General features: G+C 42.8%; 10 long non-coding RNA genes across 14 annotated transcripts in view; 4 read left to right on the top strand and 6 right to left on the bottom strand.

The window, feature by feature from the left end:
- The window catches only part of LOC310751943, a 414,687-nt gene extending 386,680 nt beyond the window's left edge, over positions 1-28,007 (bottom strand). Inside the window, exon 1 of the long non-coding RNA XR_014542702.1 lies at positions 27,996-28,007. This is a non-coding gene — a long non-coding RNA (uncharacterized lncRNA). The remainder of the gene's footprint in view (positions 1-27,995) is intronic.
- LOC310751969 lies at positions 4,102-6,179 on the top strand. Its single transcript, XR_014542739.1, has 2 exons — positions 4,102-4,191; positions 5,193-6,179. It is a non-coding gene; the product is annotated as an uncharacterized lncRNA (long non-coding RNA).
- On the bottom strand, positions 19,079-21,148 carry LOC310751951. The gene is made up of 2 exons (XR_014542714.1): positions 21,059-21,148; positions 19,079-20,057 (listed from the first exon to the last, which is right to left on the bottom strand). It is a non-coding gene; the product is annotated as an uncharacterized lncRNA (long non-coding RNA).
- Positions 28,008-77,424: 49,417 nt separating the features above from the next.
- On the top strand, positions 77,425-79,641 carry LOC310751925. The gene is made up of 2 exons (XR_014542681.1): positions 77,425-77,685; positions 79,046-79,641. It is a non-coding gene; the product is annotated as an uncharacterized lncRNA (long non-coding RNA).
- On the bottom strand, positions 79,265-81,289 carry LOC310752038. Its single transcript, XR_014542813.1, has 2 exons — positions 81,095-81,289; positions 79,265-80,882 (listed from the first exon to the last, which is right to left on the bottom strand). It is a non-coding gene; the product is annotated as an uncharacterized lncRNA (long non-coding RNA).
- A 4,618-nt stretch (positions 81,290-85,907) lies between these two features.
- On the top strand, positions 85,908-87,837 carry LOC310751933. The gene is made up of 2 exons (XR_014542691.1): positions 85,908-86,148; positions 87,129-87,837. It is a non-coding gene; the product is annotated as an uncharacterized lncRNA (long non-coding RNA).
- A 12,916-nt stretch (positions 87,838-100,753) lies between these two features.
- On the bottom strand, positions 100,754-131,082 carry LOC310751959. 5 transcript variants are annotated; one of them, XR_014542722.1, is made up of 3 exons: positions 131,061-131,082; positions 116,081-116,257; positions 100,754-101,750 (listed from the first exon to the last, which is right to left on the bottom strand). It is a non-coding gene; the product is annotated as an uncharacterized lncRNA (long non-coding RNA). The 5 variants fall into 5 exon arrangements; XR_014542723.1 differs by having other exon boundaries at positions 130,958-131,079; XR_014542724.1 differs by lacking the exons at positions 116,081-116,257; positions 131,061-131,082 and adding an exon at positions 103,052-103,190.
- On the bottom strand, positions 106,408-108,485 carry LOC310751964. The gene is made up of 2 exons (XR_014542731.1): positions 108,441-108,485; positions 106,408-107,480 (listed from the first exon to the last, which is right to left on the bottom strand). It is a non-coding gene; the product is annotated as an uncharacterized lncRNA (long non-coding RNA).
- On the top strand, positions 119,028-122,266 carry LOC310751929. Its single transcript, XR_014542688.1, has 2 exons — positions 119,028-119,456; positions 121,658-122,266. It is a non-coding gene; the product is annotated as an uncharacterized lncRNA (long non-coding RNA).
- Positions 131,083-135,597: 4,515 nt separating the features above from the next.
- LOC310751931 lies at positions 135,598-137,706 on the bottom strand. Its single transcript, XR_014542689.1, has 2 exons — positions 137,490-137,706; positions 135,598-136,382 (listed from the first exon to the last, which is right to left on the bottom strand). It is a non-coding gene; the product is annotated as an uncharacterized lncRNA (long non-coding RNA).
- Between the last annotated feature and the right edge of the window lie 6,473 nt (positions 137,707-144,179).

Here is a 144,179-nt window from a genome sequence, read left to right as displayed (position 1 = left end):
GCTTAACTGCAATTTTTCTCATGGCCCCTTTAAGAGTAGCTTGGGTCCCCATCTTCCGTCCTTGTCCATGGATACGGTATAAATAGGGGAGGGGGCTAAGAAACTCCTCAACCACTTGGAAGGGTGCATTATCTTGGCTTTATGTATTTGCTTAAAACAGACTTGTTCATTTTCATATGCCTGCATCAAGGTGTTTGGAAGGGAGATCTGCAATTGAATCTGGGGAGGAAGAGAGTGGTGGAGCCCCAGCCTAACCCAGAAAGTCTTTTCATCTGTCCCTGTAATATTCAGAGGGTTTGAACTCAGCGGGCCTTACTTCCGAGTAGTCATGTATAGGATTGTATTGTAAGGTGCCCAGCCTGCCATTTTGCAAACCCACAAGGCTTACCTCAAACTGTTAACAACAAAGCGTGGGACAATTGTGGGTTGTTTTCTATCACTCCTTTTATTTAAATTATGCAAGTTCTCTTGGTTTTTAAAATGGCACAGCAGGACCTTTGGAGGGGTCATAGAATAACAGGATCTTAGAGTTTGAAAGGACCCCAACGGTCATCTAGTCCAACCCCCTGCAATGCAAGAATCTCAGGTAGAGCCTCCATGACAGATTTCCATCCAACCTCTGCTTAGGAAGGAGAGTCCAGAACCTCCAAAGGGAGACTGTTCCACTGTCAAAAAGCTCTTATTGTCAGAATTTTTTTCCCCTGTATGTTTAGTCGGAATCTCATTTCTTACAACTTGAAGTCATTGGAACCATTTACAGTAGACCGCGATGGAAACAGAATCGGCAATAAATTCAGAGAAAGGAGAGGTGTTTGGATAGGGATATTTAGCAGGAGAATTGGGATAGTTAAAAGCAAGACCCTTCATAACAGCTGCATTATCAGGATTTTGTGTTCCAACCACATCACCTAAGCAGTTAGAACGTTTATGGATTTACAGTAGCACCTTAGGAAAAGGAGCTTCATACTAAATTTCTCTGAAAATTTGAAATGAACACCACCAGTATTTCTCATATATATATTTGCTGGGGAAAAATATCCTTTCCTACTTCTGATTGAGTCAGGCATCAAAGAGTGCAAAGATTTGGTGCTGAGAAATCCTGGATACACTGATTAAATTAGTGAATGGCAGGCTTGCAAGAACAGGAATCAAGATCACTTGGGGAAATTGCCAAAAAAAGGCAACGGATTTGTAGCCAAACTGCACCTTTCTGCAATGGCAAGAGATCCAACTAGTGTGTGTCATCATTGAGGCAAACTGACTAGGGCTGCTCTGTGCTGTCAGTTGAAAGGATGATGCATTTTCTTGTCACAAGGCTCTATTTAAACACCCAAAGTGTTCTCCAGCATGCAACTGCCAAGGCTTTTTAAGCACTGTTTTCATTTCTTTAGCCATTCACCCCTACAGTATGTCCCTGTTTGTTCTTCCTCATCTTTCACCTCGTACGTGGAGTCCTCCCTTGGCAAGTTGCTTTTTGTCCAAAGCATTCCTGGAAGTGACTTTGAGAAGGGCTGAATCAACGCAAACTCTGGAATGTCACGTGCCATGTGAATGTAAGTCGAGCCAAGCTGGAGAGGGCTGTTGAGCTTCTGCTTTCAGGCTAACCAAGGGGATTTGTGTTGACCACTGGAGGAACAGCGTTCTGGACTTGATGGGCCTTTGACCTGATCCAGAAGATTTTCCTGACATTCTTAGGAACCAGTCCAAAAGCCGCTTTGTTCCACCTTCCTCTTCTCACTTTGCCATCCAGATGCCTCTGGGAAGCCTACATACAAGGCATGAAGTCAATAGCCCCATCCCACTCTACTTCACCAGCAACTGGTAGGCAGAGAGACCTACTGCCTCTGAAGCTGAAGGTCATATGGCCATGGCAGTCAGCAGCTACTGATGGTCTTCTCCTACACACATCTCTCTAATCCAAATGTTAATGGGATTTTACAAATTCCTGGAGGATAAGGCTTCCAGTAGCTACACATTACAGTGATTATGTTCTGCCTCCACCATTGCATGCAATATACCTTTGAATGCCAGTTCCTGGAAATCCCAAGTAAGGAGAGATGATGTTGTGATGAAGTCCTGCTTCTAGGCTTCCCATAAGGAACATAAGAAGCACCCTCTAGGATCAGGCTAATGGGTCATCCAGCAGTCTGTTCTCGCAGTGGCCAAGCAGATGGCACAATGTACGCTCGTGCTCCACTTCTGTTTGAGAGTTTCCCACAGGAATCTGGGTGGGCACTGAGAGAGCAGGATGTTGAACTGGATGGGCCATTCATTTACATAATGAATTACACCCCCCCACACATGAAATGTATGGCCATATGCCTATTTTTTAAACGTGCTACACAGAACTTCACCATACTAGACAAGTGTGAGTTTCCCCACATTTCCCAAACACCTAGGTAATGCCTGATCTCACCCAGGAAAGAAGGACAGGCACCACAACAAAGAAGAGTAAAATGTTTGGGCAGATGCCGCTTATAAAGTCTGGTCCTACAAGACTAGCCTGTTGGCCTCCATGTGGCTACCTCTGCTCTCCCCCTAGGTAAAACCATTCAAGTGGCAAATTCATTTTCTCTTGAGGGGTGGGGAGAAGCTTTCACAGCTGAGACACTAAACAGAGGGATACACACACACACAGAGAGAGAGAAAATGTGTGTATCAATCTATTATGACAGAAATAAATCACCCCTCTTTGGGTATGACTAAGTATACTTCTGGCTATACTTGCCTACCCACTCTGACACACTGGCAAAGTTGGCAAATGCTCTATAACTTGTCATTTATTTTTCCAATCATCCAATAGCTATTTGGGGGGGGGGGGGAAACAAACCAAACCAGAAACACTATGGGATTCTGAATCAATTGTAGTCACTGTATCAGTGCTGTATCTCTCAGCATTAATTCCAGAGGCAGAATTGGCATCCCTGCAACAACAGAAGAAAAAATATTTCTATTAGAATTCCCAAGTAGCTCCCTACCTCTCCTCATGAGGCCTTCATCTCCTTTCCCAGTTTTAACAATGAGCCTTGTTCCTTCCTCAGTTGAACAGATCAATATTCAACTAATTTCCCAGTTGAGGAGCACCAGGGACTTAAAGAATATCAGGTTCGGAAGGTTCTACCTGCAGAAATAACATTCAAATATTCAGATACACTAGAATTAACGGACCTAAGTAAGTCATGTTCCTCAATGGGTCTACTCTGAGTAGGACAAAAAAATGGATTAAACTGAAAGTTATTATGAATCAGTTAGTTAAGTCCATTGATATCAATTGGTTTAACTCAGAGTAGTCTAGTATGAGAAACAACCCATAATTGTTATGATTAAGTTAGTGATTAGTGCCGGAACTGAGTTCCTGTGAGTTCAACCTGAGAAAACCCCTGGGTGGGACTGACATTGGATTCAGCCTACAATCAGTTTCTTAGCTGGATGTCCTGGCAAGCTAGTCAGAAGAGGGAAAATAATATCGCTGTCAGGGACTGGGCAGAGGAGGAGTGGCGGAGACCGCCTTCCCAGGCTGACCCTTCCAGAGAAGAAGACGGTACAAAATTGCAAGAGGGACACTATTATACCACTTTACAGAGTCATGTCTTCCTTCAAAGGATTCTGGAAGCTGTAGTTTGCTGAGGGTGTTGAAGGTTCTTCGGAGAACCCTATTCCCCTCATACAGCTGCAGTTCCCAGTGTCCCTGTGGAGAGGGATTGCTTGTTAAACCACTCCACAAACTGTAGCGCTTTACAGTAATCGTGGTCTCCTAACATCTCTCAGATCCTTTAACTACTCTCAGCTTCCCAGCACTTCAAAATCTTTCAGGTGTTGTGCCACTCAGGAAAGGACAAGAGGCTTTGCCAATTCTGCTTTGGGGGAGATCAATCTCAAGAAACACCAACACCCAAAACCACTTTTGAAATGCTGGACCCATAGCAATTTCCAGGGAAGTGACCCAACTATGGTGTGCAACATCAATAACAAGGAAGAAGATATGTGAATCATAACATCACTCCTTGAAACTACTTGGAAGTGACTCAAGGAAAAATGCTATTAGGAATTAATTGGAATCTTGTGAAAATAAAACTCATCATCGTCTCAGGATACATAGATAAAAGCCCCAAGCAGACACAGCAACATTGCCAGATTCCCTCAGCACGGAGAAACTCCACTCGAGTTCTTTTCACTGCAGAGCTTGGTAAGGTATACTATAATTCATTTTAACTCAAGGCCTCTTGGTAAACTTGGGGGTGGAAATGAAAAATAAAAAGAAACTCTGAAAGTCCATTTCTTTCCTGTGAAGGTGCACTGCTTTTTATTTCAGCTTTTTAACCCGTTCTAAATCTGTTTAGGAGGAAGCTTAAGGCACAGAATGTTGGTTATCAGTGCAGAAGGGACACCTTAGGGTGTTGGTGATGCCTACTCAGAATCTATGAATAGTTTTGTATCATTGCTAGAAGGTGAACAAGGTAGAAGAGGGGTTGTAGATAATAATAATAAATAATAATAGTTTTATTATTTATATCCCATCCATTGGCAAAAATATTGATGACAAGTCTCCAATAAGCTATCTATCTATCTATCATCATCTATTTATCTATTATCGTGTTAGATTTAGTTATCTTGTTTTATTTTTTATGGGGTTTTATCCAGCTAAGTTATATTCAAGGTAGGCCAGTTGATATAAATGGACCAAAGGCAGGGATAGCCAATGCAATGTCCTTCAGATGCTTCGACCTAGTGCTCTGATTGTCCCTGGCTATACTGATCAAGCTGGCTGGGGCTGATGGGACTTGTAGTCCAGAACACCTGGTGCAGACATTGCTGGCTATCCCTGAACTAAATTATACCTGCCCATTGATTTCAGTGGGCCTATTCTGAAGGCGACTGAAGCTGGACACATGGAGGATAATGTTATCAATGGCTACTAGCCACAATGACTAGGTTCACCCTCCACTGTGAAATGCAGTATAACTCTAGTTAGCAGCAGCTAGGAATCACGGGTGGAGAGAGTGGCTATTGTAATCAGGTCCTGATTGTGGGCTTTCCATTGGGCCCTCTAGCCAGCCACTACGAGAACACGAAACTGGACTGGATGGGCCTTTGGTTCTAAAATGTCTGTTGGAGAACTTGAACACTGTGTAATTCAATTACTATTTACCCTTGTCCACTTTGTCCACTCTCCACCTGATGTGTCCTTTCAGATCTGTATATCCACTTCAGCCAAGATGTCTTCCAGATGGAACCATTGCTACGCCAGCTGCCCTCCCTCCACCATCCAAATTCAGCCACCTCCCTTTGTCCTCACCATTCCTGGACCAGCTATCCACTGCCCCGACCAACCTTTCTGCATTGAGCAACACAACCCTTGTGCTCGCATGATCCCCTACCATGGAGGGGCACACCATGGTGGACATGGGTCAATCTACAGCCGTCCAACCTCTAGTTTGAGTTCAACCAGCATCTATTCTAAGAAATATGTGTCAAAAAGTGAGGGTGGATGTAGCTCTTGCCAGTGAGAATAAACCCTGAAGCCGCCAACCAAAGAATGAATAAGAGGAGGACCACGGAGCAAGAAATCCAGATGTTGGATCCACTGTAGACATGAGTTCTTGAAATTTATGTTCCAATATACAACCTTCTAACTTAAAGGGCCCCCTTTCACGTCTGCTGAGGCAGTCACCTGCTCCTGTCCTCAATGCAAGTTCAGCACTTTGCATTCTGAATCATGTTCTAAGCCGGGAACATTGTATTCTCGTTGGGCATTGATGAAACCTGTGGTTCCTCACTGTTGCCCTGTTTTAGCTGAAGAGGTGCCCTATTTTAAATGCAATGTTCCACTGTGATTGCAATTGTAGGAGAAGAAGAGTGATAAAGCCTTCATCGTGTGGGATTTGTCCATCAATACTCATCTAACAATATTAGGCTATTATTTTTTTTTTTTTTTAAAATGTAGTTGTGTTGCTTAAGTTCTACTCAATGTTTGCAGGAGCTAGTCCTCCATGTTGCAACTTGCTGGTCCATGTTTCCATTTAAAACAAACAAACAAACAAACAAACAAACACACTATCTGTATTTGATACTGCATGTCTTCATGTGGAGTCTGATTTGGCACTTTGTGTTACCTGAAATTCAACATGTGGAATTGTGTGTCTCTTCCCTTTCCAAATAAATGCTTTACTGCATCAAAACTCCCAGTTTCCTGATGTGTTCATGTATTTCCTTTTGATATCATGATTCTCATGTGCTGATACATTTAAAGGTGAAAAGTGACTACTTGACTCCACCCCTCCCCCCCAAAAAATTAACAATATGTGAGGACCTGTGACGAATAGTGTAACGACCATCTTTCCTGGTCCTCGTTGGGGTCATCTGCTCTCCCCCTCCATGCATAATCCCTTTCCTCCCCATAAGACTTGCTACTCACCACAACACAAGCCTTATTGGGATATGCCACTGTGCCAATATATCTTCTGCAATAAAGGGTTGTTTTAGAGGTTCCTATGCAGCAGAGTGTGATGGTTTAATAAGAGAGGAGGAGTTCTTCTCCAGGGAATATAATTTGATACTTACTTAGAAGACCTTGCCAATCCTGCAATGGAGGGTAGGATCCGTACCAATGGATTCAAGTTCCAAGAAAGAATCTCCTAAACATTAGGAGATTAAACATTAATAAGAACTTTCTGACCGTAAGAGCTGTTTGGCAGTGGAAAGTTCTCCCTCTAGGGGTTGTGTACTCTCCTTCCTTGGAGGTTTTGAAGCAGAGGTTGGGTGGTCATCTGTCATGAATGCTTTTAGTTAAGATGCCTGCATTGCAGGCGATTGGACCAGATGACCTTTGGGGGAGGGGGATCACTTCCAAATCTGCAATTCTATGATTCTAAGATTTCATTAGGCCAAGCTTCTAAAATTCTCCAGCATGTTCACTATGTGGAAGAAAGAAGAATTGCTCTTGAGCAGATGTTTTCTGCAAGTCTCCTGAGCGCAACAAACCAAGTTAGTCTCTCTCTGTGTGGTGCTGTAATTTGTGAATAGTAATGCATTTGCCTGGCCCTGTAATTACTATAATTATTTGAAATCATTTCCCATGGCCATTACTTAACTCAGTCGAGTTAAGGAGTAATGTTATACCTCAAATTTAGAGTCATTAAATAATGTTATACCTAAAGGCTTCACTACCTGCCTGATCATCCTCCTTCCAGGAAAGGATGTTGCAAGCTCTGTCAATAGCATCCAGTTGCAGCATGCTGGGTCATATATGTAAATCTGATGGCTAGTGCACATCTATAATTTTAATTATGTCCCTGGCATCTAAGGGGAGACTGAAAGAGCCAATTTGGCAGGCCTGATTTATTACCATCATTAGCAGCCATCATTCGTAATCACTGGCCAACGACCAAAGAGATGTTTCAGACAAGCCCTTGATGGCAGGGCAGGCCCAGAAATATTTCTGTAGGACTATGAAACAATTCAAGAAGGTTTCATTGGGTATTCATCATCTGCATACACACAGTTTCAGAGTACAGGGGACTATTGAGTTATACCAGCAACATTGGATGAAAGAGAGATTTTAAGGACACATGGAGTTAGAACACGGTGTCTAGAACAGGGAGGAGTTTTCTTCAAGTCCTTTGCTGCAAGGCTGCAGGTTGTGTCTGTAAACATGCCCAGGAGATGTGAGAAAGTATACTGCTCTCTCACTAGAGTAATAAAAGTAATCTCCGCTCCTTCTTCATCAATCCTAATTCTCATGGGGAGTAGATCAGTCTTGGCTTCTCTCAGTTTTTCATTTTTCAAAACTCCCATTTGCTTCAGTTCAGTATTAATGTATACTATTACTATTGTTATGATTGAAAACCTTTTTCTTAACGGAACTATCGCACTTATTATTGTTCATTAGATTTCTTACCTGCCTTTCCCCATGAGTTTCCAGGATGAGTTACGGTACAGTGGAACCTCGGGTTACAAACGTGATCCATGTGGGAGGCACGTTCGCAACCTGCACTACCACATGTGCGCATGCGCGGGTCACAATTTGGTGCTTCTGCGCATGTGCAAAGCGCGATTTAGCGCTTCGGTGCATGCGTGAGTACCGAAACCCAGAAGTAACCCGTTCCTGTACTTCTGGCTTCGGCGCGGTGTGCAACCCGAAATCACGTAACCTGAAGCATCTGTAACCCGATGTACCACTGTACTTACTTATTTCATTTATACCATACCTTTTCCTCTAAGGAGCTCAAGGTGGGGTGCATGGTAATTTCTCTCCTCATTTAATCCCCACAATAACCCTTTCTCCCTGGGTGAGAAGAGTCATTACCCAGTTGTTTAGGCAATTCGGGAAAACTCACACTGAATGGTGAAGCTTCCATGTAGCACAAATAGGGACATGGCCCTACATTTCTCATGTGCTGGGGTGTATATATGTAAAAAATAAAATAAAATATGAAGAGCCCTGTTGGATCAGGCCCACCTAGTTTAGCATTCTGTTGCCAGAGTGGCCAAGCAGATCTCCCAGTGTGCAACTGTGCTCAGGTTGTGCTTGAGACTTTCCCATTGGCGTCTGAGTGGAGATTTTGAGAACAGGATACTAGACTAGCCATTGGCCTGATCCAACAGGACCCTTCTTATATTTTTAATAGGAAACCCAGAATCAGCATCCTTTTCTGCACTTGGGATTCCCAGCTCAACAGCACTCTCCAGTTTAGCTCTTCTTACATTCCCATGGCGTGGGAGATTCCATCATTTGTGTTAATTCAGCCCTGCTCAAATTCACTTGTGTGGCAAGTCCCCTCCCCCATGTGAAATGAAGACACAGGACACATTATTTAAGGTTAATGGGCATAAAAAGGCCACAACTTTATTGATTACAGGAATAGGAAGGTATTGGCCTTAGGTATTGGCTCCTATCGACTACCCGGCATGGAGACCGGGAAGGGTTATCCACAAGCTGTGGGGGTCCTGTTGAAGTACGCCAATTAGGATCCCACGGGTGTCACCGCTCGGGGGCGTGCCGGAGGCCCTCACCTCCCTAGGTTTCGGACAAGGCAACGCCACCCGGAGTCCTCTACCGGACTACCCTTTTCATTGGGGGAAGGTGATGGCGCTTCCTTCCCCCCTTCATTTGCATAACAATTACCCCTGCCAATGCCTAACCGCCAATACCGAGGAAGTTGTGACGTTTGCTACGAGGTAGGCGAAAAAACCAAAAGGCTGGAAGTGCGCCAAGTTGGAAAAATTCCTACCAGGCCCCTTGCGGTGACCAACCGAAGTCCATAGCAAGGTCATAGCTAGCTAAGTCTAAAGGGTGGGTGGGATGGGAAAACCGGTCAGCTGGAACGGGGTGAAGAGGGTGGTCCCCGGTCGTGCCTGGCCTTAAATGGGCCAGGCCATGCCTCCCTAGCCCGCCGATTGGCGGGCAGGGTTGCAGGCACGCCCGGGGATTCCCTTGTTCTCGCGGGGGCAAAAAGGCCAGCCCCCGCGTGTGTGGGAGGGGGTAGCCCGCAACCCCCTCTCCTCTCCAGTTCGGAAATGGCTTTCTGGAATGCTTTGGCCAAAAAAGCAACTTGCCAAGGGAGGACTCCACATACGAGGTGAAAGATGAGGAAGAGCAAACAGCTACATAGGGATGAAGAGCTAAAGAAATGAGAACACTGCTTGAAAAACCTTGGCAGCTGCATGCTGGGAAACACTTTGAGCATTTAATTAGAGCCTCATAACAAGAAAATGCATCATTCTTTCAACTGAAGGCACAAAGCAGGCCAAGTGAGATTGCCTCAATGATGACACACACTTGTTGGATTTCTTGTCATTGCAGAAAGGTGTTGTTTGGTTACAAAGCCTTTTTTCCTTACTGTTGTGAAATCTGGGCAATTTCCCCAAGTGATCTTGATTTCTGTTCTTGCAAGCCTGCCATTCACTAATTTATTAATCCTAACTAGGATTCTTCAACACCTATATATATATATATATATATATATGGTGTACATTTCAAATTTTCAGAGAAATTTAGCTGGAAGCACCAATTCCTAAGATGCTATGGAATATTCACAAACATTCTAACTACTTAGGTGAAGCGGTTAGACCACAAAATCCTGATAATGCAGCTGTTATGAAAGGTATCTGTGGGGGGACCTTAAGCTTTCCATTGAAAGGCAGCTCGCACTCATAACAACTAACAACCTGCATGAAAATTTTCTAAATTATGCTTAGAGTAGATTTATTGAAATTAACTTGCAAAAAGGAATTATATGATAGGAAATTGCCTTTCGAAAATGTGCATATTTGGAGAAATCTACTGATGAATTTCCATGGGGACTTTTTGTAAAAACAAATTGGAAAAAACGTAGTGTGTTAGCAAGTGAAGTGAGCAAGGCATAGCCCCTAATAATGTGTCATGTTTATACATTTTGAAAATAATACTTCATGGGATGGGCGGGAAAATTCAGTTCACATTTAAAGGTGAACCTACTATGATCACAATATATGATCCAAAACAAAACAATCTGTCAAAATTCACACTTCCCTGAACTTTGCAATCCAGTTCAACAGCTGAGTAATGTGCACAGAAATGCCCATGTGAAAATAGAATGTTCCAGTAAATGCGCATATTGCTGAAAATAACACAAACATGCATTCTATAAGGGGAAATTGCTTTCCAGAAAATGTGTATTTATTATTATTATTATTATTTTATCATTATTTAGTGAATTTTCATGCTGCGCATCTTCCCAAAGGGTTGCAAAGAGATGCACAATTAAAAAAAAACAAAGAAGAATTGTTCTAAATCATTTACAACATTCTAAAGGCAAATGCCAAGGGGGAAATGTAAAAGCACCTGAAAATAATTATCTTTATGCAGACTGCATGGAACTAGTCCTCAGTAGCACCTGACTCCATGGCAAACTCTATGCTCTCAGCAGATTATATAAAATTGCATGCAAAAATATTTATTTGAAGAGAAATCCACACTCAAAGGTTGATGAATTTTCATGATGACTTCAGAGCTGGCTGTACACATGTGGAACTTCGCCTGACTAGGTTGAACACACACACACACACACATTCTCCCAAGCATTGGCAAAGGTGATCTTGTGGAGAAGCATTTCGCAGCCTGGAAAATTGGACTGTGACCATACAAAATTTGTTTTGACTCAGCGCTGCTCCAAATCACTTTTAGAAATGTTCAGAACCTAGGAAGTTCCACAGGGAGGATCCTGACAATGAGCTGAAATGCTTGATTTTTAGGAAAGGGTCATAGTTCAGTGGTAGAACTGATGCAAAAAGTCCCAGGTTTATCTCTGACTGGGAATGTCCCGTATCACCTTACAGACCAACTAAGTTTCTTCTTGGTACAGTGGTACCTCGGGTTAAGAACTTAATTCATTCTGGAGGTCTGTTCTTAACCTGAAACTGTTCTTAACCTGAGGTACCACTTTAGCTAATGAGGCTTCCCGCTGCCGCTGTGCCGCTGTGCCGCACGATTTCTGTTCTCATCCTGAAGCAAAGATCTTAACCCGAGGTACTATTTCTGGGTTAGTGGAGTCTGTAACCTGAAGCATCTGTAACTCGAGGTACCACTGTATAAGCTTTCGTGTGCATGCACACATTTTCAGATACACTGAAACAGAAGTCACCAAACCCTTATATATAGTGGAAGGGTGGGGTGTCTTGTTACATATGCTAATCATCTGCATACTATCCCTTGCTTTTTCCTGTAGGACTAATTGCAGTCGTTAACAGTCATCAGTAGGTTTACCATACCCACTGAGTCAATCACCCATCTCCTACTACCCTCCTGAGAAATACCCCACCCCACCCTCCTACTATATATAAGGGTCTGGTGAGAGAGCCAGTGTGGTGTAGTGGTTAAGAGCCGTAGTCTTGTAATCTGGGGAACCGGGTTTGCGTCTCCGCTCCTCCACATGCAGCTACTGGGTGACCTTGGGCTAGTCACACTTCTCTGAAGTCTCTCAGCCCCACTCACCTCACAGAGTGTTTGTTGTGGGGAGGAAGGGAAAGGAGATTGTTAGCCGCTTTGAGACTCCTTAGGGTAGTGATAAAGCGGGATATCAAATCCAAACTCTTCTTCTACTACTACTACTTCTGTTTACGCGTAGCTGAAGAAGTGTGCATGCACACGAAAGCTTATACCCAGAATAAACTTAGTTGGTCTCTAAGGTGCTACTGGACATTTATATATATATATTTTGTATATTTCTCCTGCTTCAGACCAGCACAGCCACCTTCCTGAATATGGGAATGTCCTCTCCTTGAAACCCTGGAGAACATCTCCCACTCAGTGTGGACAATACTGAGCTAGATGGACCAGTGGTCTGACTCAATATGAGGCAGCTCCCATGTTCCTGGTATTGCTGTTCTGCATTGTGGTTTATTCATTTTCCCAGTGGAACACCATTTGGGATGAAAACCAGAAAGATCAAATGACACTACCAGGAAATTGCAGGTGTTGATACAATAGGAAGTTTTATTATTGTAATTGAGAAGCAGAAGCAAGGAACCTTTCCAAAGTTTCAGGTGGCACCCAAATGCCAATCCAGACATGGAGGTTACTTAAATGCAAATATTACTAATAAGAAAACAAAACAAAAATGCGGCCAAAAGATGGGAAAGCATATGCCAAGTCCATCACAGGTGTGTGATGTTGATCAAAATACTTCAAGTGACTGAGCTACATATCTTGTTGGGTTTTTCCATTCCTTTATTTTAAGGAAATAGCACACAATAGTAGTTTTCAGGCTGGGTGTAATCTTGGGTCACTCGGAAGCTGAAAATAATATAAGCTGGTCTGTTCAGGGTAGGATTGGATACATATGAATTTAGGCCTACAAATGGAACACTTCTGAATATCTCAATTTTGAATGCCATTTTCTGATTTATTTTTCCACGGTCTTCTTTGAATGTTCATTCTCTGTGTCATGGTGCCTTGGGTGTGGGTCCTTAGAATATATGGCAGGGGCTGCAGTCACTTCTGGGTAGAGACGGCAGAGATCAAAGGCTGGGGGAGATGCAGGCACCAGCGGAGATGGAGGCACATCCCACACGGGCAATTCCCTCGCAGCACAGAGCGGGAGCACAAGGCTTGCATTGCTCGATGCAGGAGGGTTGGTCAGAGCAGTGAAGAGCTGGGCCCGGAATGGATATAGTGAATGGTGGTGGCTGAATGGTGACGGTGGAGGTGGGGCATCTGCTATAGCACTGGGTCTTTCCACAAGACATATTTGCTGAATGGATCTAAAGAAACACATCAGAAGAACATAAGAAGAGCCTGCTGGATTAGTTAATAGCCCATCTAGCCCTGTTCTCCCACTGGCCAACCAGATGCCCCCATTGGGAAGCCCACAAGCCAGTCCCAAGTACAACAGCCCTCTTCCCTCCTGTGGTTTTCGGCAACTGATATTCAGAAAGACTTCCACCTTCAGCCATGGAGGCAGAGAACAGCCATTGTGGTTCAACACAATTGATAGCATTTTCCTTCAGAATATCAGGGTGTGGAATAGAATAGATTTAAATAAACATTGTCAAAACTCTGTAAATCCCTGCCCCTTGATGGTAGAAACCTTTCCTGTATTGTTGTTGCACCTGCTGAAAACCTTCATTGTCCTTTAGGGAAGCCTATCATGGATTGTCACTTAAGGCTGTCCTATGTAGAGAGCACCAATTCAAGCTAATGGACACGAGTAAGGCCCCATCAATGCTAAGCATTTTAAGCCACATCTTATTTTTTAAAACAGTCATGGCTTCCCCCCAAGAATCCTGGGTAATGGTAGTTTTTTAATGGAAAACTCTGAGGGGGAACTGGGTGCTCTAGTGATTCTAAACACTCCAAAGTACTACAGTTCCCAAGATTCATTATTTTTAATGTGGCCTAACTTAGAGTCATTCATTCATTCAACAACCATTCCTCTTCCCAGGCAACTTGAGGAGGAAATGGCCCCCTTGTAACTGTATGCACCCTTTAAACACCACATTCTCAAGATTCATTATATTTAAATGTGGTATGATATTGCTTACATTGTTGAGATGTTCATGGAAATTCCGGAGTACAGAATTAATAATCCTCTTGAACCCCTGCCTCTTCTGACCTCAATATATATACTAAAATCTACTCCCCCCCAAAAAAAAACTAAGTTGTTGGAATTCAAAGGTTTTGAACATTTTGTAATGTATCTTAACCAAACTTACCTGATTCTTCAATGAGGAGGACTCAACTGGTGTGTCTCAGTGTTGAGGAAGGATGATGGTGTCTCTTTCCATCCCAGGGCTTTTTATACCATTTCATTTCAGAAGGTTCTAATTAACTGGTAGCATCATGTCCCATCATACAATATCGAGGTTGTCCCAAAGTGTGATTTCACCCTGCATACTCATTTGTTCCACCTGGTGTTTCAGCCCATACGCACGATCCTCCCTCCGGAAATAGCTAGGGTCCAAATGTTTGCAAACGTGACTTTGGCTGCTACTGAACTATAGTAGCCTTCCTAACTGCAAAGCCCAATTTCATAGGAGCCTAAAGTGTGAGAGTTGGAGGAGACCCTAAGGCTCATCTTGTCCAACATCCTACAATGCAGGAATAGACAGGTGACCCTTATGGGGATCAAACCCATGACATTGGGGCTATCAGCGCTGCACTCTAATCAACTGAGATGGAATGCAAAAAGCCTCCCAACATCATCTTTGCCATTACTTGTAGGGGAGTTCCACCACCAAATAAGGTGAATTTCTGCATGTTCATAGCTGGTCCTACCCCTTGGCAAAGTGAGATGTCTTCCTCAGGTGGTTGAGGCAGGGGACCCTAGCAATTTTCAGAGGGAGGATCCTGACTATAAGCTGATATACCAGGGAGAACAGCTGGTCCTACCCCTAAGCAGATGGAGGTGTCTGACTCAGGTGGTTGAGGCAGGGGATGCATCGGTGGAGCATGTTGTTGAAGGTTAGAGCTCTGCAGTACCAGCTGGCCTGTCTCATGCCGACCCATGGTTGTGGTGGGAGACATCCCATCACTGTGAAAGGGCATATATTTTTATTCTGGGCCACTTGCATACTCCTGTATTGCAGCGTTTTAAATCAGATGAGCATTGGGGTCCTTTCCAACTGTATGATTCTATGAAATGGAGCTGTTGAGCTAGGAAGGTTGTTTTAGCTCAGTATTCTCCAAAGTCAGGTTTGCAAGCATTTGGACCCTTGCAATTTCTGGAGGGAGGATCCTGCCTATGGGATGAAACACCAGGCAGAACAAATGAGTACAGATGGTGAACTCACACCTTGGAACAGGACGGATATTACATTATAGGACATGATGCTAGCAGTTAATTGGGACCTTCTGGAAAGGAATGGTATAAAAAGCCCTGAGATGATTTGAGACACCATCAACCTCCCTCAACACTGAGACACTCCAGTTGAGTCCTGCTCTTTGAAGAATCAGGTAAGTTTAGGCAAGATGAATTAGTGTATTCAAAATTTTTGAATTCTAATAGCTTTAAGGGGAAGCTTCAGTCATTGAATGCTGATGTACTAACGAGTTCCTTTGTGGGACACTGCAGGATGGAAAGTGGTTGGCCACTGGAAGAACTGGATGTGGGACTAGATGGGCCATAACCAAATCTAGCAGGCTCTTACGTTCTTTTGATCTGTTTCCTTAGATCCATTCTGTAAAGATGTCTTGTGGAAAGACCCAGTGCTACAGTAAATGCCCTACCTCCACAGTGACCATTCAGCCACCACCATTCACTATATCCATTCCGGGACCAGCTCTCCACTGTTCTGACCAGCCTCTCTGCGTCGATCAGTGCAACCCTTGTGCTCCCGCTCTGTGCTGCGAGGGAATTGCCCCCATCTCTGCTGGTGCAGCCATCTCCCCCAGCCTTTGTTCTCCACTGTCACTACCCAGAAGTGACTGCAATCCTTGCAGGAGATTCTAAGGACTCACAACTCAGGCACAAAATGAACATTTCAAGAGGACTGTGGAAAAAATAATAATCAGAAAATGGCATTCAGAATTTCTGAGTTTTTCGTCATAAGTTCACATGTATCCAATCCTTGTCCTAACCAGAACAGACCACCTGATATTATTTTCAGCTTCTGATTCACCCAAGATTCCACCCAATCTGAAAAGCACTATTGTGTGCCATTTCCTTTATAGAAAAAAAGGAACAACCCCCCGCCAACAAATTATGTAGCTAAGTCACTTGCAGATATTTGATGAACATCATACCGCTCTGATGGACTTCTCATATGTTCCCCAATATTTTGGCTGCAATCTTCTGCTTTCTCATTAGTAATATTTACATTTAAGTAATTTCTATGTCTGGATTGGCATTTGGGTGCCACCTGAAACTTTGGAAATGTTCCTTGCTTCTGCTTCTCAATTACAATAATAAAACTTCCTATTGTATCAACACCTGCAGTTTCCTGGTGTCATTTGATCTTTCTGTTGTTGTTGTTTAGTCGTTTAGTCGTTTCCGACTCTTCGTGACCCCATGGACCAGAGCACGCCAGGCACTCCTGTCTTCCACTGCCTCCTGCAGTTGGGTCAGACTCATGTTTGTAGCTTCGAGAACACTGTCCAACCATCTGGTCCTCTGTCGTCCCCTTCTCCTTGTGCCCTCCATCTTTCCCAACATCAGGGTCTTTTCCAGGGAGTCTTCTCTTCTCATGAGGTGGCCAAAGTATTGGAGCCTCAGCTTCACGATCCGTCCTTCCAGTGAGCACTCAGGGCTGATTTCCTTAAGAATGGATACGTTTGATCTTTCTGGTTCCATCCCAAATGGTGTTCCACTGGGAAAATGAATAAACCACACGCAGAACAACAATACCAGGAACACGGGGGCTCCCTCGTACTGAGTCAGACCACTGGTCCATCTGTTGCACCCAGGGTCCGACACATCTAGCTCAGTATTTTCTACACTGAGTGGAAGATGTTCCGTCAGGCATCAGGGAAGCCAATCCCCACACAATAGGTTGCCAGGAACAGATAAAATAGTGAAAATTCTTACTGAAGTATTTTATTCAATATTCACAGAGAGAGGCTGAGAAATGCAGACTCTTTGAGTAATGGTGTTGCTCCGAATAAATCTCCATCGCCCTTCTCTCTACTTCCACAATCGTCAACACCACCAGCCACATTACAGTGGCCACTTAGGGCCATTTGTCTCCAAGCCTTTTGCTCTTCTATATTTAAGGCTCGCTGGGTTCTGGGAGATGGTGGATCTGGAATGCTTTCTAGTGGTAATGTGTCGGCCAGCTGCTCCTCCTCCTCCTCCTCCTCTCCCATTATTTTCCAACTTTCCTCCAGTGTGGTGTAGTGGTTAAGAGCGGTAGTCTCATAATCTGGGGAACCGGGTTCGTGTCTCCATTCCTCCACATGCAGCTGCTGGGTGACCTTGGGCTGGTCACACTTCTTTGAAGTCTCTCAGCCCCACTCACCTGACAGAGTCTTTGTTGTGGGGGAGGAAGGGAAAGGAGAATGTTAGCCACTTTGAGACGCCTTTGGGTAGTGTAAAGCGGGATATCAAATCCAAACTCTTCTTCTTCTTCTTCCTCATCTTCCTTTGAGCTGTGACCTCCCTCAAACCCCTGTTGTAATTCTGAACTGTCTTCCTCTTCTCTGGAAGGTTCAGGCTGAGGAGGTGGTCTCCACCATTTCTCCTCTGTTGAATCCCTGACAACAAACACAGTGAAGGAAAAGCAAAAACTTCCAAACTCCTCTCCCCAGCCATGAGGGAGATGAGATGAGTCAAGAGCATTTGCTGCAATGTTCTGGGAGGAGAAAGCAGGGTATCCATCCCGCACGTCTGTTTTTGGTATTCCCCACGTGCCCCAGCTCTTGCTCCTTTGCCCGCCTACCCGCCCAATCTTGGTGCTTCTTGCACACCGCAGGTTCCACTCTTTTGCTCACCCACCGACCTGATTAGCAAATGATGGTTGCTAATGATGGTTACAATTGAGACCTGCCAAATTAGCTCTTTCAGTCTCCCCTTAGATGCCAGGGACATAATGAAAATTATATATGTGCACTAGCCATCAGTTTTACATCAATGACCCAGCATGCTGCAACTGGATGCTATTGACAGAGCTTGCAACATCCCTTCCTGGAAGGAGGATGATCAGGCAGGTAGTGAAGCCTTTATTTAATGACTCTAAATTTGAGGTATAACATTACTCCTTAACTCGACTGAGTTAAGTAATGGCCATGGGAAATGATTTCAAATAATTATAGTAATTACAGGGCCAGGCAAATGCATTACTATTCACAAATTACAGCACAGCACAGAGAGAGACTAACTTGGTTCGTTGCGCTCAGGAGATGTGCAGAAAAAGTCTGCTCAAGAGGAATTCTTCTTTCTTCCACATGGTGAACATGCTGGAAAATTTTAGAAGCTTGGCCTAATGAAATCTTAGAATCATAAAATTGCAGAGTTGGAGGTGACCCCCCAAAGATAATCTGGTCCAATCCTCTGAAACACAGGCATCTCAACTAAAACATCAATGACAGATAGCCATCCAACCTCTGCTTAAAACCCTCCAAGGAAGGTGAATCCACAACCTGTCGAGGGAGACCATTCCACTGCCAAACAGCTCTTACAGCCAGAAAGTTCTTCTTAACGTTTAGTCAGAATCTCCTTTCTTGGAACTTGAATCTGTTGGTATGGGTCCTACCCTCCATTGTGGGATAAGCAAGGTCTTCTAAGTAAGTATCAAATTATATTCCCTGGAGAAGAACTCCTCCCTGCTTATTAAACCATCACACTCTGCTGCATAGGAACCTCTAAAACAACCCTTTATTGCAGAAGATATATTGGCACAGTGGCATATCCCAATAATGCTTGTGTTGTGGTGAGTAGCAAGTCTTATGGGGAGGAAAGGGATTATGCAGGGAGGGGGAGAGCAGATGACCCCAACGAGGACCAGGAAAGATGGTCGTTACACTGTTCCTCACAGGTCCTCACATATTGTTAATTTTTTTTGGGGGGGAGGGGTGGAGTCAAGTAGTCACTTTTCACCTTTAAATGTATCAGCACATGAGAATCATGATATCAAAAGGAAATACATGAACACATCAGGAAACTGGGAGTTTTGATGCAGTAAAGCATTTATTTGGAAAGGGAAGAGACACACAATTCCACATGTTGAATTTCAGGTAACACAAAGTGCCAAATCAGACTCCACATGAAGACATGCAGTATCAAAAACAGATAGTGTGTTTGTTTGTTTGTTTGTTTGTTTTAAATGGAAACATGGACCAGCAAGTTGCAACATGGAGGACTAGCTCCTGCAAACATTGAGTAGAACTTAAGCAACACAACTACATTTTTTAAAAAATAATAATAGCCTAATATTGTTAGATGAGTATTGATGGACAAATCCCACACGATGAAGGCTTTATCACTCTTCTTCTCCTACAATTGCAATCACAGTGGAACATTGCATTTAAAATAGGGCACCTCTTCAGGTAAAACAGGGCAACGGTGAGGTACCACAGGTTTCATCAATGCCCAACGAGAAGACAATGTTCCCGGCTTAGAACATGATTCAGAATGCAAAGTGCTGAACTTGCATTGAGGACAGGAGCAGGTGACTGCCTCAGCAGATGTGAAAGGGGGCCCTTTAAGTTAGAAGGTTGTATATTGGAACATAAATTTCTAGAACTCATGTCTACAGTGGATCCAACATCTGGATTTCTTGCTCCGTGGTCCTCCTCTTATTCATTCTTTGGTTGGCGGCTTCAGGGTTTATTCTCACTGGCAAGAGCTACAACCACCCTCACTTTTTGACACATATTTCTTAGAATAGATGCTTGTTGAACTCAAACCAGAGGTTGGACGGCTGTAGATTGACCCATGTCCACCATGGTGTGCCCCTCCATGGTAGGGGATCATGCGAGCACAAGGGTTGTGTTGCTCAATGCAGAAAGGTTGGTCGGGGCAGTGGATAGCTGGCCCAGGAATGGTGAGGACAAAGGGAGGTGGCTGAATTTGGATGGTGGAGGGAGGGCAGCTGGCGTAGCAATGGTTCCATCTGGAAGACATCTTGGCTGAAGTGGATATACAGATCTGAAAGGACACATCAGGTGGAGAGTGGACAAAGTGGACAAGGGTAAATAGTAATTGAATTACACAGTGTTCAAGTTCTCCAACAGACATTTTAGAACCAAAGGCCCACCCAGTCCAGTTTCGTGTTCTCGTAGTGGCTGGCTAGAGGGCCCAATGGAAAGCCCACAATCAGGACCTGATTACAATAGCCACTCTCTCCACCCGTGATTCCTAGCTGCTGCTAACTAGAGTTATACTGCATTTCACAGTGGAGGGTGAACCTAGTCATTGTGGCTAGTAGCCATTGATAACATTATCCTCCATGTGTCCAGCTTCAGTCTCCTTCAGAATAGGCCCACTGAAATCAATGGGCAGGAATAATTTAGTTCAGGGATAGCCAGCAATGTCTGCACCAGGTGTTCTGGACTACAAGTCCCATCAGCCCCAGCCAGCTTGATCAATATAGCCAGGGACAATCAGAGCTCTAGGTCGAAGCATCTGAAGGACATTGCATTGGTTACCCCTGCCTTTGGTCCATTTATATCAACTGGCCTACCTTGAATATAACTTAGCTGGATAAAACCCCATAAAAAATAAAACAAGATAACTAAATCTAACACGATAATAGATAAATAGATGATGATAGATAGATAGATAGCTTATTGGAGACTTGTCATCAATATTTTTGCCAATGGATGGGATATAAATAATAAAACTATTATTATTTATTATTATTATCTACAACCCCTCTTCTACCTTGTTCACCTTCTAGCAATGATACAAAACTATTCATAGATTCTGAGTAGGCATCACCAACACCCTAAGGTGTCCCTTCTGCACTGATAACCAACATTCTGTGCCTTAAGCTTCCTCCTAAACAGATTTAGAACGGGTTAAAAAGCTGAAGTAAAAAGCAGTGCACCTTCACAGGAAAGAAATGGACTTTCAGAGTTTCTTTTTCTTTTTCATTTCCACCTCCAAGTTTACCAAGAGGCCTTGAGTTAAAATGAATTATAGCATACCTTACCAAGCTCTGCAGTGAAAAGAACTCGAGTGGAGTGTCTCTCTGCTGAGGGAATCTGGTGATGTTGCTGTGTCTGCTTGGGGCTTTTATCTATGTTTCTGCTTGTGTCTGCTTGGGGCTTTTATCTATTTTATCTGAGACGATGATGAGTTTTATTTTCACAAGATTCCAATTAATTCCTAATAGCATTTTTCCTTGAGTCACTTCCAAGTAGTTTCAAGGAGTGATGTTATGATTCACATATCTTCTTCCTTGTTATTGATGTTGCACCCCATAGTTGGGTCACTTCCCTGGAAATTGCTATGGGTCCAGCATTTCAAAAGTGGTTTTGGGTGTTGGTGTTTCTTGAGTTTGATCTCCCCCAAAGCAGAATTGGCAAAGCCTCTTGTCCTTTCCTGAGTGGCATAACAGCTGAAACAGTTTGAAGTTCTGGGAAGCTGAGAGTTGTTAAAGGATCTGAGAGATGTTAGGAGACCACGATTACTGCAAAGCGCTACAGTTTGTGTAGTGGTTTAACAAGCAATCCCTCTCCACAGGGACACTGGGAACTGCAGCTGTATGAGGGGAATAGGGTTCTCCTAAGAACCTTCAACACCCTCAGCAAACTACAGCTCCCAGAATCCTTTGAAGGAAGACATGACTCTGTAAAGTGGTATAATAGTGTCCCTCTTGCAATTTTGTACCGTCTTCTTCTCTGGAAGGGTCAGCCTGGAAAGGCGGTCTCCGCCATTCCTCCTCTGCCCAGTCCCTGACAGCGATATTATTTTCCCTCTTCTGACTAGCTTGCCAGGACATCCAGATAAGAAACTGCTTGTAGGCTGAATCCAATGTCAGTCCCACCCAGGGGTTTTCTCAGGATGAACTCACAGGAACTCAGTTCTGGCACTAATCACTAACTTAATCATAACAATTATGGGTTGTTTCTCTTACTGGACTACTCTGAGTTAGACCAATTGATATCAATGGACTTAACTAACTGATTCATAATAACTTTCAGTTTAATCCATTTTTTGTCCTACTCAGAGTAGACCCACTGAGGAACATGACTTACTTAGGTCCGTTAATTCCAGTGGATCTGAATATTTGAATGTTATTTCTGCAGGTAGAACCTTCCGTACCTGATATTCTTTAAGTCCCTGGTGCTCCTCAACTGGGAAATTAGTTGAATATTGATCTGTTCAACTGAGGAAGGAACAAGGCTCATTGTTAAAACTGGGAAAGGAGATGAAGGCCTCATGAGGAGAGGTAGGGAGCTACTTGGGAATTCTAATAGAAATATTTTTTCTTCTGTTGTTGCAGGGATGCCAATTCTGCCTCTGGAATTAATGCTGAGAGATACAGCACTGATACAGTGACTACAATTGATTCAGAATCCCATAGTGTTTCCGGTTTGGTTTGGTTCCCCCCCCCCAATAGCAACTGGATGATTGGAAAAATAAATGACAAGTCATACAGCATTTGCCAACTTTGCCAGTGTGTCAGAGTGGGTAGGCAAGTATAGCCAGAAGTATACTTAGTCATACCTAAAGAGGGGTGATTTATTTCTGTCATAATAGATTGATACACACATTTTCTCTGTGTGTGTGTGTATTCCTCTGTTTAGTGTCTCAGCTGTGAAAGCTTCTCCCCACCCCTCAAGAGAAAATGAATTTGCCACTTGAATGGTTTGACCTAGGGGGAGAGGATGGGTAGCCACATGGAGGCCAACAGGCCAGTCTTGTAGGACCAGACTTTATAAGCGGCATCTGCCCAAACATTTTACTCTTCTTTGTTGTGGTGCCTGTCCTTCTTCCCTGGGTGAGATCAGGCATTATCTAGGTATTTGGGCAATGTGGGGAAACTCACACTTATCTGGTATGATGAAGTTCAGTGTAGCACATTTAAAAAATAGGGATATAGCCATACATTTCATGTGTGTGGGGGGGTGTATTTATGTAAATGAATGGCCCATCCAGTCCAACATCCTGCTCTCTCAGTGCCCACCCAGATTCCTGTGGGAAACTCTCAAGCAGAACTGGAGCATGAGAGCACATTGGGCCATCTGCTTGGCCACTGTGAGAACAGACTGCTGGACCAGGTGAGCCATTAGCCTGATCCTGATCCCAGAGCTTCAGCAGCCCTCTCCAGTTTGGCTCAACTTACATTCACATGGCACGTGACATTCCAGAGTTTGCATTGATTCCGCCCTGCTCAAAGTCACTTCCAGGAATCCTTTGGCCAAAAAGCAACTTGCCAAGGGAGGACTCCACGTACGAGGTGAAAGATGAGGAAGAACAAACAGGGACATACTGTAGGGGTGAATGGCTAAAGAAATGAAAACACTGCTTGAAAAGCCTTGGCAGTTGCATGCTGGAAAGCACTTTGGGTGTTTAATTAGAGCCTTGTGACAAGAAAATGCATCATCCTTTCAACTGACAGCACAGAACAGCCCAAGTCAGTTTGCCTCAATGATGACACACACTAGTTGGATCTCTTGTCATTGCAGAAAGGTGCAGTTTGGCTACAAATTCCCCGCCTTTTTTTGGCAATTTCACCAAGTGATCTTGATTCCTGTTCTTGCAAGCCTGCCATTCACTAATTTAGTAAGTGTATCCAGGATTTCTCAGCACCAAATCTTTGCACTCTTTGATGCCTGACCCAATCAGAAGTAGGAAAGGATATTTTTTTTCCCCGCAGCAAACTTTCTTATTATCAAATTTTCAGAAAAATTTAGTATGCAGCTGCTTTTCCTAAGGTGCTACTGTAAATCCATAAACTTTCTAACTGCTTAGGTGACGCGGTCGGAACACAAAATCCTGATAACGCAGTTGTTATGAAGGGTCTTGCCTTTAACTATCCCAATTCTCCTGCTAAATATCACTATCCAAACACCTCTCCTTTCTCTGAATTTACTGCCGATTCTTTTTCCATCACGGTCTACTGTAAATGGTTCTTCCTCTGGAAGATAGGACTCAAACCAATGACTTCTAGTTGTAAGAAATGAGATTCCAACTAAATATACAGAAAAAAAACCACCTTTCTGACAGTAAGAGTTTTTTGACAGTGGAACAGTCTCCCTTTGGAGGTTGTGGACTCTCCTTCCTAAGCAGAGGTTGGATGGACGTCTGTAATGGAAGCTCTAGCTGAGATTATTGCATTGCAGGGGGTTGGACTAAATGACCCTTGGGTCCCTTCAAACTTTAAAATTCTGTTATTCTATGACCCCTCAAAAGGTCCTGCTGTGCCGTTTTAAAAACCAAGAGAACCTGCATAATTTAAATAAAAGCAGTGATAGAAAACAACCCACAATTGTCCCATGCTTTGTTGTTAACAGTTTGAGATAAGCCTTGCTGGTTTGCAAAATGGCAGGCTGGGCATCTTACAATAGAATCCTATACATGTCTACTCGGAAGTAAGGCCCGCTGAGTTCAAACCCTCTGAATATTACAGGGACAGATGAAAAGACTTTCTGCGTTAGGCTGGGGCTCCACCACTCTCTTCCTCCCCAGATTCAATTGCAGATCTCCCTTCCAAACACCTTGATGCAGGCATATGAAAACGAACAAGTCTGTTTTAAGGAAACATATAAAGCTGAGATAATGCACCCTTCCAAGTGGTTGAGGAGTTTCTTAGCTCCCCTCCCCTTTTCATTCCGTATCCATGGACAGGGACAGAAGATGGGGAGCCAAGCTACTCTAGAACGGGCCATGAGCAAAATTGCTGTTACACAAAATTAGGAATTCGGGACTCAGCATAACATAGTGAGAAGCTAGGATGGCTTAAGGGCTTTTGTAACTGTCTCAGCATTTTGGGGGCAGTGGGATGCTCTGTTCTTGCAAGAATTTTTTCACCTGGCTAAGGTGGTCAACAAAAGAGGTTTAAAGACTGTCTCGAGAGAAATCCCTAAAAATGAAGTATAAACACCAACAATTGGGAAACACTGGCCTGCGAGCACTCCAATTGGAGAACAGCCTTTACCAAAGGTGTCGTGGGTTTTGAAAACACTCAGGACACGAGGGAGAAATGTGCAAAGAGGAAGAGATGCTTAGCAAATCTCCACTGTGATCAACTCCCGCCCGGTAACCAATGTCCCCACTGTGGAAGGATGTATGGATCCAGAATTGGCCTCCACAGTCACTTATGGACTCATTGTTAAAACCGTATTCATGGAAGAAAATCTTACTCGGCTGTAAGTGATCGCCAAAGAAGAAGAAGAATTTTTTCACTCAGCAAAGGAAGGTGTGGCCCTGACTGACAGAGCTACAAAAGTTGAGGCTGCTGAAGAGGTGAGAGCCCATCTTGGCTATTTCTGAGTGAAGACCCGGTACATCAAACCTGAACTTCCACAGCCACCACCCACCATGAACAGCCATTGGCAGGACTGGCAGCAAAAGCAGCAAATGTGCTTTATACTTGAAATAACATTTTATTCCCAGGCCAATTCTGCTATTATTATTGTGCACTGTATATCTAACTTCCTTTCATAATGCTTTCTTTTGAGGTATTTAATACATGACTTTGCTGTTATTTATGTTTCTTTGAATGTTTATGTTATATCCGATTTTCTTCTGCAATCATTTCTTCCAGATGGTTTGATATGATATTTCATTGTAAAACTATTTGATTTCTCCCCCTTCAAAATATAAAGCAATATAGAAATGAACTGAATGACCACAATTATTTTAATCTGCATTGATCTGCTGATTTTAATGCTTCCAAGTACATCATGTCAATTAATCTCAGCCAGACTTTTCAGAGCAGGACATACAACCCCATTCCCACAAATTCAAGTATTCTAAATATCCCCATTTTCAATGACATTTCCTGCTTTCTGATTCCATGCATTTCTTCCAATTTACGTTCTGCATCTCATGGCGCCTAGTGGTGGCACTTAGAATTTTCGGCAAGGGCTGCAGTCACTTCTCGGTAGCGACAGCGGAGAGCAGAGGCTGGGGGACATGAAAGCGGGAGTTGCACCAGTGTAGATGGAGGCACATCCCATGCGGGTTATTCCCTCGCAGCACAGAGCAGGAGCACAAGGGTTGCACTGCTCGATGCAGGAGGGCTGGTCGGAGCAGTGGAGAGCTGGGCCCGGGATGGATATGGTGAACGGTGGTGGCTGAATGGTGACGGTGGAGGTAGGGCATTTACTGTAGCACTGGGTCTTTCCACAGGACATCTTTGCTGAATGGATCTGAAGAAACACATTAAAATAACATTAGATCAGGATAGTGGATTAGGTTAAGGGTCCATCTAGTCCTACATCCTTTTCTCACAGTGGCCAGCCAGATGCCTCTTCTCTCCTATGCTTTTCAGCAACTGGCATTCAGAAGGACCACCGCCTCCAGTTAAATAAACATTGGTCAATGATGCTTGGACTCCCTGCCCATTGGTGTTCAGAACATCTACTATATTGTTTTTGACACATGATGAAAAACTTTTTTTATTTATATAGACAAACCTACTACCATGGATAGTTGCTCATGCCAGTCATATTCAAAGCACACCTACTCAAGTTAAGGAGCATGGCTAAGGCCCCATCAGTTGTACACATTTCGACCTGCAGATTTCTACTTAACACCAAAGTAACCCGGGAAATGGTAATTTGGTGAGAGTTTTTAGGCGACCTTTCTCCCCCTCACTGAGCTTCAGTTTTCAGGGTGATTTAACAAGCAGTCCCTCTTTCCCAGGGAACCTGGTGAGGGGGAAATGGCTGCCCCAACAGTTCTAACCACTCCCAAAGTACTGCAGTTCCCAAGAGTCATTGTTTTTAATATGGTGTGACAGTGCTGTAAGTGTATAGTGCAGAAAGGGTCAGAAATCTTAATGGGAGTCCTCTGAGTAGGATTTAATTGACTAGATTGCATTACATCACAAAGAATTCAGTATATTATGTTAAAAATTATTGACATGGGATATCTTCCCCCATGGCCTGGTTCTTACAGAGTTATTCCTATTCATTACATAGCAGTCTAGACCCCACTCACCTGTGAAACCACCTGAATAATTATTATTGTCTCTCTGCCCACCCTTCCACTCACCAGTACACAAACTCTGCTGAGCCCTGGCTCTCTGTGGGCACCTACACCAACCAGAAGCTTAACATAATCTGCATAGCCGCCGCATTTTGTGCTCCTTCTGCTCTACATTGCTAGAATGTTCATGGACATTGCACTCATTTTTGACCCCTGTCTGCCTTGACCTCAATATATATCATCCAATATACATGTTGGCTCTGACCAAACCCTCTATCCTGCAGTATCCCTCACAGGACATGCCTAGATTCTGTCACTGGACTTCTTCCCCCGGCAAGCAATTAAAATTGTCATTGATTGCCATTCATGCAAGTCTTATGCGGAGCCGACCTGTTCAAACTAATGCACATGACTAAGGTCCCATCAATTTTATACATTTTAACTTCACTACTACTTTACTACTTTAAGCAGTCATGGCTTCCCCCATGGTAGTTTGTTAATGGGTGCAGAGAGTTCTTAGGAGCCTAACTTCCCCTCACAGAGCTTCAATTTTCAGAGTGATTTAAAAATCAGCTCCTGTTCCTAGAAAACTCTGAGGGGGAAATAGGTGCTCTACTGATTCTAAACACTCCAAAGTACTACGGTTCCCAAGATTCATTATTTTTGATGTGGCCTAATTTAGAGCCATTCATTGATGCAACAATCAATTCCTCTTCCCAGGGAACTGTGAGAGGAGGAAATGGACCCCCTAGTAACTCTAAGCACCTTTTAAACACCACATTCTCAAGATTCATCAACTTTAAATTTGGTATGATAACATCGTTGGAATGTTCATAGACATTCCAGAGTACAGAATAAATAAGGTTCTTGAATTCCTGCCTCCTCTGAGCTCAGTATAAATACTAAAATCTACTTTCCCCAAAAAAGCTGTTAGAATTCAAATATTTTTAACATTCTGTAATGTATCTTAACCAAACGTACCTGATTCTTCACTGAGCAGGACTCAACTGGTACGTCTCAGTGTTGAGGAAGGATGATGGTGTCTCCTTGCATCCCAGGGCTTTTTATACCGTTCCTTTTCAGAAGGTTCTAATTAACTGCTAGCATCATGTCCCATCAAACAATATCCAGGTTGTCCCAAAGTGTGATTTCATTCCGCATACTCATTTGTTCCACCTGGTATTTTAGCCCATAGGCGGGATCCTCCCTGCGGAAATTGCTAGGGTCCAAATGTTTGCAAACGTGACTTTGGGTGCTACTGAGCAAAAGCAGCCCAATTTCATAGAATCAAGGAATCATAGGATTTTAAAGTTGGAGGAGACCCCAAGGGTCCTCTAGTCCAACATTCTGCAATGCAGAAATATGCATGTGGCCTGTATGGGGGTCAAACCCATGGCATTGGGGCTATCAGCACTGCACTCTAATCAACCGAGATGGGATGCAAATAGCTTCCCAACATCGTCTTTGCCATTACTTGTGTCAATGGGGGAGTTCCACCAAATAAGGTGAATTTCTGCATGTTCATAGCTGCTCCTACCCCTAGGCCAAGTGAGATGTCTTGCTCAGGTGGTTGAGCCAGGGGACCATAGCAATTTACACAGGGAGGATCCTGACTGTAAACTGATATACCAGGGAGAACAGCTGGTCCTATCCCTAAGCAGAGGGTGGTGTCTGGCTCAGGTGGTTGAGGCAGGGGGTGCCTGGGTGGAGCATGATGTTGGAGGTTAGAGCTATGCAGTGCCAGCTGGCCTGTCTCATGCCAACCCGTGGTTGTGGTGGGAGACATCCCATCGCTGTGAATGGGCATATATCTTTATTTTGGGTCACTTACATACTCCTGCATTGCAGGGATTTGGACTACATGAGCCTTGGGGTCTTTTCCAAATGGGTGATTCTATGAAATTGAACTGTTTTAGCTCAGTATTCTCCAAAGTCAGGTTTGCAAGCATTTGGACCCTCGCAATTTCCGGAGGGAGGATCCTGCCTATGGGATGAAACACCAGGCAGAACAAATGAGTACAGATGGTGAACTCACACCTTGGAACAGGATGGATATTATATTATAGGACATGATGCTAGCAGTTAATTGGGACCTTCTGGAAAGGAATGGTATAAAAAGCCCTGAAATGCACTGAGACACCATCAGCCTCCCTCAACACAGAGACACTCCAGTCGAATCCTGCTCTTTGAAGAATCAGGTAAGTTTAACCAAGATGCACTCTAGCATATTCAGAATCTTTGAATTCCAACAGCTTTGGGGGATAAATGATCAAATGTTGATTTTCTAAGCGGTTCTTTTGTGGAATTCTGCAAGATGGAAATTAGTGGTAGGTCCCAGGAGGGACATTTGAAGATATATGCTGAGGTTAAAGCAGGCAGGGACTCAACAGGATTACTTTGAATCTAGATTTTAATGTACTGATTTTAATGTATCCATGCTCAATCTCTGCAGTTTTCTGGGGAGTCCCAGTAAGGAATCCTCTATGATTTGGATATACAGGTCAGATCCACCCAGAGCCATGTGTTCAATATTACAGGACAATTATGGTGAACTCACTTCCAGTGGAGGTCAGAATGACCTCCCTCATTGTTGAATTTCCAGCAGCTGCTGAAGACATGTAAAATAATAATAATAATAATAATAATAATAATAATAATAATAATAATAGAATTTTTATGTCTTTTGTATACAGTGGTACCTTGGGTTACATACACTTCAGGTTACATACGCTTCAGGCTGCAGACTCCACTAACCCAGAAATAGTGCTTCAGGTTAAGAACTTTGCTTCAGGATAAGAACAGAAATCGTGCTCCGGCGGCATGGTGGCAGCAGGAGGCCCCATTAGCTAAAGTGGTGCTTCAGGTTAAGAACAGTTTCAGGTTAAGAATGGACCTCCGGAATGAATTAAGTTCTTAACCCGAGATACCACTATATTTCATTGAAGTCTGAATTTATAGCTTTTACTTTTTCCATAATGTATTTATTGGACACCACTTGGAGACGATTGTAGTGAAACAAAATACAAATAATTTAAATCAATAATAATGAAATGATATCATAGCATAAAGCATTTTTGTAGCCATTTACTTTTTAAAAAATATATAAAAGCTGCATGTTAATTGCATTCATGCTGATGACTCTTTTGGCCCCCAATCCATTGCTCCAAATGTGTTCTGGGATGTCCATGGACATTCCAACATCGCAAGGGGAAGGACCACAGAATGTAGCTGTTATACAGGTTATGCTAGGCTTTTAGATGGTGTTGGTGCCCACAGAGAGCCAGGGGACACCTGAGATTGGGTACTGTTGAGTTGAAGGAAGGGCAGAAATTCAAGAATATTGGTTCAGGTAGTTTAGCAAATGGGTGGAGTAATAATCACGTCACTGGGGGAAGGTATCCCATGACAATAACTTTTAACACATTGCAAACTGTTCATTGCAAAGTACTATAATTCACCAATTAAACCCTATTCATATTAGTTTCAATGAAAATATCTGACCCTAAATTATCTGCATTATACAGTTATAGCACTATAATACAACGTGAAAAATAAGGCAGCTTGTGAACTGTACTTTTAAAGATGCGTAGAGTTAATAGGGGGCTCATTTTTCCCTGACAGCATTTCTTGGGAAGAGGAGTATTAAATCACTTATAATATTACAATACTGTATGGGAAAGAGAGGGATCCTAACAACTCTTAGAACCTGATAACAAACCACCATTTCCCAGGATCCTTTGAGGGAAGCCATGACCATTTGATGTAAAAAGATATTGTTGTGCTTGGGGCCTGCTTGTTGGATACAGATAGGGGCATCTGGTTGGCCACTGGAAGAACAGAGTGTGGGACTAGATATGACATTAACCTGATTCAGCAGACTCTTCTTATATCATTTTAATGCTTTTCTTTAGATCCATTCAGCAAAGATGTCTTGTGGAAAGACCCAGTGCTACAGTAAATGCCCTACCTCCACCGTCACCATTCAGCCACCACCGTTCACTATATCCATTCCGGGCCCAGCTCTCCACTGTTCTGACCAGCCTCTCTGCGTCGATCAGTGCAACCCTTGTGCTCCCGCTCTGTGCTGCGAGGGAATTGCCCCCATCTCCACTGGTGCAGCCATCTCCCCAAGCCTTTGTTCTCCGCTGTCGCTACCCAGAAGTGACTGCGGCCCTTGCCGAAGATTCTAAGGAAACTCAACTGAGGCACAGAATGAACATTTGAGGACGACTATGGGGAAAAAAATAGAAAATTGCATTCATGATTGGGACGTTCAGAATTTCTGACTTTGTCGGCATAAGTTCACGTGTAGCTAATCCTAGTCCTAACCAGAACAGACCACCAGATATTATTTTCAGCTTCTGATTCACCCAATATTCCACCCAATGTGAAAAGCACTATTGTGTGCTATTTCCTTTATAGAACCCCCCCAACAAATTATGTAGCTCAGTCACTTGCATATATTTGATGAAAATCATACACCTCTGATGGACTTCTCATATGTTTCCCAATATTTTGGCTGCAATCTTCTGCTTTCTCATTAGTAATGTTTGCATTTAAGTAACCTCCATGTCTGGATTGGCATTTGGGTGCCACCTGAAACTATGGAATGGTTCCTTGTTTCTGCTTCTCAACTACAATAATAAAACTTCCTATTGTATCAACACCTGCAGTTTCCTTGTAGTGCCATTTGATCTTTCTGGTTTCCATCCCAGATGGTGTTCCACTGGGAAAATGAATAAACCACAACACAGAACAGTAATACCAGGAACATGGGAGCCGCCTCATATTGAAACAAACCACTGGTGTATCTAGCTCAGTATTGTCAACACTGAGTGGGAGATGTTCTCCAGGTTTTCAAGGAGAGGACATTCCCATTCAGGGATAGAACCTGGGACGTTCTGCATCAGTTCTACCCCTGAGCTGTGACCTTCTCCTAAAAAGTAAAATAAGATTCTAATTCTCTTGGTTCTGGATTGAAGTCTGATTTAAGTGACATCATGGGAAGGGAAAGCTTTTTTTCTGGTGAAAATAGGGACGTCCTAAATAATAATAGTAATAATAATAATAATAATAATAATAATAATAATAATAATACCCCCGTCATCTGACTGGGTTGCCAAAGCCACTCTGGGTGGATTTCAGCATTAATAAAAACATAATAAAACATTAAACCTTAAAAAAAACAAAACACCTTCCCTAGACAGCCTTAAGATGTCTTGTAAAGATTGCATAGTTACTCGTCTCCTTGGCTTGGTGGTCACTAAACTACATACCTTCCAACCAGAGTTGTTGTTTTTCAGCTGGAACTCAGTTCTGGCATTTTCATTCTAAGGGCAAGAGGAAGGGTGCTGATGGTGAGTTTCAGGACCTCTTTGTCTAGAAAAATAGCACTGCCTTCAGCTTTTCTCTGATGGAAATAGGGATGCCCTAAAGAAAAGATTGACATTCCAGGATCAAATCTGAAACCAGGATGGCTTCTGTAAATCTGGGGTTGTCCCTGGAAAGTGGGGACACTTGGAGGGTCTGCATTTAGAATTTTAAACTGCATGATTAACCCCCCCCCCAAAAAAAAACAAAACTAAGTCCTTTCCACCTTGCTTATGAAGCCTTACCAACATACACATTCCCAAATATATGGCAATGTTCCAGGAAACTCACATCCCTTCCTTCCTGAAATGATTTTGGCCACTTTGCTGCCATTCCAGATTCATCCCTTTTCCAAACATGCATGGTCCTCTTCACACCCTTTTCCATGCTGCCAACTGCCCACCCCAGTAAATGATATTGCAATCTAATGAGTGCAAAAGAGTTGTTTTATGTGACATCACATTAAGTGGTCGAATCCGTTCTTTGGAAACTCTGTTTCCCAAGATATGAGCTATCTAGGCCAAGACGGCAATTAAGGCAACCCCAGTTTTTTGTCACAAGTGATTTCTGATGAATACCAACAATATTGAGCCAAGGTCTGAATGAAGACCACAGCTGAGCTATTCCTAAATTAGCCCATGATATGATTGCTATTTCTATTAAGCCAATGGGATCATATTTTGTCTAATAAGGGATCATATTAGGGCAGGAGTTGCCAAACTACTTTTCCCATCATCCCTAGCCTTTGTCCATGCTTGCTACAGTGGATGGGAGTTGTAGTTTAGCAACAATTGTAGAGACAAAGATTCCCCAGCATTGTTTCCAATGGGGCAGAGGATGGTGATGAAATAAGTAACTAGTTCAACCCATTGACTTATTTCCAGGAAATATCACCTTGTGCTTACTTGGGTGTCTTTTTGGCAACAAAAGACTCCATTCATCTCAGCTTATTTAAAAAATAATAATAAAAAAAATATCTTAAGCATTTTGGCTGTTCGGGGAAAGTGCCAAATGTGTTAATTGAGATTTATTTACTCTCAGATACATGTGCAAATTACAAGTTTTACAGCCCTGGATCCTTAAACTCTTATTCATTGTTTCAACGTGGCTCCTAAAGTTTCATTGTGGATCATGTTTCTCCAACCCAGATAAATTTAAGCAATTGATATTCCTAGAGAGCAATTCCCCCCCTTTAAAAATTGATACTGGCATTTGCTTTTTCATTTAAAATGTGTGCATGCTACCAAAAGCTCTCTAAAGGCAGTTTCTAAACAGTATTGCTACTAATACCAGATACAAACATCACTGCTCAAGAGAAACATGTTGACTCATTTTTAAAGGTATAGAACAATCCCCTCCTCATATCAGAGAGGATACAAAGAGAGTGTAAGGTAAAATAAATGAAACAAAACAAAAACATCAGTTTAGGAAGTATCAAAATCCAAGATGACAATGTTAAAGCAGGCAGAAAGTTTTCTATGCTTCTGGGAGATGTCTTTTGTTTCATCTTTGCTTGCATAAACAATAAAGCAGCACCCCTCTGCCTCAAAAGAATCTTTTTATTTCATTCCTTTAGCCAGATGCAGTTTCACTGTTCATTTTTCCACCAAAGCAACTCACCAAACCGGTTTATAACAATTAGCTCACATGGAACCCTTTACGTTCTTCCGATATTGTGCAACAGCTAGCCAGGCAGCTGCAAGATGACAACCAGTCAAAGGTATGAATTGACAATCCACCTTTTTGTTCTGAACACTGTTTAACGGGGCTAATTCTGGAGACTTCAGTGGCTATTTCAGTAATTTCTGCAATTTCTCAAACATTAATGTAACAACAATCATAAAAGAAGCATCAATCTCAAAGCTGGATAGAAAAGATTATTTTACTGAGATTATTTAGCCTGCCATTTAAACCTCACTACCACCACTCAGGCTTTACTGATTGGTGGAGTAACTGTCACTGTGCCGTCCAAATGCACTGAGGTTGAGAAGGGGGCAGTAACTCTGCCATCCTTGAGCTGGCACAGCAATCAGGCCTGGCACTGTGATGCCAGTGAGACTAGCTCAAGACCCACTGTGCTTCAGCCCAGCATTACCTCTCCCCAATGGCAAAAGATTTCTGGACTGCAAGGAGTTGGACTAGGTGACCCTCGTTGGGCGTCCAACTTGATGATTTATCTCATCTCGCTTTATTGGCCGAGGGAGTCGGCATACAGCTTTCATGTCATGTGGTCAGCATGACTAAGCTGCTTCTGGTGAACCAGAGCAGTGAAGGAAACGCTGTTTACCTTCCCGCCAGAGTGGTAGCTACACATCTACTTGCACTTGACATGCTTTCGAACTGCTAGGTTGGCGGGAGCAGGGACTGAGCAACGGGAGCTCACCCCGTCATGGGGATTCGAACCGCCAACCTTCTGATCAGCAGGTCCTTGGCTCTGTGGTTTAACCCACAGTGCCACCTGTGTGTGATCGTTATGCTTGTTTTGCCTTCAGCAAGTAAAAGCTCTGCTGGATGAAGTACAATTGCCTCTGGTCTATATTTTGGGAATCTCTGCTATGTGTTTCAGTTTTTTCCTCCACAACGTACGTCAGGGTATAAATATTATTATAAGAAAATATATTTATACCCTGCCCATCTTATAATAAATATTATAATAAATATATTATTAGATGGGCAGTGTGTGTGTGTGTGTGTGTGTGTGTGTGTGTGTGTGTAAATAATTGTCCAAGGCTGTCCCCCATGGCTTGGAAGCACAGCTCACATCCAAAAGAATGTGTATGTTTATTCATTTTCCCAGTGGAACTCCATCTGGGATGAAAATAGAAGAGATGAAAAGACAGTACCAGGAAACTGCAGAGGTTGATGAAATAGGAAGATTTTATTATTATTCAGAAGCAGAAGCAAGGAGCCCTCTACAGTCTGAAGTTTCAGGTAGCATTGAAATGCAAATCCAGACATGGAGGTTACTAAAATGCAAGCATTACTAATAACAGAAGGGGGGCAGATTGCCACCAAAAGATGAGACAACATACTGCAATATCCTCAGAGGTGTGTGATGATGGTGATCAAACATATTCAAGTAACTGGTTACATACGGGGTTTTTTGGTTTTGGAAATAACACACCAAGAGGGTAGAATCTCAGTTTCTCCTGATGGTAGATGTTTGGCTTTGCAACATATGGGTTGCACATATTGTGCATGGAGTTCTAGAATCCATGGATTTTACCCAACAAAATTTTATGCACACTTTCAAGAAACAGTTGAAGAGAGGTAGGGTCTTTACCAAGAGTGTCCACTAGTTAGGAATATAATCTTTTTTAAAAAATGTATTCCTGCTGATTAAAGGACAATTAATACATTATCATCATCATCATCATCATCATCATCATCATCATCATCATCTTTCTAAACTGAGTGGACCCATTGAACCTAATAGTGCTAAGTACATAATGTAAATTAATTTCATTTGGCCTGTTCTGTGGGTTTGGATAGCTCAGCTGGTAGAGCATGAGAATCTTAATTCTGTAGTTTCGAGCCCAATGTTGGGTGAAAGATTCTTGCATTGCAGGAGCTTGGACTATGTGACACAAGTAGCCCTTCCAGCTACAATTCTAGGATGCTATGAGCAAGACTAAGATTGGATAACATACAACATCATGCATACAAGTCGAACAGTTCTGAATATCTCAGTTTTGAAAGCCATTTCCCGATTTCTTTTTCCATGTTCTTCTTTGAATGTTCATTCCACGTGTCATGGCGCCTAGGGGTGGTGGTGCTTAGAACTTGCGGCAAGGACTGCAGTCGCTTCTGGGAAGCGACAGCGGAGAGCAGAGGCTGGGGGAGGTGAAAGCGGGAGTTGCACCAGTAGAGATGGAGGCACATCCCATGCGGGTCATTCCCTCACAGCACAGAGCGGGAGCGCAAGGGTTGCATTGCTCGATGCAGGAGGGCTGGTCGGAGCAGTGGAGAGCTGGGCCCGGGATGGATATCATGAACGGTGGCGGCTGAATGGTGACGGTGGAAGTAGGGCATTTACTATAGCACTGGCTCTTTCCACAGGACATCTTTGCTGAATGGATCTGAAGAAACACATCAAAAGAACATAAGAAGACAAGGATTAAATGTAAGGTATTGGTTGTGTTTAGAATAGATATATGAAATATTTAGAAAACTTATTGATTAGAATATTTGTGTGAGACTGTATGGGGAAAATACGGTATAACAGATACAATCTTGCTTAAAATGTATTTAGGAAGTGCAGTGTAAGTGATGGAAATCAACCAATGAAATTTTATTATTATGTTCATATTGAGATATTTGTAGAATAAACTTGGAAGAAAGTCTTCCAACTTTTCTTCTTCTTTTCTCTCTATTTTTTCCTTCTTTTTTCTTTTCTTCTTTTTTCCTCTTTTGTTCCTTTTTTCATATATATGTGCTTATTTGAAATACGTATGTATTTGCAATATTTTGCTTATATTTCGTAACAATTATGTTAAAGAAATTAAAAATTTTAATTAAAAAAAAAGAAAGAAAATAGGAATAGCCTCATGAATCAGTTTATGGTCCATCTAGTCCCTCATCCCGTTCTCCCAGTGGCTAGCCAGATGCCCCTATGGCAGTGGTTTTCAACCAGTGTGCCGTGGCACCCTGGGGTGCCTTGGAAGATGATATGAGGTGCTGTGGGCAACACTGGCCTCTGTTCCTCTTTCCCTCTGCCTCCCAAAGGCTTGCACAGCTGTTTGTTGCAGCAGCCCTGGCTATAAGCAGCTATAAGTGCAGCTCAGAGAACAGGGCCAGCAGCAGTGGCTGCCCAGAGGACTCCCAAGCAGAGGGGAGAGGAGAGGAGGCCTCCACAAGGGAGGGTGCTTGAAAAAGGGTGAGATGCCAGTGCTGCAGGCAAGGGGTGACATAACTGGGCTCCTGAGCCCCACTGGGATGCCACAGAAAGAATGTAGTTGGTCAAGGGAGCCATGGACTCAAAAAGGTTGAAAACCTCTGCCCTATGGGAAGCCCACAAGCGGGTTCCAAGCACGATAGCTCTCTTCCCTCCTGTGGTTTCCGGCAACTGGTATTCAGAAGAGCCACAGCCTCCAGCCATGAAGAAAGAGCATATCCATTGCAGCTGGTCAAAGTTGATAGTCCTCTCCTCCAGACAGTGGCATCACAATGGGGGCAGTGTGCTCTGGGTGTCATGTTTGCGGGGGTGACAAGAAGGCACCTCGCGGGGGCTCGCGGGGGCACGAGCAGCCATCGCACTGCCACAGCCACATGTGGAGGATCCTCCGTTCCTGGCTGCAGCCGCGAGCAGAGGATCCCGGTGCCAGTGGCAAACCACTATGTACAGTGCATGTGCGGCGTTGCATGCATGCGTTATACATCGCGATGCTGCACATGCACTGTACTTAGCAGTTTGGTGCCAGCGCCGCTCCAGTGCCGTATGGATGGTGCCTGGATCCCTCTGTCACCGCTTCAGCAAGGGCAAGCACATGCATACAGCACATGCATGCGAAGACGCACATGCACTGTACATAGTGGTTTGCCGGCGGTGGCGCTCCAGTGCCATACAGACAGTGCTGGGATCCTCTGTTCATGGCTGCTCATGGAGGATCTTTCCATTCGCGGCTGAAGTGGTGACGGAGGGATCCAGGCACGGTCTGTACAGTGCTGGAGCGGCGCCAGCAGCAAACCGCTAAGCACAGCACATGTGCGGCGTCGCACACATGTGCTGTATGAAGCGAGGCCGCACATGAGGTACGGACAGTGCTGGGATCCCTCCGTTGCCGCTACAGCTGTGAATGGAGGATCAGCTGCGAGCAGACGATGCTGGCACCGTCCATACGGCGCTGGAGCGCCGCCACTGGCAAACCACTATGTACAGCGCATGTGCGATGTTGCTACGTACAGCACATGCATCGTACGTAGCGACGCCACACATGCACCCTACGTAGCAATGCCCCCCCCGGGCGTCACGACACCTTTGTTCGCCCTTGCCTCCAGAACATCGGGGAGAGGAACAGAATAGACTTAGATAAACATGGGTTATTGACTCTGGAACTCCCTGCCCCTTGATGATAGTAACCTTTGCTGTGTTGTTTTTGGCACCTGCTGAATACCTTCTTTCTTTAGCCAGGCCTACCATGGATTGTCATTCATGCCAGTCCTATGTGGAGCAGACCCATTCAAATTAATGGACATGACTAAGGCCTAATCGGCTCTATACATTTAAAGCTGCATCTTACAACAAATATTCATGCATTCCCCTGGCTCTCTGTGGGTACCAACACCAACCAAAAACCTAATATAACCTGCATTGCAGCCAAATTTTGTGCTCCTTCCCCTTACACTGTTGGAACCTCCATGGATATTCCAGATCGCATCTGGAGCAGTAAATGGGGGGCAGACTAATCTTCTGCTTGAATTATCGTGCCATTTTTTAATTCTTTATAAAAACGTACATAGCTACAGAAATGGTTTGTCTCGTGAAAATTCTTAATTATTATTTATTAAAGCCATTTATATATTGTTTCACTACTGTGGGCTTTAAGCCGGGTGCAAAAACTGCAATACCGCAAAGGTAAAAAAATATTAAAAGCTGTAAATTTTATTTGTCAATAAACTTGCCTGCTGGAATTTTTAGACTATATTCAGTGGGCATCACAAGTTCAGCAGGGAGGGAGGCCCTTCTGGTCTCAACTGAAAGGGAGGACCACAAAATTCAGCCCATCGTACTGAAAGTATGACTCTTGGGGTATATGAGCTGTGGATCCAACCCATGCGATACCGTTACAGTGGCTCCACCACAGTGATTACTTTCTAAAAAAAGGCCTGTCACTATTCAATATGTTAGAATCTAGAGCTCCTTGCCCTCTAAATTAAACAAAGTAAACCTCTTGGATCTCTGCTGGCCTTGATTGCAATATATAACATCAAATGTCCCTGCTGGATCCTACCGTAAGCCCCATCCTGCAATATCTATCACAGAACCTGCCTAGAAAATCATACCCTATGATTTGTCCTTCCCCCAATAAAGCAATTAGAATTCAGAGATTTTGAATATTCTGTAATGCATATCAGCCAAGCTTACCTGATTCTTCAACCAGGAGGATTCGACTGGTGTGTCTCAGCGTTGAAGAAGGCTAATGGTGTCTCCTTGCATCCCAGGGCTTTTTATACCAAACCTTTTCAGAAGGTTCTAATTAACAGCTAGCATCATGTCTCATTATTTAGCATCCAGATTATCCCAAGGGGTGATTTCACTCTGCGTACTCATTTGTTCCACCTGGTGTTCCACCCCATGGGCATGATCCTCCCTGAAGGAAATTGCTAGGGTCCCAATGTTTCCAAAAGTGACTCCGGTCAGCGCTGAGTCAAGGCTGCCTTCCTAGATTCACAGCCCAATCGGATGGGCTGTGAAATGCTTCCCAGCCTTTGCCATTGTGGGAACAGTGGAGTTCAACCAAGTCACATGAAGTTGTGCATGTGCACAGCCAGTCCTTAAGCAGAGCCAGTGTGGTGTAGTGGTTAAGAGCGGTAGACTCATAATCTGGTGAACCGGGTTCGCTGCCCCGCTCCTCCACGTGCAGCTGCTGGGTGACCTTGGGCTAGTCACACTTCTCTGAAGTCTCTCAGCCCCACTCACCTCACAGAGTGTTTGTTGTGGGGGAGGAAGGGAAAGGAGAATGTTAGCCGCTTTGAGACTCCTTCAGGTAGTGATAAAGCGGGATATCAAATCCAAACTCTTCTTCTTCTTCAGAGGGAGGCAGCTGGCTCTGGTTGTTGAGGCAGAAAGATACCTTAGTGGAGCATGATATTGGAGGATAGAGCTGTGCATGCTACTTCACCTGTCTCATGCCAACCGATGGTTGTGGTGGAAGGGGTCCCATCACTATGAATGGACATAACTCTCACAGTCTCCCCCCCTTTCCCAATCTTCATTTCATTTTTCCACATCAGCTTGCAAAATTCTTTTCTTTTCTTGCCAATTGTCCTCCTGAAAATTCATCAGCATTGCGGTGTGCATTTCTGTCAGAGCTGCCCAAGGTCCCAGCTCACAAAGGACCAACGCTGCTTCGTTGTTAAGTACAAAAGTCTTTATTGAAGTTCAGTTTCACTTCCAGAGCCACAGCGCGCAGCTCTACGTCTCAATTGTCAGACCGCTGATGCTCCGTCTGAGTCTCCTCCCCCCAGACACCAGTTTAAGACTCTAGCCTTACTCCACCTCTTCCTCTGTTCCTTCCGCCTCTGGTTCCGCCTGGCCGTTGGGGTCTCGCCCTTTCTAGACTCTTCTGACGCTGAGTCCCCTGAGCCTTCCCCCTCCCTCCGGCGGGCTTTAGGAGCTGGTTCCCCATCCGGGTCTCCTGCTGTTCCCCGCGCCTGTACATTTGAACTTGCCGCGCGCGCCCAGCTGGTAACTTTTCTCCTGACTGTTTCACTGCTGCTGCTGTCACTGCTTCCCCCTCTGGGGGGGCTAGCTGTAACTGACCTCCCCTCCGTTGGAGGCGTGGTCAGCCCTGACTCACTCTCTCTCCCCACTGGAGGAGACGCTGGCCCTGACACATGTGACTCTTCCCCCCCACTACGCTCTGGTGGGGAAACTGGTCCCGATCCCCCACTGCTGCTTTGGGGCTCCCCTCTGGCTCCTTGTTTCTGGTGCGTCCCCCCTGGGACCCCCCTTGCCCTGACCATCGGCGCCCCCTTCTGGGAATCTTCTGATTCGCTGGAGAAGCTCATGGAATCTCTCGGGCCACTGTCATACTCCCCTGCGCTGCCCTCGGATTCTTCCCCTTCGCTCTCCATTTCCTCTCTCCCCAGTGCTCCTGCTCCTGAGTCCCTGACAATTTCTCTTCATATAACTATTTTGCAGTTTCACCTAATGCCTCCTGAGAGCATCTTTGGTGATCACTCGTAGTCAAGTAAGATTGTCTTCCATGAACACGGTTTTAACAATGAGTCCGTAAGTGACTGGGGAGGCCAATTCTGGACCCACACATCCTTCCACAGTAGGGACATTGGTTTCTGGGCGGGAGTTGATCACGGTGTGGATTTTCCAAGCGTGCCTCCCTCTTAGCATGTTTCTCCCTTGTGTTCTGAGTTTGAGAGTCTTCAAAGTCCATGACACCTTTGGTAAAGGCTGTTCTCCAATTGGGGCACTCGCACACCAGTGTTTCCCAGTTGTCGGTGTTTATACTACTTTTTTTTTAAGCTTTGCCTTGAGAGAGTCTTTAAACCTCTTTTGTTGACCACCAACATTACATGTTCAATTTTTTAAGTTCAGAATAGAGAGTTCCCGAGAGCATGAAGAAGATTCATCATTATTAGTTTATTCGTACTTGTATTATTTCGTAAAGATTGTATACGTTGCTTGATTGTAAAAACAGAAACCCTAAAAGCAGTTTACAAAATGAGAAAACAAGAAAATCAAGGGGGGAAATTACGCCGGTACTTAAAAACATACAAAATGATTTTTAAAAATGCATTTTCACCTAAAGGCTGCTCAGCAGCACTGGAGCCATGTAGGTGCTAGACTAGACTAACTATAAGAAATGACTTTGAGTGAATCGAGGGGCAGGGAGTAGTTGGAAGAATATGGTCCATAGTGGGTCCTGAATCTCACTGGAGAAACTCCTGCAGAGGTTTTGTGTCTCCCGCCCCCCCCCCAACACACACCCTGCCATTTCTGTGCATTAGGAAAGAAGAAGAGAATAAGCTCCTTATACTGACGGTATCATGAAGATTCTGAAGATTTTGTAGCTCTGTAATTTGAATGAATTATTGTATATGTATTGACAAGTATTGTAAATTTTCTAAATCCACTTAAGACTATACACACACACACACACACACACACACACACACACACACAGTGGTACCTCGGGTTACATACGCTTCAGGTTACAGACTCCGCTAACCCAGAAATAGTACCTCGGGTTAAGAACTTTGCTTCAGGATGAGAACAGAAATTTTGCTCCGGCGGCGCGGCGGCAGCAGGAGGCCCCATTAGCTAAAGTGGTGCTTCAGGTTAAGAACAGTTTCAGGTTAAGAATGGACCTCCGGAATGAATTAAGTACTTAACCCGAGGTACCACTGTATATATAGACAAGCCCATCCAGAAGTTGAGGTAATTTATATCTGTTTTAGTAGTTCAATTTTGTATGTTTTAAAGTGAGCTGTTTGACAATGGAACAGACTCCCTTGGGAGGTTGTGGACTCTCCTTCATTTAAGGTTTTTAAGCAGAAGTTGAATGATCATCTCTAAGGGATCATCTCTTAGTTGAGATCCCTGCATTGGCAGAATTATTAAAAAAAATCCAAAAAGATACTATCTAAAATGTACAACCTGTTATTAGAATGGGATTTGAACGATGAGGAGGTGAAGGAGGTTATGATCAGATGGACCAAAGACATAGGCCACACAAACCAATTGGAACAATGGGAGAAATTATGGAGACATGATATCAAATTTACAGGATGTTCCATAATTAGGGAAAACCTAATGAAAACGGTTTATCAATGGGACTTAACCCTGGTTAAATTGGCTAGAATATATAAACTTAAATATAATACGTGTTGGAGATGCAAAAAAGAAATCAGAACAATGTATCATATGCGGTGGGAATGTGTACATATGGGGGGGGGATGGACCACTATACAAGAGGAACTTTTAAGAAATGCTTAAAATGTCATGCAACAAAAAACCAGAAGCGTTCCTCTTGGGAATAATAGTGAATGACATTCCCGCGACTAAGAAAAAAGTATTCTTATATGAGACAGCTGCTGCCAGAACACTTACAGCAAAAAAATGGAAGGGAGAAAATATACCATCAATTGGAGAGTGGCAAACAGAATTTTGTGAATATATAGTCTTGGCAAGACTCACGGCGGCGATAAGATGACAAACAGACCAAAAAATTGAAGAGCGGGACTGTGTAAAGGAATATATGAGAAAACATTGTTCTGGGATATATATATCGATATGCAATGAATGAAGTTCACAGGGTAGAAAGAAGGAGGAATTGGATATAAGTGGGTAAAAACAAAATAATACTAATAACACAACAATTAAAATTAGATTGAGAGAAGGAGGTCATACATGGGTGAAGGGAAGTCATGTTTTTATCTACTTTTTCATTTTTTTCTGTTTTCTGTTTTTCTTTTTCTTTACTTTATTTTACTACAAGTCTATGATTCAATGGTTTCAAGTTATCATGCTCTTCCAACACATCCTTCTTCATCAACCACCGGAGATAGCCATCTCCCTCTGCCTACTCAAGTAGGACCCTGGCAGGGAGATGGAGGCTGGCTGGGACCAAAAATGGTTTCCAAACCACACATCTGACCTGGAGTCCATTTTTGGTCCATCTCTCTGTCAGGGTCATACTCGAGGGCAGGCTGACCTCCTGACAAGTATGACCTGCTGTGCAGAACTTCACCTGACTTGGTTGAATTCCACCAGCAAGGGCAAAGGGGATGATGGGAAGCATTTCACAGCCCATCACATTGGGTTGTGGGACTAAGAAGGCTGTTTTGACTCAACGCTGACCCAAGTCACTTTTGGAAACATTTGGATCCTAGCAATTCCCACAGGGAGGATCCCACCTATGGGTTGAAGCACCAGGCAGGACAAAGGAGTACTCAGAGTGAAATCACACCTTGCAACTACCTGGACATTAAATGAAGGGATGTGATGCTAGCAGTTAATTAGAACCTTTTGAAAAAGAAATCGTATAAAAAGCCCTGAGATGCAAGGAGATGCCACCAGCCTTCCTCAACACCAAGACGCACCAGTCGAGTCCTCCTTGTTGAAGAACCAGGTAAGTTTGGCTGATATGCATTGCAGAACGTCCAAAATCTTTGAATTCCAATTGCTTTTTTTTTTTTTTTTGAGGGGTAGAAGAGGTTGTCATATAATGCTATTGATCTAGGTAGTTGCTGTGAGTGATTCTGCAGGATGGAAGGTGGTGGTAGGAACCAGGAAGGACATGTGGAGAAAGACAGGGAGAGAGAGAGATATCAAGGCAGGCAGGGATCCAAGAGGATTCTTTTCTGTATTTTGGAAGGCAAGGGATCTAGATTTTCACATACTGAAAAGCCACAACTGCCCAAAGCCTTTTGTCAAAGGTTTCCCTCATATTACTGCAGTCATCGGGGGGAATCTCTGTAAGGGAGCCCCATGACTTGAACAGCTTGTATCCAGAAAGAGTCATGCATTCAGTATTATGGTCCCAATTAGTTTGAACTCCCTTTCAACTTCCCTTCAAAGTCAGGAAGGCTTCCCTTCTGGTAGAACTTCTGGTACCACAGAAGCCAACTCCTAGGAATGGAGGTCCCTCCACGCACCCCCAATAAAATATTTGAGGGGGTGCCCCCCCACAAAGTTGATGGGCTTTGCCCTTCAAATGGTGTGTGTGTGCTGTGATCAATTACATGTAGTGGAGTTTACCTGACACCCCCCCCCCATATTTTATTCAAGTTGGTACCCCAGCAGGCTCTTCTTACGATGTTTTGATGTGTTTCTCTAGACCCAATCTGCAAAGATGTCTTGTGGAAAGACCCAGTGCTACAGTAAATGCCCTACTTCCACCGTCACCATTCAGCCGCCACCGTTCATGATATCCATCCCGGGCCCAGCTCTCCACTGCTCCGACCAACCCTTCTGCATCGATCAATGCAACCCTTGCACTCCCGCTCTGTGCTGCGAGGGAATGACCCGCATGGGATGTGCATCCATCACCACTGCTGCAGCCATCTCCCCCAGCCCTTGCCCTCCTGTGCCGATACTCAGAAGCGACTGCAGCCCTTGCCGGAGATTCTAACCAGCACCGCGGCACAGAGAATGAATATTTGAAGAAGACCGTGGCGAAAGAAATCAGGAAATGGCATTCAAAATTGAGATATTCGGAACTGTTGAGCTTTTATGCATGAGGCTGTCTGTATCCAATCCTTTTCCCACTCAGAATACACTAGCTGCAATTGATTGTCATGATGTACTTATCATTAAATTCAATGGGTCAACTTAATAATAATAATATTTCAATTAATTTATTATTTGCCTTTTAAACCACCGTATCAAGGCAATTTTTATACATGTTAATGGAAACAGTTAAGAAACACAAACAGAACAAAAACAAGGCTGAATCCCCAACTAGTGGACTCTCATGGTAAATGCCCATTTATCCAAGTGGGAATGCCAGCCTCTCTTCAACTGTTTTTCGAAAGTGCTGATGTAATTCTGTTAAATACAATCCATATTTTTCAGAACTGTGTGCTCAAAATGTACAATGCATACGTTGTAAGCTAGTGGTTAATTTCTGCCCCCATCCTTCTCCCTTCAGAAGAACCTTATTACCACGTCTGCCATGGGACACTATTGTGTTCCTGACCGTTCTAGGTCCTGCTATAGGGGAAACATGCAGATCACATACTGAGAATTGTTCAATGATCATATGACCTCACAATTGCCCCAGCTAAGTTGAGGCTGTTTTACAGCAAATGGGGAAAACACTGCAAGTTACAAAAATGTGTGAGCTGGAATAATTATGGATGTTTTTCTCCACTGACCTCCTCTTTGAGAAACTCCATGTTTAAGCTTTTGAGACACTTGAGGTTCCACCAGATCTGAAAGCTCCTTTTTTTATTATTTCCTTTAGAAAAACCCAGCACACACGTTACTCAGTTAATTGAAGAGGTTCAATAACCATTGCACACCTCTGAGGATCTTGCAATATGTTTTCCCATCTTTTGGCTGTTCTCTTTTATTTTCTTATTAGTAATGCTTGCGTTTAAGTAACTTCCAGGTCTGGATTTGCATTTGGGTGCTGCCTGAAACTTCATATTGTGGAATGGTTCCTTTCTTCTGCTTCTGAATTATTATAATAAAACTTCCTATTTCATCAACCTCTGCAGTTTCCTACTGTCATTTCATATCTCTCTTTCAGCCGAGATGGAGTTCCTATGGGAAAATGAGTAAAGCACAATGCAGAACAGAAATATTAGGTGTTGTCTTATATTGAGTCAAACAAATTGGTCCATCTAGCTCAGTTCACACAGAGAGGCAGAGGCTTTCCATAGTTTCAGGCAGGGGATATTCCCAGCCCAAGCTGGAGATGCCAGAGGTGGAACCTGAAACCTTCTGCATGCAGAGAAAAAGCTCTATCACTGAGCTATGCCCTTTCCGTTAAAAAATGAAGTAAGATTCTAGTCCTCATGGTTCTGAATTAGAGGCCAATTTATATAGGAGTGACTTTGAAAGAGGTTTAAATAAAATCATGGAGGATGAGGGCTATTGATGGCTACTAGTCACAGTCGGGGAAGTAATGTTTCTGAATAATAGCTTCTGGAAGCCACAGGAGGGGAGAAAGTGCTCTTGCACTCAGGTGTTGGTGCTTGCAGGTTTCCCTCAGGCAACTGGGAGAACAGGTTACTGGACTAGACAGGCCACTGGCCTGATCCATGAGGTTCTTCTTGTGTGCTAAGGTTCTTAAGTAATTTGTACAAATATGCATATGCTAGGGTGAAATGCACCTATAAATGCATATATTTTTGAAAATAGCATATAAAGATGCATTATGTTAAGTGAAATTGTTTTGCAAGAATATCATTTTATTTGTTGAATTTACATCCCACAAAGGAGCCCCGGTTAGCAAACAGATAGGCAATTTCAAAATGAAACAAAAACATTCCAGAACAGCTAAAACATTCTAATAGCAATTACAACGAGAAAGAATCTAAAAGAATCTAAAGATAATTTTCTTTTCGCAGACAGCATGCAACTAGTCCTCAATAGCACCTATGTTTCAACTCCCTGCTCTCAGCAGCTAGTAGGTGAATTTCCATACAGAAACATGAGGAGAAACATACACTAAAATGTGGGTGAATTTTCATGAATATTTGAAAGGAAAGAACTGAAAAGAACTGATGTGGAAATGTGGAGACATGAACTTTATACTGGAAATATGAGAAACGGGGAGATTTCCTCATCCCTAAACACACCCCTCTTTAAACAATGAAGTCCTCCATGGTGATCTAAAAACAGCATGGCTATGGATCTCTTGGCCACCAGAGAGCAGCACTGTGTAAGGAAGTTGAGTTTTGGCTGATGTAGCAGCTTCAAAGGACCACTTCCTTTCCACCAAGTGCTCTGGGGATGAGTGAACTTTTCCCTGAGCTACTCGTTGCTTAATCCCTTGATCCTGTTGGCCCTGGCTTTCACTGTTGTCAGGGTTCGGTCCTACCCAGACCTCAACCCTGAAATCTCCTCAGGAGAAGATCAAGGTGATCCAGAACTCAGCGCCCCGGTGCCCCACACCACTAGCCTTTATGGGTAAGGTGGGATCTTAGCCCTGTTCATTAGCTTCAATGAGTCTACTCTGCAAAGGATTAGCATGCGGGACAACCCATTGTAAAAAGCAAAAAGCAAAAGAATTTCAGCAGGTGGCTGAAGGGGGATTGATGGGAACTGTAGCTCTATGAGAGAGAAATTAACTACGAACTCCCAAATTTGGGATCCTCTCCAAACCTGTGCCAAAGTTTTGCAGTGGTACCTCGGGTTACATATGCTTCAGGTTACATACGCTTCAGGTTACAGACTCCGCTAACCCAGAAATAGTGCTTCAGGTTAAGAACTTTGCTTCAGGATGAGAACAGAAATTGTGCTCCGGCGGCATGGCAGCAGCAGGAGGCCCCATTAGCTAAAGTGATGCTTCAGGTTAAGAACAGTTTCAGGTTAAATACGGACCTCTGGAACTAGTTAAGTACTTAACCCGACGTACCACTGTAGGTTTTTTTGTTGTTGTTTTTTTGCAGCGTTCTGCAGTGAAAACCCTGTGTTTTGATGCACCCCATAAACTGAGCAATTGATACATCAAACACGGGTTTCGTACTTAACATTAATTATGAACCCCCAAATTTGGGATCTCCTCCAACCTAGTGGTTGCAGTTGTTTTGCAGTGAAAACATTTTGGGGTTCGTAGTTAATGGGCCCCTCTGCAGGGGGCATAGGAGTCTCCCAAATTACATCCATTAATTTCAGTGGGTCTGCCTTGAGTGCTGGCCACAAACCCATTCAAGCAGCCTGCAGCATTCACAGGGGAGGCACCAATGCATAGCTGTCAAGTGTCCCTTATTTGGCGGGACAGTCCCTTATCCCAGCACCATGTCCCGCTGCTGTCCCTTATTGATGAGGCTTCATTTGGCTGCTGACTGGGCTTTCTGCCTTTGGCTCAGAGGGGCTCAGAAGTTGAACATATCTGTGCCCAGAAAATCCCTTATTTTGGCTGCTGGTCCCTTATTTTCAAATTTGTAAGTTGACAGCTATGCACCAATGACTGGGAGGCCTCTGTACAAATCAAAGAGAAAGAAATCTCAGAAAGGTAGGAGGTGATAATGGATTGCTCAAAGAGGCAAGCGGCAAGATTGCTTTGTGGAGGTTCAAAGCGAAGCAGTGATTAAGATCCGGGGCATCAACAACTGATACTCACACAAGGGGAGAAGATTGTGATGTTGACACAGTCCCTGAGTCACATCAGGTTGACCTGAAGGGTGATTCCTTCTGATGAAAGGGGTGTCCCCTGAGCTTGTGCCATCAGAATGGGAGGCCAGTCCCAAGGGTGGAGCTTCTACTTCAAAGGCAGGTAGGCGAAGGTGATAAAGCAGATGGTCCTAAACAAGGCAATAAATTTAACAATGGTGTTAATTTGACGATGTGCAAAGGCATCAAATGTTGGCTGGTTGCAAAAGTGGAGGTCACTCCCTCTCCACCTCAAGGGCACATAAGGTAGCCTCTTCATAGAACTGTAGAGTTGGAAGAGGCCCTCAGGAGTCATCCAGGCCAACCCTCTGCAATGCAGCAACCGAAGCTAAAGAATCCCTGACAGATGGCCCTGCAACCTCTGTTTCGAAACCTCCAACCAATGAGAGTTTGCCACCTTTTGAGGTTGTCAATCAATCAATCCTTATTACAGTCCAGAGACCCAACAAATTGTTACAAAGCAATGCACAATTCAGACAGCCTACCTCCAGGTTAAACAAGCATTTTGTTCCGACTTAAAGATAGGGATCGTTGGTTCTTGCAACCATCGATAAAAACTTCGCCACTGCTAATGTTCTAGCGTTTGTCCGGTCTTCCAATAGGAGCCTGACATAGTGAGCCTCTGATTTTCCCAGGAAAGGTACCAGCAAGGGTAATATCAGTTCAGCCCTGGCTTGCTCATATTTCGCACAGTGCAGCAAAATATGTTTTATAGAATCGATGTCTTGAGCACACGAGTGAAGTCTGTCCTGGTAGGGAACTCCTCTCAACCTGCCATCCAACACTGCAGAAGGAAAGACGTTTAGTCTGGCTTTGGTGAATAACCTTTGATAATTTGGTACTGTCAGGTTTTTGTTGTAAGGTGTTAATTTAAAGACATGCCCATATTGTACTCCTACTGCCAGCGGACTACAGACTGTGTGTGAACGAGATTGCAAGTCACTGTGTGTATTATCCCATAATCTTTGCTTTAACGTCTTTAGTTAGACAAAGGCTAAGCTAAAGAATCCCTGACAGATGGCCCTGCAACCTCTGTTTCAAAACCTCCAAAAACCTTTTGAGGTTGTCCATTCCACTAACCATATAAAAGTTCTTCTTAATGGTTAGCTGGACTCTCCTTTCTTGCAAGCCGAATCCATTGCTTTAGGTCTTACCCTCTGGAGCAGGAGAAATAATAATAATAATAATAATAATAATAATAATAATAATAATAATTTTATTATTTGCATCCTGCCCATCTGATTGGGTTGCCCCAGCCACTCTGGGCAGCTTCCAACATATATAAAAACATAAAACATAAAAAGCTTGCTCCATCTTCCATGCAACAGCACTTCAGATATTTGAAGGTGGCTATCAAATCACAGATGCGGGTGGTGCTGTGGGTTAAACCACAGAGCCTAAGATTTGCTGATCGGAAGGTCAGCGGTTCGAATCCCCACGACGGGGTGAGCTCCCATTGCTCGGTCCCTGCTCCTGCCAACCTAGCAGTTTGAAAGCACATCAAAGTGCAAGTAGATAAATAGGTACCACTTTGGCAGGAAGGTAAAGGGCGTTTCTGTGTGCTGCTCTGGTTCGCCAGAAGCGGCTTAGTCATGCTGGCCACATGACCTGGAAGCTGTATGCTGGCTCCCTCGGCCAATAAAGAGAGATAAGCACCGCAACCCCAGAGTCGGCCACGCCTGGACCTAATGGTCAGGGGTCCCTTTACCTTTACCTATCAAATCACATCTGAGCCTTGTCCAGCGTAAACCCAACCTGGAGATGCAGCTGAATGACTTCTGAACATTCTGCATGAAAAGCAGATGCTCTAACACCAGGTTACAACTGTTCCCCATCTTTCCCTTGGCTCCAGGGAGCAAGAAAATGTTTCAGGCTGGACCTGCTCATAAACCAAACCCACAAAACATCCCCTATCTGTGGCAAGATACGGCAGCTTTGTTGTCCCATCAAATTTCTTCCCCAACGGGATAAATTTCAACACCCGCTTGCTGTAAAGCGACAAATTGATGGGCATTAAAGAAAAGGTAATTAAACTGTGCATTTCCATGTGGTTAAGAACTTCCTTCCGGCTCCTGAAACAGATGCTTTCAATAGTAATTATAAATATCTGTCTCATTTGTCTTCATAGCCTTTGAGGACATGTCTGTGGCTTTTATTATCTATAATCTGAAAAGCTAATTTTTTAACGACAATAAACCAGGCCTGCTAGATTTTGACTCTCCATTAGTACTGTCATGAAACTCATTGGGTGTGGCCCTTTGCCAGTCACGGCCTGCCACGCTAACCAGCCTCACTGGAGAGTTGTAAGGAGAAATTAGAAAGTATGAGAGAGAGCAATGCACACCCTTTCTTGGTTCATTGGGAGAGACCCAGGGGGGTGTAGTGGTTAAATACAGGGGTTCGAACACCCCACTGGGTGTGACATTATTTCACAGTCACTTTATTTCAGCCTAGCTGACCCTCTTGGGCTTGCTGATCAGAAGGTCGCCGATTTGAATCCCCACAACAGGGTGAGCTCCCGTCGCTCTGTCCCAGTTCCTGCCAACCTAGCAGTTCGAAAGCACACCAGTGCAAGTACAGTGGTAACTTGGGTTACATACGCTTCAGGTTAAATACGCTTCAGGTTACAGACTCCGCTAACCCAGAAATAGTGCTTCAGGTTAAGAACTTTGCTTCAGGATGAGAACAGAAATCGTGCTCCGGTGGCGGCGCAGCATCAGGAGGCTCCATTAGCTAAAATGGTGCTTCAGGTTAAGAACAGTTTCAGATTAAGAACTGAGCTCTGGAACGAATTAAGTACTTAACCCAAGGTACCACTGTAGATAGATAGGTACTTGCGACGGGAAGGTAAATGGTGTTTCCTTGCGCTCTGATTTCCATTACAGTGTCCCATTGCGCCAGAAGCGGTTTAGTCCTGCTGGCCACATGACCTGGAAAGCTGTCTGTGGACAAACACTGGCTCCCTCGGTCTGAAAGCAAGACAAGTGCTGCAACCCCATAGTCGCCTTTGACTGGACGTAACAGTCTAGGGGTCCTTTACCCTTCACCTTTACCTACCTCCCTTGGTTTCTGTGATAATAAAATGGAGAGCGGGGTGGGGAAATAACAATGCATGCCGTCTTGAACTCCTTTGAGTGAAAGGTAGGATCAAAAAGAAATTTAAAAATAAAGGGGGGGATTAAAAATGATTGATTTCCAAGCATGAAAACGTTAAAAGTGCAGTATACACAAGGAAACATAGAATTGTAGCATTGGAAGGGACCCTATGGGTCAACTAGCCCAGGCATAGGCAAACTCAGCCCTCCAGATGTTTTCGGGACTACAACTCCCATCATCCCTAGCTAACAGGACCAGTGGTCAGGGATGATGGGCGTTGTAGTCCCAAAACATCTGGAGGGCCAAGTTTGCCTGTGCCTGATTTAGTCCAACCCCCTACAAGGCAGGGATCCTGCCCACAATCATCTCTTTGTGGGCTGAAACCACCAACCTTCTGGTTAACAGCCTGATGCACTGATTCACCGCATGACTTGAAGGGAAGGATAATGCCAAATTCCAGAGCTTGACACTGTGTACTGCGAGAGCCAGTGTGGTGCAGTGGTTAGAGTGCTGGACTAAGACCTGAGAGACCAAGGTTCAATTCCCCGCTTGGCGCATAGCTGTCAACGTTTCCCTTTTCTTGCGAGGAATCCTATTCAGAATAAGGGATTTTCCCTTAAAAAAAAGGGGAAAGTTGACAGCTATGCCATGAAGCTCACTGAGTGTGACCTTGGACCAGTCCCTATTCTTCTCAGCCTAACCTACCTCACAGGGTTGTTGTGAGGAGAAAATTCAGGAGGATAAAGATGTATTCCACCCTGAGCTCCTTAGAGGAATGGTGGGATATAAATGCAATGCAATGCAATGCAATGCAATAAAATAATAAATAACTTTCTTGTTCAGGGATCCATGAAATAGGGGACATGTTTCCAGTTTGCAGGTGTGTCTGTTTGTCAAGAGCTCCCTTGTGCAATTAAGATAGGCACTCTAGTTTTCTCCCAGTATAGCAGACAGATGTCTTCCTAACCTATCAGGAAGAACGTAATAACCAGCAGCATTTAATTAATAGGAGAGAAGTAATTAGCTGACGGTGTGCCTACGCCTCTCAACTTAATACCAAAACAAAACAAAACAAAAATCAATGAATCTTCTTCCTTATTTAACCCTCCCAATGTTTATGGCATTGGTTCTATCAAATCAAGTTTAAAACCAGCCCTTTCTCAGCAACAGGTGAGAAGCATCTGAAATCTGGTTACCAGAGCTGGTCAGACCGCACAATTTTGAGTCATCCTCCGGCTTTGTAATTCAAAAGCAACACACACCCCCAGCTAGTTTCTTTTTAATCTCTCTTATGTTTGAGAGGATGTGGAAAGAGAGGAGGTGGGTGGATGGAAAATGAATAATCATTCCTTGGGAAAACTTCGGGCAATGGTTTGAAACTGCGCCAAGCCACAGCGTCAGCAGGAAACCTGGTGCGATGGGATGTGCCTTTCTCGGTTTCTCTCTTTTTGCTTTCTCTTCTAAGCTCAGTTTTCCACATCGCTATGTAAGCATAGGGTTATTATTTTCTTAAGTCCTCATGAAAATTCACCATGAACGTTGGAAGGATCAGGACCAAGAAAAAGAAAGTACTTCTTCATTCAGCACGTAGTTAAACTACAGAATAATAATAATATTATTATTTGTAACCCACCCATATGGCTGGGTTTCCCCAGCCACTCTGGGCGGCTTCCAACAAAGACCAAAAATACACTAAAATCTCACACATTAAAAACTTCCCTGAACAGGGCTGCCTTCAGATGTCTTCTGAATGTCAGGTAGTTATTTATCTCTTTGACATCTGATGGGATTTCCTCCCTGCAGGAGGAAATCATAGCCACCAACTCAGATGGCTTTAAGAGAGGATTGTACAGATTCATGGAGGGGAAGGGTATCCACGGTTGGAGGCAACAGTGCTTCTGAACAACAGTTGCTGGAAACCAAAGGAGGGGAGAGTCCTCTTGCGCTCTGGTCCTGTTTGCAGGTTTCCCAGAGGCATCTGGTTGGCCACTGTGAGAACAAGATGCTGGATTAGATGGGCCTTTTCCTGCTCCAGAAGGGTCTTCTTATGTTCTTATGGAACCTCCAGCTGCAGAGGCAGTCTACCTTGTAACGACTAGGTGGTCCCTTTGGAACCATTCAATGAACTAGATGGGCCATTGGGATGACCCAGAAAGCCTCTTCTTACATTCTTATATTAGTGACTTTTTAAAAATAATAACAATAATTGTCTCCTACTATCCACATTTGTATATGCAATTTTGCCTGGTGTACACATTTTTGCAATGCAATTTTCCTAGTATAATACAATTTTGCATGTCACTTTCACTAATATGCACGTGTTATGCACACCTTCCCCTGGTATGTGCATTTTTTGTACACATTGCTTGGCTGGAGAACCGAATTGAAAAATTCAGATACATGAGGATTTCAAAGGACAGCAATGTTTCAGATCCCATTGTGTTTTGAATTGAACTTCCCACTCATCCCTAGATGTACTACTTCAGACCCAAGAGCCATTGGGTCCAAGAATGGCCCCTGCCTCTATGGGGGCTTGCTTACAATTTGAAGAACTTTAACCTCATTACTCTAAAACAGAGCTTTCCAAACCTTTCATGTTGGGTCCCTAAATCTGGATGCTGGACTTGAAAATAGTTTCCTTGGTTCTGTGGTTTATTCAAAAGGTGGTTGTTCCTCACCTGAGTAACAAACAAGGTGGTGCAGAAGTGAATTCTTACCACAGTGACACACTTTTAAGACATGCATTATTTCGTGACACAGTAATTCAGTTTTACTAGCAAACTGGAGGCTAAACTAATCCCTTTCCAGACCCGGGAGGAGCGTGGGGAGTATTTGCGTGACACACCTAAACACTGCAGCCAACACACTAATGTGTTGTGACACACAGTTTGGAAAGTTCTGCTCTAAAACAATATTGTAAGAGATTAAACTGGTCCTAGTGAACAGTCTGAGTGAATGGTCTGAAGGCTCTCTAGCGTGGTGTAGTGTGGTGTAGTGGTTAAGAGAGGTGGTGTAGCTCTCCAGCGTGGTGTAGTGGTTAAGAGAGGTGGACTTGTAATCTGGTGAACCGGGTTCGCTTCCCCGCTCCTCCACATGCAGCTGCTGGGTGACCTTGGGCCAGTCACACTTCTCTGAAGTCTCTCAGCCCCACTCACCTCACAGAGTGTTTATTGTGGGGGAGGAAGGGAAAGGAGATTGTTAGCCGCTTTGAGACTCCTTAGGGTAGTGATAAAGCGGGATATCAAATCCAAACTCTCTTCTCTCTCTGATTTACTAGGCATTATGTTTGTGTTCTCTATCCATCATTGGACGCAGTATGTCTCTGGATAGCAGTTGCTAGGAATCACAAGTGGGGAGAGCTGCTGTTCTTCTGCTTGTGGGTTTCCTATTGGAGAGTCAGGGCTCCCACACTTCTCTTTCTTCTCCCGTCAAGTCCTCCTGAGACCTGGTTCTCTACCCCGCCCTTCCCACCTAGCACACCCAGAGATCGGCTCACCTCAGCAGGTTATGGAAAGAGACAGATGACACTGAGCATAAACCGCCACAAACAGCTGGTATGACAAAGGGTGGAGTCCAAAGGTTTGTGACACCAGGGTTTCCATGTCCCTGACAGCTGATCATTATGATTTTCATTTTCCTTGCATTGCACAACTACTTCAGTCACCTGAGCTTTGATTCTCATGCCAAGGCATTGATAAATCATAGTGTAATTAGGAGGACTGTATGCAATGTGTAGGGATGCGGCCTCGCCATCTTTCATCAACTAAATGTTTGCTCAGAATGGAATTTCTTTTTTATTTCCATGGGAGAAGGGAGGTTTTTTCTTCTTCTTCTTTACGTATATTTATCAGTTCGAATAAAATATACCCTATCTCATTTTTTCCAGGGAAACACAAAGCACCTGAAACTGGAATAGCCAAACCTGTCAATTTTGGTTTCTCTCAATTTCTTCTTTTTACCAATCTTAATCTCTGTTTATTCCTTTAAAATAAAGACCTCACAAGATGCTGTAGGCATTTTAGTGCATATATCTCCTGATATCATTATCACCATCATCTTTATAAGCAACCTGGATGAAGGTATTGAGGGGATGTTCATCAAATTTGCAGATAACACCAAACTGGGAGGGGTAGTTAATGATGCAGAAGACAGAATCAGGATTCAAGGTGACTTTAACAAATTGGAGAGCTGGCCCGAACTAACAAAATGAATTTCAATAGTGTAAGCTTCTACACTTAGGCAGGAAGAACCAGCTGCACCAATCTAAGGTGGTGGGGGACACCTGCTTGCCTGTAGTACATGTGAAAAGGATCTAGGTGTCTTAGTAGACCACAAGCTTAACATGAGTCAACAGTGTGATGCAGCAGCAGCAAAAAACAAACAAAAAACAAGACAAAACTAATGCTACTCTAGGCTGCAGCAATTGAAGTCTAGTGTCATGGTCAAGGGAAGTAATAGTACCACTTTATTTTGCCTTGGTCAGACCACACCTGGAGTCCTGGGTGCAGTTCTGGGTGCCACAGTTTGAGAAGGATATTGATAAGCTAGAATGTGTGCAGAGAAGGACAACCAAAATGAACAAGGGTCTGGAACCCAAGCTTTACGAGGAATGGTTAAGTTGGGTCTGTTTAGCCTGGTGAAGAAGAGACTAAGAGGAAATTAATGGTCAACTTAAAACATCTCAAGGGCAACCACACTGAAGATGGAGCAAGCTTGCATTCTCCTGCTCAGGAGGATAGGACCCAAACCATTGGCTTCAAGTTACAAGAAAGGAGATTCTGACTCAACAACAGGAATAACTTTATAACGGTAAGAGCTGCACCAGAGTGGAACAGACTCCCTCAGGAGATGGTGGACTCTCCTTCCTTGGAGGTTTTTAAGCAGAGGTTGGATGGCCATCTGTCACGGACTCTACAGCTCTATGATTCTATGATTCTATTACCCACCTTTCACTCGCTGGTCCCAATGAAAGTTGCAACAATTTAAAATTCAAATTAGAATGGGATGTCACTTCCAGGACATTTGGTAGGTATATGATTGGAATATACCCAGGTTTTCATGTTGAGGGCCCATGATTCTTTAAAGTGGAAGTGCCAGGGATTGAACCAAGTTCCTTCAACTTCAGGAACAGGAACTTGGCCCTCCAAATAATGTTGGACTCCAATTCCCAGCAGCCCAGCCAATATGGACAGTGGGCAGAGGTGTAGGGGGTTGAAATACAACAGCATGTACAACAGGTTCCACACACACACTCATCTTCACGAGGGTTGGAGTCTCCTATTGAATTTGTACACCAAAGAGACAGCAATAATAATAATAATAATAATAATAATAATAATAATAATAATAATAAAGCAAAACAATATATCAAGATGATTGAATGCAGAAAAAAAGTTTTATTTAAAAGACAGGAGAAATAAACAGCAACTATGAGTTTCAGTCCGCAGTGTGAATTTCCTGAACACCACTTTGAAATGCATGTTACAGTGTCCATTTTATTTTGTTCCTTGAGGGTGTCTTAAGTCCCTTCTCAATGCAAGGATGAGAGAGAGAGAAATCTGCATTAGAAATAAATGAATTTTATACTTGCTCTGGTAACAGATTGGGAGGACATAAATGAAAATAAGCTGGTTAGTTGTGCCTCGTTATAAACCAGAATATATAAAGCAAGCCAATTTGTGGAATTTAGTAGAGGGACAGGGAACCCTGTGGCATTTTGGATGTTGCTGGACTGCAACTCCCATCATCCCAGGCCATTTGGCAATACTGGCTGGGGCTCATGGGAGTTGGAGGCCACCAATATCTGAAGGACTATGGGTCAGCCACCCCTGTATTGGAAAACCACATTAATCTGATGCCAAATTTGTATGCACGCTTTTAAACTTCACAGGACTCTTTGCGACACTCAGAACATGCAGTAGGTCTTCACTAGTTTTCAAGGTGGTCCACTCATGAATCTTGGTTCTTCTCAACAGTTCCTGATTCCATGTATGCTCATCTGGATTCAGTAGTGCCTGTAGTTGAATGGGCGGCATGGCAGGGCACCTTGGGAGTTAAAGCTTGAAAACCTGGAACCTGTAGTAGCAGACAAAGGTCCCAACCGTCTACTGAACCCATCAAAGGCACATGGATTGAGATGTTCAATCTTCAGTGGCTGATTCTGGCAGCAGAGGGAAGGTCCTGGGATGGTGATGACGAAGCGTGGTGCTTGGATCATCACTGTTGACACAGGGTACCTGAAATAACACTGCCGACTTCCGAAATACATTTTGGATGGTGGAGAGATCCTTCTGAAAAGAACAGATTAATTATAAACATGAATGTTTCAGATGTTTCTAGGGTACATGTGGGTTACATTGAAATCTTATACTTAGTGCAGTTCCATGAGAAGGATGGAGCTGAGTTAACATCGTCCATTTAATGCAAAAGGTCTCTGGATGGTGGATCATTGGCTCAGGTTCTACCTACTGTTGGGATCCCTGCTCTCTGCCCCACTGGTCCTAACGGGTACCAGGTACCACTGGGGAGGGAGTGAAATCACTGTGCTAACCTTGGACAAGAATAAAATAGGGACATGACAGGATAAGACAGAATATTGTAAAGTTTAAAAAAGATGCAGAAGGAATTTGGTAAGAAACATATGCAACAGTTAGCTAACCCAATGCAGAGACGCAAGGAGAGGGAAAAGAATTAATGAAACAGGAAATTTCCAAATGGAAGCAAATGGAATATTCTAGTGCTAATAGAATACACGGTTTGGACAGACTTACCTTGTTGCTTCAGATGCAAGGTGCAGAAGAATTAGTGGAACTGGTAGAAACCATCCTGAAGTTGGAGCTTTTTATACACTTTCCTGGGACCAGTGACTCCACTGAATGTCCTAGTCCTGGTGCCAGCACAAAATTGCATCACTGGGCACACTGGAAATGGCAGGAACTTCTTCTCCCGCAGATTGTGAGTATTGCTTATTCACAAACTCAACATAAGGCACATTCTGCCTTGTTTTAAAAGGCTGCACACTGCTTCCGCAACTGCAAACCTGGAATTAAGTTGGCTCTACTCTTTGTCATCTTCCTGCTGTGTGCACAGTCAGTGCATGGGCCCCGAGATTTACCTTGTATCCATTTATTATTATTATTATTATTATTATTATTATTATTATTATTATATCCCAATCTGTTGCTGCATCATTCTGTGCTTTCTCTGCTTTGATCTATGATTCAGATTTTGTGCCACCCTATGTAAAACGAAGGTTTGCATTTCCCCATTCAGTGTAATGGGGAATCTAAAAATGGGTATTGTTGGACAAAGTGGATAAAATTTTTCGGCCCAGGAGCCCCTCTGGGATGAATTTCTGCCTGTGAAATTTTACAAATAGGTTCAATGGCTTTTTGTGCAGCAGATACAAAGGATCTCCATGTCCACTCACAACAGGAAGGAAGTGGGTTTGCCTCTTGCTTACTTTGAAATAATTAAGAGGTGTGTATTCTTTCTTTTTTTAAAAAAATGCATCTTCATGGCAGACTTTCTTTCTGGTGCTTGTTTGTGTCATTTGATAGGCTTTAAAGAAGAAGAAGAAGAAGAAGAAGAAGAAGAAGAAGAAGAAGAGGAGGAGGAGGAGTAGTTTGGATTTGATATCCCGCCTTTCACTCCCTTTAAGGAGTCTCAAAGCGGCTAACATTCTCCTTTCCCTTCCTCCTCCACAACAAACACTCTGTGAGGTGAATGAGGCTGAGAGACTTCAGAGAAGTGTGACTGGCCCAAGGTCACCCAGCAGCTGCATGTGGAGGAGCGGAGACGCGAACCCGGTTCCCCAGATTACGAGACTACCACTCTTAACCACTACACCACACTGGCTCTCTGAATAGAATAAAGGCCTCTGAATAGGCCTTTGTAGGTCTCTGATAGCCTGAATAAAGGCCTCTGAATAGACCTTTGTAGGTCTCTGATAGCCTTGCAATTTGAGGTTGTCTACAATGCAGCTTCTGGAGGTCTGAAGAGCTCTCCTTGATTGTCGTTTGTTAAAGCAGAGCAACACAAGATTTTACTTTATTTTTAATTATAATGGTTTGTCTTAAATTTTAGAAAGTGCTTCCAAGTGTCTGGAACATGATGGTTACTATTTCCTAGGCTCAGGTGTTTATGTGAAGTGCAATCATTGCATGGTTAGCATGCAATGGAAATCACAACATGCTACAATGGTGATTGACACATCTGTTTATAAAACACCCTCATTCATTGCTCAAAGGAAACAACACCCTTTCAAAGCATCCAAGGTTTGCCACCGTGGGTGCAGTAGCTGTGCTTAAATGGATCCCCATCAGGCAGATCGGAACCAAGTTTCCCCCTCCACCCTTGCATTCTTATAGACAAATTCATAAATAACAGGCCTGTCAATGAACACTAAGAGCTATGATGTCTCTCTAGAACCTCCTTGTACAGAGGAAGAACATCACCAAATAAACCCCAGTATGGAAATGCGTGTGGCACTGTGGTCTAAACCACAGAGCCTAGGGCTTGCTGATCATAAGGTCGGCGGTTCGAATCCCCGCGACGGGATGAGCTCCCGTTGCTCGGTCCCAACTCCTGCCAACCTAGAAGTTCGAAAGCATGCCAAAAAGTGCAAGTAGATAAATAGGTACCACTCCGCGGGAAGGTAGACGATGTTTCCATGGGCTGCCCTGGTTCACCAGAAGTGGCTTAGTCATGCTGGCCACATGACCTGGAAAAACTGTCTGTAGACAAACGTCGGCTCACTCAGCCAGTAAAGCGAGATTAGCACTGCAACCCCAGAGTCGTTCACGACTGGACTTAACTGTCAGGGGTCCTTTAACTTTATGGAAACAGATAAGAAGCCAAGTGTGGTTGCTATAGAACTTGGGAGATGTACGCAAGCCATGAGCCATCCTCTGAACTAATTGAAATTTCTCAGTAGTCTTCAAATGCAGCTCACATATGATGCATTGCAGTAGTCAAGCCTGGATGTTACCAGGGGATAGAGGGTAGCCAAGGAGCATTTCAAATCCAATAAAGATGCAATCTGGGATACAAATGTTCATTTCAAAGGCTTGTTGAAAAAAGGAAGGTCTTCAGTAGGTGCTGAAAAGACAATAGAAATGCTGAAAGAGAAATCAATAAAGACTGGCTGGGGTAAATTTCATTGATGAACTGCTTCCAATGAAACATCACAACAAGTGTGTGTGTGTGTGTGTGTGTGTGTGTGTGTGTGTGTGTGTGTGATATCCTGTCAGAAGGAATGTAGTGAAGGTGCCTGCCCCATATCATCTCAAGCTGGATCAGTGGTTATCCAAAGTGCCAGATCCAAAGGGGGAGGCAGAATATATCCATTAAGGTTACTAGTCATTGTTAGACTTATGCTCCATGCTCAGCACAGAAGGAAATCCTTAATCTCCCAGTGGCAAAACTGTCTCCTTAGATATTTCATCCCAGGGTGATATGATGACGAATGCAGAAGAAGTGGAATGGAGTCAAGTCAAACAAGATTGTCAAATGAGCTGGTCAAAATAAGCCCATGTTCCACTTAAGGAAGCTTTGTATTCTCGATATTTTGGTAGCTAAAAGGCTTTTCTTGCATTCTGAACAAGGACTTCGAGTTCATCAATAAGCAAATTAGTCATCAGCTTCATGGAGCCATATAATGAATGCAAGGTTATGACATATGTTTAAGTGATGGGTTGGGTCCTTTAAACCTCGCTCTCATTAGATTATCCAAGGTGGAGTCCATACATGGTGAACACATCAGAACTGCTGACATAATGTCTTTGGTATAGTGTCACAGCCACTTGTCCTCTAAAAGCGTGTAAAAGCATCTATGGATGTGGGGGGGGGGGATCCAGGTGTTATTGGATTTCAACTCCAGCCAGCCCCAGCCAGCATAGACAATGGCTGGCAACGTCAGGAGGACCACAGGTTCACCCATACTTGAATTAGGGTTTGAGCCCATATGGAACAGATGGGAACCCTGTGGAGTCCTCAAGATGTTGCACTCCCATCAACCCCAGCCAGTATGGCCAATAGTCAGGGATGGTGGGATATGTAGTTCCATGAGGCCCAAGTCAATATAGGCCAATGGTGAAGGATGAGGGGAGTCATAGTACAGCAACATCAAGAGGGCCACTGTTTCATCAATTATGTCCTGCTTTGGCAATCAGAGGGTCTCCAGGATCTCAGACAAATGTCTTCCCCACCATTTCCTTCCTGAAAGATCCTTTTAAGGTGTAACCTTCAACTGCAGAATCATTGAAGTTGACAACCTCTAATAACATCCCCCTGGAGATACCGAGATCAAACACTTAGCTTCCTACAGGAGCAGTACATACTCAATCACAATGAGCTGTATCCTCTCCCACCAGGACAAATGGAGCAATCACAAGTTAATCCCTGTGATTGGCTTTTGGCATTTGGCAAAGGTGCTGTACCATTTAGTTGCACCATTTCCTGCTCTGTGATTGAACTCAACCTTCTCCTTGTGAGGTCTTGGTGAGAACGTCAAGCACAGAGGGTGAGGTTACAGAGAACCACAAGATAAGAAGGGACAACCCATGGACTGCCTTTGTGTTTGTTGTAAATCGCAGACATAGAGCTGTATATCCATAATGTTTGGGAATGTCACTGTGATGCAGGGAGTGTTGCCATATTTTAGAAATGTGAGGATTATTGGCGGAGATCATTACTATCATAATGTCACATCTGGGGATGAATTCTAGGAGGAAGGTAATGGCTTAATTGGTTGACTCCGAGGTTGAAGTCCAAAGGAATCTGGCAGCAGGTGATATGGAAATACCATGCTTTGCCTGGACCCACTACTAGTCAGAGTAGACAACAATGAGGTAGATGGTATATTAGTCAATGCAGTAGCAGAACATCTTTCTTGTATGCATACATTTCCAGGTTCTATTCATGACAAACCGTGAGGACGGCACTTTTTCACACACCCAACCTGACCTGACTTAATTTGTCTAATTCTTTCCTGTACATTCTGGACATCATCCATTAACTGAGGGCCTCTTAGCCAATTCATCCTCCTCCTTTTTAAATATAATCAAATATCCTTAATCCTTCTCTGAATTATATTTACAGTGGTACCTCTGGTTACAGACGCTTCAGGTTACAGACGCTTCAGGTTACAGACTCTGCTAACCCAGAAATAGTACCTTGGGTTAAGAACTTTGCTTCAGGATGAGAACAGAAATCATGTGGCAGCAGCATGGCAGCAGCGGGAGGCCCATTAGCTGAAGTGGTACCTCAGGTTAAGAACAGTTTCAGGTTAAGAACGGACCTCCAGAACGAATTAAGTTCTTAATCTGAGGTACCACTGTATCTGGCTTGCTTAGCAAACTTGCCAGTAATCATTACAGCTTGTTCTGCAATAGGCTTTTTTTGGGGGTGGGGGGGTGGGGGGGATCATTCCTTCAAATACAATATTTTCCCCAACTTTCATTTTAAGAGAAATCATGGTGAGGGGCTTGAAGGATTGGAGAGAGTAATCAACAAGTATCATCCAATGGACTGCAACCTCTTGATCAGTCTGGGGGAAAAAATGCTTTTTGTGGGGGTCTTCTTTTGCCCTAATCAAATATAAGCGAGGTCAAAATATTTCCTGCACACAATTTAGATAAAACATTTGCTAAAGTAGGGTTGCCATATTTCAAAAAGTGAAAATCTGGACACAAAAATTGTTGAGCTTCTTTAGGTAAAGTTGTTGAGCTTCTGCTTCTGCTTCTTCTTCTTCTTCTTCTTCTTCTTCTTCTTCTTCTTCTTCTTCTTCCAAAGTTTTTCAGCAATTTTTAAGGAAATTCACCAAAATCTACACTTCCAAATTGGGTTGTCATATGTCTGGATTTTCCTGGACATATAAGCGATTTCCACCCAGATGCTGTTTCCAATAGCCAAATCCTGCATTTGTCTGGAAAATTCCGGACGTATGGCACCCCTACCAAAAAAGCTGAAGGTTGTGTTGCGTCCACTCAAAGTGATTCAGTCAGTTGTGAATACTCCCAACTGTAATGGGAGCAGCCTTTGTTTTCAATGATCCTTTAAAAAAAACAAAACCCTCTGCCAGTAAATCCTGATGCTCTGCCAAATATTTCTTGTTTTTATTTTCCCCAAACATTTTCCATCAGTTAATTAGCTGCTTGGAGAACCACTCTCCTTCTTACCCATAATGTCCCCCCCCCACCCGCAACCAGATAAATCAGAAGTCAATGGAATGGTGTTAAGCTAACGTACAAAACAACTTCTGTATGCATTTTGTGGATATCCATTTTGTACAGGAAGAACTACCGTACTTTTCCATGTATGAGATGCCCCCATGTATAAGACGCCCCCTATTTTGGGGGACTAAATTTAAAGAAAATTAGGGAAGATTGCCCAAAGTTGCTGAGCTTTTATTACTCCAGCAGGGCCATTGCCAGGGGTTGGCAAAGTGAGCAGCCACCCCCCTCACGCCACTATCTGTGTATAGGACATGATTTTTGAGTCAAAAAACCTCGTCTATGGTATTTTGAGAGAAGAGAAGACTCCCTGGAAAAGACCCTGATGTTGGGAAAGATGGAGGGCACAAGGAGAAGGGGATGACAGAGGATGAGATGGTTGGATGGTGTTCTTGAATCTACCAGCATGAGTTTGATCAAACTGCGGGAGGCAGTGGAGGACAGAAGTGCCTGGCGTGCTCTGGTCCATGGGGTCACGAAGAGTCGGACACGACTAAACGACTAAACAACAACAACATGGTATTTTGAAAGTCCTCTTGAGACACACACCTACAAATTCCATCAGATTGGCCTTGATTACCCTCACTGACTACGCTATATTTATTTCAATGGGTCTACTCTAAGACTTAATTGGAAGTATTGTATATGTACCACTACGCAGCGGAATACCAGACTGCCAGTGACCCAACACAAATACTTTCATTGGAATGTTAACCAGACATCTAGGTTTTATTTATTTATCCAATTAGTGCCATGAAATTTAAAGGACCCATAGGGTGATCACATATATTTATATATATATACAAGCCACATTGTGTTGAGCTGGGGGAAAACTAATTCTCACTGCCAGGGAAGGTCATTCCCTTGCTTACGACTGCTAATCACTAACAGGGAGGGTGGCTGTTTAAAATAAATTAATGTTTCCCATAAGAAAACAAATTAAGATATTCACAGTCAGTGTGTCTCCTCTGCTCCAGGCTATGGAGCTGAGCATATAAAAAGCTCATCCTTTGGGGAGTTTTTCAGATCAACCATCTGCTCAAACTCCCTTCAAGAACTGGTAAGTTGCAGGGGAGTTCTATGGAAGGGCATTATAGAATCTTATATGAATCTTATATGAATCTTAAGAATGATGGTATCTTATTGACTTAAGGGTGGACTTTTTGGCTTTGCTGCTGTTCTGGGATTATGGGAGCTGTAGAATGGGTGGTTAATGATACAAAAAAGTAACCCAAAGCTGAGGTTTATTCCTTTACTCAAAAGAAGTACTAGTCTAGATGCAGCCAAGATGAACGTAAGATATAGCCAAGGTGAAAACTGCCTACAATTTCTCAAAGGTTTTCTTCCCTCTGTATGTTGTGGACCCAACTGTTATTTCTCTGTCCATTTGCTATGACAACTGGGACTGATTGCAATCAGAGCCTAAAACATCTGGGAGGAACCATGTCTATGGCTGTAGGATGAGGTGAGGACATAGGAAGGTGAAAGAATTGGCAGTACCGTTCCTGGGTGCAAGTAGGGCATGCAATTATTAAATGCCCCTGTGTGTAAAACAACAGCAGCAACCTCTTGCAGGTGGAATATTAGAACCAAAGGGAGAAAGAAAGGCAACTTTCCCCTTGATGTACTAATGTTCTGCTTGCTTAGGGTTTTCCCACAAAAATGGTACCTCCAACAGAAGTGAGGAGTGTATTCTACCATCTCAGCTTTCTACTATGTGTAGCTATATTATATGATTGCTACTAAATGAAAGAGTAATCACTCGAGATGCTATCACGCTGAAACATATGGTCTTACCATATACAGTACTGTGTCACCTCCTTACTCCATCTATCTCAGCATTTTCTTCACCAGGGATGGGGATGGTGTGATCCTCCAGGTGTAGTTCGACTCCATTCCCATCAGTCCCTGCAGGCATGACTAATAGTCAGGGATGATGGGAGTTGTGATTCAGCAGCATCTGGAAGGCCTCAAATTGGCTACCCATATTCTAGCTCTTATATAGTTGAGGTGGCAACTGACAGCCTGCATACCACATGCAGACATTGGAGTTTCCCCATCCAGTCCATGGGACAGTGAAATCTTTGAATACTTAAGACAATGATTTGATTATAGTTCCAATCCTATGCTTTCAGATTACCCTCCAGTCCTGCAAAGATGGCCAATAGGAATGCTGCTGGACATAATGAGTGCTATGCCCAGTGTCCTGCATCAACAGTGACCATCCAGCCACCTCCTTTCATCCTGAACATCCCAGGGCCTGCTCTCTACTGCCCAGACCAGCCTCTGGCCATTGAGCAGTCCAACCCCTGTGTTGGTGCCGGTGGCGGCTACGGCGGTGGCAACCATTCTCTGTATGCTACTGGTGGCTCCAACCTCTGCCACCTCTACTCTCGGGCCCTGCCAAGCAGCAACTACAGCTACAGCTGCTATCGGTATTAATAACCGTGGGAAGATGAGGATGAAGCAAGAAGACAAACTACTGATCCATAACTGTCATCGTTCGCTGAATGGTTGAGCATCCATAGTAGCCATGTGGCTTAAGGTTTCAAGTGAGGATGCTCAAAGCCCTCTGCACTTCAGTCGCATCCCAAAGCTTTCTGACGCTGCACTTTTGTGTCATGTTCATGCCTACTTCTCCGTGTATGTTGACAAGTCAACGGTGCTTACATTGTTTTCCATGTATTCACCCAATGCCTAATGGTTATTTACAGTTAGAAAACGGGGCTGAGATAGTCCAGTTGGGATATACCATTTGCTATTGGACTTTAAGCTTCATTTTGGGAGATTTCCATGGGGAAAGCTGTTTGTGTTCAGGAATGCCGTCTGAATTTCAAATCTCCCCTTAAGATTTGAATGTGTTACTTCTTGCCTTTGCTCATATTAAAATGTTATTAATATGGCATCTCAACAACGTCTTGAGTCCTTTCAATTCACTACTAGTAAATTTACCATTGTGATGGGTACGTGTTGAGGAAGGGCTTTTATACTGCAACAAATCTAGTCACATCCACACCATACATTGGTGGCACCCTCATCTGTCTTATTTATTTATTTATTCATACCCCGCCCATCTGGCTGGATTTCCCCAGCCACTCTGGGCGGCTTCCAACACAATATTAAAATACAATAGTTCTTCAGATATTAAAAGCTTCCCTAAACAGGGCTGCCTTCAGATCTCATCTAAAAGTCTGGTAGTTGTTTTTTCCTTTGACATCTGGTGGGAGGGTGTTCCACAGGGCAGGTGCCACTACCGAGAAGGCCCTCTGCCTGGATCCCTGTAACTTCGCTTCTCGCAGTGAGGGAACCACCAGAAGGCCCTCTGTGCTGGATCTCAGTGTCCGGGCTGAACGATGGGGGTGGAGACGCTCCTTCAGGTCTACTGGGCCGAGGCTGTTTAGGGCTTTAAAGGTCAGCACCAACACTTTGAATTGTGCTCGGAAACGTACTGCGAGCCAATGTCTTTCAGGACTGGTGTTATGCGGTCTTGGCAGTCGTTTCCTGTCACCAGTCTAGCTGCCACATTCTGGATTAGTTGTAGTTTCCGGGTCACCTTCAGGGGTAGCCCCACCAGTAGTAACACACTTGTGGCTTCCCAAAAGAATCCCGGGAATTCTTTTTTTTTTTTTTTTTTTTTAAATCTCTTTATTAATTTCATACACATACATACATACACACATATACATATACATTTACATCAATGTTAAAAGAAAAAGAAAAAGGAAAGAGAAAAAATCAAAAAAGAACAAAATTGGAACGTAAGTATAAGTATAAATACATAAGAAAAATACCCGAAAAAGGAGAAAATAATAATGTTAATACTAATGATAATGATAATGACGCTTAAATGACACTTAAAAATGTTAGACATCTGAATCACGTGCGACCTACTCCGATTCTCCACTTCAGTACTTGTTCCTCTCCTTTGTTTCTTTAGAACTTCAAATGACTTTCTCTTCTTTTTTCTATTCGACCCCCTACTAACTTCCCTCCCCCCTGGTTTCAGGCTTCTTAATATCAGCTATTTAACTCTCTGCAGTTGATTTTTAAATTTATATACACATCTATATACACATCGTGAGATTTATATCAAATCCGCTATAGTCTTAAAATTTCTATATTTCCCTTCTATATACACCAAGAATTTGTTCCAGTCATTCACAAACTTTGCCTTCTTTTGATTTCTAATTCTTTGTGTTAATTTTGCTAGACTTACAAATTCAAATAATTTTATTTGCCACTCTTCTATTGTTGGGGTATTTTGACTCTTCCAATTTTGGGCTATTAACAATCTGGCCGCCGTCGTAGCGTACTGAAATAACACTTTGTCCTCTTTTTTAATCTCGTCCCCCACAATTCCTAGTAGAAATGCTTCTGGGCGTTTGGGAAATGTATATTTAAATATTTTTTTCATTTCGTTATAAATAAGCTCCCAATATTTCTTCATTTCCTCGCATGTCCACCACATGTGGAGGAAATTGCCTTCTTTGGTTCTACACTTCCAGCAGTTCTTATTACTGGTTTTGTACATTTTCCCCAGCTTTGCTGGGGTGATGTACCACCTATACATCATCTTTTCCAAGTTCTCCCTCAGTGATACACATGCTGTGAATTTCATTCCACTAGACCATAGTTCATACCATCTGTCGTATTCTATATTATATCCCAAGTCCATAGCCCACCTTGTCATAACCCCTTTTATTTCCTCATCTTTCGTATCCCATTCTAAAAGTATATTATACATTTTTGATAATATTTTATTTTTGCCTTCAATTATCTCTATCTGGAACTTTGATTTTTTTTCGTTCATACCTATCTTTTTGTCCACTGTCCATATCGCATTTATTTGATGGTATTGAATCCAACCCGAAAGCTCGTTCTTCAAATCTTCATATGTTCTCATCCTCCATCCATTTTCCGTCTTTGTTAATAACTCCTCATATGTTAATCTTTTACCCTCCATATTGGCCTTTTTTATTATCAGCATATCCATTGGGGATAGCCACCAAGGTGTTTTCCATTCTAAAAATTTTTTGTTTCTCTCCCACACTTCTAAAAGAGGGCCCCTGATGATATGATTCGAGAATCCCTTATGAATCTTTTCTTTACCTTGCCACAAATAGGAGTGCCAGCCAAACCTATTGTTGGACCCCTCCAGATCCAACAAGTCAGTATTTTCTAGAGTGATCCAATCCTTTATCCAGCAAAGACTGGCAGCTTCATAGTAGAGTTTCAGATTGGGTACCGAGAACCCTCCTCTCTCCTTTCTATCCGTTAAGATTTTATAGTTAATCCTTGGTCTTTTGTTTTGCCATATAAATTTCGAGAGGGTTCTCTGCCACTCCTTAAATAATTTAGTACCCCTAATTACCGGTAAATTTTGAAATAAGAATAACATCCTCGGAAGCAAGTTCATTTTTATTGCTGCCATCCTTCCTCTCCACGAAAGCTTCACTCTATTCCATGTTTCTAGATCTTTCTTTATTTCTTTCCATATGGCCGAATAATTATCCTGGATCAAATTTATATTTTTTGTAGTTAGCCAAATTCCCAAGTACCTCACTTTTTTTACCACATTTATTCCATACGTCCTTTCCAATTCTTCATAACCTTCTTTTTTAATATTCTTAGTCAGCATTTTAGTTTTTACTTTATTTAATTTAAATCCGGACAACTTACCAAATTCCTCTATCTTTCCCAACGCGGCGCCCATACTTCTTTGTGGGTTTTCTAGTGAGAGCATTAAATCGTCCGCGTATGCTTTTAACTTAAATTCTTTAGTTCCTATTTTAATCCCCCGGATTTCTGGTGTTACTCTTATTTTGTTTAGGATCACCTCCAGGGCCATAATAAATAAAAGTGGTGACAGGGGGCATCCCTGTCTGGTGCCCTTTTCGATCTTAAAGGAATTTGTTAAATTATTATTTATAATTAATTTAGCAGATTGAATAGAATATATTGATTTTATGCCCTCCATAAACTCACCTTCCAATCCGACTTTTCCCATGCTCTTCAATAGAAATTCCCAAGAGACGTTATCAAACGCCTTTTCGGCGTCTATGAAGATTAGTGCCGCGGGGATTTCATTTTTGTCCTCTAAATATTCAATAAGGTCGACCGTATGTCTTATGTTATCTTTCAAAAATCTGTTTGGAAGGAAGCCAGCCTGATCTTTGTGTATTATATTTACTAAACATTTCTTCAATCTGTTTGCCATCACTTCCGCAAAGATTTTGTAATCGTTATTCAAAAGGGAAATTGGTCTATAGTTCTTAATATCTAATCTATCTGTACCTGGTTTGAGGATCATTGTGATGTGAGCTTCCTTCCATGTTACTGGCGCCTTTCCCCCTTTTAGAATGTTATTCATTACCTCACTTAGCACTGGTGTTAATTGGCTTTCAAATACTTTGTAATATTTTGCTGATAGGCCATCCGGCCCCGGGGCTTTCCCCAGTTTCATTTTCCTTATTGCCCCTTGAATTTCCTCTGTTCTTATGGGATTATTTAATTGGATTCTTTCCTCCTCTGTTATTTTCCTCCCACTATAATTTTCTAAATATTTCTCTATTTGGGTTACGTCTTCATGCTCTTTTTTATATAATTTCTCGTAGAATTTAAGAAAATTTTCTTTTATTTCTTTTGGGTCTTCTATCATCAGCTCATTTACCCTTATTTTGTTTATAACGCTTTGTTTTTGTCTTTTCCTAAGTTGCCAGGCTAATAATTTACCCGTTTTGTTAGCAGACTCAAAGTATTTCTGTTTCATTAATTTAATTTTCCATTCTATTTCCTCATTTGTCAACATTGAGTACTGCGCTTGTAGTACTTTTATCATTTGTATGTTTTGTTCATCTTTTGGGTTCCTTATTAGTTTTCTCTCACAATCCTCTATCTGTTTCAAGATTTCTTCTTTCTTCTTATCTCTGACCTTCCTCCTATAGCTATTTTGCTGGATGAAGAACCCTCTTAACACCGCCTTACTGGCGTCCCACACCGTGTTTAACCCTACTTCTGTATTCAGATTTAACTCCATGTAGTTTTTTAAGGTGAGTTTAGCTTTTTCCACCACTTCTTCGTTCTCCAATAAATATTCATTTAATCTCCATCTAAATTCACCTTGAGATTTACCTTTTATAACCGAGATTATTGAGTTATGGTCGGAAAATGTTCTGGGTTGAATTTCACATTTTATGGTTCTCACTGAGAGCTCTCTTGATATCCACACTTGGTCGATTCTTCCCCAACTCTTATGCACCTCCGAGAAAAAAGTAAATTGTTTCTCTAGGGCATGTTTATGTCTCCAGATGTCTATTAGGTCTAAATTATCCTCTAGTTTATCGAATGTTTTTGGTAGCTTCCCTTGATTCCTTTTTTTCCCGTTAGATAATCTATCTAATTCTGGTTTCTTTACCCCATTGAGATCTCCTAAGATTATCATCTTGTTGCATTCTAACTCCAATAGTATTTGCTCTAATTTTCCAAAGAACTCCAATTTCTTCGAATTCGGAGCATAGACATTTATCACATTTATTTTTTCTCCCTGGAAATTGATTTGAACCCCTAAGATCCTACCTTCTTCATCTTTGCAGATCAGTTTAGGTTCCCATTTTTCTTTTATATATGTCACCACACCTTTTTTCTTTTCATTTATACAATTCGTGAATTCCACCCCTAGTTTGTTCTGTGTCAAAATATGTCTGTGTTTTTTAATTACATGTGTCTCTTGAAGACAGATTACATCTAAATTTTTCTTTTTCAACACATTCACTATTTTATTCCTTTTGGATTTTTCATTCAAACCGTTCACATTCCACGATAATATTTTCAGGTTCATTGTATTAACCATTTTCCCGTTAAGTCCCAGCTAATAAGTTGCCTTTAGTTGTTTTTGCTTTCTTCGTACCCTTCCTGTTCTTCCTCTTCCTCTTCCTTACTTAACTCCTCCTCTTCTTCGTCGTCTGACTCTCCTTCCCTGGCGCTATCCTCTTTCCCTTTCTCCAACTCATTTTTCTTTCTTTTTCCTCCTGCTACCTCATATCTTTCTTCTACTTTTCCTAGCTCTTTTTCATACCTACGCAAGAACTTATTCATCTCCTGAATTTCTGCCATCTTGAACCTTTTATCCTTGTAGTAGAAGGAAATCCCCTCAGGGAATTCCCACCGGTATTGTATATTATTCTTTTTTAATGCACTAGTCAACTGTCTATAACCTTCTCTCTTGCGTAGGAGTCTGATCAGTATTTCCTTATATATGATAATTGATTTACCATCAATAATTAACCTCTTTTGGTAGCTCATTTTTAGGATCAGGTTCTTCATTTCTATCGAGTTGAAGATAACTATACAATCTCCTGGTGCATTCTTTAGTCTTAACTGCTTAGTTTTAGTTTTTATTCTGAAGGCATTCTCAATCGAGTATGCCACCTCCTCCCCTTTCATATTTAACCATCTAGCAATTTCTATTATCATTTTTTCTCTGATGTTTTCATTTACTTCTTCACCTACCCCCCTGAACTTTAAGTTTAATTGTTTCTGTTTCATTTCAATCATCGCTAAGTTGTCCAATATCTGATCTTGATTTCTATTCATTTCTCCTATTTCGTCTTTAATCTTTTCTGTTTCCTTTCTATGGTCTCTTATCTCCTTTTGCATCCTTTTATTTGATTCTTCCAGGGTTTTTGATCGTACCGAAAGATCTTTGATTCTAATTGATAATTCACCTACTACTCCTTCTATTTTTTTATCTATAGAATCATTTATCTCTTCTAATTTTTTTTCCATATGTATCTCCCTTTGTCTATCCCGGGAATTCAAGTTAGTTAAGGGTACTGACCTTACAGACCTACGATCCTGATACTTTAAAAAAAGCACTTTTCAATGATCATCCATCACTGTCAAAGTGGGGAGGGGAACACAACAAGCTGCACTGATACACCTAGCATAGGATTTTCAGCACTTAACTGTATTACTTCTGGAGGGTCTCCGGAGGAGAGAGAGGACTTTCCCATAACATGCTATCCCTGGAGATGCCAGAGACAGAGCCAGGGATGTTCTGTATGTATAGAACTTTCTCTACCATTACATAGAAACTGCCTTAACCATAGTCAATACACTGGTCCATCTAGTTCCACACTGATTGGCAATGGCTCTCCAAGGTTTTGGACAAGAGTCCCTCTTAGCCCTACCTAGCTATGTTGGGTTTGGAACGTTGAACCTTTCACATGTAGAACATATGCTGTACCACTGAATGATCCCCCCACCCAAGAAATGAAAGAATGCTGTCGTAAACCAACCCAGTCTTAGTATTGTCAACAATGACTTGAAGGATGACTGAAAGAGCTCTTCAGGGTTTCAGACAAGACTTTGCAGGACTTACCTGAAAATAACCTGAACTGAACCTTGTGATCATTTCCTTGCAAAGCATATGCTCTACTACTGTGCCATGTCCTTCAGTTGGATTGGAAATTCAGTTATCCATGCATAGAGTATACTCCATGATGAATCTATGACATTGAGCTGTAGTTCATCATTGTTCTTGAACTCCAAGTCCCACTAGCCAAACCCAACATGGACAGCGGTCAGGGATGAGAGGAGTTGTAGTATAGCAACATCCAGAGGACCACTGGTTCTGTGTCCCTATTTTACTCAGAAAACCAGGGAGTCTCCAGGGTCTGACAAATGTCTTTTCCAGCATTTCATTCCTGAAAGATCCTTCAACATTGCAATTTATAACTGGATAATGTGTAGTATAAAACCTCTGGTAAAGCCTGAATACTCAAGTACCTGCATGCACAGCACTTACTCAGCCATACTCAATACCCTATATGTCCTTCCCCACTAGAACAGAGTCACTCCAGTATAATTCTTGTGATTGGCATTTGGCTACAGGGCCAAGCCACTTAGTTGCACCATTTTCTGCTTTGTGACTGACCCCTGAACTCCACCTTCCTCTTTTGAGGTCTTTGGTGAGAAGCAGGAAGGGGGCAGTTTCAGATATTGAGGGACAACCCATGGACTGTTTCTGTGTTTGCTGCTAATTGCAGACAGAACTGTATATCTACTTTGCTGGGAATTTGTAGATAGTGTTGTTATCGTTTTAAAAGGTGTGGATTATTAACAGTGGTCATTGCTATCATAATGGATAAATTCCAAGAGAGAAGTCATGGCTTAGTTGGGTAACTCTCCAACTGAAGTCTAAAGAAATCTGGAAGCAGGTGATGTGGAAATACCACACTCTGCCTGGACCCTGGGCAACTCGGCTTAAGAACTTAATTTGTTCTGGAGGTCCGTTCTTAACCTGAAACTGTTCTTAACCTGAGGTACCACTTTAGCTAATGGGGCCTCCAGCTGCCGCCGCACCATTTCTGTTCTCATCCTGAAGTAAAGTTCTTAACCCAAGGTACTATTTTTGGGTTAGTGGAGTCTGTAACCTGAAGTGTCTGTAACCCGAGGTACCACTGCATACATTCCACTCTGCAGCAGAAATCCACATTGCCAGTGACCCCACACCAAGGCTTACTGGAGCCAAGTTACAGGGAACCAGGCAGAGGGCCTTCTCGGTAGTGGCACCCGCCCTGTGGAACACTCTCCCACCAGATGTCAAAGAGAAAAACAACTACCAGACTTTTAGAAGACATCTGAAGGCAGCCCTGTTTAGGGAAGCTTTTAATGTTTAATAAAGTAATGTATTTTAATATTCTGTTGGAAGCTGCCCAGAGTGGCTGGGGAAACCCAGCCAGATGTGTGAGGTATAAATTAATAACAACAACAACAACAACAACAACAACAACAACAACAACAATAATAATAATAATAATTAACTGGACACCTAAGAAAAATATCAACTAGAGTTGTAAAATCTAAAGGATTCATAGGGTGTAACATATATACAAACCATATTGTGTTGAGCTGGGAAGAAACTAATTCTCACAACCTGGGAGGGTCATTCCCATCTCCCTTACTAGTTGATAAGTAATCAGCAACTGGGAAGGTGACTGTTTACACCAAACTAAGGTGTCTCCCATTAGACAACAGATTGGGAAATTCTTAGTTCTTGTTTCTCATTTCCTCCAGGCTGTGGAGCTGAGCAGATTGTTGCAGTACATCTCAGTCTTCAAGTGGTGAGAAACTCCAGGGGTTGCAGGTGCCTACTCAGGGTTTCTGTTTCCTTTTGGAAATGAGGCACAGCGGAGACTGTGATGTCTTTATGACACATGGTTTATTTACATATATATGCAACCTGGGCCTATGATGGAGGGGTTCACAGCATTGACACCCCGAAAGTGTCTTGTTTCTCCCATGGCTGCAGCCTTGGATTCAAATGGAAATCAAACATTACTCTCTGAATCTCTCCCCCCAGAAAACTCTTACATTGAGCCCAACCAAAACTATCCAGTTAGTTGCAAATGTTTTCAGCTTCACGGAAAAGGTTTTTGTTTTCAACCACTGCTGCTTTGGAACCACTGCTGATAAAGATTTGTGCTGTGCCCAAGATTTCCTGTATTGTTTTATCTCCGCCAACCATTTCTCATCAGTTAAATAGAATCACAGAGAGACACTCTCATTGTTCCAAAATTTGGTGTGTGTTTTTTTAAAAAAGAACAAAATGTTGAGTTTAAAAAAGAAAAATACTATAAAGCAACAAAGAATAATATTGGGGTGGAGTTGTCATTGCAGTGGGAATAAAATTAACAGAAGGTTCAATAAACCTTTGCATCATTTTCATTCATTCATGTAGAGCAGGGATGATGGGAGTTGTAGTGCAAAAACAGCTGGAAAACCAAGTTTGGGAAACCCTGATTTTGAGCATTAGTACCTGGCTCTTCAAGGGACCCAGGTGGCGCTGTGGGTTAAACCACAGAGCCTAGGACTTGCCAATCAGAAGTTTGGCGGTTCGAATCCCCGCAATGGGGTGAATTCCCATTGCTCGGTCCCTGCTCCTGCCAACCTAGCAGTTCAAAAGCACGTCAAAGTGCAAGTAGATTAATAGGTAAACGGTGTTTCCGTGCGCTGCTCTGGTTCACCAGAAGCGGCTTAGTCATGCTGGCCATGTGACCCGGAAGCTGTATACCGGCTCCCTCGGCCAATAAAGCGAGATGAGCGCCGCAACCCCAGAGTCGGCCATGACTGGGCCTAATGGTCAGGGGTCCCTTTACCTTTACCTTTACCTGGCTCTTCAGCCAAAAAAGCTTCCAGATGGACCTATGTAATCAAAACAAGGCAGTCCCTACCTGACTTACAATCTAGAAGAAGAAGAAGAAGAAGAAGAAGAAGAAGAAGAAGAAGAAGAAGAAGAAGAAGAAGAAACACAAGGGAAAGGGTAGAGGGAGGGAAGGAAGGGCAAAATCAAAATCAGAAATCATTTTATTAATGGTTGTTCCTGTATTGATCATCTGGCACAGTTGAGGGACAGGATGTGCCTGAATAAGCTGGGCCTCAAGAAAAACTGATGGAATGAGCCTTCTGCTTCCTATCTCTCCCACTGGCCTGCTGGATTGGCTGCCCCCAGCTGAGAGCTGAGGGCAATATAAATAGATTCCATGAAATGACATTTTGAATATAAGAGTCACATATCAATCAGATATCCCCATCACCTAGAGGTATGTTTCTTTGGGGGCCTGTGCAATATGTTGTGTTTATTTTTAAAGCATATGAACAGAGAACATGCAATATCAAAATGGTCTTATTTCATAACTCCTCACAGAAGCTTCCTTTCATGGCTTAAATGCTCAGACAAGGCAATGTCCTATACTCTCTCAAACCATCCATCCCATGTTTGATAATTTTGAATCTGGCTGAAGAGCCAACAGCTCCTTGTGAACAAGGGTGCCGACATGTTGTACCAAATGAAGTCAGTGGAATACAGTTGGGATAATGTATGGACCATCTTCTCCACGTATTCCATAGAGATTTGTTTTTGTACATTATGTTCTGCTTTGATGGCCTTCTTGAGATGCCCACCTGTCAGTTCAATCAGATTGGTAACGTTTGCAATGCATATTCATTCCAATGAGTAGGATCTTTGGGAGGTGAGGTGAGGTGTACATTTCAGTAGGCAGCAGAATCCCAGACTGCCAATGGTCCAACTCAGTGGCCTTTACTGGAATGTTAACTGGATGTCTTATTTTTTTATCTATCCCATCAGAACAGTAAGATCAAAAGGATTCATGGGGTGTAACATATATACAAAGCATATTGTGCTAAGTGAGAGAGAAACTAATTCTCACTACGTGGGAGGGTCATCAAACTCGATTGCTAGCTGGCTAGTAATCACCAACAGGGAATGCAACTGTTTACAATAATTGAGGTGTCCCTGATATGACAATAGGTTAGGAAATTGGTGCCTCATCTCCTCCAGGCTATAGAGCTAGAGTATAAAAGGCTCCTCCTTTGTGGAGTCTTTCACACTGATCCTCTTCTGAGACATTTCTCCCTTCAAGAACTGGTGAGTTCCAGGGGTTTTCTTTGGGAGGTTGTCATAGAGAAGCACTCTGTGAACCTTAAGACTGGGGGGATCTCATTTGCTTGTGGTACTTTTGAGGTTTTCCTATGCAACTACCCCACGGTAGTGTAGAATGCATGGTTAAGGAATGCATGGTTAAGGAAACAAGAAAGCCAAATGTGAACCAGAGGCCTCTGTGATTCCTTTACTCAAAAGAAACCCTAGTAGAGAAGAAGCTACAATGAAGGTAGGGTATTGATGAGATAATAAACTCTCCTCAAATTCTCAAAGGGTTTCTTTCAGATGTTCCCTCCAAATGTTGTGGACCCAACTGCCATCTTCCTTGTGCATTGGCTATGGTGACTATGGCAGATTGGAACTGGAGTCCAGAACATCTGGAAGGATCTATGTCTATGGCTGTAGAATGAGGTGGGGATATAGGAAGGTGAAAAAAAAATGCATCATTTCAGGATGCAAGTATGAGATCAATTTTTTGATGATGCCCATGGTGTGTGTGTGTGTGTGTGTGTGTGTGTGTGTGTGTGTGTGTGTGTAAAAGCCTGCATGCACAATACCTGCACTACAGGAAGAAAGAAGATCTATAGACTTTTTGCTTGATACACTAATGTTCTGTATGCAGGGAGATTTCCTATAAAAAATTGTGCCTCCATGTGAAGTGGTGAATCTCTTCTACCATTTCATCTTTCCAGCATGTGTAGCTTTATCAGATGGTTGAAACTGCATGAAAAAGTAAATACTAGAGATGCTCACACAAATAAACATATAGATGAACAGCTACTGAGTTGCACCATTGGTCAATCTACAGTAGCTCAGTATTGCCTTCACCTTGTGACCCTCCTGATGTAGTTGGACTCCATTCTCATCAGTCACACCTAGTAGGACCACTAGTTGAGGATGATGGGAGTTGTGATGCAACAACATCTAGAAGGCATGACATTGGCTACCTCTGTTCTAGCCCTTGTATATTTGAGCTGCAGAACTGCCAGGGTACAATATACTGGGGCTTCAAAAATCTTGCTTACAAAACATTGAAATATGCAGATACTTAAAACTTTGATTTAATTCTAGTTCCAATCCTATGGACTATCCATATGACTATCTAGTTGTAACTGGACTCCAGTTCCTATCCACTGGCATGAGCAATAGGGAGTTATGTTTCAGCAACAGCTGGAGGACAACACATTTTCTACTCCTATTCTAGCTCTTGTAATATGGGTGGGGAACTGTTGACTCACAGCTTGGATGCAATCAGTGAAGCCTCCTCATTTGGCCCACAGGACACTGAAATCTGCAAAGGGCTTAATACATTGCTTTAATTCTAGATCCAATCCTGTTGTTTCAGATTACCCTCCAATCCTGCAAAAATGGCCAGTGGTGGTGGATACAACCAGTGCTATGCCCAGTGTCCGGCATCTACAGTGACCATCCAGCCACCCCCTTTCGTCCTGAATATCCCAGGGCCTGCACTCTACTGCCCAGACCAGCCTCTAGCCATTGAGCAGTACAACCCCTGTGCCCGAGGTGGCTATGGAGGTGGCTATGGTGGTGGCAGCGCTCTGTATGCTAACGACTTCTCCAACTTCTACACTCGGGCCCTGCCAAGCAGCAACTACAGCTACACCAGCTATCGGTATTAACGACTGTGGGAGAACGAGAACAAACCAGAAGACGTAATAGAGATCCAGAAATGTCATTGTTTACGAAACAATTGAGCTTCCACTGTGTCTAATTGTTATTTGCAGTTAGAAAAGGGGGGCTAAGCTAGTCCTGTTGGGATGCAACATTTGCTATCAGACTTTAGTTTCGCCTTGGGAGATTTTCATGGGGAAAGCTGTTTGTGTACAGGAATGCCCTTTGTTTTGCAAAAGTGCCTTTATGGAATGTGCTGTTTCTTGTCTTTGTTCATATTAAAATATTATTAATATTGCATCTTAACAACTTACTGGCTCATTTCAATTCATACCTGGTGAAGTTGTTGTTGTAATAGGTGTGAACTGCAGAAAAGGTTTTATGTTGCAATGATTCTGATCACAGCCACACCATACATTGAAAGCACCCTTATACCACTTAGCCAGTTCCACTCGGAGATGTCTTGAATTGAGCATTGTGATCTTTCGCTTGCAAAGCAGGTGCTCTACTAACGAACTATGTCCTGCCTGTGAAACATGGGAAAGAAATAGATTTCTCTATACATAGGGACACAATGCTCTCCATGATGAATCCTTGATCATGAATTCTAGTTCATCAGTGTTCTTGAACTCCAAGTCCCACCAGTCAAAATCAGAATGGCCAATAGTCAGGGTTCAGAGGAATTGTAGTATAGCAACATCAGGAGAGCAACTGGTTTTCCCCAACTTTGAATGAAGAGTTGAGTTCACACACCACAGATGTGGAACCTGAGCAGCCCTCTAGATGTTGTTGGAGTACAATTCCCATCAGCCCCAGCCAGCATGACCAATAGTCAAGAATGATGGGAGCTGTAGTTCAACAATGTACTTTGATTTCAGATCCCATCATCTTCAGCCAATACAGGTCAATGGTGGGGATGAGAAGAGATGTATTACAGCAATATCTGTAGGTCCACTGGTTCCTTGACCTTGTTCTACTCTGACAGTTTGGGGTCTCCGGGATCTATCCCAGTCATATCTGGGGATCCCCTGAATTGAACTCTGTGGTAATTTGTAATTCTCTACCACTGATCTATATCCTTCCCTTGAAACATGGAGCAGAGAGGCATCTCTCCATGCATAGAGACATATTGCACGCCACGAAGAATCCCAGACAGTGAGTTGTAATTCATCAATGTTCTTGGATTCCAAGTCCCTTTAACTCCAGCCAGCAAGGACAATGGTCAAGGATGAGGGGAGTTGTAGTCCTGCAATGCAGGGAGGGCTACTAGATCTGTGCCATATTCTACTCTGACAATGAGAGGATCTCCAAGGTCTCAAGCAAATGTCCTTCCCTGTTTTTCCTTCTTGAAAGGTCCTTTGAAGCTGCAGACTTTAACTGTGTAGACAGCGTCCTATGTTCTTATTTAAGAAAGTCCACAGCTCAGTTGTGGTGCGCTTGCTTAGCATGCTGAAGGTGGCCTAGTAGGTCTGAGAAAGGATCCTATCTGAAGCCATGGAGAGCCACTGACAGTCAATATAGATTCCATGCTAGACGGACCTATGCTGTGACTCAGTACAGTGGTACTTCAGGTTACAGACTCCGCTAACCCAGAAATATTACCTCGGGTTAAGAACTTTGCTTCGGGATGAGAACAGAAATCGTGCAGCAGTGGCGCAGCGGCAGCAGGAGGCCCCATTAGCTAAAGTGGTGCTTCAGGTTAAGAACAGTTTCAGGTTAAGAACAGACCTTCAGAATGAATTAAGTACTTAACCTGAGGTACCACTGTACAAGGAATTAAGCTTGCTTCCCACATTCATAAGGGTAGCTTCCCTTCTATAGTCCCTTGTATCAAATGGTTGTGAGACATTGGTTGGACAAACACTATAAAGAATCCTCAGAAGGTAACCTTTGCTTCATTCTTAACCACCCTAAACATGGTCAGCCAAATGGCCATGATGACCACCAAGAAAGACCAGAATACAATAACCATGACCAACACAGCTTTGAGATGCTGCAAAACAGTTCCTACATATCCCCAGACTGCTGACTAGCTAACCCCATGCTGCAAATTCTAGTAAAAGCATACCCTCCAAGTGTCCTAATTTTCCAGGGACAGTCCTGGAATTACAAAAGCCATACCAGCTTCTGATTTGATCTCGGAATGTCCCTATTTCCCCTGCCAGAGCCGCAGCCGCTGAGCTCAGGGAGGAGAATGAGCTGGTGCTTGTCTTGAGCGACAGTAGTAGTGGCCATTGCAAGGGAGCAGCCTGTGGCTTCTCTGTGGCCACCTCTGCTGGCCTTCCTCCTTGGGCAGCTCGCAGCTGTTGCTGGAGAGCAAGTAAGAAGGAGGAAGGGTTACCACCACTGAGACCCAGCCTTGCATGATGCAGCAGCTCTGAGGGGCAGGCAGAAGGCAGGGCCATCCTATGGGATTGGCAGAAATGACTGGCAGAATCCGGGACCAGGGAGAAGAGGCGGTGGAAGAAGATTGGAAGAAATTTAAAGACTATCTACAGAAATATTGCAAAATTAATGAATGTTAGAATGATGTTGGATAGAAATTAAGTGGTTTCCAGCTGTAATGCTTCAAGAATATGGAAAAAAGGGTATAAACAGGTTAAAACATAATTAAAACGATGTTGGATTGGAAATAAGTGGTATTTGTAACAAAGTTAATAAGAATATGCAAAAATGAATTGATAATGGATGAAAATACTGAGTTATAAAATGTTAAGTTATAGAGATAAGATAAACGAAAGAGGGTAAGGATTTGCTGATTTGATTATTTAAATGGGAATACAAGAAGGGGAGGTGTGAGGAGGTCAAAGAAACAAGCAAATGAGTTTTAAGTTATGAAAAATGGAATTGTTTTTAATTTTTCTTATTTTTTCTGTGTGTTTATTCTTTTTTTTTGTTTTTTATTATGTGTTTTTGTATATCTGTTTTTGTAAAATCTTAATAAATATTTCTTAAAAAAAAAACAAAAAAAACAGAAGGCAGGGCCATCCTGGATGGGAAGAAAGGGAGAATGGAGCAAGGAATCTTTATTTTTAACAACAACAACAACAACAACAACAACAACATTGCTTTGTGCATCCATATATGTCTGTTTCTAAAATTTCTTTATTAGCGTGTATTTTTTCTTTTTTATAAATCTACCAAAGAATGAAATGAAATCAGGATTAATGGGTTTTCCCAGGACTGTGGAAGGTTCCCATAGGCGTTGCGATGGTGGCACTTGCCCTTCTTCTGAAAGGAAATGATCTGTGGTGCAGGGGACAGAAATGTGGGGGTCGAGGAGGGTCAGTTGCAGGAATAGTAGTAGTAGTAGTAGTAGTAATAATAATAATAATAATAATAATAATAATAATAATAATAATAATTTATTTATACCCTGCCCAGCTGGCTTGGTTTCCTCAGCCACTCTGGGCGGCTTCCAACAAAATATTAAAATACAATAGTCTGTTAAACATTAAAATCTTCCCTAAACAGGGCTGCCTTCAGATGTCTCCTAAAAGTCTGGTACTTGTTTTTCTCTTTGACATCCTGTGGGAGGCCATTCCACAGGGCGGGTGCCACTACCAAGAAGGCCCTCTGCCTGGTTCCCTGTAACTTGGCTTCTTGCAGCGAGGGAACTGCCAGAAGGCCCTCAGCGCTGGACCTCAGTATCCGGGCAGAACGATGGGGGTGGAGACGCTCCTTCAGGTATACTGGACCGAGGCCATTTAGGGCTTTAAAGATCAGCACCAAAACTTTGAATTGTGCTCGGAAATGTACTGGGAACCAATGTAGATCTTCAAGAATGGTGTTATGTGGTCTCGGCGATTGCTCCCAGTCACCAGTCTAGCTGCTGCTTTCTGGATTAGTTGTAGTTTCTGGGTCACCTTCAAAGGTAGCCCCACATAGAGCGCATTGCAGTGAGAAGTATCCCTCTTTTCACCTGAGGAATGTTAGAGGGTATAGCAAAAGGTGAGTTTCAGAGGGAAAACAGCCTTCAGAGGTGTGAGGTTGGACAGGACTTTTAAGGCTGCCATTGTCTCCAGTTCCTATTGACATGTCCCGCACAGAAGCTCCATGCTAAGGTTCTTCATGTTCTTGCTGCTATTGACTGAAGTGCCCCGTTGAAGTGTCCTAACTGTTCATAGGGTCTTTCTGTTGGGATACTGCCGGGGAGACGAGGGCATCAGGCAGGCCCGCAGCTGGCTCCAGCCACTGGCCGGCAGCTGGACAATCACCGGCCTCCCTTGGAAACAGCATCAATCAGTGACATGAGCCTCAGATACGTTTAGAGACCCGTGCACGATCTATCAGCAGAGTGTGTAAATCTTCTCACAGCAGAAGAGGTGGACAGAGAAATGTGTAAGCATAATGTACAGCATTTTATTCAGCATAGTTCAGGAACAGAGGGAAACATGTCTGCTTCCCTTCGTCTCCAGCAAAACACAGTAACACAAAAGCTATATACAAACGGAAGTTCCCAGCAGATCTGTGCTGGAAGTAAACAGGCATGTGACACACAACAGTCATGCCTGTACCCTTTTAAGGTGGAATGGAACTATAACCTAACACTTTCTTCATCCCTGCATATGGGCTGAAGAAAAAGCTCTAACCCCCCACCTCACACAAATATGACCTAACCCAATTGTCCTAATTCTTTCCTATTCACTTTTAGGGCATCACCCATAAACTGAATCCATCTTCCTCCCTTTTGAAGATAATCTGGCATCCTTAATCCTTTCTAAAGTGATACTTAACTAACTTGCTTAGGAAAGCTGCCAATAATCATGGGAACTTGTTCTGCTACATTTTGGAAGGGTATGGTAAAGGGATAATTTCTCCAAATATCACCCCCCCCCCAGCTTTCATTTCAAGATGGATCTGAGTGCTTTGAGGGGTGAGGGGTGTGGGCTAACAACAATGATCTAATGGACTGCAGTCTTTTGATCTATCTGAAGAAAAAGATTTCTGCATTCTTTTTAGTCTTCTTCTGCCAAGGTTAAATATAAACAAGATCACAATATATCCTGTGCACATTTTGTCTGAACTTTTCTTTTAAATTAAAAGTCATTATTGCATAGAGCCAAGCCAAGACTATTCACAGTTTTCTGTGAACATTTTCAGCAGAGCTTACATCTCCATTTCCAAATATTTATCAACACTGCTTGAAAAATAACCACCATTTCCATTGCCCTCAATTGCCCTCAATTTCCTTTTGTGACTGTCAAAAAGGGTATGATTCCAAAAGGGTATGATTGTGTTGAGTCCACCCAAAACTATTCACTGACCTGCTAATAATTTCACCTGCACTGGAAAAGGAATTTGTTGTCTTTGATTTTTCATCACTGCCCATGAAAATTAATGCTGTGTCAAAAAATCATTTCACTTCGCCACCTCCATTCATCCATTCTCCATTATGTACCAATGTCTTGGGGGCAAATAAAATAAAATTATACAGTTGGCATAAAGTATGCACCAAGTTCAGAAAAGTTTGCCATAAGATCTACTTTAGAGCTACTGTTTGGATGTCCACCTGTAAATTAAATCAGATAGGCAGTTACACGGAATAGGGTCTTATCTGTGGGGGCACCTCGCAAGAGAACCTATGGAGCTCTGTCTCAGCTGTGATTAGAGTAGGCCCCTTGCTTGTTAATTTCAAACAGGCCTTGAAGACTCACTATGTTGTTGCATTATGTGGGGGTTAATAAACAAACCTGGAAATGCAGAAAGATCGAGAGTCGGTGCAGTACAGTGATTAAGAGTGTCTGACAAGGACCTGTAAGACTCATGTTTAAATTGTCACTCAGCCATGAAACTCACCTTGAGCCAGTCATTGGCTTTCAGCCTAACCTACCTTCTAGGGTTGTTGTGGGGATTAAATGAGGAGGCAGAGAACCATATGTGCCACTTTAAGCACCTTGGAGAAAAAGGTGAGACATAAATGATATGATGGTTGTCTCCAAAAACGTCCTCAGAGTAGGAGTAAAGGGACCCCTGACCATTAGGTCCAGTTGTGGCCGACTCTGGGGTTGCGGCACTCATCTCGCTTTATTGGCTGAGGGAACCGGCATACAGCTTCTGGGTCATGTGGCCAGCATGACTAAGCTGCTTCTGGCGAACCAGAGCAGCACACAGAAACGCCGTTTACCTTCCCGCCAGAGTGGTACCTATTTATCTACTTGCACTTTGACGTGCTTTCGAACTGCTAGGTGGGCAGGAGTTGGGACCAAGCAACAGGAGCTCACTCTGTCGAGGGGATTTAAACCGCCGACCTTCTGATCGGCAAGTCCTCGGCTCTGTAGTTTAACCCACAGCGTCACCCTCATCCCCAGAGTAGGAGTAGGCCCGCTGAAATCAATAACCATGCCTAGCATAATTTGATTTGATTTATTTCCATTGGTCTGCTCTGCAAAGGACTGAGGCGATTCATTCATTCCACTATGCACCAGAATGTCATGCTGCCGCGATGACCCAACACCAAGTGTTTCAGTGGTGTGTCAGCTGGAAACATTGTTCATTGATTTATCCCTATAGAGACATAATATTTAAACAATCTATAGGGTGTAACGTATTATAGCAACCACACCACATTGACCCAAGTAGAATCTGTCACTACCTGGGAGGGTCTTCTTTTCTCGCCTTACTCGCCGACTTGTAATCACCAACAGGGAGGGGTAACTATCTACAATCAGTTGAGGCATCTTCCATATGACAACGGATTAGGAAACTCTCTATGGGTGTGTGTCAACTCCTCCAGGCTATGAAGCCAACAGTATAAAAAGCTCATCCTTTAGGTAATCTATCAGATCAATCCTCTGCTTGTCCCTGCGAGAACTGGTAAGTACTAGGGTCTTTCTATGGGAGGGCTTCGTAGAAGAGCACTATGAATCTTAAGAATGGAGGCATTTCATATGATTGGAGAGGGACTTCTTTGTTTTGCATCCATGCATGGTTAAAAATACAAAAAAGCTGAACGTTCAGCATGAGGTCTTTGTGATTCCTTTGTTTCTTAGTAAAGCGTTAGTGGAGATGCAGCTAACATGATTGTAAGAGAGCACTGAGCTGAAAATGAAATCCTATTTCCCTTAGGTTTTCTTACAGATATTCCCTCCAGATGTTGCAGACCCAACTGCCATATTCCCTCTCCATTAGCTATAGTGGCTAGGGCTAGTTAGAACTGGAGTCCAAAACATCTGGAAGGAACCATCTCTATGGCTGTGGAATGAGGTGGGCAAGTAGGAGTTTGAAAACATAAGGCGCAAGTAGGGGATCAAATGTTCTTCCCCTATGAAGCAGCCTTTCATTGTTTCCATTTCATTCACAAGTCACTTTAGAGGGTTTTGAGCTATGGTTTCAGAATGAGGTAAGGACAACAAGGTCAAGTGATGGACAGTACCATTTCAAGGTGCAACTCCAAATATGAAGAAGACTAGCACTACAGGGAGAAAGAAGCTCTACAAACTTTATCCATGATGCACTGGTAGTTTCTTCAGCTGAAGTGGTGACTCTATTCTACTATCTCAGTTTTCTACCATGTGTTTTCTACCATATGACTATCTAGTTGTCGCTGGACTCCAGTTTCTATCCACCCCAGCCGCCATGAGCAATAGTCAAAGATGGTGGGAGTTGTGTTTCAGCAACAGCTGGAGGACACCTCATTTTCTACTCCTATTCTAGCTCTTGTAATATGGGTGGGGAACTGTTGACTCATGGCTTGGATGCAATCAGTGATGCCTCCTCATCTGGCCCACAGGACACTGAAATCTGCAAAGGGCTTATACATTGCTTTAATTCTAGATCCAATCCTGTTGTTTCAGATTACCCTCCAATCCTGCAAAAATGGCCAGTGGTGGTGGATACAACCAGTGCTATGCCCAGTGTCCTGCATCTACAGTGACCATCCAGCCACCACCTTTCGTTCTGACCATCCCAGGACCTGCCATCTACTGCCCAGACCAGCCTCTAGCCATTGAGCAGTACAACCCCTGTGCCCGAGGTGGCTATGGTGGTGCCAGCGCTCTGTATGCTAGCGACTTCTCCAACTTCTCCTCTCGGGCCCTGCCAAGCAGCACCTACAGCTACAGCAGCTATCGGTATTAACACAGTCGGAGAGAATGAGAACAAAGCAAGAATATGATCCAGTGATCCAGAAATGTCATTGTTTACCAATTGGTTGATCTTCCACAGTAGCCATATATATATATATATCTTAAGGCCTAAAATGAGGACACTCAACATGCCTATCTGATGTTGCACTTCTGTCTACTTCTATGTGTATGTTGACAAGTCAACAGTGCTCAGGTCATTTTGCGTGAAGTATGTAATATATTCACCTAATATTTGATCCTTATTTGCTGTCTGGGATCTGCCATTTGCTAACAGCCTTTAATTTTGCTGTCAGAGGGTTTCATGGGGAAAACTGTTTGTCATCAGGAATGCAGTTTGTTTTGCAAATGTGCCTTTGTAGCATGTGCTCCTTCTTGTCTTTGTTCATAATAAAATATTATTAATATTGCATGCCAACAACATCTCGGCTCCTTTCGATTCACAGCTGGCAAAACAACCATAGTGATGGGTGCAGGTGGAGGAAGGGCTTTTATAGCACACATTGGACTCTGGTCACAACCTCAGCACACATTGAAAGCAGTCATACCACTTTAACAGCAATGACATCCCAAAAAGAATCTGGAAGCTGTGGCTTCTTATGTGTGCTGACCTCTCAGACCTACTACACTAGTGGCCAAAATTGTGGAAACCTTTTGGAGAAAGTGTATTTCCGAGGTTTGATGGCTCGTAGCATGACTTTTTTTTTTAGGAGTAATGCCATAAAATTATCTTCTAATTTCTTCATAACTGTAGCCTTGTTCACTTAATAGTACTATTTTACATCCCTTTCTGGGTGACCAGTCACCTCTTTGCACAATTTCTTTAATTTTATTATGCTTTACAAGCTCACTAAATGAAAGAACAAAAAGCAAAACAAAAAACCCAACCAACTTTATAGCAATCACATCACACACTGACAAATGCCCTCCTTATTTATGTTGTAATAAATAATCCTTCATTAAAGTTATTGCATTACATTCTTCATTAAATTATCTTTCCATTGATATATAATTTTATGGTATTACTCAAAAAGAAAAAAAGAAAAAGTGGTGTTATGAGCCATCATTGGCAAAACAAGATGACACCTAAATGGCTCTCTAAATAACCTTTTTCTGGTTATTTGGCTATAACATTTGACAGAATACAAATAATGCCAGAAGAGTTTAACATCATTATTTAGTGAAGCATTCAGTAACAGGGACCTGGAGTTTTGTTCAAACTGCCTTTTTTTCATAGGCAGTAGGGCTTTGTACTCTTTCTTAATTTTGAAATAAGTTGGAGGTAGATAATTTAGGCCAGTGTTTCTATAGGCCAAATAAGAGTCCCTTAAAGCTTTATTCTTCAAGATTTTGGAATGTAGAAAATAAAATAAAAAACCAAAGAGGAAGCCATCAAATCTAGCACATGAGGAGGCCACTTTAACTAAAATGTATAATTCAGTATTTTTTTTGTTTTTAATAATTGTATTAATTCAGGCTTCCTCAAACTCAGCCCTCCAGATGTTTTGAGACTACAATTCCCATCATTCCTGACCACTGGTCCTGCTAGCTAGGGATCATGGGAGTTGTAGACCAAAAACATCTGGAGGGCCGAGTTTGAGGAAGCCTGTATTAATTGGATAAAATTGGCATTGTTATAATAAGGCTGTTACTGGAATGATATTGGAAAACCAATGGAGCCCTAAACTAGTGCCCTCTAAATTGTCTGGACTACATCTCCTGTCAGCGACAGCCAATAGGGCTAATGCACAGTGTTTATGGAAGCTTGATACATTTATTTATTCCATAACATTTATATCCCACCTTTCTTTCATCATGAAAACCAAAGTAGCAGGCATATCCCAACCTATCAGGGATCACTTATTAAATGCCTTTATGGGGATGTAAAACATGGACGTGGAGCCAATTTTCTTCCAGAGGGTGTTGGACTCCACTTCCCATCAGCCCCAGCTAGCATGCTCAGTGGTCAGAGATGATAAGAGTTGCCATTCAGTAATATCTGGAGGGCCATGGGTTCCCCATCCCTGATTTGATATGAAATGAGTTACATATATAGCTCACCTTCCCTTCAAGGAGCTTGAGGTGGCACACACAGTTCTATCCCTCTTCATTTTATTTTCACAACAATCCAGTGAGATTGGCTTGGTAGAGAGAGAATGGTCGCCCATCCAGGCACTGACCAGACCCAGACCTGCTTAGTTTCAGGAAGATGATGACCTTGCGTCCCTTCACAGCAAACCCTACAGCCACATGAGACATGAAGGCACCGTCTTAGTGGGTCAACTTGAGATATTAGAGACGAATGAATATATAGCATAGGAGGGTTTGTGCACAGGAAGTTTGTGGTTATCTAAGAGATATTTTTTTGCCTCATCTAAGATATAATGGATAGTGAAACTCATTTTTTAAAAACCCACTTGAAATTCATAGCAGGTTATTGAATTGCGTCAAAGCGTGTCAGAGTCCCATGGCCTACGGAAAGTTGTAAGTAGTTGCATGATGTTGACACACCAAAATTTCAATGCCTTTCACAACTGTAGGCTGTCAAGGCAAAACTCAAAGCCAATTCCTGTCAGCAGGCTCCAACAACTGAAGAATCAAAAATAGCTTGGTAAGACCCTCAAACGTTATTTTGGTGTGTGTGGTGTCTCTGCAAATCTTACCCAATGAAAGGACTGTACACATTACCTGAAATAGAGCTCTCACTCAGCCTGTAGCCACCTCTCAACTGCCCTGCCTTCTTCAATACAACCAGTCAGGGGGTAACTAATCAGATTCCTCCTCCTGGGAGCCAGTGTGGTGTAGTGGTTAAGAGTGATAGTCTCGTAATCTGGTGAACCGGGTTCGCGTCTCCGCTCCTCCACATGCAGCTGCTGGGTGACCTTGGGCTAGTCACACTTCTCTGAAGTCTCTCAGCCTCACTCACCTCACAGAGTGTTTGTTGTGGGGGAGGAAGGGAAAGGAGAATGTTAGCCAATTTGAGACTCCTTAGAGTAGTGATAAAGCAGGATATCAAATCCAAACTCTTCTCCTTAGTCTTTGTGTTGCCCCTTGTCAAACTCAACGAAGAGGATGTGGACAAAACTATAATTCTTTGACTCCAGCTGCCCTCAGCTCAGGCTCCACCTACTGTCAACCTCCCTGCCTTTCGTCCTACTGCTCCCAACCTCCACTGATGGTACTGCATCACCTCACCTCATGCACCTCTTAAACTCTCAGAATATCCCTGCACAGCTTGTGAGGGAACAGATGGGGGAGCCAGACCCAATGCAGATTAATCTAGCCGTCTGCAATTCAACACATTTTACGTAACTGGGGCAGCATGGCAGCAAATTCCATACAGTCCAATTCCACAGCGTTGCAGTGAATTCCTGGTAGGAGGAAACATCACAACAGAGTGAATGACATGCTTCCGCACCATGCAAATCTTGGTCAAGACATTGATCTGGGATGGAACCCTGTAATTGTCTCTCCTCATGTGGTGCTCTAAGGTGAGTTTTTGCCACATTCTTCAGCAGTAGTAGCACTTTACGCCAGAATGCGTCAACCTATGCAAAAAGGATTTGGGAGAAATTCAATCCATTTTGCATTTAAAGGGGAACTTACCTAATTTGCACAGACCCAAACCCAGCAATTTTGCAAAGAGGTTTCCAGCCCAGTAACATGGGCAAAAAAATCACACGAGTGTGTATATAAATAAACATGTTTATCTTATCTTCCTTTTTTCGTTTTTAATTTGATCAATGCATTTCAAAACTATATGAAGGTAATAAATGAAAATGAAAACCTTCCCTCTCTGAGATAAGAGATGAAGTCTGCACATAGATCTGAAGTCCGCATCAGGGAATCAAGTTTCAGGAATACATAAAGAATAACACAAAAAATAGTCAAACAAACTATTAATGATGATGATGATTAAATAATAATAATAGTTTTGTATACCACCCTTCATGTGAAGATCATAGGGCGGTTCACAACATAAAAATGCAAAATTATTTTGATTTTTCCTTTCCATTTTGCTCTTGCTGTCTAATCCTTTTGTTCACACATATTTGTAATTTCTATTGTCTTTTTCCTTAATTAATTATTTTGATCATGGTTATGTAAACACTGTCATATAGACAAACTATATTTTAAACAACAATAAAACCCTAACAAGTTTTTACACAATAAATTTATGCAATATGTCCATTTCAGGCACATGTTGTACACCTCTTTTTATGAGGAGTTCCAATAAAATAAGTCAAAACCACCCCATCCTTTTGTAGTAGAAAAATGGAGAGGGGGCACAAAATGTGTTTAAAATGCTTTTAACAGGACAGAGTGGAATGTAAGAAGGTCAGAGAGGAACAGATGAATGACTGAGGACCAGCAAGAATGGGATCGGATGGAATTAGCTGCTCAGCCCATCCCTAATTAGCTTGCTTACTTCCTGGTGCTTCCTTGCTATAATTGTGAAACAGCTCTGGCATGCAAAGATGTTCTTCTAGGGCAGCCTCTGCCAACGTGACACTTTCATTGATGGCTGGAGTTTGTCATTCAAAACACCTGGAAAGCACCAGGCTGCAAAAGAAGCCAAACTTCCTGAGAATCACTGAACATTATGTGCTTTTGTGGATATTTGAAAAACAAGAATTTGAAGGACATACCGTGAGATAATTACAATGATTGGCTATGATCTGGAACATTATGTATACTGGAATAATGGGCCGTATCCAGCTACATTATACTCACAGTAGACCCATTGAAGTTATTGGACCTAAGTTAGTCATAGCTATTAATGACAATGGGTCTACTCTGAGTGCAGCTAGCACTAAACCAACCCCTACAGTGCCATCACTGCTCCAGATGCCCTTCCTGTGCATTCTGATGGTTTATGAACAATGCAATGCAAGATTTAAATGTCTAGGATGACGTTTCATTTTCATGAACTATGAACTATTATGTTGTGTTATTTATTGCATGTCTATTTCAAGTTATTCTCTAAGGAGCTCAAAGTGGTGTATTTGATTCTACCCCTCCCCGTTTGATCCCCACAACAAGCCAGTGAGGTAGGCAGGCAGTAGTTGACCCAAGGTCACCCAGTGAGCTTCATGGACATGTAGAGATTTAAACCCTGGTCTTTCCCAGGTCCAGGTCTGACACTCTAAATGCTACACAACACTAGCTTGTTTGCTCCCACTACTGAACATTTAAAAAAAATTAAACATTTTGTGCCCCCTCTCCATTAAACATTAAAAAAGAAAGTCTTCCTGTTTCATATTCCCTTCCAAAGATCATGTCCCATTTGCCTGCCCCATATATATGTTCCTAGACAATGTGACTTCCAGCCACCATGAGATCTAGAAAGATATTCTTTTATTTGCAGTCGCTTTCCCAAAAGGTAAGCTTCTCTCCTCAGCCGTTGGAAGGAGTGGCATAACAGAAGCCCATATTTCTGTGATTCAGCCTTTCGGCCTCTCTCTGGTGATAAAAATCTGCAGCTGTTATGATGTGCGCATAATAATATGCTCTGGAGACAGGTGAAGGCCTATTTAATACTGATGGAGAAGCAGCTAATTAATTACGGTAATTTGGGGTGTTGTCAATGTGGTAACGTCATGTTGTCAGCTTGTTAGGACATGACCATAGAGAATGTTTGGGGCTAGGTTTTCTGGGAGGGATGTAGATGAGGCAGCAATTTCTCCAGGCAGCACTCTGGGAATTCCTTTATTTCTTTATTTTAAATATCTCTGTGTCACCTTTCCAGGGCACAGGTTCTCCCAAGGCAACTTACAAAACTAAACACAATACCATGCAACTCTGAGTGGAATAGGGAGTCTCCCAGCCCCTTTTAGCACCATTAACAAACTACAGCTCCCGGAATCCTTTGGAGGAAACCATGACTGCTTAAAGTGGAATCACGCTGCTTTAAATGTATGATGTGGATGCGGCCTAAATCACTGGCATCCATGAATTTTACAGAGGCTACTCTGAGTAGGACTACCTTTGGACACAACCCTAAAAGTCCCAGGTTACCACATTCCAATAAAACACAATAAATACAATTGAGGTGTGTGTGTGGAATAGAAGAATTTAAACCAGTGGCTCTCAACCTTTTTGGTATGGCGATCCCTAGGTCCAAATTTACTTGGTATGTTGACCCATCAATTTATTGTCACGTGAATTTTGAACCTTAGGTCTTCTCTGCCACCAGCACCCAGAGAGCTGCTACCAAGTGTTGACATATAAGACTTGAGCTTTTCCGGCATTCAGTTAGAAGTGCCAGCACAGCATTATAGCACACCAGTGAAACAAAAACCTGTTAGGTGATTTCATCATGCCAGCATGATTAAAAGCAATAACAATTTTGGGTTTACTTATAAAGCCAGTGATCCCTTTGCACAGGCCTGTGACCCACTTGTGGATCACAACCCTCAGGTTGTGAGACACTGATTTAAAGCCACAAGAAATTGAGATAATTAAATAATTCAATTAAAAAATCAGGCCAGCGACTCAGCTAAGAGCAGCACAGAGTGAAAGGGTGTGCAAGGCTAATTTTAAAGGCAGAATGGATAGAGTGAAATATGGCTGTAGGATTCCAATCTGAGCTATTATGAGCGATTAATAACTCAAAATTGGAAGACCTGAGAAGTATCATCAAAAACACAATGGCAAGAAAAGTTGACAAACTTTGCAGAGTTAGCCAAGTTAACGGACAAACTGCATGGAAAGGACAATAGTGACTTTGAAAAAGAATGGGAACCCTTTACAATATATTTGCAGAAACAACTGAAAGAAATGGTCTCGCTGGCAGGATTTAAATAAACACAATTTTATTTACAGAGAGCAAGAAGTACAACAATGTGATAACACAATATTGTGTATAAACAGCAGAATGTACCATCTGATGTAATAAACCAGAGGGAAGTCAACAGGGAGGGGGGAAATTGGAAAATGTATGTTTAGCAATGATATTGGATACTTGTTTTGAGAAAAGAAGAAGAAGAAGAAGAAGAAGAAGAAGAAGAAGAAGAAGAAGAAGAAGAAGAAGAAGAAGAATTAAAAAAAGATTCCAATCTGCATGGTTCTGAATGAAGGTTTGGTTTAAGTTGAGTTCATAGGAAGTGGCCTTCTGCTACATGAGACCATTGGTCCATCTAGCTCAGTGTTGTTTACATTGACGGGCAACAACTCTTCAGCATTTCATTCAGACATACGTTCTCAGACCTATCTGGAGATGCCAGGGATTGAACCCAAGACCTTCTGCATCCCATTCTACAGATATGGGGATTGATTCTGGGAGCCTGGAGCAATGAAAGTCAGTAAGATCTCAGCCCACATAATGCATTACATTGTATCCAAAAGACATCCTGCTCAGAGCAGGCCAATAGAAATGAATGGACATACCTAAACAAGGCCTATAAATTTAAATATGGCTACTTCAGTCGAGTTGGACAAATCTGTCAGGTTCACATTCTCCCGGTTTCTCGTTTTTCCCTATCTTCAATTCAGTTCCCCACATTTCCCCAGATATTTGCAATGTCTATAACTATATGAAAATGTCTCATGAAAACTTATCAGCATTATAGTGCAGATAAGTGCAGGTTCCTCCTAAAAGACACATCTTTTGCATGCAGTTGTGATTCCACTTTAAACAGTCATGGCTTCCCCCAAATAATCCTGAGGAAAGTAGTTTGTTAAGGGTTCTGAGACCGGTTAGGAGACAAACTGTTTCCCTAACACAGCTGCAATTTCCAGAGAGGTTTAACAATCAACCCTTCTTCCCTGTCAACTCTTAGAATTGTAGCTCTGTGAGGAGAATATGGAAATAGGTAAGCCACATGGGACAAATGCAATGAGGCAGACAGGCATGGGGAAAAGACTTCAGGAAGGAAGCCTCAGCAAAAACCACCCTCATAATGACTTGTTGGTATTCCTCATCCAGCTGAAGCTGTTTTTGCTGTGACTGGGTGGGAAGTCTCCAATGAAATTACTTCAACAGAAGTCAAGCCAAAACTTGACAGCAATTATGGATGACTGACTTTGGCATCCCCCACTGGCAGCGGAACAGATAAAAAGAAATACATTCCACAGTGAGCGATTGCAAGTCATGTTTGACACCTGTTTTGAAATGCGCCTTCCATTCACAGTAGCATGTTTGTTAAAAGCCCATTGGAGAATGTAAGGGGAGTGCCAAGTCAGATTTATATGGGATATCATGAAAAGTTTTCAGTACTGTTTAAAATAAAGTTTTGTAAAAATAAATAAATCAGGAAATGTATTGGGGGTGAGTGTGTACAACTATGTCCTCCTCAGAGTAGACCCATTTGAATCCATAGCCATGACTAATTGGGACTTTCTTTCAGACAAGCCCCCTTTCTGCTGAACATCTGAACTGAGACTTAATAATAATAATGATCCAGCAGCAATTTTAATTAATGCTTGATTTTATAGCTTGAACTGATTTTGTTGTATTGTATCTTCGTAAACCATTTAGAGACTAATATAATTTACTGGTATATAAATTTGTTTCTGGGACGCGGGTGGCGCTGTGGGTTAAACCACAGAGCCTAGGACTTGCCGATCCGAAGGTCAGCGGTTTGAATCCCCATGACGGGGTGAGCTCCCGTTGCTTGGTCCCTGCTCCGGCCAACCTAGCAGTTCGAAAGCACCTCAAAGTGCAAGTAGATAAATAGGTACCACTCCGTCGGGAAGGTAAACGGCGTTTCCATGTGCTGCTCTGGTTCGCCAGAAGCGGCTTAGTCATGCCGGCCACGTGACCCGGAAGCTGTACGCCGGCTCCCTCGGCCATTAAAGCGAGATGAGCGCCGCAACCCCAGAGTCAGTTACGACTGGACCTAATGGTCAGGGGTCCCTTTACCTAAATTTGTTTCCATGAACAAATAACAATACTAAGTAGGACTTAGTTTTATACATCCTTCTTCTTTCTATATCATGGCTTCCCACACACTCAAGACATTAAAATTTGCTTCAGAAAGTTGGGGGGGAGGGGGAGAACTCCATAGCAAATATGGAGGGTGGGAGGAGAGGGAGGGGTTTTATGAGGCTGATAGCCCACAAATTACTCTTTCTTTCTTTCTTTCTTTCTTTCTTTCTTTCTTTCTTTCTTTCTTTCTTTCTGACACTTTTTCTTGTCTCTGGCTCCACCCACCAAAAGCACGAGGACCCTGTCAGATGATCTTTGAGGGAAATGAAGGATGTAGCGATCATTTTGATAATGATCTTTCTGGTGCCAATTGAGCCAAGGAAATACAAGATTATATGTCATATATGCGAATGTGGTTTATTGTTTCATCAGGAAAGGAAGCTGTAGGGTGTAACTTGTGTGACTTACTACCCTGAGGTTTGTGAGGAACTTGTGCGTGTTACAAGAATGGGCAATTAATTGCTGTAATTTGAGGTGTTTCCCACATGGAAAACACTCGGCTGGGAGGCAGGTCCCTGTGAAGTCGCTCCTTCTAAGGCTGCGTCATGCGATGCCTGATTCCAGCGTCTGAAGTCATTCTACATAGCTCTTCCTGTTTTAGCAAAACTTCAGTATTGCCTGTTGCCAGTGGCGTAGCGTGGGTTGTCAGCACCCGGGGCAAGGCAAGTAATTTGCGCCCCCTAACCCGTGGATTTGCGCCCCCTAACCCGTGGATTTGCGCCCCCTAACCCATGGATTTGCCCTAACCCCAGATGTTGCGCCCGGTGCGGCCCGCCCCCCCTGCACCCCCCACGCTACGCCACTGCCTGTTGCTTAGTCCTGATGACTAGAAAAGGAGAACAGAAAAACTGCCTTGTGGCACTCTAGTCTAGAGTAAAGATGGGCCATCAAGGTAATCCAATCCACCACCCACCTGCTCAGTGCAGGAATTCTGCAACTACAACATTCTTGAAAGATGGCTGCCAAGAGGCTGAATGTTCCAGCTCTTTTTATTTTTATTACATATTTTTATTAAGCAATTTCAACAAATTATCAAACCATATAATCACATACATTATTTCCCCCCTTTTTTTCCTACCCCCCTTCCATCCCTCCCTCCCCCCTCCCACCAGGGACTTCCCTCAGCTCCTCTCTCTGATTTCTCTACACATATTACATGTATCCTTACTTTATAGCGTGTTCTCCTTCATGGAGAGCACGTGTTGCGGTGGGGTCTGCTGAGCCACCCCTCTGTTACCAGGCAGGGTCTCTAAAGATGGCCTGGGGCAGTGATTGGTTCACTGGGTTGCTGGGGTAAAAGTTATGTTGCAATTTTGGTGGGAGGGGTAAAATGTTTAAATACTCTGCACGCAGCCTGGAGCTTTCTCTTTGCTGCGTGCAACGGATCACCCGCCCACCCGCCCTTGAGTAAGGGGTTGTTGCATTGACCTTGCTATGCCTGTCATGGGGTCGTCTGCTGTTGGGGCAGGGGCCTGGTAGGAATTTTGTACATCTGGTTGATTGGCTGGGCCATTTGGTTTTTGCCTACTGCGTAGCAAATCGTCACAACTTGTAAGGTTGTGGTTAGGCATTGGTTATAAATTGGTGGAGGAGGGGTTAGGATAGGCTGGGCCTGCCCCTCCATGGTTGCTGCGGAAAGGGAATTCCGTTAAAGGAATCCTGGGGCTTGCCATCTTTTCATCCAATCCCTGGAATGGGACTAGGGCCGGCAAGCCTTCGGGGAGCATGCGGATGAGAATTGAGGGTCTGTGACTCAGCTCCATTTCTCCCCGACTTGTTTTCCCGCACTGTCTTTCAGTGGTGCCCGGAAGTCAGTTCTGTCCCCAGGCGGGGGGACAGATAGTCTTAACCAATGCCTAAACAACCACTCACAGTTTTGTATTTAAATAAAGTTGTGACCAAAATTATGCCAAAAACCTTAAACAAAAATTAAGTGTGCGTTGTGAGTTATTTGGGGGGTGGCTTGGGGACCTCGACACGCAACTGTCTACCATGTTATCAACCAATAAATTTGTGAATGTTTATTCAAAACGTGCCAAGGAGTCCAGTTCATTTTCTTGTCTTTTTAGATAACTTGTAAAAAGCTCCCATTCTTCCTTAAAGTCACAGTTGTCCTTGTCCCACAGTTTGAATGTCAATTTAGCCAACTCTGCATAGTTCATTGATTTTTCTTGCCACTGTTCTTTTGTTGGGATTTCCTCATTCTTCCATCCTTGTGCTATCAAGACTCTTGCCACTGTTGTAGCATACATAAATAAATTATTTGTTTTTCTTGGCAGATCTTGTCCTAGAATCCCTAACAAAAATGCTTCTGGTTTTTTTTACAAATGTCATTTTAAACGTTTTTTTCAATTCATTGTATATCATTTCCCCTTTTTTTAAACTTCTCTGCATTCCCACCACATATGATAAAAAGTCCCTTCTTTTTCTTTATATTTCCAACATATGTTTGACCCAGTTTTATACATTTTTGCTATCTGTACTGGTGTGATATACCATCTATACATCATTTTCATATAAATTTCTTTCAAAAGAGAACAGTCTGTAAATTTAAAATTTACTTTCCACAATTTTACCCAGTCCTTGAATTGTATATTGTGTCCTTTATCTTGTGCCCATTTGATCATGACCAATTTGACCTCCTCATCTTTTGTTTCCCATTCTAGCAGAATACTATATGTTTTCTTCAACAACTTCTGCTATTCTTCTATAACTTCCTTTTGAAATTTGGAAGTTGTATAGCTAAATCCTTTTTTATTATCTTCCTTGTACATCTCATGTAGTTGTCTATAGTGCAACCAACTCTGAAAATGATCTTTAATTTCCTCGTAATCTTTGAATTTCCATTTCCCTTCCTGATCCTTCAGCAAATCTCTATATGTAGGCCACTTCCCCTTTTTGCCAAGCGGTTTGAGTAATGAAGCTTCAATTGGTGATAACCACCAGGGTGTTTTTGCTTTTATTAGATATTTATATCTCTCCCACACCCTCATTAGTGATCTCCTGATTATATGATTGTAAAATCCTTTGTGCACTTTCCCTTTCCCGTACCATAAGTATGCATGCCATCCAATCTGTTATCATGATCTTCCAGATCTAATGCTGTTTCCTTTTCCAGTTTTATCCAGTCCCTAATCCACACCAAACATGCAGCCTCATAATACAATTTGAGGTCTGGGAGGGCAAAACCGCCTCTTTCTTTTATATCTGTAAGTATCTTGTGTTTAATCCTTGGCCTTTCGCCCCCCTCCAAAAAACAAACAAACTTAGAAATATCCTTCTGCCATTTTTTTTACTGGGACTGTCTGAAAAAGAAAGAGCATTTTTGGCAATACATTCATTTTTATCGCTGCTATTTTTCCTAGTAGGGAAAGGTTCATTCTACTCCATATTTCTAAATTCCTTTTTATCTCAGACCACACTTTTTCATAATTGTCTTTGTAGGCATTTATATTTTTTTCTGTTAACCATATCCCTAAGTATTTTACTTTTTTATGAACTTCTATCTCAATACTGTGCATCAACTCTTTTTTCTCTTCTTCCTTCAATTTTTTTTACTAATAACTTAGTTTTCTTTCTATTTAATTTAAATCCTGCCACTTCCCCAAATTCTTGAATCTTTTCTATCATTCTAGGAAGAGAATTTTTTGGATCCTCCACCGTAATTACTAAATCATCAGCATATGCTTTCAATTCAAATTCACTTTTTCCAGTTTTTATCCCTGTGATCTCTTTATCTACTCTTATATTTCTTGCATGTACTTCCAGGACCAGAATAAACAACAGCGGTGATCGCGGGAATGTTCCAGCTCTTAACAATTAGACATGTTCTTCTAACATTCACCATAAACAAACACACTCTTGCAATTTCATCTAGCTTCTGCGAAAACGTTTGGAACAGCTGTAGTACTCAGATGGGCCTTTCTAAATTAAGGTTCTTTGCCAACCAATTTCTACTTACTTTTTCAATGTTTTTACCGTCATATTGTGTTTTTATGTTGCAAACCAACTAGACCTGTCGTATTTATACAAAAGCACAATTTGCTACTATTTAAACAAATAAATTAAATAAATATTTCTGACTGTGCTAGAAATCTTAAATGACTGCATAAAATCTACCAACTAAAGTAGTTTGCATTAATGTCATCTGCTTTGTTGTTTGACTCTATTTATTTTAGGTTCTTTGTTTCTGTTCTTGAAAAAGCGAACTGATTGATTGAAAGGTACTTTGAAAGCCATTTCTCATTTAGAATGAAGACCCCAAGGTATCATGAAGGTAGATGCTGCTGTAACTGTGCTGAAGCTCAGCTACTCAAGATCACCTCAGTGCCTGGAAAGGGAGCAATGAGATAACCCCACCCAGTGCCACACTTCAATTCAGCCATAAAAGAAAGAGAGGAGATAAGGGTTTTGGGATGCAACTGAAATTTTAATATGAAAGCAAAGAGATACAAATAGTGAAATCAAAAGTGCAACTAGAATGCAGAATGAAAGACACCATGTTCCATAATAGCATGCTTCCATGAAGCACAAGAGTGGTAGAACATGGTGGAAGAAAGCCACAAATCAAATGCTATACATTGCATATTCAGAAATGGGAGCATTCACAGAAACGGGGGCATTCTTTATCTTTTTTTAGTGGAGAAAGATCTACTACCATGCATTGAGGGAATGCATGGATAACTTTCAATCAGTCCCCATCCTATAATATTGCTTCCTCAGAATGACTTGAATGTGCAATTCCTTGTAGAAATGGCTGGGTGCCCCCACAGTTCTAAATCTGGTGCTCAGATCAAGTGGCCTGCAGATGGTGAAGCATTATACAAGGATTTTAAATTCAACCACAATAGGCAACACAGATAGTATGCTGAGAATTAGAATGTAGGCATAATCAGTATGTGATAAGCATAAGAAAAGCTTGCATGCATCTTATTTCAAGAAGGGCTCAGCTGCCACAGGTCATGACTTGTCCAAGTTCTGATGCTGGGTGTTCAATATTTCAGGTGGGAGTGGTGAGAACCAGTCCAGCTCTTCTTTCCTTCTCTTACTTTCTTTTTGTTTGTACCACCCTTCTTCCATACATATCCTTCTTTGGACTTGATTTAGAACTTGCAACTGTCATAGCTGCATGAGCTGCTTGGCATGGCATGAGAGTAGAATTCGGACATGTTGGAGCCACCACTGCCATACCTAGAAGATCTGCCACCGCCATATCCATAGGCACATGGGTTGTGCTGTTCAATGCAGAAAGGCTGGTCAGGGCAACAGAGAGCTGGCCCTGGGATGGTCAGGACAAAAGGTGGTGGCTGGATGGTCACTGTTGAAGGAGGACACTGGGCGTAGCAAGGATCCTGCCACATACCAGAACGACGGCCAGCAGACATCTTTGAGGTTTAGAGGTGGATCTGAAGGAAGATGGAATCAGCATTATGCAGAGTTTCCAATACAGATATGTTGTTTGAGACATACACTGGTTATGAACTCAATAGTTTCTTTCTTTCTTTCTTCTTCCTTCCTTCCTTCCTTCCCCCCTCTGCCATAATACTACAATCTGAGACCACACAATGAATCTGATTAGCAGAAGATTCAGCGTAGATGAACTCTACAATTCTAGTTGGGCCAGTTGTCTGGCTCAATCAATGTAAGACCCATAGCCAAATAATAAAGAACCTGTGTTGTTTGCATGAAGCCTCTGCTCCAAACACTGGCATGGTCTCTGTAAAGGGCCCAAGCTGGAAAGTATGGGAAATACCTTTGCCTGACGCTAGCAAACCTGACATGTTAAGGTACATAGTTCAACAACTTGCAAATTTCCTCTTTGTACAAGCGTCAGTTTCCTAGTAGAGCTATGCAGAAGGAGACAACTGCCACCCCCACTCTACCACAAAGGTTTGAGGTCTACTGGAAAGGAAGCTACATAACACTGGATTCTCTAAGCCAATGTCAAGCTTCAATCAAGTACAGTGGTACCTTATGTTATGGACAGGATCCGTTCCGGAGTCCCGTCTGTAACATGAAAATCCCACAACTCAAAGTGCCACTTCTGCACATGCGCGAGTGACGAAACCCGGAAGTAACCCATTCCAGTACTTCCGGGTTGCCATGGGGCGCAAGACGAAAACACGCAATCTGAAGCGGACGTAACATGAGGTATGACTGTACCCAATTTATTTATTTTATCATTTATCATGATAATTTTGTATACCACCCTTTACCTGTAGATTTCAGGGCAGTTCAAACATAAAATTGCAATATAAAGAACCCGCAAAATACATAATAAAAATAAGAAGAAGAACAAACCAACAATCCCCCCTCCCACAACACATTTAAAAGGGCATCAGCTGTCAATCAACCTAAGGACCTATGGCCCTCCACCATCCTTTACCATCGTCTGTATTTGCTGTGGCTGATGTTGGAGAGTTGGAGTCCAACCAGATCTGGAAGGCTTGCAGGTTCCTCACCTGTGTTGTAACCCCAGAGAGTTGTTGCCCATCAGTGTGGCCCAACCCATCCTAATGCAGCAGCACGCAAAGTAATGATATGCATTCCAAGATTAGCTGCTTGAAAGCCTCACACAATGGTGCAAATCCCCAAACCCACTTATCCTTTAAAACCAGCAGCTACTAGCAGAACGCCCACATAACCTTGGTACACCAATGAGATCCAGAAGATGTCCCCACTGTTCCAGAATCCAAAATGGACTTACCTAGTTCTCTAAACAGCAGAAATGAGAAGAAGTGTTTGGAAGAACCCTAGATGATGGCCTTTTTATACTGTTTTGTAGCAGGAAGTAGATGTCGTTGCAGGAAGCATATTCAAGACTTCCTATTATTTATTTATTTTGTCAGGGGGTATGATGATGAGCCGGTAAATTGCCATAGGGAACACCCTGGTTTACTGTAAGCAGCAGACACACTTTCCTTGTTAAACAAATATTGACAGATAATCACATCACTGTCGTCATATGTTTCCCTCAAGCTCAGTATGCAAGTGTTCCACATCTTTCACCATACTAGTGTTGGCTATTTGCTGTATGGTAGCGCTGCAGAGAGCTTGCTGGGGAGACCATGCATTAAAAAGGGACTCAAAAAGTACTTAAACAAGGTTTTCATAACAAAAACAAAAACTCCTTATACACTAAATACATCAACAACAAACCAGACCCAACCACCAACCCATCCCCCAGGGTAATGGGAGAGCTAGGTGCTGCTCCTTTTATACTACATCCAATTGCCAACACAGCTCAATCAGTACAACTCAGCAGCACCTGCTATGTTTCACAGCTGTAAAGCTGGGTCTTGTTATCTTGCTCTGGCCCCTTAAAGACATACACATCGGGTGGAACAATGATGAACCTTTACATTTAAAGAAACCATTCAACAACTAGCTGCTTCAAGGATCTGGAGCAACATTAGGAAGCTTAGGGAACTTGTTTACATTTGATGTTTTATCGTGTTCCACAGGGTGGGTGCCACTACTGAGAAGATCCTCTACCTGGTTCCCTGTAACTTCACTTCTCGCAGTGAGGGAACTGCCAGAAGGCCCTTAGTGCTGGACCTCAGAGTCAAGGCTGAATGATGGGGGTGGAGATGCTCCTTCAGGTATACTGGGCCAAGGCTACCTTCTCTGTAGTTGTGCCCGCCCTGTGGAATGCCCTCCCATCAGAAGTTAAGGAAATGAACAACTATCCGACATTTAGAAGACATCTGAAGGCAGCCCTGGTTAGGGAAGTTTTTAATGTCTGATGTTTTATTGTATTTTTAATATTCTGTTGGAAGCCACCCAGAGTGGCTGGGGAAACCCAGCTAGATGGGCAGACTCCTTCAGTCCTGTGTTAGTAAGCAGGAAGAGTAATGCCTGATGTTATGCCTTAAAGCAGGATGGGAAATGATTCCAACCTCAGATAGTTCTGTTGGATCTCTCAGCAGCTTTTGATACCATTGCCCACAACACCCTTCTGGACCGGCTAGAGGGGCTGGGAGCTGGTGGCACTGTTATACAGTGGTTCCGCTCCTTCCTCCTGGGCCGTGTCCAGAATGAAGGGAAATGAGTGATCAGAATGAAGGGAAATGAGTGATCAGACCCCTGGAATCTCACTTGTGGGGTGTCTCAGGGTTCCATCCTCTCCCGCATGCTTTTTAACATCTATATGAAGCCTCTGGGAGAGATCATCAGGGGGTTTGGGCTGGGTGATCATCAGTATGTGGATGATACCCAGCTCTACCTATCTTTCAAATCGGAACCAGTGAAGGAGGTGAAAGCCCTGTGTGAAAGCCTGGAGGCAGTTGGAGGATGGATGGCGGCTAACAGATTGAGGTTGAATCCTGACATGACAGAAGTACTGTTTGGGGGAGACAGGGGGCAGGTGGGTGTGGAGGATTCCCGGGTCCTGAATGCGGTAACTGTGCCCCTGAAGGACCAGGTTCACAGCCTGGGAATAATAATGGACTCACAGCTGTCCATGGAGGCACAGGTCAATTCTGTGCCCAAGGCAGCTGTCTACCAGCTCCATCTGGTACACAAGGTGAGACCCTACCTGCCCACAGACCGTCTCACAAAAGTGGTGCATGCTCTGGTTATCTCCTGCTTGGACTACTGCAATGCGCTCTCCATGGGGAGAAGGTGAACCTGGAAACTACAACTAATCCAGAATGTGGCAGCTAGAATGGTGACTGGGAGCGGTCACCGAGACGACATAACACCGGTCCTGAAAGACCTACACTGGCTCCCTGCATGAGGGCTTGGTCAGCACCAACACTTTGAATTGTTCTCGGAAACGTACTGAGAGCCAATGTAGGTCTTTCAAGACCGGTGTTGTATGGTCTCGGCGGCCACTCCCAATCCCCAGTCTCACTGCCGCATTCTGGATGATTTTTAACGTTAAGAAAGGGTTAAGGAATGGTTTTCATAACTTAGATGGACACATGACATCCTACTTTTAATAACACATTATGAATGTTAATGCGCTGCAGAGCAACCAGCAACCAGCAGTAGGGAAACAACATTTTGATGGAGGAAACAAAGGGAAGAAACACTTTTAATTTATAAGTATGCCCTGTGACATTTTAGAACAGTATATCAAATATCGTTCTAAGAATGTTAAACTGGTCAGTGTAGACTGAGCCATGGCCTTAATGGTTTGACATTCACCGTGGTGCACATGCCCGACCTTCAGTGCAAGTTGACAAGGGAATGGTCATACTCAAAATCCTTTGGGAATTTTACCCCAAGGACTTTGCTTTCCTCCCCAGATTAGAGGCCAGATTAAACCCATGAACAAAAAGCCACTTCAAGCAATGACTCCCTACAGTTTGAAGTAGCTGAAAAAGAGGAGTCCCATGCCAGTTCTGGGTTTTCTTCCAAATTCCACTTTTGGGGTGTTGAGTTGTGGCAAACCTACTCCGACCCTAAAGTGGGAGCAAAATTATTCAGACAGTGCTTTCAAACTTTATATTCTTTGTGAACTAACTTCGACCAATGTATTTGATAGTTTTGAAACTTTTCTCTTTAATACTGTCTTTTTAAGTGTTTTGATGTCTTATATGAATTTGCAATTTGTAAACATTTAAATCAAGAAAGTGAAATATATCATAATAATAATAAATTTTATTTATACCCCGCCCTCCCCGGCCAGAGCCGGGCTCTGGGCAGCCAACACCAGTAAAAATTACCGTAAAAACATAATAGGGGCAAAAAACCAATTTAAATGGAATTATGCTAGGAATGGTTGTTGAAGGACAGCATAAAATCTATAAAATGAAGTGATCTGCATAGATGTTATATGTTCTGGTGTTTGAGTCGATTTAGTTTAGATTTAGTTTAGTTTAGGTTCTTTGGTTTTGTTCTTTAAAAAAAGTGAACCGATTGAGTCAAAGGTACTTTGAAGAACATTTCTCGTTTCGAATGAGGACCCCAAGTTATCATGATGGTAGATGCTCCTGCGACTGTGCTGAAGCGGAGTTGGTCAAGATCAGCTCAGTGCCTCGACAGGAGGCAATGAGAGAACCCTCCCTAATTCCAGACTTCAATTCAATCATAGAAAAAAGAGAGAGGAGATCAATGTTTTTGGATGCAAATAGAAGTTTAATATGAACCCAGAGAGGTATGCATAGCCCAAAGAGAAGCGCAAATAGAATGCAGAAAGAAATACATTATGTTTCATAATACTTTGTTTCCATAAAATACAAGGCTGATAGGACATGGTGGAACAAGACTGCAAACCAGATGGTACCCAATGCGTGTTGAGAAATGGGATAATTGACAATGAGGATTCCTTTTTGCTTTTCTTCTTTGCTTTTTTGAAAGGGAGGGATCTTCTTCATACAATTCACCAGGGAATTGAGAAAAGGATCCCGGGGAAGGTGTCATATATATAACCCACTCTGGCTATCATTCCCAATTCAGAGTAAAAATTCAGAATGGATAATACTCCCTCAGTCCCCATCCCATAATATTGCTTCCTCAGAATGACTTGAATGTGCAATTCCTTGTAGAAATGGCTTGGTGCACCCACAGTTCGAATTCTGGTGCTCAGATCAAGTGGCCTGCAGATGGTGAAGCATTATTCAAGGATTTTAAATTCAACCACCTGAGGCAAAACAGATATAATGTGGAGAATCAGAATGTAGGCATAATCAGTATGCAATAAGCATAAGGAAAGCTTGCGTACATCTTATTTCAAGAAGGGCTCAGATGCCACAGGTCACGCCTTGTGCCAATTGTGATGTTCAATATTTCAGGAGGGAGTGGCGGGAAGTGGTCCACCTCTCCTGTTTTTCTCTTGCTTTATTTTGGTTGCTGTCCTTCTTCCATGCATATCCTTCTTTGGCCTTGATTTAGAACTTGCAGGTAGTGTGGCTGCTACTGTGGGTGCCTGAGCTGCTTGGCAGGGCATGACAGCCACCACTGGCATGCCGAGAAGATCTGCCCAGAGGTTGTGCCAGAGGTTTAACACATGGGTTGTGCTGATCAATGACAAGAGGCTGCTCAGGGCAGTAGAGCTCTGGCCCTGGGATGGTCAGGACAAAAGCTGGTGGCTGGATGGTCACTGTTGAAGGAGGACATTGAGCATGGCAAGAATCACGCCAGATACCAGAATGACGACCGGCAGACATCTTTGAGGTTTAGAGGTGGATCTGAAAGAAGATAAGAGTCAGCATTACGTCGAGCTTGAGGTGCTGGTTAAGAACCTTAGGGGAGCCCTGCTGGATCAGACCAAAGGGCCATCTAGGGTAGAGGTTTATCAATTGAAGGTTTTATTCCTTCACAATTCTAGAACATGGGTCCATGCAATGAAGCTTTCTAGTTGCCTGACTCAATCTATTTAAGTCCCATAGCCCCATGATAAAGCAGACATGTTATGCACACGAGGCCTCACGTCCCAATAGGAGCAAGTTCTGCTTTAAGGACCTATGGCAGAAAGGCTGGGAAGGACGTCCACCTAACACCAGGAAATCTGATGCATTAACATCCATATTCCAATGGCCTGACAACTTCTTAGACATGGTAGCCTCAGCTTCCTGATGGAGCTACGTATGTAGAAGGCAACAGTTACCATCCATACCTCCACTCCAAAGGTTTTGAGTTCCACTGAAGAGGGAGCTAACTACCTTTGGGCTTTCAACCCCAATGTCAATCTCTAACAGAGTCTCATCTATGCCTGCACTCCAGGACTACCTATCCTAACATCAAACTTCAGCAAAGTATCTCATTGATTTCCAGGGCTTCTTTTGACCTGGAACTCAGTTCCAGCACCTCTCAGGTGGGCACCATTGTCATTATAAGAGAACAAGGGAGGTGTTCGTGGTGAGTTCTGACACCTCTTTTTCTAGAAAAATAGCACTGACTGTGCCCATAAATGAGTGGTGAGGAATCTGTGGAGCTGAAGGTTGCTCAATGGCGGCTCCTAATCAAGTATAATGCATCCACATCCAAAGAAACAGAAGCAATACAAGTAAGTTAGCTTGAAAACCTCACACAATGGAGCAAATCCGTGAACCAACTTATCTATTCTGCAGATGGACTCCTGTGTAACCTCTGCATATCTAGAAGATCCAGAAGCTGTGCTCGTTGTCCCAGAACCCAAATAGACTTACCTAGTTCTCTGAGAATCAGAAACGAAGTGTTTGGAAGAAGCCTAGTGCATGGGCTTTTTATACTGCTTGGTGGCAGGAAGTTTATTTAAGACTTCCCTGTTTTTCTTTTGGGGGTGGAATGGATATAATGAAGAGCTGACATATTGCTATAGGGAACACCACAGATTTTTTAATAGAGGTGACACCCTTTCCTTGATAATCTAATATTCATTTATGGTCACCGCGTTGGCATGTTATGTTTCACCCAAACTCAGTATTAAAGAACCACACATATTTTAACATAGGCAAATGTGCCAAAATCAGCACTTGATCTTCACAAAGTTGTTATTGAAACTGGCACATCATGATCAGCACGTGGTTCCAGGACATAGCCAGTGTTTGTTGCAATCAGGATAGAGACATTGCTGGTACCCTGATACCACTAAGTGTCTACCTCTCTTTGTGGAAGACCTCTGAGAAGATGGGGATCTGGAAGAATCAGGATAGACAAGGGGAAGAACATACTATGGGAAATTTATAATATTAGAACATCTTGATTTTTTCAACTTTCAAATTCCAAAGATAAGGCGTGCTAAAAAATTGAGAATTCAAAAGATATTTTGGTTGAATTAATATAATTTTATTCTGTTTGGTAATTGAAAAGTGCGTAAGATTTCATTAAAAAAAGATTTCATAAAGGTACACCTGATAGTTAAGTCCAGTCGTGAACGACTCTGGTTGCAGCTCTCCTCTCGCTTTACTGGCCGAGGGAGCCGACGTTTCTCCGCAGACAGTTTTTCCAGGTCATGTGGCCATCATGACTAAGCCACTTCTGGCAAACCAGGGCAGCCCATGGAAACGCAGTTTACCTTCCCGCCAGAGCAGTACCTATTTATCTACTTGCACTTTGACGTGCTTTCGAACTTCTAGGTTGGCAGGAGCTGCGGCCGAGCAACGGGAGCTCACCCCGATGCGGGGATTCAAATTGTCGACCTTCTGATCGGCAAGCCCAAGAGGCTCAGTGGTTTACACCACAGCGCCACCCGCGTCCTGTAATATTTCATAGAAATCATTAAAAAATTATTGCCAAGTACTTGCAGTTATATGTTATTATTATTATTTACTTGTTTAACATTACTTGACATTTTCAGAAGGTAAAATTTATTTATTTATTCGGTTTTCCGAAAGGAGTTCATGTACTTCTTCATCAGACATAGACTTACCAAGCTAAATGTTGTCCACTCACAAACATAATAGCAGATTTGAATTCCTGACATCCCCAAACAACAGATTTTTCAGAGCCCCTCACTGAAAAAAATTGCAAAAAATACGTTTTACCCTCTAAAATGACATGCCATATAGAATTCACCCTCACGACATATACATGCAGGTCCTGCTACTGGAATGCTTGTTATCCACACATTCAGATCTCCAAACATAAAAATGATGCTCAAACCTCATTACATTCTTCGTTGATTCAGTCAGAGTTTGCACACCTCCTAACTTGTTTATTAGTTTTTTGCCATTTTGGGGCAGGAACCAGGGAGAAAGGGACAGGGAATTTTACCTTCTGAATCTTTTGAATTCTCAATATTTTTAGCACCCCTTATCTTTGGAATTTGAAAGCTGAAAAATTCAAGATGTGCTAATAGTAATAGAGGTCTTCCACAAAGAGAGACCTTAGTAGACACTTAGTGGTATCAGGGTATGAGCAATGTTTCTATCCTGATTGCCACAAACATTGGCTATGTCCTGGAACCACGTGCTGATCATGATGTGCCAGTTTCAATAACAACTTTGTGAAGATCAAGTGCTGATTATTGTCACATTGGCCTATGTTAAAATTCAAGACGGATCATGATGTGCCAGTTTCAATAACAACTTTGTGAAGATCAACTGCTGTTTTTGGCACATTGGCGTATGCATCAACCGACATGTTAAAATATGTGTGGTGCTTTAATACTGAGTTTGGGAGAAACATAACATGCCAATGTGGTGACCATAAATGAATATTAGATTATCAAGGAAAGGGTGTCACCTCTATTAAAAAATCTGTGGTGTTCCCTATAGCAATATGTCAGCTCTTCATTATATCCATTCCACCCCCAAAAGAAAAACAGGGAAGTCTTAAATAAACTTCCTGCCACCAAGCAGTATAAAAAGCCCATGCACTAGGCTTCTTCCAAACACTTCGTTTCTGATTCTCAGAGAACTAGGTAAGTCTATTTGGGTTCTGGGACAACGGGCACAGCTTCTGGATCTTCTAGATATGCAGAGGTTACACAGGAGTCCATCTGCAGGATAGATAAGTTGGTTCACGGATTTACTCCTTTGTGTGAGGTTTTCAAGCTAACTTACTTGTATTGCTTCTCTTTCTTTGGATGTGGATGCATTATACTTGATTAGGAGCCGCCATTGAGCAACCTTCAGCTCCACAGATTCCTCACCACTGATTTATGGGCACAGTCAATGCTATTTTTCTAGAAAAAGAGGTGCCAGAACTCACCACGAACACTTCCCTTGTTCTCTTGTAACGACAATGGTGCCCACCTGAGAGGTGCTGGAACTGAGTTCCTGGTGAAAAGAAGCCCTGGGAGTCAATGAGATACTTTGCTGAAGTTTGATGTTGGGATAGGTAGTCCTGGAGTGCAGACATAGATGAGACTCTGTTGGAGATTGACATTGGGTTTGAAAGCCCAAAGGCAGTTAGCTCCCTGTTTAGTGGAATTCAAAACCTTTGGGCTAGAGGTGTGGATGGCAACTGTTGCCTTCTACATACGTAGCTGCATCAGGATGCTGAGGCTACCATGTATAAGAAGTTGTCAGGCCATTGGACTATGGATGCTACTGCATCAGATATCCTGGTGTCCAGCGGACGTCCTTCCCAGCCTTTCTGCCTTAGGTCCTTAAAGCAGAACTTCCTCCTATTTGGACCTGAGGCCTAGTGTTCATAACATGTGTGCTTTATCATGGGGCTATGGGACTTAAATAGATTGAGCCAGGCAACTAGAAAGCTTCACTGGATGGACCCATGTTCTAGAATTGTGAAGGAATAAAACCTTCAATTGTTAAACCTCTACCCTAGATGGCCTTTTGGTCTGATCCAGCAGGGCTCTCATTAGGTTCTTAACCAGCATCTCAAGCTCTACATAATGCTGACTCTTATCTTCTTTCAGATCCACCTCTAAACCTCAAAGATGTCTGCCGGCCGTCGTTCTGGTATCTGGCGTGATTCTTGCCATGCTCAATGTCCTCCTTCAACAGTGACCATCCAGCCACCAGCTTTTGTCCTGACCATCCCAGGGCCAGAGCTCTACTGCCCTGAGCAGCCTCTTGTCATTGATCAGCACAACCCATGTGTTAAACCTCTGGCACAACCTCTGGGCAGATCTTCTCGGCATGCCAGTGGTGGCTGTCATGCCCTGCCAAGCAGCTCATGCCACAATAGCAGCCACACTAGCTGCAGCCACAATGCAAGCAGCTCATGCCACAATAGTAGCTACAGTACCTGCAAGTTCTAAATCAAGGCCAAAGAAGGATATGCATGGAAGAAGGACGGCAACCAAAATAAAGCAAGAGAAAAACAGGAGAGGTGGACCATTTCCCACCACTCCCTCCTGAAATATTGAACATCACAATTGGCACAAGGCGTGACCTGTGGCATCTTAGCCCTTCTTGAAATAAGATGCATGCAAGCTTTCCTTATGCTTATCGCATACTGATTATGCCTACATTCTAATTCTCCGCATTATATCTGTTTTGCCTCAGGTGGTTGAATTTAAAATCCTTGAATAATGCTTCACCATCTGCAGGCCACTTGATCTGAGCACCAGAATTAGAACTGTGGATTGACCAAGCCATTTCTACAAGGAATTGCACATTCAAGTCATTCTGAGGAAGCAATATTATGGGATGGGGACTGAGGGAGTATTATCCATTCTGAATTTTTACTCTGAATTGGGAATGCTAGCCAGAGTGGGTTATATATATGACACCTTCCCCAGGATCCTTTTCTCAATTCCCTGGTGAATTGAATGAAGAAGATCCCTCCCTTTCAAAAAAGCAAAGAAGAAAAGCAAAAAGGAATCCTCATTGTCAATTATCCCATTTCTCAACATGCATTGGGTACGATCTGGTTTGCAGTCTTGTTCCACCATGTTCTATCAGCCTTGTATTTTATGGAAACAAAATATTATGAAGCAAAATATTATGAAACATTATGTATTTCTTTCTGCATTCTATTTGCACTTCTCTTTGGGCTATGCTTACCTTTCTGGGTTCATATTAAACTTCTATTTGCATCCAAAAACATTGATCTCCTCTCTCTTTTTTCTATGATTGAATTGACGTGTGGAATTAGGGAGGGTTCTCTCATTGCCTCCTGTCAAGGCACTGAGCTGATCTTGGCCAACTCACCTTCAGCACAGTTGCAGGAGCATCTACCATCATGATAACTTGGGGTCCTCATTCGAAACGAGAAATGGCCTTCAAAGTACCTTTGACTCAATCGGTTCACTTTTTTAAAAGAAAAACAGAAAAAGAGCCTAAACTATATTGACTCAAACACCAGAACATATAACATCAATGCAGATCACTTCATTTTACAGATTTTATGCTGTCCTTCAACAACCATTCCCAGCATAATTCCATATATCTCACTTTCTTGATTTAAATGTTTACAAATTGCACCTTCATATAAGATATCACAAGGTGGTATAACACTTAAAATGGAGTAAAGTTTCAAAACTATCAAATACAACCATTCCCAGCATAATTCCATATATCTCACTTTCTTGATTTAAATGTTTACAAATTGCACCTTCATATAAGACATCACAACACTTAAAAACACAGTATTATGGAGTAAAGTTTCAAAACTATCAAATACATTGGTGGAAGTTAGTTCACAAAGAATATAAAGTTTGAAAGCACTGTCTGAGTAATTTTGCTCCCACTCTAGGGTCGGAGTAGATTTGCCACAACTCAACACCGCAAAAGTGGAATTTGGAAGAAAACCCGGAACTGGCACGGGACTCCTCTTTTTCACCTACTTCAAACTGTAGGGAGCCATTACTTGAAGTGGCTTTTTGTTCATGGCTTTAATCTGGCCTCTAATCTGGGGAGGAAAGCAAAGGCCTTGGGGTAAAATTCCCAAAGCATTTTGAGTATGAGCATTCCCTTCCCAACTTGCACTGAAGGTCGGGCATGTGCACCACAGTGAATGTCAAACCATTAAGGCCATGGCTCAGTCTACACTGACCAGTTTAACATTCTTAGAATGATATTAGATATATTGTTCTAAAATGTCACAGGGCATACTTATAAATTAAAAGTGTTTCTTCCCTTTGTTTCCTCCATCAAAATGTTGTTTCCCTACTGCTGGTTGCTGGTTGCTCTGCAGCGCATTAACATTCATAATGTGTTATTAAAAGTAGCATGTCATGTGTCCAACTAAGTTATGAAAACCATTCCTTAACCCTTTCTTAATGTTAAAAATCATCCAGAATGCGGCAGCTAGACTGGTGATTGGGAGTGGCCGCCGAGACCATACAACACCGGTCTTGAAAGACCTACATTGGCTCCCAGTACATTTCTGAGAACAATTCAAAGTGTTGGTGCTGACCTTTAAAGCCCTATATGGCCTCAGCCCAGTATATCTGAAGGAACGTCTTCACCTCCATTGTTCAGCCCAGACACTGAAGTCCAGCTCCAAGGGTCTTCTGTTGGTTCCCTCACTGTGAGAAGCAAAGTTACAGGAAACCAGGCAGAGGGCCTTCTCGGTAGTGGTGACCTCCTTGTGGAACGCCCTCCCATCAGATGTCAAGGAAATAAATATATGATTTCTACTCCAACGGGGAGTTTGTCTTCAACAATGTGTAGAATCATGACAATGAAAATAATAGAGTTGGGGCGATAACACAACCCTCTTTGACACCTGATCCCACTGTGAATGGTTCACTTTGAGAGCCATTGTTATCTGTGATTGTTGCTGTCATATTATCATGGAGGAGCTGCAGGATGTTCACAAATTTATCTGGGCAGTCAATTTTTGGAAGGACAGTCCACAGGGCATTACCATTTACAGTGTCAAAGGCCTTAGTCAGGTCAATAAATGAGATATACAGGGGTTGGTTTTGCTCCCTGCATTTTTCTTGAAGCTTTTGGGAGGTGAAAATCATGTCCACTGTCCTAGAAGGTCTCAAACAATTTTGGGATTCAGGAATATTAGCCTCAGATATTGTTAGGAGATGGTTTGCTAAGATCCTTGCAATAATTTTGCAGGTAGTAGCTAATAAAGAGATGCCTCAATAGTTTCTGTAATCTGTTTTATCACCTTTAAAAATAAATTGATAATTTTGGCATCCCTAAAGCCTCCTGGGATCTCCTCTCTCTCCCAGATTTTTTCAATGAACTTGTGAAGTTGTTGTGTAAGTTCAATTCTGCCCACTTTTAAGACTTCAGCAGGTATCCCATCAGGTCCGCTGGTTTTGTTGTTTTTCATTTGGTTAATAGCTATAAACAACTCTCCCAGACTTGGAGATACTGCAAGCTCATCTCTAACTTGGTTTTGCAGAATTTGTGAGATGACATCAGCAGCTATGGGGGAGTTGCAGTTAAGGAGATGCTGTTAATGTTCTTTCCAGTGCAGCACAATAGCTTCTTTATCTTTTAGAAGTGTGGTACCATCTGTTGTGGGACGTGGGTTGCTGTGGGACGTGGGTTGCCACAGAGCCTAGGACTTGCCGATCAGAAGGTCAGCGGTTCGAATCCCTGCAATGGGGTGAGCTCCCATTGCTCAGTCCCTGCTCCTGCCAACCTAGCAGTTCGAAAGCATGTCAAAGTGCAAGTAGATAAATAGGCACCGCTCTGGCGGGAAGGTAAACGGCGTTTCCATGCTCTGCTCTGGTTCGCCTGAAGTGGCTTAGTCATGTTGGCCACATGACCCGGAAGCTGTACGCCGGCTCCCTCGGCCAATAAAGCGAGATGAGCGCTGCAACCCCAGAGTCAGTCACGACTGAACCTAATGGTCAGGGGTCCCTTTACCTTTACAGTCTGTTGAGCATAGGGGGCATATGCAATGATTTATTGGCCATAGATGGTCTTTGTGGCTTTAAAGAAACTCTGTGCATCATGAGTGTCAGCTAAGTGCTGGCTAAGTACTGAGTGTACAGAATCATTGTCGCTGTAGTCACATACATAAATACCTTTGAGGTTTTCATTTCTTCAAGTATTAAAACATTATTACTCTGTATTCAATTAGAATTTCAGGGTAGCCACGAGAAAACTATCAGATCATCCTTAAGGAAATGTGGTCCTCAGAAGAAAGACATTGTTGGCTACCTCTGAAGTAGCACCTTCTGCCTTTCTTGTTTACCATGGCTCACCAGAAGTAGCATGTTTCAGTGGAAACACCCAGATGTGGCAAGCTTGTAGCCATCAGTCCTGGTTTTTGGGTGGTTTAAAGACAGCAATGCAGTGATCGTTTTGATAATGATTCTCCTGATCCCAATTGAGCAAATTCCAGGAAATGTGAGATTACATCTCATATAAGAATGTGGCTTTGGCGTGCTATGAGGAAAAGAACCTGTAGGGTGTAACTTGGATGCTCTATTGCTCTGAGGTTTGCAAGAAACTCATAAACAGAACAGGCAATTACTTACTGTAATTTGAAGTTCTTGCCACATGGAAAACACTCAGCTGGGAGGCAGAACCCTGTGAAGTAACTCATCCTGAAGATGCATCATGCAATATCAATGCCAGTATCTGAAGTCTTTTCTCACAGCCCTTCTTCTTCTTTTAACTAAACTTCAGTGTTCCCAGGTTCGTAGTACTGATGTCTAGAAAAGGAAAACTAGAAAACTAACTTCTACAATTATAGTGCTTTAGAGAGACTCTCAAGAGTATCCAGTCCACCACCACCTCGTTCAATGCAGGGATCTCGCAAGTATAGCATCCCTAACCAAAGGCAGCCCAGAGGCTGATTGCTCCACCATCAAACATATCTCAACAATTAGGCAGTTTCTCCTAGCATTTACCACAAACACATACACTTGCAAATTTATCTGGCTTTTGTTAAACTGTTTGGAATCAGAATCATTCATTGATCTACTAACAATCACCCAAAGTATAGCCTGCAGTTCCTGGCCTACCTTTTCACCGCTGTTTCCCTTAAATGGCCTGGTACAAACTTCCAGTTCCCCTGAAGGTACATTTCTCCCCTGGTGCTAGGGCAGAATCAGTTCTGGGTTGTGTTTGCTTGTCTTCTGAAGGAAAACATGGACCATAAACCCTCCAGGAGCACCTCGCACAACATCACCTCTGCATGTTCTATTATCTAATACAGGTGTGAGGAACCCTTGGGCCTTCAAATATAGCTGAACTGCAAGTCCTATATTCCTGGCCATTAGGCGATGCTTTTTGGTGCTGATGGAAGCTGTAACACCTGGAGGGCAGAGGTTCCCCAACTTGATCTAATATCTAGGCCCTAAATTTCAGGGTTCTCAGAAGCTAAATTCCATTGACCTAAGCTAGTTATGTCCATCAATTTCACTGGGTTTACTCTGAGGAAGAGCAGCATGGGATACAACCCTTATAGATCACAGTTTTCATAAAAATACATACAAAATGACAATAAGCTCAATAAAGCATTGTTTAAAATGAGCTGAGAAAGAGAAATCAATACAAAGAAAAAACCATTTATGAATTGCTTGCTAGAAACATCCCAAAGGAATGGATAATAAAATGAGTGATGATAAAAACATTTTACTAAAAACATTTTCAAATTTATTATAGAATCAGATCAGAGTTTTTTTTAATCGATAAAAAGGCTGTTGGGAAAGGAAGATTTTCAGCAGTCACATGTGCGCGCGCGCACACACACACACACACATATATATACAGTGGTACCTCGGGTTAAGTACTTAATTTGTTCCGGAGGTCTGTTCTTAACCTGAAACTGTTCTTAACCTGAAGCACCACTTTAGCTAATGGGGCCTCCTGCTGCTACCGCGCCGCTGGAGCACGATTTCTGTTCCCATCCTGAAGTAAAGTTCTTAACCCGCGGTACTAGTTCTGGGTTAGCGGAGTCTGTAACCTGAAGCGTATGTAACCCGAGGTACCACTGTGTGTGTGTATATATATATATGTGTGTGTGTGTGTGTGTGTGTATTGCGGTCCATAGACCCACAAAACAGTTTCAAAACAAGTTACAGTTAAAACAACCAAACAACAGGCGAAAGAGACCGAGGTAGTTATTTTGTTATGTCTAGAGGGTGATGGTCTTTGTTTCTTGCAACCTGCATAAGAAACTTTGCCAAGGTCAGTGTAATATCATTTGACCTATCCTCCAGAAGGTACCAGTATTTAATATGGGAGGCTTCAGATTTCCCTGGCAAATTTGCTAGTAAGGCTTTGATCAGTTGATCCCTTGCTTGCTCATACAGCCCACAATGCAGTAGGATATGTTTCATGCAATCGACGTCTTGAGAACATAAACAAAGCCTATTCTGATAGGGGATGCCTCTCAGTCTACCATTTAGAAGTTCTGATGGAAATACATTTAATCTAGCTTTGGTTAATAAACGTTGATAGGTGGGTATGGACAAATTCCTAAGATATGAGGCTAACTGAAAGTCGTGCCTATATTGGATTCCAGCTGCAATCAGGCGACAGATTACACTGGATCTGGATCTCAGGTCGCTATGTGAGATGTCCCAAAGCCTTTGCCTCAGGGATACATGGGTGGTATCGTAGCCCAGTTGATACAAAAAGGATGGTGACAGTCCAATCGAGGTGGTGTTCCTTGCCATAGTTTTCAGCCATGGACTGATAAGCTCCTCGTTGGTTAGATGTACAGTGGTACCTCGGATTAAGTACTTAATTCATTCCGGAGATCCGTTCTTAAGCTGAAGCACCACTTTAGCTAATGGGGCCTCCTGCTGCTGCCACGCCGCCGCCACAGGATTTCTGCTCTCATCCTGTAGCAAAGTTCTTAACCTGAGGTAATATTTCTGGGTTAGCGGAAGCGTATGTAACCTGAAGCGTATGTAACCCGAGGTACCACTGTACAAGTAATCCCTTCCCCAGGCCAAATACTGAGATCTTAAGCCAGTATTTCAAGGCAGCCCAACAAGCTTTGGTGGAAAGTGGGCATTCACCTGTTTCCAGAAATAAGATTGGATTTGGGACACAATTTGGGACCTGTAGTAAGGACAGGAAAAAAACTTTGTCTGGAACCCATCTAACTTAGGAAATAAGCCGTTGTACCAGATGTTTGAAGTGTAGAGAAGTTGGGAGACAGATTTTGCTTTAACAGGCACCAATAAGACAACAAGAGACATCACTTGTCCTGATATGTGATCCGTCCAAGGGCCTGATCCCAACATTGCATGAAATAGACCACCTGATGAGTTGGTATCTACAAGATACCATCCCTGGCAAAGTACATTGACCAGTTCTGTCTATAAGGGGGTGAGACAATGTTTAATTAGGAACATTGGAATATAGGAAGCTGCATTATTGTTGCCTTATTTGACACTTTTTCCAGACTCCCAAATTCTCAGGGGTCTTTTATGGTGGGTTAACTTACTGGGCACCATACTGGTTTGAGGGTACCAGCTGTGACTCCATCCTGATTGCAACTAACATTAGCTATGTCCCATAACAACTTGTTTATTGTGATGTACCAGTTAGGAGAGCAAATTTGTGAAGAGGAAAAACTGATCTGGCACACTGTCCCTGCAGCAATTGGTATGTTGAAAGATTTGTAATGTTTTGATACTGAGTTTGGGAGAACCCTATGACAACAGTGAGGTGAGTATTCAGTGAGGTGAGTATTCTGATTATTAAGGAAAGGGTGTCAACTCTTTACAGGAATCTGGGGAGTTCCCTATGACAATTTATCAACTTGTCATCATACACCCCTTAAAAGGGGGGAGTCTTAAGTATGTTCCAGGCTACCAGAGATACAGTATAAAAAGCCTATCCTCTAGGCTGCTTCCAAACACTTCTCTGCATTCCTGCTTCTTAGAGAACTAGGTAAGTCCACTTGGGTTCTGGGAAAGCGGGCACATTTTCTGAATGTACAAATTTTCTAGGATGTACATTTTCTAGGTTTACAAAGGTTATGCAGGTGAATGTCAGTTGTTGCTAATTTTCAAGGGTAGATTGCACTGCTATGTGAGGTTTTCAAGCAAGTGCACTTGAATTGTGTGTGTGTGTGTGTGGCTGCATTATGCTGGGCTGGAGCACTTTGGTGGGGAAAACTTCTCTGGGGTTTACAGTAAAGGTGAGGAACCTATGGACTCCAGCACTCCAACATCACCAACAGGTACAATGGTCAAGGATGATGGGAGCAGCAATCCAGAAACTTCTAGAGGACTACAGACTCCTAACCACTGATTTATATTCTTAGATGAGATACTTGATTGAAGTTTATCATTGGGATAGATGGTCCAAATGGAAGATAACTTCCTTTTTGCTGGAACTCACAAGCTTTGCAGTAACAGGAGCAGTAGTGGTAGCAGTTGTTGCCTTCTACATAGCTCTACCATGAAGCTGTGAGTCCCACCAAGAGGAAACTACCAGGCCCTTGGATTATCTATCCTAAAATGTGTCAGGTTTCCTGGTGTCAGGCTGAAGTAGTTCCTATTTTTTCTATGATAGGTCCTTTAAACTGATACCACCACTATTTAGACCTGGGACCTTCTGTGCTTTCTCATTTGGTTATAGGAATTGCTTATATTGAGCCAGAAGACTGGCTCATCTAAATTGTAGAGTTGGAGGAAGCCATGTAGATTTTCAAGACCAACTTTCTGCTCAATGAGGAAAATCCAGATCTTGATAATCCAGAATATATTACTGCCCAGTATATGCTTGAAGACCTCTAGAGTGGAAGAACCCTTCCACTACCCTTCTGCTTGTACCAGTAATGGAACCTAGAGTTTCTCCCTCATTAAAGTTAGAGGGTTTTATTCAATGAAGTCCAGCTCATTATATACCCATCAAAATTAATGAATCTAACTTGGCCATGTTTGTTACCTTCAATGGGCCTACTCTGAGTAAGCCTAGCATTGTATCCCCCCCTCTCCCATAAGGTGGACAGCTATCTCTTGGGAAAGCTCTTCCTTTATCCCAGTGTTCTCCAAGGTCTCAGGTTGATGACTTTTCAAAATCAGCTGATATCCATTTTAACTAGAGGTGGTTATGGTATTCTAACCCACAGGAGGCAATGATGGCCACCCATCTGGATGGCTTTAAAATTCATGGCAGATAAGGCTGTCAGTGACTTCAAGCCACAATGGTCATGTTCTGTTTCAAATGTCAGGGGCAGTAATGCTTCTGAATATCCTTTGCTGGGAACCACAGAAGGCAAGAGTGGTTTGTGCTCAGTTGCTGCTTGAGGGCTTCCCATGGGGGCATCTGGGTGGCCTCTGTGAGAACAAGATGATGGACCAGATGGGACATTATCATGATACAGCAGGCTCTTCTTATGTTCTTTTGTTCTTATGTTCTTATGTTCTCATGTTCTTATGTTCTCATGTTCTTATTCTGATGGTCTCACCCAGCAAAACCAAGACTCCCTAAACTCTTCAGCTCCATGGAATCACTAACCTACGGGGAAACACCACAGTATTTGAGACTTTAGCTTAGAGAAAATGAGGTAGTATACAACCATTGTAGGCTTTGATAGCTTTAACCGCAGTTGATTTGGGGGAAAGGCTATAGCTCAGTGGAAGAGCATCTGCCATGCTTGCAGAAGGTCTCTGGCATCTCTGGGTAGGAGAGACCCCTGTCTGAACTCATGGAGAGCTGCTGGCAGTCAAAGAGCACAAAGGCAAGCTGGATGGAACATTGGTCTGACTTGGTATAGGGCAGTTTTGTATGTGCCTGGATATAAACCACCTGTAAAGCCTGTAAAGTTGGTGATCAATCCTTGCATCTTGTGGAAGTGGATTCCACAGTCTAACAATATGTTGTGTGACAGAGAACTTCCTTTATCTCTATGCTGAATCTTCTGCAGTTCAGCTTCATTGAATGGCAGCAAATGTTTTGGGTTTTTTTACTATGGAAGGGGTAGAATGAAAAAAAATCCCTCTATTGACTCCATGGATATATATATCCCAAGGTATGGAACTAGAGGGCCTTCTGCCGTCTTATTGAGCTCTTAACTATTGTTAATATCAAACTTGTGCTCTCCACTGGGAACTCTGCATGATGCTGACTCCATGTTCTTTCAGGTCCACCTCTGAACCTCAAAGATGTCTGCTGGCCGTGGTGGATGGAATAATCAATGCTATGCCCAGTGCCCCCCATCAACAGTGACCATCCGGCCACCACCTTTTGTCCTGACCATCCCAGGGCCAGCTCTCTGTTGCCCTGACCAGGCTTTTCGCATCGAGCAGTACAACCCATGTGCTTACGGATATGGCGGCGGCAGATCTTCTCTGTATGCCAGTGGTGGTTCCAACATGTCCTCGTTCTATACCCAGGCCCTGCCAAGCAACACATGTAGCAGTGGTAACTGCTGGCTTTAAATCAAGACCAAAGTGAAAGATCCGAGGAAGAACGATGGAGAAAACAAGAAGAGCTAGATCAGCTTCCACAACTCCCACCTGAAATGTTGAACAGCCACAGTGCATTGATGTTATCCTTAGGTCTATATCTGTTTTGCCTATTGCAGTTGTATTTAAAATCCTTGTGTACTGCTCTTACTGTCTGCTGACAACTTGATCTTAGCAACAGGTTGAGAATTGTGTGCATCCAGTACTTCGTTTCACATCGTATTTGCACTTCTGACCGGGTTATTCCTATTTGCTTTCATATTAAAATTTGAATTGCATCCAAAATCACTTATCTCCTCTCTTCCTTCTATGGTTGAACTGAAGTGTGGGCTTCCTTTGTTGCTCCTGTCCAGGCACTGTACCAACTTAGTTTCAACACAGCTACAGCCACATCTGGCTTCATGATACCTTGGGGCCCTCATTCTCTACGATAAGTGGATTTCATAGAGTCATCAAGCCAATCAGCTCATTTTTAAAGAAGCAAAAGCACTCATCTCACTTTATTGGCTGAGGGAGCCAGCATACAGCTTCTGGGTCATGTGGCCAGCATGGCTAAGCCGCTTCTGGTGAACCAGAGCAGTGCACGGAAACACCGTTTACCTTCCCGTCGGAGCGGTACCCATTTATCTACTTGCACTTTGATGTGCTGATGTGTTTTCAAACTGCTAGGTTGGCAGGAACAGGGACCGAGCAACAGGAGCTCACCCCGTTGCGGGGATTCAAACCGCCGACCTTCCGATCGACAAGCCCTAGGCTCTGTGGTATATATATATATATATATATATATATATATATATATATATAAAGTTGAACAGCAGAATAGATAAGCCACTTTTAAAAACAGATTTTCTGTTGTCTTTCAACAAGCGTTTCCAGTACAGTTCTATATATTTTATTTTATAGATTTAAATATTTACAAACCACAGTTGTCTAAAACATATCACAAAGTGGTTTACAATCTGAAAACACAATATTACTAGCTCTGACTTGTTTGTTGTAACTCTATTGTCAGAGGCTGTTAACATCTGTATACCAGCTGTTGGTAACCATGGGTGGAGAGCATTGTGTTGTGCTCAGCTCCAGCTTATGGGGTTTCCATGGAGGCACCTGGTTGGCCACTGTGGGAACATGATGTTGGTCCAGAGACTGTCCACTAACCTGATCCAGCGGCGCTCTTCTGATGTTTCTAAGTTCCTGCCACTTGAGCTTAAAAATTGTTGGTGAGGAACAGATCAGGAGGGAGGTAGTCTAAGAATCTTCCTCTCATCTATTCATCCTTTCATTTTCAGCTCATAAAAGAATAGGGCTGTAACATCAACACTCCATCTCCCTTGAGGTGAAACTTTGCCAGTACATCAGCTGCCATTAAACCCAAATCAGGTGATAACTATTGTCAAGAAAAGGGAGCAAATCATATTACACAAGCAAAGGTGCAGAGACACAAACACATGCCCAGTTTACTAGAGTAGCCCAACCTATCTGCATTAAAAAAAAAAAAATCCTTCCAGGAGTTACAGAATTTTCACACAGCCAACTCCTTATTACATCAACAGGCTCCTATCAAAGATACACAGCCCTGAATCTAGTCCTGAAATGCAGGGATTTTCAGGGCAATTAATTCACTTGCTTCTCTATCATTGCAACTGTGTGCAGAGGAGGGCAACCTAGATGATCAAGGGCTTGGAAGCCAGGCCTTGTGAGGAATGGTGGAAGAAGCTGGGTATGTTTAACCTGAAAAAGGCAAGACTGAGAGGAGATATGATAGCCATCTTCAAATATCTCAAGGGTTGTCAGATGGAACATGTAGCTTGTTTTCTCCTTCTCTGAAGGGTAGGACTCGAACTAATGGCTCCATGTTACAAGAAACCAGAGTCCATGTAAACATCAGGATGAACTTTCTGACAGTAAGAACCATTTGACGGTGGAATGGTTCCCCTCAGGAGGTTGCGGACTCTTCTTCCTTGGAGGTTTCAAAGTAGAGGTTGGCTGGTCATCTGTTACAGGTGCTGTGGCGATCACACAGGGTCCCCGGACGTTTAACGGTCTATTGATCCCTTATGCCACAACTGTGCTCGCTTCCCGCTGCCACCAACCAGTTACTCTCTGGTAAACACTGAATCCAGTCAGTTGTTAAAAGTAAACCAAAAAAACCCAAGTTTATTTTACAAACATTAATGAGTTTGTGGTTTCTCAGATAATATTCCTGTCAGTATCTTAACTTTAATTTCTTTACCGGCCTATACCTTCCTAATACCTTCTGACTGATTATCTCAACTGTTTGACTGACTCCTCTTAACAAATTATCTCCCTCTCTCACACCAGACTAGCCCAACCCACAGACTTATCTTCTCTGTCTCTCCTAACTCCAGACTGTCCTCTCAACAACTCTAACTCACTAAAAACCTCTGTGCTTAAACTTCTACACAGTTAACTCTGCCCCCTGTGTTCCCATTGGTTAGACATATTACAATTAGTTAAGCCTTTCCCTATGAACCCAGTATGATGTCACACACATAGGAGGGCAGACACCACAGATGCTTTAGTTGACTAGATGTCCCTTGGGGTCCCTTCCAACTCCACAATTCTATGATTCTATGAATAACTGGAAATCAGAAAGGGGGCTGGATCTGGAGACTCAAGATGCTACTACTACTTTGCAGTGGAGACTGGCTCATCAGGATGAATGAGGCAGAATTCCACAAACCTCTGTCTGCCTTCTTAAAACCAGTCCACAGAGTGGCAATGTCTGCCAGCTTCCTCCTCCTTAGTCTTAGGGTTTAGCAACACTAACCTTTCTTGCCCCACCTGGCACTCCTTCTGCAGGGGGTGGGACTAGATGACTCCGAGTGTCCCTTCCAACTCCACAATTCCATGAGAGTTCTCTGATTATTTACAGGCACAGGTCCACACCTAACTCTTTGTGTCTGAGATTTGTTCTCCCATCCCAGTGTTGGATTTACCTATAAGCTAAACAAGCTATAGCTTAGGCAGCCTTCCTCAACCTTGGCCCTCCAGATGTTTTGAGACTACAGTTCCCATCATCCCTGACCACTGGTTCTGCTAGCTAGGGATCATGGGAGTTGTAGGGCTAAAACATCTGGAGGGCCGAGGTTGAGGAAGCTTGGCTTAGGGCCCCACTCTCTTGGGGGCCCCCCAAAAAAAATTAAAGGGGAAAAAAGTGTTTCTAAAGGAGCCTTTGTTATTGCCAAATGCCAATGTGTTTGCATTATTAAGTTTGTTATGAATAAAAAAATCATTTAAAGTTAGAACTTAATAATTATTTCACTAATAATATACTTCTTCTTAATTGTATTTCACTATTAATACACTTCTTAACTGTATTTCAGTTCAACAATTACTTTGATAAATGTATATATGCAAATGGCTTTAGATACCTCGTAGGTCCATAAATTACCATATAGCATATATTCAACACAAAAACAGCAACAATTTGTTGTTGACAAAGGACAGCTGGACATATAAAGGGCTCCATTACCTTCAGTAGCCAAGGGCCTCATCAAACCTAAATCCAGCCCTGCCCCATCCCCAGGCTTTCCCCACAAAAACCCATTCTTTAGAGCTCAACATCAATTCAGTTTTTCCGCAGTTGGCCATCTGCTCAGGTTGAGCTTTAAAGAGCTGGTTTTCATGGAGAAAGCAGGGGAAGGCACTCAGACACTGAGCTTTAAATCATGAACCATGCCTGGAAAGAATCATAGAGCTGAATCACAGAATTGTGGAGTTGCAAGGGACTCTGAGGGCCATCTAGGGTCAACTAGTGTGGATAAGCCCTCCGTCTTGTCCCTTGTAGAACTCAGCAGGGAAGAGGACAAAGAGGAAGTTACAAGCAGTTGGGATATGGGTGCCATTGGCTCTGGTGCCACCTACTGTTTGGGTTCCATGCATTCCACCTCACCAGTCCTAGTGAGTGCCACTCACCACTGCTGCTGGTTAGGGTAAACATTTTTGAATTTCCTACAATAGAGAGGGCAAAACCAAGGGCAAAGGAGGACACAAGTTTGCATTAGGGTTGTGCATGGGGACCAAGATCCCGAAGGAGCAGAAAAGATTTTTAGGTACATGACGACAGCCGTACGGATGTTACTAGCCCAAGAGAGGGAAAGAAGACAATGTCCCTACAACAGAGGAATGGCAAATTAAGCTGTCGGAATACAGTGGTACCTCGGGTTATAGACGCATCAGGTTATGGACGCTTCAGGTTACAGACTCCGCTAACCCAGAAATAATACCTCGGGTTAAGAACTTTGCTTCAGGATGAGAACAGAAATCGTGTGGCGGCAGCGGGAGGCCCCATTAGCTAAAGTGGTGCTTCAGGTTAAGAACAGTTTCAGGTTAAGAACGGACCTCCGGAACGAATTAAGTTCTTAACCCGAGGTACCACTGTATGCTGAAATGGCAAAACTAACCGGTAAGCTCAGGAACCAAGAAGACCAAACCTTTAATAAAGAATGGGGGGAAATTATAATTTACCATATTTTTCTGTGTATTAGACGAGGTTTTTTGACTCAAAAATTATGTAAAAAACCTGAGGTCGTCCAGTACAAAGATAGTGGCATGGGGAGGGGGGAGGAAGTGGCGTGCCCGCCAGCCATCCGGTTGGCAGGAGTAACATCCCCCGATGCCGCAGTGAGCAGGAAACGATCTAGGGAGTGTTTCCTGCCTGCAGCTGGGGGGGGGGCCTCAACAACTTTGGGCCATCTCCCCCCATTTTCTTAAAATTTAGCCCCCCAAATTAGGGGGGGGTCCTTATACATGGGGGCATCTTATAGACGGAAAAATATGGTACTTGGGAAACCACTGTAAGGAGATGAAAACTTTAGCAGGACTGCAATAACACTTGTAATGTGGCAAATATAATGGATAAAATGGAGAGATATAAGATATGGATTACTGAATCATATGCAGTTGGAAAAAGTTGACAATAGGACCCATGGAGGGGAAGGTGGGAAGTCCAGAGATTCAGAGAAATCTCTAAATATGGATGTGTATTTTGTATTGTTGTAATTCTTTACTTGTAAAACCAAGTAAAAATTATTTGTAAAAAACAACAACAACAACAAAAACGTGCATGGGCATTTTGATCCACACTCTGGTCCTAATCTGTGGCACCCTGATGGGCTTATTCATCCTGTGACACCCTGGCAGCTACCCACCCTCTCCTAGATCCATCCATGAAACCATCTGAGAGTGAGGCTAAGGGTTTTGAAAACTGAATTTTATGAAAGTTCAAATAGCATTTTTTAATGCACCAGCACCACAAAGATCAGAGCCTCTTGCTTAACAGCTGTTCTCTATAACACAGGGCATATTGTCGCCCTGCAGCTAACCAGAAGGTTGCTGTTAGAGGAATTCCCAGAATGACCTGTGAAGACGGATTGTTAAACCACTCTGGGAATTGTAGTTCTGAGAGGGGAAAAGGGGGATCTCCTAACAGCTCTCAGCTCCCTTAACCAGTGTTTCCCAAACTTGGGTCTCCCACTGTTTTTGGACTACAACTCCCATCCTCCCTAGCTAGCAAGACCAGTGGTTAGGGATGATGAGAATCGTAGTTTATTAGAAGGGACCGTCTGATTAAAGGTATACAGGTCAGAGCCAAACAATACAAACTGAAAGCTTTTACAGATGACTTAGTATTGACGTTACAGGAGCCAGAATCTAGTACTAAAAGAGTATTAGAATTGATTCAAGAATTTGGTCATGTGGCAGGGTTTAAGTTGAACAAGTTAAACACTAAAGTTCTTGAGAAAAACTTAACACCGTTTGAGAAAGAGAGGTTTCAGAAGGAGACAGGCTTAACATTGGTTAAGAAAGTAAAATACCTGGGGGTTAATATGACTGCTAAGTACTTAAATCTATTTAAAGACAACTATGAGAAATGTTGGTCAGAAGTAAAAAAGGACTTAGAAATATGGTCAAATTTGAAGCTTTCCTTGTTGGGTCGAATTGCTGTTATAAAGATGAATGTATTGCCAAGAATGTTATTTTTGTTTCAATCATTGCAAATTTTGGACAAAATGGATTGTTTCAAGAAGTGGCAGAGAGATATTTCTAGATTTGTCTGGCAGGGCAAGAAGCCCAGAATAAAATTTAAAATATTAACTGATGCCAAGGAAAGAGGTGGATTTGCCCTGCCAGACCTTAAACTTTATTATGAATCAGCAGCATTTTGCTGGTTGAAAGAATGGCTGCTTCTTGAGAACACAGACATTTTGGATTTGGAAGGTTTTAGCAATGTTTTTGGGTGGCATGCATATTTGTGGTACGACAAGGTCAAAGCACATAAAGCATTTAAAAACCATATTGTCAGGAAAGCATTGTTTAATGTCTGGACAAGATATAAGGACCTACTTGAAAATAAAACCCCAAGGTGGTTGTCACCGATGGAAGCGAAGGCTCAGAAAAAGCTCAATATGGAGGCCAAATGGCCAAAATATTGGGAAATTTTGGAGCAAGAAGGAGATAAATTGAAATTGCAGAGTTTTGAGAAATTAAAAGATAAAGTGCGAGACTGGCTTCACTATTATCAAATAAGGGAGGCTTATAATTTGGGCAAAAAAATTGGCTTCCAGGTGGAAAAATCAAAATTGGAAACAGAACTGTTAGATCCCAAAACTAAGATACTTTCAAGAATGTATAACTTGCTGTTGAAATGGAATACTCAGGATGAAACGGTTAAATCTGCTATGATTAAATGGGCACAAGATGTTGGACATAACATTATGTTTGCTGACTGGGAACAGTTGTGGACCACAAGTATGAAATTTACGGCATGTAATGCCCTAAGAGAGAATATTATGAAAATGATATATAGGTGGTACATGACACCAGTCAAGCTTGCAAAAAATTATCATTTGCCCGATAATAAATGTTGGGAATGTAAAGAAAATGAAGGTACATTCTTTCACCTTTGGTGGACGTGCCCAAAGATTAAGGCTTTCTGGGAGATGATCTATAATGAAATGAAAAAGGTATTTAAATATACCTTCCTGAAGAAACCAGAGGCCTTTCTCCTGGGCATAGTCGGCTAATTGGTGTCAAAGAAGGATAGAACTTTCTTTATGTATGCTACAACTGCAGCAAGAATACTTATCACAAAGTACTGGAAGACACAAGATTTACCCACCCTGGAAGAGTGGCAGATGAAGGTGATGGACTATATGGAACTGGTGGAAATGACTGGCAGAATCCGAGACCAGGGAGAAGAGTTGGTGGAAGAAGATTGGAAGAAGTTTAAAGACTATCTGCAGAAATATTGTAAAATTAATGAATGTTAAAATGATGTTGGATTGAAATTAAGTGGTATTAGCAACAAGGCCAATAAGAATATGTAAAAATGGACTGATAATGGATGAAAATATACAGTTATAATATGTTAAGATATAGAGTTAAGATAAATGAAAGAGGGTAAGGATTTGCTGAATTGACTATGCGAACGGGAATACAAAAAAGGGAGGTGTGAGGAGGTCAAGGAAACAAGCAAACGAGCTTAAAGATATGAAAAAAATGGATTTGTTTTTTAACTTTTTCTACTTATTTCTTTTTTGTATTTTGTATTTTCTTTTCTTTATGTATTTTTGTGTTTTTTGTATTTTTTCTTTTTTTTCTTGTCTTCTTTCTACTCTGTTAACTTTTGTTTTTTTGTAAAATCCTAATAAACATCTTATAAAAAAAAAGATGAGAATCGTAGTTTAAACTGGTATCACACCGCTTTGTGATGTATAGTGTGAATGCGGCCCTATTCATGCGGAGAGACCCTCTTGCAAATCTCATCAAAATTCTTCAAGGATCTTCCTTTAGAATTACCTGGACATTCCACATACTTACACAGGCACAGAATTTTAAGGTAGTTGCTCTGAGCAATATCTGAAGGACTGTGTCTTCCCATATAAACCATCCTGGACTTTGCGTTCATCATCTCAGGCCCTTCTTTGTGTGCCTCCTCCACATAAGGTCCAAAGGGTGGCAACACAAGAATGAGCCTTCTCTCTAGTGGCTCCCTGTTTGTGGAATGCTCTCCCCAAGAATGTTTACCTGGTGCCTTCATGATATATGTTTAGGACCCTGGCAAATATGTTTCTCTTCAACCAGGCCTTTGGCTGCCTAATATTCTACAGCCTTTTAAAGGTGTCTGTTGGAAGGGAGGATTATTGTTTTGTTGATTTTGTTTTAATTATTTACCTGTGTTTTTATCCTGTATTATATTCTCTAAACCATCATGAGATCTTGTGACGAAGGGCAGTACATAAATGTGAGAAGCGGGTGGCGCTGTGGTCTAAACCACTGAGCCTCCTGGGCTTGCCAGTCAGAAGGTGGGTGGTTCGAATCCCCATGACAAGGTGAGCTCCCGTTGCTCTGTCCCAGCTCCTGCCAACCCAGCAGTTCGAAAGCACGCCAGTGCAAGTAGATAAATAGGTACTGCTATGACAGGAAGTTAAACAGCGTTTCTGTGCGCTCTGGTTTCCGTCATGGTGTTCCATTGCTCCAGAAGCGGGTTAGTCCTGCTGGACACATGACCCAGAAAGCTGTCTGTGGACAAACTCTGGCTCCCTTGGCCTGAAATTGAGATGAGTACCACAACCCCATAGTTGCCTTTGGCTGGACTTAACTGTCCAGGAGTCCTTTACCTAAATGTTAATGATAATGATAAAGTGCTGTGCTAGTCCAATTGTAAAAGTGGAAGAGCAATACCTTTGATGTTCTTCCAACAGTTTCCCCTGTTGTGTGAGATATAAATTGATTCTTTGTTTTTTTATTGCATTGAGATCCCTTTTTCTTATTCATAGAGCTCAAGGTGGCCTGCAAGTTCTCCCTGTCCTCATTTAATCTCCACAACAACCCCGTGAGCTAGGTTAGGCTGAAAGACAAGGACTGGCCCAAGGTCACCCATTAACCTTCATGGTTAAGTGGGGATTCAAACTTTCCCAAGGTCACAGTCCAGCAATCTAACCAACTCACCACCACTGCCACTCACTGGAGATCCATCAAAGCATTCTATAGTGCAGAAACTGATAAACATTTTTTTTATGGAGGCAGGAAAGCAGAGAGCTGTATTTCATACCTTCCAAACAGCAGCCTCCTATCCACAGTGGTGCCAGCTAGGCTGGTGCAACCACATGCACGCAATATAATTTAATAAGTAACTATTATACTGCAATCAACAATCAGCATCACAGGCTGGGCTGGGCTGCCCCCACTTGCCTTCCGCCTTAACAGCAGCCTTAGCAAAGTCTGTTCCTTGCTCCCTTGCTCTTGCACATCCTGTCCCAGATCTAAAGATTGCTGAGAGTAAACCTTGAACACACCAGGCTTCGGAAGAAGTGGGCTTTCTTCCTTCATCCCCAGGGATGCATTCCCCATTAGCCTTCCTTTCTCATTGCCTGTGTAATATTCCCGTGTGTTTTGACTGCAGCAAAACTCCATGGTGGACTTGGAGATTCATGTTTGGGGAAAGCATCCAAGGACTTTCAAGGGAACTTTGTCAAACAAAACAAAACAATTGGACTTGCTCGCTCCACTTTGCTGGTTCCTGACATTCATTCGATCCTATAACTAAAGTCTCTTTGTAGCTTCTTGCTGGTCTTCCCCTCTCCCATAAGTTTCTCTCTCTTTTTTCAGTAGGAGGGAGAGGAGAGAAGTGGAGGAAAGAAGGCAGAAATGTAGGAAAGTAAGGGTAGATAATGAAACAGACTGTTTGCATTGGAATCTTGCAGGAATGACATTTTGCAACACATGGGTTGATTTCCGTTCCGTCAGTTTCTCTCATTTTCTCATTTCTCCAGTCTTAAATTCAGTTCTCCATATTTCTGCAACAGTACAGATGTGCTTTTAAATCCTCATAGGAATTCACCAGCATTTTAGTTCACATTTTCACAAAAGCACACAATTTGTCTGCATTTTTCCTCCTTCACACGTTTTTGGAAACAATTTCCCTTACTAGTATGCATGATTGCTTTTCATTTTTGCAGGCATAAAAGCATTTTCTTGCCCCTCCCTTTCTCTGCTTTTGAACATATTCTTTTGTTGCAAAATTTGGTGAACGGCAAAATTTGTAGGGTAGGTGCTTCTGTTTGCAGATCATTAGAGTATGAGAGGTTGGTTTTGGCCCAGCCTTATTTGAATTGGGAGAAACAGCTGATGGGTTTTGAGGGCAGCAAAATAACTTTTGGCAAAGCCAGCAATACTTCTTGGTTCTAGGAAATTTGCATGACTGCTTGATGTGGATCTCAGGCAGAGGTGTATGGAACAAATACTCTGAAGCAAAACTCCATAACCAAAACCACTATGGTTCTTCTTGACAGTCTTCTAATTTCCCAGGACATTTCAGAGGTGTTTCATCCAAGCAGAAAGGCTTGAAATCTGCTTTCAAATTTTGCTGTACACGAAGGGTGAAGAACATTTTGCCCTCTGGATAATAGATGAAATACAATTCCCATCAGCCTCAGCAAGCATGGCCAACAGCCAGGGGTGATGGCAGCTGTAGTTCAGCAACAATTGGGAGACAAAATCTATCCACACCTGTATTAGATAATGAGGAGGTGAAGATGCTCTGGGAGGTACCCCCTGGAGAGCATATGCTCCATGTTTTCCAACAGAAAATGAACAAATCTTGGAACAGATACTCCTCTAGCCCCAAGAAAGAGATTGTTCTCAATGAGAACTGAAAGCTCCTACCAGACTGCTTAAGGGCAACAGTGATGAGAAGGTAGGTCACTCTCTGAGATCATTCTCTGGGTGATCTGCAGTGGATCTGCTAGGGATTGCAATTCCAAATATTTCAGCAGAAGCAAGATGAACTGCATATGCTTCCATGGTCAATATCCAGAGAACCTTCCTAATTGTTAAGAATTGTTTGCTGGTGGAGCAACCAGCCTCTGGGCAGCCATCTTTCAGGAGTGTTATACTTGCAAGATCCCTACACTGAGCAGAGGGTGGTAGTGGGTTGCATGAGCTTGATGGTCCTTCTCAACCCCAAAATACTATGATCCTAAAAGTCACGTTTTCAGATTTTATTTCCCAGTCACGAGCACTGCATACCAGCAATGTTAAAGTTTTGTTAAAACAAGAAGAGCTATGTAGAATGACTTCAGATGCTGGCATCTGACTTTGTATGATACATCTTCAGACAGGGCTCTGCCTCCCAGCTGAATGTTTTCCATGTGGAAAGAACTTCTAATTACAGTAAGTAATTGAGCGCTCTGTTTATGAGCATGAGTTGCTCACAAACCTCAGAACAATAGCGTATGCAAGCTACACCCTACAGGTCCTTTTCCTCATAACAAACTAAAGCCACATTCTTGTATGAGATGCAATCTCTCAGTTCCTGAGGTTTCGTCAATTGAAATCAAAGGAATCATCAAAACGATCAATGTGTCTCTGGTTTCTTGCGTTTAAGCTGTGCAAGAACAAGGACTGATGGATATAGTCTTGCCACACGAGGTTGTTTCCACTGATCCGAACAATGTTCTGGTGAGGTACAGTAAGCCATCAGGACAGAAGATGATACAGCAGGGGTGGGCAACCCTATTTTTCTTCTGAGGGCCACGCAGTCTCAAGGGTGATATAATAAATAATAATATTTTTTTTATTTATACCCCACCCTTCCTGGTTCAGAAAAACGGGCTCAGGGCGGCTAACAACAAATTTAAAACACTTAATTGATGCAACAAAAAACAGTATAAAATACAGTATAAAACAAGAATAACAATAAATTCATAATTCAAAAATCAATTTAGGGGAGAAATCCATCCAATAAACATTAGATGATCACCAGGGCTAGCTGGCTAAATTAGTCCTATTTGGGCCAGCGAGGAGACCAGGGGAGAATTAGCTGTGGGATCCCAGAGCGGGTAATCTTCATAAAAAGAGGAGGGGGAGGAAAGGAAGGGGAATAAAAGATCAGGCTAAATTCAAATTGAAAGCCAGGTGGAATAGTTCTGTCTTACAGGCCCTGTGGAAGGAAGTTAAATCCTGCAGGGCCCTGGTCTCATGGGACAGAGCATTCCACCAGGTTGGAGCCATCACTGAGAAGGCCCTGGCCCTGGTGGAGGATAATCTGACTTCCTTAGGGCCCAGGACCTCTAAACTATGATTCATGGACCTTAAGGTCCTCTGTGGGGCATACCAGGAGAGGTGGTCCCGTAAATACAAGGGCCCTAAGCCACATGATGATATGATGGGGGTCTCATGGATACCCTGAAAGTGGATGCCGAGAAGGAACGTTTTAATAAATAAAATTTCTCATTTGCTTCTTTGTTCCCTTTCATCAAAGGTAGGCTGACTCCAAAAACGGATGTTCACTAATGCCTCCTTGGTTATGATTGAGTAGATGTTGCTCAGAGTTCCAGCCAGCCATGCCCTCTTATTAGCTATTCCATTCCATTATCCTAAACACTTCTCCTAGTTTTCCATTCCCACACCCCAAATACTGTGTTTTGTGCCCCCTGCACATGCTTAACCCTCATTGGGCTTCTTTTGATCTACCCAGCTGAATTTGTTTTGTTCTTCTAGAAATGTTGTGTTTTCTTCCCTGAGCCTGCTCATATCCCTTTCATAAGCATAGATGGGGTGACATTTATTTAATGAATTTGCTATTAGAATCTGATTGGCAGAGCAAGACAGCCTGAGCACAGTGGTTCACGAATTCATAAGCTCAAGACTTGATTACTGTAACACTTTATATATATACCGTAACACTTGTTTCTGATGCAGAAGCTGCAACTAGTGCAGAAGACATACTGGTCACAGGAGGAGGCTACTGGCAATACGGTAAGCTACTCCAGTCCAAGAGAGCTGCACAGATTACCTGGGCCTTGCTCCAGGTTATTGTGTTAATTTAGAAAGCCTTAAAGATCACATGGTTCCTTGTGCTCTGCCTCGGGTTGCTGAGGTCTACTGATGGAGGATTTTTGGTGGTCTCACATGACCTTGGTGTTCAGCTAGCTTCTGCTAGGGGGCAAGCTTTCAGTGTAGCTTGCCTCCCCCATGGAACTCTTTGCCAGTGGAGACTCAGCAGAAATCATTCTGACAGGGCTTTCAAAGTATCTGGGATTACTTGCCAACTAACTTCTACTGATGCGGATATTATTATTTAACCTTTTTACTGTAATTTGGAAGTAATACTGTGTTTTTAGGTTGTATACCACCTTGTGATCTCTCATCAACAATTTGTATCTGTTCAAGTACTTAAATTAGAAAAATAAAACTGTGCTGGAAATGCTTGTTGAAGGACAGCATCAATTCTGTGAAACAAAGCAGTCTCCATTAATGTTATCCGTTCAACTCCACTGTTCAACTGCACTGCATATACTGAAATGTTTTATTGTTGCTATGGCTAATACGAATAAAGTTTTTAATCTCTCTCTCTCTCTCTCTCCACTGTTCAACTCCACTTATTTAAGGGTTTCTAATGGTTCTCTGGAAGACACTTCTGATGTAGAATGAGGGCCCCAAGGTATCATATGGAGCTAGATGCTGCTGCAACTGTGCTGACGCTAAGCTGGTCTAGGTCAGCTCAATTCCTGGACAGGAGGCAACAAGGGAACCCTACGCATTGCCACATTTCAGTTCAACCATAGAAGAAAAAGGGGAGGCAAATGTTTTGCGATGCAATTGAAATTTTAATATGAGAGCAAAGAGATGCAAATAGTTCAGTGAAAAGGGCAAATAGAATACAGACTAAAAGACACCATGTTCCATAATACTTTCTTCCCACAAGAAAAGAAGGGTCGTAGAACAGGATAGAAGCAGATCACAAACCAAAAGGGTATACAATGCATGTTCAGAAATGGGAGCATTCACAATCAGGGTTACATTTCCTTTTTCTTTTTGGGAGGAGAGAGATCTTCTTAGGACATTACACTGGGGAATTTAGGGAAGGGCCCCAGTGTGGCGTTCATATTGCAATCTCTCTCTGGCTCTTTCTCCCAATTCCATAATTCCCAATTCAGATGCCACAGGGTGTTGCTTGTGCCAGTTCTGATGCTGGGTGTTCAATCTCTCAGAAGGCAGTGGTAAGAACCGGTCCAGCTCTTCCTTTATTTTTGTTTGCCCCATCGTTCTTCCATGCACATCCTTCTTTGGTCTTGATTTAGAATTGGCAGCTACCATAGTTGCATGGTAGCTGGGGCTGAGAGTAGAAGTCGGACACGTTGGAGCCACCACTGCCATACAGAGAAGGTCTGCCGAGAGGGTATCTAGCACATGGGTTGTACTGCTCAATGCAGAAAGGCTGGTCAGGGCAACAGAGAGCTGGCCCTGGAATGGTCAAGACAAAAGGTGGTGGTCGGATGGTCACTGTTGAAGGAGGGCACTGGGCATAGCAAGGATCCTGCCACATACCAGAACGACGGCCATAAGACATCTTTGAGGTTTAGAGGTGGATCTAAAAGAAGAGTCAGTGTTATGCAGAATTCCCAGAAGTTTGAGACAGACACAGGTTAAGGGCTCTTGGTCTGTTGGATCAGACCAAAAGGCCATCTACTTGCACACCATGGAAAAGATAATCCGATCGCTTGGTAACTTCCTCTTTGTGGGACTCATAGCTGGGCAGTAATATATTCTGGATTATCTAGCTCTGTATTTTCCTCATCGAGTAGAAAGTTGTTCTTGTAAATCTACATGGCCTCCTCCAACTCTACAATTTAGATGAGCCAGTCTTCTGGCTCGATATAAGCAATTCCCATTACCAAATGAGAAAGTGCAGAAGGTCCCAGGTCTAAATAGTAGTGGTATCAGTTTAAAGGACCTCTCATAGAAAGAATGGGAAATACTTCAGGCTGACACCAGGAAACCTGGCACATTTTAGGATAGATAGTCCAAGGGCCTGGTAGTTTCCTCTTGGTGGGACTCACAGTTTCATGGTAGAGCTATGTAGAAGGCAACAACTGCTGCCCCCACTGCTATTGCTCCTGCAAAGCTTGTGAGTTCCAGCAAAAATGAAGCTACCTTCCATTTGGACCAATGATAAACCTCAATCAAGTATCTCATCTAAGCATGTAAATCAGTGGTAAGGAACCTGTGGCAACAACTGGCAACCAGACCTCTACCACAAAGGTTTTGAATTCTACTGAAAAGGAAGCAACCTACCATTGGACTTTCTATCGCAATAACAATATTCAAGAAAGATTCTCATCTATGCTGGTAAATCAGTGGTGAGGAACCTGCGGCACTCTAGAAGGTGCTGGACGGCTGCTCCCATTTGTTGGAGAGTTGGAGTCCAATGACATCTGGAAGACTGCATGTTCCTCACCTATATTGTAAGCCCCAGAGAGCTTTTGCCAGTTGGACTACCCCAACCCACTACAAAATTCCAACATGCAAAGAAGAAGCAACACAGGCCGATTTGCTTGAAACCCTCCCACAAGGCAGCAAATCCCTGAGCCTACTTATCCTCAACAATCAGCTGCTACTGACAGACCCCTGCAGAACTGTGGCACACTTAGAAGAAGAAGAAGAAATGGCCACAGTTCCAGAATCCAAGTGGACTTACCTATTTCTCTGAGAAGTGCAGAAATTAAGATAAGTGTTTGGAAGAAGCCTAGAGCAAAGGCTTTTTATACTGCTTGGTGGTAGCAGGAAGCGTATTTAAGACTTCCTTTTTTTTCTCAGGGGGTATGATGGTGAGCTGACAAATTGCCACAGGGAAAATCCCAGATTGCTTCAAAGAGCTGACACCCTTTCCTTTATAATCTAATATTCATGAATTATCACCTCACTTTCATCATACATTTCTCTCGAACTCCGTATCAAAGTCTTTTACAATACTAGTGGCTGCATGACGAATATTTCAGCCTTGCATGGACAAAGTGCCATGACTCAGCATTTCGTTTTCATGAAGCTGCTTCCCGGAAAATTGTACATCACCATCAACAAGTGGTTTCGGGACATAGCCGGTGTTGGTGGTCATCAGGATAGAGTCACTGTCAATGCCTTGAAGCCACTAATTTGGCCACTCAATTCTCCCTTCATGGAAGACCCCTGAGAAGATGGGGATCTGGAAAAGGTGCGGAATAAGGCAACCGAAAAGATCAAGGAGCTGGAGCAATATCGGCAAAGTTTGCAACATTTGAAAAGCTTGCAACTCTTTAGAGAATAGACAAGTAAGGGGAGAGAACATGATAGAGGTCTGTGAGATTATGTTGGTGTGGACAAAGTGGACCCTCTCTCATAATACTACAACCCAATGGGGTCATCCAATGAAGCCGAATGTTAGAAGATCCAGGTGAGATGAAAAGAATGATTTCTTCATGCAGTGCATAGTTAAACTATGGAATTCACTCATTAATATACAGTGGTACCTCGGGTTAAGTAAATAATTCGTTCCGGAGGTCTGTTCTTAACCTGAAACTGTTCTTAACCTGAAGCACCACTTTAGCTAATGGGGCCTCCTGCTGCTGCCGCACCGTCAGAGCACAATTTCTGTTCTCATCCTGAAGCAAATTCTTAACCCGAGGTACTATTTCTGGGTTAGCGGAGTCTGTAACCTGAAGCGTATGTAACCTGAGGTACCACTGTATAGTGATGGCAACGAACCTTGGAAGACTTTAACAGAGCAATAGACAAATTCATGGAGGCTATCAATGGCTCCAAGTCATGATGGTTGCCCATTACTTACTCCACTCTTGACCAGTGGCCATGCTAGCTGGGCCTGGTGGGGGTTGTAGTGCAACAACAGCCACAGTACCACAGCTTCCCTATGTTGGTACTAAACCAATGCTTGAACTAAATCTTGCTGCCTGTACCACCTCCATCAAAGCACAGTCTTCTTCTAATGCAGGAATAGGGAACCTGTGGTCCTCCAGATGTTATTAGACTACAGTTGTCATCACCAAACCTGACAGTTATCCACGCTGGCTGTGGTTGACGGGAGTTGGCGTTCCACAACCTCTAGAAGCAGGGCCTCCACCCTTGGTCTACAACAAATTTTCTTGAGAATCTCCTATATTCTCAGAATAACAACTGACGGGAAGATGTCATTTTGCAGCTTCTCAGCTAGTTGTTGCTGATTTGCTAGCTGTTGCTAATGTGTTCTACAATAGCTAACTGATTTAAGATGGTTTGGCAAGTAGAAAAAAAAAATATAACAATCTGTGGCAGATTGGTGCTGTTTTATTGTTTATGCTAGCAAAGTTGAAACACCAAGACATGTCCAAGCCACAAACCAAACTCAATAGCTGCTCTGAACATCATGGACTTGAAATTTAATAATTCCTGTCAGGTAGTATTGATGGATTAATGTTTATAGTTTGTTTTCAGCTCTTGTTTAGAACTCCCCTTGTCTCCTCTACAAGATAGGAGGGAATTAAAACTATTAAAACTATGTTAATTACAAATTTTACTTTCACCATAGTGTTGTGGGGGATGCCAGCAAGTATGTGATTATAGACATCCCTGGGATTGTGGAAAAATACAAAAGTCCTGGCTTTCTGTGTTTTAAGAGATAAATACAATTACAAATTGTAGCACACTACCCACCTCACAGCTGGCTCTCCTAAACATTTTGGAAGAGAATGGTAAAATATTACACTGTAAGGAGTTCGTTATTCATGTGCTCAATGTGGCCAGAGTCACAATAGCCCAATTTTCAAGGGATCTAGCCAGGGCAGATATTTCTTCAGGGTACCCAAAGGTATGGAAATCAGCCCTACCAGAAAAATCAAAATATAAACTGAGAACCTCAAAAAAACAAAAACAAAAACAACAACCCAAGAACAAGTTTATTTGTTTGAAATTACTATTATTTGCATCAATAATTCAGAACATAACCAATCTCCATCTATAAATGGCTGTGGGTAATAAAAAAGAGTATGTGTAGAGTTTCACAAGCTAAAGTTTGTTAGAAATACAACTCCGCCCATCACCCCAGAAAACAAGGAATATCTGTCTATCCATATTTCACATTTATATCCCATATTTCCCCCAAAGAGTTCAAGTTGGCATACATAGTTCTCCCCATTTTATCCTCACAATAGCCCTGTGAAGTAGTTTAGGTTGAGATTGAGTGATTGGCCTAAGGTCACAACCCAGTGAGCTTCATGTCCAAGTGGGGATTTGAACCCTGGTCTCTCAGATTCTAGTCCAAAACTCTAACCACTACACCACACTAAGTCTCATTGTCAATGGTGTTTCTTAAATTGTTTATAGACTAACTATAGTTTCTATTATATCTAAAGTCTGGAATGTATTGCTGTTGTCTCTGGGCCCTCTTTGTTTTGATCTTTCATACCTGCTTTCTGTGATGATTTTGTTATATGCTTTATTTTGCATTTTAATAAAATAAGCATTGCAAAAAGGAATAGTAACCAGAGGAGCTGACCAGCTTCACACACACACACACACACACACACCCCACAAACACAACCCTGGTGGGGAAAGTGGAGGGTGAAGGAAGCTCTGAGACATCTTGCCAGAAGTCTCATCTTCTGAACGTGAGGACAGTTGCAAACCTTATTCTGGCTTTGTTTACATGCAACATTCCAGACAACCATCTTGTGACTCCCAGTTCTGAAGATAATGAACTGTGGTTGGTAGTGTGTTGAATTGCTCAAAGCTACCAGGCAAGTACATGCCTCCACAGGCAACTGAGTCCCAGAATGGTCCACACCTTTGTGACTGAGCTCTGCCCACTTGGACCACACTGAAAGTGCGATTCGTAAGTTAAGTACAGGAAATATGTTGCTCAAACCACAGGTAATACTCGCTATTACAGATGGTGTTGACACTACGAATTGATACATCTCATAATTGCTGGGTGCCCTGGGACACCAGGTAATAATTACCTGGAAAGATATAGAAGGGAAGGTGTAATTATTCGGGCCCAAATTGCAGCGTGCTTGCCATCTGCCAGTGTTAACTGGAATGTTTGTAGGAAGAGAAGTCCAATTTGGAAAATGATTACCAGAAGTAACAGCAATTGCCAAGCAGTTGAGGGTAAAACCAAAGATCATTGCAGCAGGCTATTTGGTGTTCTTGGAGGAAATAGATTATCTTGATCCCTTTCAGTCTGGTATTAGCCAGGATTTCAGGCGACTGAAACCATTTTGGTTGCCCTTAATTATGACCTACTGTGCAAGAGGTATGTGTGTGTGGAGGCGAAGGCTATCAGTGGCTATCAAAGCTATGCTTTGCCTCCACAGCTGGAGGAAGCAATGCTTCTGAATATCCAGCTGCTGAAAACCAGAGGAGGGGGAGAGGGCTCTTGTGCGTGAATCCTTCTTGTGGGCTTCCCATTGGGGCATCTGGTTGCTCACTGTGAGAACAGGATTATGGATTAATGGGCCACTGGCCTGAAGCAGAGGGCCTCTTCTTGTGTTCTTATGTGTGAGAGAACTTCCGACTTCTACTTTAAACTAAGGATCTCATTATATCAGAAGAAATTGCTTTGCAAAAAAATGCATATTTTAGGCAACGTTGCATGCAAAATGATGTATATGAACAGAAATTCATAATAAAATCTTGATGAACTGTCATAGGGACTTCAAAAAAATAAAATAAAAATATTCCTGAGCTACTGGGGAAGTCTGAGTAGCAGACCTTATTTCCTCTTTCATTCAGTTGAACCCACCCACCAAAGTAAAAAAAAGAAAAGAAAAATATTATTCTATTCTATTTTAAAAGGGAAAAGAAAGGGGAGGGAGCCTTTGTTGGAACTTGGTGGGTCTGTCTGTCCTAATGAAACCGCAGGAAACTTCAACTATAAAGAATAGTTTCCAACACTATGTTTTACTCAGGTCCTGGACTTCTCATTGGGCCATCTGGTTGGCCACTGTGATATCAGGATGCTGGACTAGATGGGCCACTTGCCTGATCTTTCTAGGAGAGAGACCACCTGCTTGAAACCCGGGAGAGCCACTGCCAGTCAGTGTAGACAATATGTATGTAATGCAGCTTCTTATGTTCCTGTTGCCTATTTTTGACTGGCATAGCCTAATTCATGGGTGGGAAACCTGTGGTCCTCCAGATGTTGCTGGACTTCAACTCCCATCATTCCTGACCATTGACCATGCAGGATTGAGAACGATGGAAAACATGATTCTGCCATAACGCAGGGGCAGAAGGTCCCAGATTCAATTTCTGGCATTTCCAGGTATGGCTGAGAATGTACCCTTGTCAGAAATGCTGGAGAGCCATAGCCAGTCAGTATAGACAATACTGAACTAGATGGACCAAAGGTTTGACTCAGGATAAGGGGTATAGTATAAGGAAAATGAAATATAACTGCTTGAAGATAAGTTTCACACTGCCAGTCCACTTGGCCTCCGTACATCAAATGGAAGATATTATCTTGTCCTTTTCCAAAGGAACCTACTGGTCTTGGGTTGGCTCTGGGAGCAGTGGAAATCATTTCAGTGAGTCTTGGTAGTTTCCTTGTACCAGGAACCACCCCTAAGTTCCCAGGGAAAAATGGTGAAATCCCATTTAGATTGTACAGCTGTGAAAGGAGCCTTGTCATCAGTGGATTACCACACAAACCCTGTGTTCTTGGGATGCTTTCAGGAGGATAATTGCCTGGAGAAGGTTGTTTTCAGCATATCTTCCATGTTCATCAGAAGCTTCAATGTGTTATACATTTACCCATCCCTAATCAATAATTACAACCAAGAAATCTGAGCCAATATATTATGGGAAGCATCTGCCTTTGCTAGATGTCTCAATGGTTTCCCAACTATTGAAATAAAGGCTTGTCTATGTAAAACTCACAGTTTAGACGGCGTCTTCCTGCTCATTTTGGTAGATTTGAATATCATTTTGGGACATGCAAATGAAGAATGAAGTATGTCTGTATTAAGATGTTAAATGGCCCAGATGTCTCCCCTGTCCCTAGATGTTGCACAGGGAGTCATTGAAGGCTGGCAAACATTGGGAGTGGTTGGTCAAAGAGCCTAACAACAGGTAGAACCAGAGCCAATGGCAGCCAGTGCCCAACTCATTCTGGTTTTGTCCCCATCCTTTTCCCCACTGCTGAGTTGCATAAAGGGCAATATTGAGACCAAGGGGGCTGAAACTGACACTCTGGTACTGGTTGTCAGTATCAAGGCTATCAAAGGAGAAGAAGGCAATTGATGGCTACTAGGCATGATGCCTATGCTCTCCCTACATGGTTGGAGACAGTTATGCTTCTGCAGGCCAGTTGCTGGAAACCACGTTAAGGGGGGGTTGCTCTTGTCCTTGAGTCTTGCTTGATGGTTTTCCATAGGCACCTGAGTGGCTGCGAGAACAGGAAGCTAGACTAGATGGGCCTTTAGCAAGATCCGAAAGGCTCTTCCTCTGTTCTGAAGGCAAGTGGGGGCACTGATTTAGGGCAGACTGAGTTGCTGAAGCAGTGCTCCATTGGCCCTAACACAGCAGCCTCCACTGCAGGGAGTGTAACCAAGAAAGGGGCAACAGCTGGTCACTGGGGCACACAAACACCCCACATTTCGAAGGAGTGGAAACATCTCCCACCTATGTAATATCATATTTGGGTAGAAAGCTCTGTACCTCTGTGTTCTAGCTGGAGCCAAGGCAAACAGATATGCGAGGAACTTTTGGCATCAATGTATATTTTTTGTGGGGAGAACAAAATATGTCTCCACCTCTGCTATCCCTTGGTTCTTCTTTCTTTTACCACCACCTGTTCTGCACTGGTACAACTTCTTGGGACTTCCAACCAGCCTCTCCCTTTGCCCCCCCCCCCCAAGACAAAAGCGTATCCCTTTGAACAATGCTACTACTACTACCAGCCTCTGTGGTCACAGTCATACCACACATTCAAAGCACAAGGACAGCACTGTGAACAGTTAGGGCTTCCCCAAAAGAATGAGGAGAACTGCAATTTGTTTAGAGTGCTGAGAGTTCTTAGGAGGACACCCCCCCCCCCCCCCGCCGAGCTAAAATTTGCCAAGTGGCTTAACCTGACAACTTTTTGCTCCTTTAACAAACTACCGTTCCTAGAATGTGGCCTGTGGGTAGCACCATCATTCTCTCCAGAGAGCCAGTGTGGTGTAGTGGTTAAGAGCGGTAGTCTCGTAATCTGGGGAACCGGGTTCGTGTCTCCGCTCCTCCACATGCAGCTGCTGGGTGACCTTGGGCCAGTCACACTTCTTTGAAGTCTCTCAGCCCCACTCACCTCACAGAGTGTTTGTTGTGGGGGAGGAAGGGAAAGGAGAATGTTAGCCGCTTTGAGACTCCTGAAGGGGAG

The sequence above is a fragment of the Podarcis filfolensis genome (genome assembly GCF_964270895.1).
Source record: "Podarcis filfolensis genome assembly, chromosome: 16".
Classification (NCBI taxonomy): domain Eukaryota; kingdom Metazoa; phylum Chordata; class Lepidosauria; order Squamata; family Lacertidae; genus Podarcis; species Podarcis filfolensis.
The sequence above is the reverse complement of the archived record's forward strand: the minus strand, read 5'-3'. Positions and strand labels throughout refer to the sequence as shown.